The 121896-nt window shown below is 45.6% G+C and overlaps 2 protein-coding genes across 2 annotated transcripts; both read left to right on the top strand.

Annotated features, from left to right (window-relative positions):
• Nucleotides 1–987: 987 nt before the first annotated feature.
• Nucleotides 988–32281, top strand: LOC144481197 (small nuclear ribonucleoprotein-associated protein B'-like). The gene is made up of 8 exons (XM_078200730.1): nt 988–1133; nt 1896–2007; nt 5641–5781; nt 9552–9675; nt 11365–11493; nt 23790–23888; nt 26886–27056; nt 32169–32281. The coding sequence occupies exons 1-8, from the start codon at nt 1003–1005 to the stop codon at nt 32279–32281; spliced, it is 1020 nt and encodes a 339-aa protein (XP_078056856.1). The 5' UTR covers nt 988–1002.
• Nucleotides 32282–40501: 8220 nt separating this feature from the next.
• On the top strand, nt 40502–114277 carry LOC144511940 (NFX1-type zinc finger-containing protein 1-like). The gene is made up of 19 exons (XM_078242428.1): nt 40502–40617; nt 52072–52166; nt 56333–56620; nt 61094–61285; nt 62784–62975; nt 65327–66988; nt 68451–68579; nt 69668–69816; nt 72885–73019; nt 76702–76864; nt 79329–79576; nt 84984–85134; nt 85508–85761; nt 92045–92184; nt 94843–94997; nt 97453–97598; nt 98687–98797; nt 102675–102770; nt 107371–114277. Exons 2-19 carry the CDS (start codon nt 52082–52084, stop codon nt 109546–109548), a joined length of 6474 nt encoding a protein of 2157 aa, XP_078098554.1. The 5' UTR covers nt 40502–40617; nt 52072–52081; the 3' UTR covers nt 109549–114277.
• The last annotated feature ends 7619 nt before the right edge of the window (nt 114278–121896 follow it).

The following is a 121896-nucleotide window of genomic DNA, read 5'->3' as shown; positions in this document are numbered from 1 at the left end:
TTAGTCCGATGACCACCACCACCCCCCCCCCCCCCTCGCCAACGTCAACACTATTGCTCCCCATAGATGCTGCTAAGCCTTACTGAGTATTTCCAGCATGTTACTTTTAGTCCCACTCCCCTACCCTTTTCCCCGTTGTTTTTTATAAATGGGAAGGCAATGGTGTGGTGGTGTTATCACTGGAATAGTAATCCCTACCCTAATGCTGTAGGGACCTGAGTTCAAATCCCATCATGGTGAAATTTAAAAATCTGGAATTAACAAGTCTAATAAATACCATGAAAGCTTTGTCAATTTGTCATAAAACCCATCGAGTTCATGTCCTTTAGGGAGGGAAATCTGCCATCCTTACCTGATGTAACCTACATGATTCCAGATCCACAGCAATGTGGTTGACTGAAATGCCCTAACTAGCCACTTTGTTCAAGGACAATTGGGGATGGGCAATAAATGCTGATCTTGCCAGTGACGCCCGCATTAAACAAATTGAACAAAATCTATGGTTTCACACAATCCAGTGTCCCTTGTTGAATCGGTGCGTGCAGTCGCATGAACCATGCTTGAGGATTGAGAAAGGCCATTCTGCCAGTAGTTCAACTGAGTTTGATCAGTAGCACAGTGGTTAACACTGCTGCCTCACAGTGCCAGGAATCTGGGTTCGATTCTGGCCTTGGGTAACTGTGTGTGGAGTTTGCATGTTCTCTCTGTTCCTGTGTAGGTTTCCACCGGGTGCTCTGGTTTTTCCTCCCACAGTGCAAAGATGTGCAAGTTGGATGGATTGGCCATGTTAAATTGCCCCTTAGTATCCAAAGATATGTAGGTTAGATGGATGAGGCATGGGAAATGTGCAGGGTTACAGGGACAGAACAGCCCACCTAGTTTCACCCTCCACTCTTTCAGAGTGTCAGTGCAGACTCGACGGACCTGATGGCCTCCTCCTGCACTGCCTTGTATCAGTAAACAATTGTCTCTTCTTTTCAGCCTATTGGAAAAAGTGCTAAAATGGTGCAATATCTGGATTACAGAATGCGGTGTGTACTCCAAGATGGCCGTGTCTTCATTGGCACTTTCAAATCTTTTGACCGGCACATGAACCTCATTCTTTGTGACTGTGATGAATTCAGAAGGTTAAAGTATGTATGAACGCTTTGATACCTTTCTGCTGTATGAATAATGACCTGGTTTTGGCTTTGATTCCAATTCCCTACTCGCACCAAGTCCTATTCACCGTTGCCCTGCTACAATGACTCCCAGTCTGAAAGGGCTTGCTTGTTTTTCCTTCAATTTTTTTAAATTCTTGTTTGCAAATCACTTTGTGGCCTTCCCCCTCTACTTCTGTAATCCCCTCCAGTTTTACCACCCTCGGATCTCTGTTCTGCCAACCCTGCTTCCTTCCACGCCCCTGATCATCCATTCTACAATCAATGGGTGAATGTGCCTTCAGATGCTGACGCCCTGACATTTCCTTTCTCTACCTCCTTCAGATGCTCCTTAAGATGTACCTTTGACCAAACTTTAGCCACCTCTCAAAGGATTGCGAATCTATGGAACTCACTGCCCCAGAGTGCAGTGGAGGCAGAATCAATCAATAGATTCAAAAAAGAGATAGATATGTTTCTGATGAGAAGTGGGATAAAGGGCGATGAGAAGCAGGCAGGAAAGTGGAGCTGAGACCAGGATCAGATCAATCATGACCATGTTAACTGGCGGAGCTGGCTCAAAGGGTTGAATTCCCTACTTCCGCTCCTAATTCCTATGTTCCACCTGTTCTAGTATCCTAATATATGATTTTTGTTGCAAACTTTGACTGTGAATGCTCTTGATTGGTATCTTGAGATATTTTATCATATTTGCATGGCATCGTTTAAGTTTCCTTTTGTTCCTGATTGGTGCAGGTCAAAGAACTCCAAGCAAGGCGAGAGAGAAGAAAAGCGGGTTCTTGGTCTTGTTTTGCTTCGAGGGGAAACACTTGTGACAATGACGGTGGAAGGGCCTCCTGTGAGAGAGGTAAAATGTCGTTCTCACTTCCGCTTTCTGCCCTTTCCACATTTAAAGGAGCATTGAATGGACTACCTACATGATGTATTCAAAAACAGTATGGTAAATACACCGGGAGATGGCAGCCCAGTGGTAAGATTGCTGGGCCAATAATCCAGCAGCCCAGGCTAATGTTCTGAGGTTGAAGGTTCATATCCCACCATGGCAGTTGGTGGAATTTTAAATTCCTTTATTCTGGAATTGAAAAGCCAGTCACAGTAATGATATCAATTGTCATTAAAATCCATCCAGTTCACTAATGTCCTTTTGAGGAAAGGAACTCTGCTGTCCTTGCCTAGTCTGGCCTACACGTGGCTCCAAATACTCAGTAAAGTTTCTGAGTCTTAAACTCCTCTCTGATATGGTATGGCGAGCCATTCAGTTCAAGGGCAACTAAGGATATGCAGCAAATGTGGGCCAGTGACGCCCACATCCCATGAAATAATACATTTTTTAAAAGTTCAGATTGTGAATCAAACATTCAATGTTCGCATCGAAACTTTGCCAATATATGACACTGATTGCCATTGAGGGGAATGAACAAGAGTTTAGTGTCAGTGTCCTGCGTGGGTTTTGGGAATCGGTGTGAGAAGAACATGGATGATATTCATAATGCAATTTTTTTTTTCAAACTTTCATAGAATCCCTACAGTGCAGAAAGAGGCCATTCGGTCCATCGAGTCTGTACTGACCACAATCCTACCCAGCCCCTATTCCTATAACCCCACGTATTTACCCTGCTAATCCCCCTGACGCTAGGGTCAATTTAGCATGGCCAATCAACCTAACTCGTACATCTTTGGACTATGGGAGGAAACCGGAGCACCCGGAGGAAACCTGGCGCTGTGAGGCAGCAGTGCTAACCACTGTGCCACTTTGATCTTTGGTTTTCAATATAATATAACATGGCATCATTGTTGCTTTCCCACAGGGATGTCCTGTCTTGGTGGGATATCTTGACTATGTTCCAGAGCAAGCATAATCATTGGATGCTCCCAAGAAACATAATTCCATTTTGTTGAATCTGCTTTGATATGGACAAAACTGGACAACTATTGAGTTGGCACACATGTCTGGCATGGAAGAGCTGGAAATAGTCTTAATGATGGCACACAGCTGCCTCACAGCATCAGGGACCTGGGTTTGAATGCGGCCTTGGGTGGCTGTCTGTGTGGAGTTTGCACATTTTTCCCTGTGTCTGCGTGCGTTTCCTCTAGGTGCTCCGATTTCTTCCCACAGTCCAAAAGATGTGCAGGTTAGGTAGATTGGTCATTCTAATTTGCCCCTTAGTGTCCAAAGATGTGTAGATTAGGATTAGCTTCGGTAAATGCGTGGGGTTACGGGGATAGGATGGAGGAGTGGGTCTGGGTAAGATGTTCCTTTGGAGAGTCAGTGCAGACCCAATGGGCTAAATGGCCTCCTGCACTATAAGGATTATATGGATTTTAAGCACTTGGCAAACTGAGGAAGATGTTTAGAATGTGTCAGGCACAGAATTTCCTCTTTGCAAGCAGGTTACAGTTTCTCTTTCAGTCTGCATGAGCTAGTGACTATCGCTTGTGGGAAATCATGTGGAATGCACTACCCTACCAGCTGTGGGGAGAGTTGTCTCTGGTAAGATGTAAACTCTGGTTTATGGATGGCCAGTACCATGAGGCATTGCAAACATGAAGCCAATGCCTTATGAGTCAACCAACCACTGATTCAGTTACACCTGAACAGCCTAAATGCTGAATGCAAAACAGTATCACTCATTTTTCAATAAGGCATTCCTTCAGACAATTTATTATTTTGTGAAATGTCTACAGCTTTAAACCTGCCCTTTGTGTTCTATCTTGAAATGTTATCTGCTGAGCTGAATGAGCTTGTGCGCTGGTGGGTGTGAGTGAGGGGGCAGGGGAATGGCAATGTTAATGGAAAGAAATAGAATACAATTTCAAATGTTGCATTAAACTTGATTAAATCTGCATTTAATCTATGCTTTTCCTTCTCCTGTGTTTCCAAATTTAGACACACATATATTCAAAAGTGGGCAGGCCAACGTTTAAGACCATAAGACATAGGAGCAGAATTAGGCTACTCAGCCCATTGAGTCTGCTCCACCATTCAATCGTGGCTGATATTTTTCTCATCCCCCATTCTCCTGCCTTTTCCCCATAACTCCTGATCCCCTTATTAATCAAGAACCTATCTATCTCTGTATTAAAGACACTCAATGACCTGGCCTCTACAGCCTTCTGCGGCAAAGAGTTCCACAGATTCACCACTGTCTGGCTGAAGAAATTCCTCCTCATCTGATTTAAAGGATCGTCACTTTAGCCTGAGGTTGTGCCCTCTGGTTCTCGTTTTTCCTACTAGTGGAAACATCCTTTCCACGTCCACTCTATCCAGGCCTCGCAGTATCCTGTAAGTTTCAATAAGATCCCTCCCTCATCCTTCTAAACTCCAATGAATACAGACCCAGAGTCCTCAACCGTTGCTCAATAGACAAGCTGAATGTCGTTTGGATGACTGCAATATAACATTTCTTGCTGAAGTGTGCATTTGGATATTTAAGAATATATTTTGCAGCTGTAAGAGATATTTCCAGTGATGAAGTAAACTTGTAATTGTTTGACTTCAATGAAAAATGGATATTGCACAGAGGTGGTAGCACAGAAACTTTACAATACGGAAGTAGGCCAGTTGGCCCATCAAGTCTGCACCGATAACAATCCCACCCACATGTCTGATTGTAGAAGGTCGTAGGTTCAAACCTGACCCCAGATGATTAGAACATAGAACAGTACAGTACAGCACAGAACAGGCCCTTCGGCCCATGATTGAGCACATTATCTATGCTTCAACGCAAACCTGAAGGAATGTTGGAAGAGCTTTCTCCACGCTCCCCTTCTTGGATGTGGAAGATTCCATGGCACACTATTTGAAGACCAGCAGGGCAACTCTCCTGACCAATATTTGCCCCTCTGCTAACATCTGGGAACATAATTATCCGGTCATGGTCGCCTTTGTCTGTGGGATCTTGCTGTGCAAATTGTGCTGCATTTCTTGAGGCAAAAAAGCGTTAGAAGTTCAGAAGAATACAAAACTCTCATGGGCTGTTTAATGAGTTTGTGGAAGGCAAATTCTTATTTTTGCTGTGGGATCTTGCTGTGTGCAAATTTGCCCATCTAGCAGCTGCTACACCTTGGAGGCGCCCATTAAATAATGAAGTGCGTCTGAAGATTCTGGGGTGTGAAAAGGTGCCAATCAAGCCTGTAAATGTGCTGCAGAGCATCACGTCTACTTTATCCACCAGCCTCCTTACAACAGCTATGACCAGCAGTTTTTTATTGCACCATTGTCACTTGTAATCTGACTACAGATAGGTGTGCTTGCTTTTCCTGTGCAGGCTGCCCCCTAAATGGAATATGGGCACAAGGCATTCAATGCAACAGACAGCACGTTGGTTGAAAGATAAATTTTAGATACAAAAATCCCAAGATGGATTGCCACTAAAATAGTGGGAGTGACCACCTATTGAGAGTTGAATTTCAGGTTTGAATTAAATGCTTCATTTCCACGGAATAACATTTCCCAATTATCTTGCATGTTTATGCGCAGGTTGGCATTTCCAGGGCACGTGTTGGTGGCCCTGGTGTGGGCAGAGCAGCAGGGAGAGGCATGCCACCCGGCATTCCAATGGTTCAGGTACCTGCTGGACTAATGGGACCAGTAAGAGGTATTGGAGGTCCCTCGCAACAGGTAAGAATAAACCATTGTCTATGCATGTTTCTGATTCCCTATCTAAACAAATTCTCAATCTGATACATGACGCTTTTTGAATGGGTATTTTTAGAACAGTGCAGGGTTTGAAACAAGTGGAGCAGTTGGGGAGAAAGGGGGATGAATTTCAACTCCAGAAAAAGGCTGGTATTAATTTGACTGCGTGTTACATACCTCACCCACTTTTCCTTTCCATTAACTAATCAATGCCTGTTTCATAACCCTGATGTGGAGATGCCGGCATTGGACTGGGGTAAACACAGTAAGAAGTCTAACAACACCAGGTTAAAGTCCAACAGGTTTATTTGGTAGCAAATACCATTAGCTTTCGGAACTAGCTGTCCCTTCATCAGGTGGGTGGGAGTTCTGGTTACAAACAAGGCACAAAGACACAAACTCAATTTACATGAATAATGATTGGAATGTGAGCCTTGACAGCTAATCAAGTCTTAAAGGTACAGACAATGTGAGTAGAGGGAGCATTAAGCACAGGTTAAAGAGAGATGTGTATTGTCTCCAGATAGGACAGCTAGTGAGATTTTGCACATCCAGGCAGGTTGTGGGGGTTACAGATAGTGTGACATGAACCCAATATCCCGGTTGAGGCCGTCCTCGTGTGCAGAACCTGGCTATCAGTCTCTACTCAGTGACTCTGCGCTGTCGTGAAGGCCGCCTTGGAGAACGCTTACCCGGAGATCAAAGGCTAAATGCCCGTGACCGCTGAAGTGCTCCCCCACAGGAAGAGAACACTCTTGCCTGGTGATTGTCGAGCGGTGTTCATTCATCCGTTGTCATAGCGTCTGTATGGTTTCCCCAATGTACCATGCCTCAGGACATCCTTTCCTGCAGCGTATCAGGTAGACAATGTTGGCCGAGTTGCAAGAGTATGTACCGTGTACCTGGTGGATGGTGTTCTCACGTGAGATGATGGCATCCGTGTCGATGATCCGGCACATCTTGCAGAGGTTGCTGTGGCAGGGTTGTGTGGTGTCGTGGTCACTGTTCTCCTGAAGGCTGGGTAGTTTGCTGCGGACAATGGGCTGTTTGAGGTTGTGCGGTTGTTTGAAAGGAAGAGTGGGGGTGTGGGGATGGCCTTGGCGAGATGTTCGTCTTCATCAATAACATGTTGAAGGCTCCGGAGGAGATGTCGTAGCTTCTCCACTCTGGGGAAGTACTGGACAACGAAGGGTACTCTGTCCACTGTGTCCCATGTTTGTCTTCTGAGGAGGTCGGTGCGGTTTTTCGCTGTGGTGCGTCGGAACTGTCGATCGATGAGTCGATCGCAACAGACTCCTCCAGACGCTGAAAGATGCCCTCATAAGAACAGGATATGGCGCTTGACTCATTGATTGACAGTTCCGACGCGCCACAGAAAAAAACTGCACCAACCTCCTCAGAAAACAAACACGGGACACGGTGGACAGAGTACCTTTCGTCGTCCAGTACTTCCCCAGAGCGGAGAAGCTACGGCATCTCCTCCGGAGCCTTCAACATGTTATTGATGAAGACGAACATCTCGCCAAGGCTATCCCCACACCCCCACTTCTTGCCTTCAAACAGACCATTGTCTGCAGAAAACTACCCAGTCTTCAGGAGAACAGTGACCACGGCACCACACAACCCTGCCACAGCAACCTCTGCAAGATGTGCTGGATCACCGACACGGATGCCATCATCTCATGCAAAAACAGCATCCACCAGGTACACGGTACATACTCTTGCAACTCGGCCAACGTTGTCTACCTGATACGCTGCAGGAAAGGATGGCCCAAGGCATGGTACATTGGGGAAACCAAGCAGACGCTACGACAACGGATGAATGAACACTGCTCGACAATCACCAGGCAGGCGTGTTCTCTTCCGGTTGGGGAGCACTTCAGCGGTCATGGGCATTCAGCCTCTGATCTCCGGGTAAGCGTTCTCCAAGGCGGTCTTCACGACACAGCGCAGAGTCGCTGAGCAGAGACTGATAGCCAGGTTCCGCACACATGAGGACGGCCTCAACCGGGATATTGGGTTCATGTCACACTATCTGTAACCCCCACAACCTGCCTGGATGTGCAAAATCTCACCAGCTGTCCTGTCTGGAGACAATACACCTCTCTTTAACCTGTGCTTAATGCTCCCTCCACTCACATTGTCTGTACCTTTTTAGGACTTGATTAGCTGTAAAGGCTCACATTCCAATCATTATTCATGTAAATTGAGTTTGTGTCTTTGTGCCTTGTTTGTAATCGGAACTCCCACCCACCTGACGAAGGGACAGTCTGTTCCAAAAGCTCGTCGCTTTTGCTCCCAAATAAACCTGTTGGACTTTAACCTGGTGTTGTTAGACTTCTTACTGTGTTTCATAACCCCACAGATGTTGAATTTAATTCTCATTTATCTTGACTCATTCCATTTAGAAACTTGCTCTGTACTGTTCAGGCATATCCAACATGGCAGTCCTTCAAGATTAAAATTAGTTTTTTTTAATGTTAACAAAGCTTTGTGTAAGTGATCTATGTTTCAAGCAAGGAGCAAGAACGCTCTCGTCTTAAAGTGTGCATCTCTATTTATAAAAGAGATTACTATTATGTCTCAGTCAGAAATATTTCCAGTAAGGAAATAGCCTAGCAATTGGGAAATTGATATACAACTGACTTACTGAACATTATTGAGATGCAAAGCCATTGTACAGACAGCATAAATATTTGTGTACTGCGTGGTAACTATCTCATGCCTCTTACTTCCGAGTTAGAGATCCTGGGTTTGATTCCAGCTCAAGGATTTGAGTACGTATTCTAGGCAAATGTTTAGCCATCTCATGTGATAGACCAGAATGGGTCATGCTATCTGTAAGGTTTTGCATAGTCTTTTGGGTGAGGCATACATGAGGGTCAAATAGCGGGTGTACACAGGGATGCCAATTTCAACTCTGCGGTAACAATTTTAAACATAGGCATCACCTATGACTCTGGAGCAGCACTCGTGCCTTCAAGTTGGAAGGTTGTGGGTTCAAGTCTCGCTCCAGAGGCTTGAGCACTGACCTAGGTTGATAGTGGTTAGCACTACTGCCTCACAGCGCCAGGGATCCGGGTTCAACTCCAGCCTCCGGTGACTGCCTGTGGAGTTTGCACGTTCTCCCTGTGTCTGTCTACATGGGTTTCCTCCCACACTCAAAATGTGCAGGTTGGCCATGCTAAATTGCCCCTTATTGTCAGGGGGATTAGCACAGTAAATGCTTGGGGTTATGGGGATAGGGCCTGGGTTGGATTGTAGTCGGTCCAGGCTCAATAGGCCGAATGGCCTCCTCCTGTACTGTGGTGATTCTCCTGCAGTATTGAGGGAGAGCTGCACTGTTGGTGGTGCTGTTACTTAGATGAGAAATTACAATTGAGATTCCCGTTTGTCCTCTGCATGGATTTTGTTTTTGTTTTGTATTTAATGTCACTATTTTGAACAGCAAATGAATTCTTTCTGGTAACCTGGTCGATCACCTCTACATCATTAAAATTGGACACCTGGTCATTTATCTCCTTGTATTAGAGACATTGCCATACATCGGTTGGCTTTGGTATAACAATGACTACACTTGTGAAAGCTTTGCACATCTTGAGATTGGGAAAGACACTAATACAGATTTCTTCTATTTGCAGTTGTTCACGTTTTGAAAGCTGCTATCTGCAAGTGGTTGAATGTTTGATCATTCTTAGGTGCTTAATCTACGCACTGTAGATCTACAGGGTTGTGTTTTATTTGCTGTTTAGGAAATGGCCCCTCAGACTAGAGGGCCTGGAGTTGCGCCCACTCCGAGCTTTTCTGCTGTTCCTCAACCTTACGTACCAATGAGGGGGACGCCGCCTGGTCTGAACCTTGGTGAGCCAAGGCCAGGTAAGTATTTGTCATGACTCTGGGTGAGGCCAAATATGCCATCCAGCAACTGAACTGTGCAAGATTTGCAGACTCTTCTCGATGTATATTTGTTTGACTCGAGCTGCATGGTGGTATTCAGTGTAGGTGGTAATCTGTTGGAGAGGATTGTCTGCTTGTATGATCTCTCCTGGTCATGTTATTGCCCAGGTGGTGAAGCTGGAAGTTATAATCAAGCAGGTTGTTGCCCTGTCCTAACCCAGAATGGAGCTGTTGCAGCTCTGAGTTTTAAAGCTTTGCACTACCGAGTTGCATGTCTTTCCAGCCATACAAGTTCTGAAATGGCCTTCCAAATCTTTTCCTCAGATGGTTGGAGCATGTCTGAAGTGTAATGTGACAGTTGATTCTGTGCATTGAAGCAAGCAGTCGGAATTATATTTCTTTATAATTGGCTTGTTTGCCAAAGGTGCAATTCAATGTGGCATTCCAGATTTGAATGGATGAAATGATTAACTTGATTTTACAAAATGAAATAGTGAGGGATTTAATAGATCAGATTGCTTGATAATACAAAAGATGAGGTTTGATTTGATTTATTATTGTCACATGTATTGGTATACAGTGGAAAGTATTGTTTCTTGCGTGTTATACTGACAAAGGATACCGTACATAGAGAAGGAAAGGAGAGATTGCAGAATGTAGTGTTAGTCATAGCTAGGGTGTAGAGCAAGATCAACTTAGTGCGAGATAGGTCCATTCAAAAGTCTCGCAGCGGGGAAGAAGCTGTTCTTGAGTCAGTTGGCACGTGACCTCAGACTTTTGTATTTTTTTTTCCTGATGGAAGAATGGGGTCCTTAATTATGTTGGCTGCTTTTCCAAGGCAAAGGGAAGTGTAGACCGAGGCAATGGATGGGAGGCTGGTTTGTGTGATGGATTGGGCTTCATTCATGACTCTTTGTAGTTTCTTGGGCAGAGCAGGAGACATACCAAGCTGTGATACTACTAGAAAGAATGCTTTCTATGGTGCATGTGTAAATGTTAGTGAGAGTCACAGCGGACATGCCAAATATCCTCAGTCTTCTGAGAAAGTGGTGGCATTGGTGGGGTTTCTTAACTATAGTGTCGGCATGGGGGACCAGGACAGGTTGTTGGTGATCTGGACACCTAAAAATGTGAAGTGGCACAGATGCTGCAAATCTGTTTCTTTTCCTCTTCAAAGATGCTGCCAGACCTGCTGAGCATTGTAAGATTTTATTTTGAGCTCAGGATGTGCACTTTGACTACTCCTGGGACAACTCGTCAGTCTCCCATGGCGTTGTATGTGGAATGCCAAAAGACTTTCATAAAGTCACCTCACCTGAAGGCTATAAGAACAGTAGATAATTGTATCAGGGCATGTAGGTACAAAGTGCTATATTTTGTCTTTATTTTCTTCAATGCTCCAGAACATAAGAGTTCCTTCAATTTAATTCTTGTCATTTGCTATTGTAGTTGAACAAAGTTGCACACCTCCATTGAGGGAAGATGTTTCTTCCTGCATGTTGTTTAGCTACAGGTTTTGAGAAAAATTTTGACCATGCTTGACTGGCTAGGTAGCTAGCCCACTAATGGTAAAAACTGTTGAAGTAGGAAGAAGTGTTAGCATAAGTAGACAAAGTGAAAGGTTGATCACTGCAAATTGCAAACATCCCATCTATCTCCATATTCCAGGTTTTATGAGGGCGCATCCTGCAATGAGACTTCCATTTGGACTGCCACCGATGGGAATGCCTTCTGGCAGAGGAGGTCCCATGGGAATTCCTCCAGGAATGAGACCACCAATGATGCCAAGGATGAGAGGCAAGTGTAAAAATAGTGTCACTTTGGGACATGCATGCTTCTCTTCAGTCATCTTAGTTGTTTAATAGTTTAGAGAAGTTTGATTTTCACCTTTCTGTGCTCCTGTAATCATTTCTTATTAGTCACAAGTAGGCTTACATTAACACTGCAATGAAGCTACTGTGAAAATCATCTAGTCGCCACACTACGGCACCTGTTCGGGTACACTTTCACTGTGGGAGGAAACTGGAGCACCCGGAGGAAACCCATGCAGACTCCACACAGACAGTGACCCAAGCTGGGAATTGAACCCGGGTCCCATGTGTGTGAGGCAGCAGTTCTAGCCACCGTGCCGCCCAGTGATGTTTGTGGCTTTTAAGTTAATTGTGTCTGCTATTTTTCTACTATTGTCAGTATCAGCCATGTTCATCATAGAATCATAGAAACCATACAGTGCAGAAGCAGGCCATTCAGCCCATCAGGTCTGCACCAACTCTCCAACAGAGCATCTTACCCAGACCATAAGCCCATGTATTTTTCCCGCTAATCCCCCTAACCTACACACCTAGGGACACTAATGGGCAGTTTAGCATAGTCAATCCACCTAATCTGCACATCTTGGGACTGTGGGAGGAAACCGAAGCATTCGAAGGAAACCCATACAGGTACTGGGAGAATGTGCAAACTCCACACAGTCACCCAAGGCCGGAATTGAACCCGGGTCCCTGGCGCAGTGAGCCAACAGTGCTAACCACTGTGCCACCATGCCATCGTTAAGATTGTGTAATGTTTACACTCACTGACAGTTCTTGACTTTGAGATTTTATGAAGGACAAACGTACACAGACATTTAGGCTCAGACACATTTTTATTGGCAGAATAAAATGCTCCTAATGCTTAATAGAAGAGCTCTAAACTGGTGTAATGACACCACATAACACTTGAAACAATGACTTATTAATAAAAGCCTCCACGAGAAACCACAGGCAAAACCCTACATTTCTGCTCAAACCGCCTAAGGATTTAGTTGCTACCTTTTACATCAGCCTCAATATCCCACAGATTGGCTTGCAACTCACCGCACAATTGGTCGTTCCAGCAGGAGCTGTAGGCTGTGAATCAGGTTGCCTGTTCTTGACCCTCCTTGATGACTGCAGTGCAAAACTCAACTGTCATTGAATCATAGAATCCCCTACAGTGCAGAAGGAGGCCATTTGGCCCATTGAGTCTGCACTGATCACAATCCCACCCAAACCCTATCCCTGTAACCCACATATCTACCCTGCTGGCCCCTTACACTAAGGGGCAATTTTCCATAGCCAATCAACCTAACCTGCACATCTTTGGAGTGTAGGAGGAAACCCACGCAGACTCAGGGAGAACGTGCAAACTCGACAGTTTGCCCTTTTGTGGTGAACCATCGTTGGTTCACCACTGGGGTTTGTTACTATGTTACTGTTGGGCTAGGGTGTTGTTACTGTGGGGGTTGTACTATGTTGTTGGGTTAGGGTGTTTACCTGTTATAAGAGTTATCATGGCACATTCCAGTGGGGTCCCGCCTCCGGTGGCGAGGTATAAGACCCCCTGCTCCGGCAGGACCCCTTCAGTCTGAACTGGTGTATTCGTGTTAGTAGTTCCATTGTTACTCTATTAAAGCCTTCAATACCGAAGCCTTGGTTCCATGTGCTTATTGACGCGCATCAATTTAATAGAGTAAACAGAAAACTCACAGCTGTACAACAAGAAAAAAAAACAGAGTATGGAACAGATTCTAAAACCGGATCGTCTGACACTGGACCCACGTGCGGTCGGTGCAGCTAACCCATTCGACCATTGGTGGAAGTGCTTTGAGGACTACCTGGCAGCCTCGGTAGCTATCACTACAGACAGTGATAGACTCCAGGTCCTCCACGCAAGGGTAAGCGACACGATTTACCTAGCCATTCGTGCAGCTCCCACTTACCAGGGTGCCGTCGAGCTCCTAAAGAAAAGGTACACTATGCCACCCAACGAGATACATGCTCGTTACCTCCTCGCTACACGACGTCGGCAGTCGGGCGAAACCATGGAGGATTATGCCAATGAGCTCCTGCAGCTTGCCAGGGGTTGCGACTGTAAGGACGTCTCCGCCGAACAGTATATGTACGACCTCGCCCGAGACGCGTTCGTAGCAGGGGTAGGGTCCTCGTACATCAGGCTTAAATTGCTGGAAAAGGGGAAACTCAACTTGACCCAGGCAATGGAGATGGCTGTGAGGTTGGAGGTGGCGTCGAAGAGCTTGGCGCTGTACCCCGAGGACTACGTGCAGTCAACGTGGTTGGAGCAAGCTCAGCTCCCTCCTCGCCCCGCTAACCCGCGCTCCCAGATCGATTCGACGACGGCGGCAGCTCCAGGTGGCCAGCGATGCTATTTTTGTGGAGGGGCCAAGCATCCATGGCAACAGTGTCCGGCAAGAACGGCAATCTGCAGCCAGTGCGGTAAAAAAGGCCACTATGGCAAAGTCTGCAGGTCCAAACCTAAAAACGGCAGTGCAGCTTGTAACCCTCCAGAACGGAGACAATCTCTTTCGGCGTCGCAGTACCCACGAGGTCCGACCACGTGCGATCCCAGGACGGCGCCATCGTGGCTGACAGAGGAGGAGGAAGACCACCAGGAGTCGCTGCGCTTGGCGCCCTCGCCCACGTGCGATTCATGGGGGCGGCCATCATGGTCCACGACGACTAGGAGCGACCAGCAGGGGTCCTCAGCATCCACATCGGCAGTATGCAGTGACGCCCAGGGGCCAACGGTGGCGTCGATCTCCCTGGATCAGACCAGGCATTACAGACTGGAACATTCTATGATGGAGGTAAAGGTTAGTGGCAGAACTGTGAATTGTCTGTTTGACAGTGGAAGCACCGAAAGTTTCATACACCCTGAAACTGCTAAAAGGTGTGGACTCCGGATTCTCCCTGCCAAATAGACAATTTCCATGGCATCACGGTCCCGGTCTGTACCGATCCAAGGACGATGTATGGTAACTCTTGAGGTACAGGGCACAATTTACGAGCAATACAGGCTCCTTGTGCTACCTCACCTTTGCGCGCCAATTCTCCTCGGACTAAACTTTATGGTCCACATGAAGAGTGTGATCCTACAGTACGGTGGGCCACTCCCTTCACTGGCAGTAGGGAATCAGCCGCAGCCTCCAAATTGCCCAAAGCGCCCCGCGTGCAATCTATCCACCCTGAAAATCACTACACCATCCCTTTTTAAAAATCTGGTACCTGGCTGCAAGCCCATCGCTACTAAAAGTAGGCGTTACAGCGCTGAGGACCGGATCTTTATTAGATCTGAGGTTCAGCGGCTCCTCAAGGAAGGGATCATACAGGCCAGTGCTAGTCCGTGGAGAGCGCAGGTCGTGGTAGTCAAAAGCGGGAACAAACCTCGGATGGTCATCGACTATAGTCAGACCATTAATCGTTATACGCAGCTGGATGCGTATCCTCTCCCGCGCATTTCTGATATGGTCAATCAGATTGCGCAGTACCGAGTGTTTTCTACCATAGACCTTAAGTCCGCCTACCATCAACTCCCCATCCGCCCAGAGGACCGACAATATACGGCTTTTGAGGCGGATGGTCGTCTATACCAATTCCTCAGGGTTCCATTTGGTGTCACCAATGGGGTCTCGGTCTTCCAGCGTGCTATGGACCGAATGGTGGACCAGAACGGGTTGCGGGCTACCTTCCCGTACCTGGATAACGTCACCATCTGCGGCCATGACCAGCAGGACCACGACACGAATCTCCAACACTTTCTGCGCACTGCATCTCGCCTGAATCTGACCTATAACAGGGAGAAGTGCGTATTCCGTACGCGTAGGTTAGCCATCCTCGGATACGTGGTGGAAAACGGGGTCATTGGCCCTGATCCAGACCGTATGCGCCCACTCACTGAACTTCCCTTGCCTGCTAGCACGAAAGCACTGAGGAGATGCCTCGGGTTTTTTTCGTATTATGCACAGTGGGTCCCCAACTACGCGGACAAAGCTCGTCCGCTCATTAAGTCCACGACCTTTCCACTTACGCTGGAGGCCCAATTGGCCTTCAAGGTTTTGAAGAGCGACATCTTGAAAGCCACGATGCACGCGGTGGATGAATCCATCCCTTTCCAGGTGGAGAGTGATGCATCTGACTTCGCCCTAGCCGCCACACTAAACCAGGCAGGCAGGCCCGTCGCGTTCTTTTCCCGCACCCTTCAAGGCCCAGAAATTCGGCACTCAGCGGTGGAGAAGGAGGCTCAGGCCATTGTGGAGGCAGTCAGACACTGGCGCCATTACCTGGCAGGGAAGCGGTTCACCCTGATCACGGATCAACGATCCGTGGCGTTTATGTTCAGTAACACGCAGAGGGGCAAGATCAAGAACGATAAGATCTTGCGGTGGAGAATTGAGCTCTCCACCTATAATTACGATATTATGTATCGTCCAGGGAAGCTCAATGAGCCCTCGGATGCCCTCTCGCGCGGAACATGCGCCATCATGCAGGAGGACCGCTTGAAGGCTCTCCACAATGATCTGTGTCATCCTGGAGTCACCAGACTCTACCACTTCGTCAAAGCCCGCAACCTGCCTTACTCGGTGGAGGATGTCAGGTCAGTGACTAGAAGCTGTCGGATTTGCGCAGAATGCAAACCACACTTTTATCGACCAGACCGGGCACAATTGGTCAAGGCCACTCACCCTTTTGAGAGGCTGAGTGTGGATTTTAAGGGCCCCCTTCCCTCAACGGACCGGAATGTCTATTTTCTCAACATAATAGACGAGTATTCCCGGTTTCCGTTTGTTTTCCCCTGTGCGGACACGTCAACTGCCACCGTCATTAAGGTTTTCAGTGAACTTTTTACCCTGTTCGGGTACCCCTGCTACATTCATAGCGACAGGGGCTCGTCGTTCATGAGCAACGACTTGAGGCAATTCCTGCTCTCATTCGGGATTGCCTCTAGTAGAACCACGAGCTACAACCCTAGGGGTAACGGACAGGTGGAAAGGGAGAATGCTACAGTCTGGAAGGCTGTCCTACTGGCACTGAAATCCAGGGGCCTTCCAGTCTCCCGTTGGCAGGAGGTCCTTCCAAATGCGCTCCATTCTATCCGCTCCCTCCTGTGTATGGCAACCAATGCTACTCCCCACGAGAGGATGTTCTCATTCCCTCGGAAGTCGTCCTCGGGGACCTCATTGCCAGCCTGGTTGACGTACCCAGGACCCGTCCTTCTGCGGTGACATGTGAGGGCTCGCAAGTCTGACCCCTTGGTCGAACCGGTCCAACTCCTCCACGCCAACCCTCAGTATGCCTATGTGGCATATCCTGACGGGCGAGAGGACACTGTCTCCATTAGAGACCTGGCGCCCGCAGGGGACGTAGCAACTCCTGTCGCTCCTATTCCCCCAGTCACGAATCCACTACTCATTACTTCCCCAGACGTGGCGCGGTCAGCACCGGGACCAGTGCATAACACTTTTACTCCCATGTACAGCTTGCCTGAGACTCGGAGATCGGCGCCACCATCATCATCACCACCACCAATACCACCAAACGTTCCAGGATCCCCTGCACCATCGCCTCACCAGGGCCGGCCGGCCCGGGAGTCCTTGAGGGGACAGCCAGACGTTGCTTTGGAAAGAGCGCCACCACAAGCACCTGCTCCGGTTTCGCAACCGGTGTTGAGGAGATCGCAGCGTCGGTGCGGTCCTCCAGACTGTCTGGACTTGTGAATCCTGTGATTTGTCTGTTATTGTCTGTTTATATGACCTGTTTTTCGTGCACCCCGCCACCTTTTGTTCTTAAAGGAGGGGTGAATGTGGTGAACCATCGTTGGTTCACCACTGGGGTTTGTTACTATGTTACTGTTGGGCTAGGGTGTTGTTACTGTGGGGGTTGTACTATGTTGTTGGGTTAGGGTGTTTACCTGTTATAAGAGTTATCATGGCACATTCCAGTGGGGTCCCGCCTCCGGTGGCGAGGTATAAGACCCCCTGCTCCGGCAGGACCCCTTCAGTCTGAACTGGTGTATTCGTGTTAGTAGTTCCATTGTTACTCTATTAAAGCCTTCAATACCGAAGCCTTGGTTCCATGTGCTTATTGACGCGCATCACCTTTTTATGACAAAAAATGATCAAATATATCAAAGCACATTCTTTGAGACATCCTGATTGGATGGTCTGTGCTTAGCATCTTTTAATCTCTTTTAGTCTGGTTCCTGCTTTAGTCCAGGCAAACCATTCTTCATGATGTTGTTTCCAAGACCAAAACAATGGATCCTATTCAGGTGTGTTAAAGTTTATTTATTAGTGTCACAAGTAGGCTTCCGTTAACACTGCAATGAAGTTACTGTGAAAATCCCCTAGTCGCCACACTCGGGTGCCTGTTTGGGTACACTGAGGGAGAATTCAGCATGACCAATGCACCTAACCAGCATGTCTTTCAGGCTGTGGGAGGAAACCGGAGCATCCGGAGGAAACCCACACAGACACGGGGTGAATGTGTACACTCTGCACAGGCAGTGACCAAGCCATCAATCGAATGTGATACAGTCCATTTCTCCCTAGCTGTTGTTGATCATTGTTTGTATAGTGGCTGCTGTCTTGGGCTATCAGCTCTGATGGCCTCCCAGTTAATTTAGTTGGATTGTCTAATGGCTACAGTTTTGTCTTTGAGATTGTTATGTCCCATGCCTTGGTTTCAGTATCAACATGTTTTGAAGATTAAACCCTCGCAGTACGCTTTGAGGTTTGGCCTGTTCACAGTATTTATGTCCATGAAGCTTTTGGGATTTTATATTTAATAAAAGTCCAGTTGGAGGGGATTCTGACTGTACAATTGCAAGCATCTGTTGGCTGTCTTTGCTGCTAGTTCCCACGTCCCCTTGCTTTAGCCCTGAAGCTGCCTTTCTCTTTGGCCACAGCTTTCTCTTTCCTCCGTGATGGATCTCTCATGCCCTTGTCAAGCTTAACTTGTCCGTGAAATCTATTTCCTGCTCTGGTGATCACATTCCCACCATGCTGCTGGCCACTCTCCTTTCCCTTCCCAGCCCTGTGGCTCATTGTCCTTGAAGCTATCTTGAAACTCCTTCCTCAAAACTCAACCTTGACCCTTCTTGTTCTGGGTTCCAACTTTTCTTTCCTCAAGTCCATGAAAGTGTAGTTGCATCCTAAGTCCTCTCGAATTTAGATTTCCGAAACAACAGACTCAACCATAGTCAATGATGACTTACTCTGACCTGTGAGAATATGGTGTATTCTGACTTCTTTACTGACTTTCACATGATCCTTTTCTGATGCCTCACAATTGTCCCACCCCCAACACCACTATCTCCACAATAGCTTTCCTTCCTGTCCCCAGCACTGAAATCTTTCAACAATCCATACATTAGAACCTATTTTTTTTTTAATTGCCAAACTTTCCAAAGAATTATCATAAGCTATCCTGAATTTATTTTCTGCTAGTGAAGCAGTGGCCATAAGACGTAGGAGCCTTACCCCCATAACCCTTGATTCCCTTACTGATTTAAAACTGTCAGCCTTGAACATACTTAACAACTTTTCCCAAAGGGTTGTGAATCTGTGGAATTCACTACCCCAAAGTATGGCGGATGCTGGGACAGTGAACAAATTTAAGGAAGAGTTAGACAGATTTTTAATTGGTAGTGGGTTGAAGAGTTATGGGGATAAGGCAGGAAAATGGGGATGAGGAGCATATCAGCCATGATCGAATGGTGGAGCAGACTTGATGGACTGAATGGCCCAATTCTGCTCCTATATCTTATGAATGACCCAGAACTCTGGTAAAGATTCACTTCCCGCCGTGGGCCAGTGACGCAATAACAAACGCATCTAACTACAGATCAGAAAATTCCAGGTTCGACTACTGGCGAGCTCACTGTGATACTTTAACAATAGTTCATCAACCCCATGTTAGCTTCTATTTTTAAAAAAAAACCTGCCAGAAGAAAGTCCCCTTCATCTCCGTCTTAAATGGGTAATCCCTTACTCTTGAGATTATGTCCTCTGGTCCTGGGCTCTCCTTCAAGCAAGAACAACCTCTCCGCATCCACCCTGTCAAACTCCCTGCGGGTTTGTTTCAGTGAAGCAGTAGATTATTGCAGCTATATTCATACTGTCTATTTTCTTTTTTAAGGTCCTCCAGGATCGAGAACACATCCTCCAAAGCCGTAAGGATGGATCCAAGAGGAATGTTATCATCTGGTTTTACAGTAATTACAAAATAACAGTGTCTTTGAAGCCTTTTCCTCTAAAACAAATTTAGTTCATGAAATTGTTCTGTTTCTTTTCATTCAACCTGCACGTATGACCATGAACTTTTTGAATGATTGGCAGGGGTGGGTTCAAAACCGTTTGCAGCATTGGTGACAGGTGAGCTCCCCCTGCTGTCCTCCAACATGTACAATGCCTTGGTTTTGGATCACACAGGGGAAGGGCCCAGTTGTCTGCATGATAGTCAAAGGAACCCTTCGGTTGCTGTGTTTGTTTGTTTCACAGACCTTGGGGATTTGGTCAGATTCTTTGACATCCCATACAATAGGCAGACCTCATTTATTTGATCTTCCTTTAGTGAAGGAAGATATGTAGGCCCTGATGATAAAATTAAGGTTTATGGCTTTGGAGGCCTAAAACGATGTCTGTGGCATGTGTACACACTTCTGGTGCAAACAATTATTTTATTCATTTATGGGATGTGAGTGTCACTGGCTAGTCCAGCATTAATTGCCCTTGAGAAGGTAATGGTTAGCTGCTTTCTGGAACTGCTGCAGTCCTTGTGGTGTAGGTACACCCACAGTGCTGTTGGGGAGGACATTCCAGGATTTTAACCCAGCAACGGTAAAGGAACGGCAATATGTTTCCAAGTCAAGATGGTGAGTTGATTGGAGGGGAAATTCCAGGTATTGGTGTTCCCATGTATCTGCTGCCTTTGTCCTTCTAAATGGTAGAGATCATGAATACTGCCCAAGGAGCCTTGATGAGTTCCTGCAGTGCATCTCTTGTAGACGGTACACCCTGCTGCCACTGTTTGTCAGTGGTGGAGGAAGTGAATGTTTGTGAAAGGGTTGCCAATCAAGAGGGTGGTGGTGTTGAGTTTCTTGAGTGTTGTTGGAGCTGCACTCATCCAGGCAAGGGAAGAGTATTCCATCACACTTCTGACTCGAGCCTTGTAGATGGTGGACAGGCTTTGGCAAGTCAGGAGTTGACTCTAGTCACCACAGGATTACTAGCCTCGGATCTGCTTTTGTAACCACAGTATTTATATGGCTGGTCCAGCTTAGTGTCGAGTAAATGGTAGCCCACAGAATATTGAAAGTGGAGGATTCAGTGATGCCATTGTTTGTCAAGGGGTGATGGTTAAATTCTCTCTTGTTGGAGATTCTCATTGCCTGGCATGACTGTTACTTGCCACTTGCCAACCCAAGCCTGGATCTTGTCTCGGTCTTGCTGCATTTCAATATGGCCTATATCAATATCTGAGGAGTCCGAAATCATGGTGTGTACAGTGTTGGTCAGGGCATTGACATGTGCATGTTAAATAAGCCTCTATCAGCAGTATGCAGAATAGTTAGATCAATGGCTCAGTCAGCATATAATGTATATTTGATGCCTGGAATTTTATTATGGAGCTCAGTGCTCCATTTGAAAGTGGATTATAATCCTAGCCCCTTTTTTTTGGGACTACTCTGGATCATGGATATTCCTTGGACGGTCACCCTCACTTTAAAGTTGTGAAAATTGGGCTCACAGACAAGTAAATGGATCTGAAACTGATTTAACTCTTGAAGGAAAGGAACCAACAGAATACCATCCTCTTGCTTCTCGGCCTTTTGGCTGAGATCAAGTGTAGTATGGATCAGATGCTGCACTTGGTTGAGGTCATTAGGTTACATTTAAGCTTTATATTCGTATGAAGCAATTTTTAAAAGCGGCATTTCGGCCTTTTGGCTAAGATGCAAATGAGATCAAGCCTTGGAGGAGGAAACCGCCCCCTCCTCCAATCAGCTTGGCTCATGTAGATCAGGCCCAAGACAGGTGTGAAGGCCCTGTCTTGTCAGCTTGGATCGGAAATGTCTCAACTTGTTGAGACTCTGAATTGGATTTGATTTGATTGAATTGGAAGAAAAAAAACCATCCTCCAGCTAGCCTTTTTAATCATTTTTAGCCAGATTGTAACAATCCAGATATTATAAGGGTCTGGACATCTCTCCTCAACAATGTACTACTTGACTGAAGAGTGGAAGGAAATGGGTTTTTGAGTTTGGATACAGGAGGCTATATGAAACAATACATTTTCAGTAAGCTGTGGTGTATTTCACTAGCCCCTCAGTTTGAGAGATCCAATTTAATAATCACTTTCCACAAACTATGGATAGTAACATTAAAAGAATCCCAGAAATGAATATTGGCTCATCTGGTCGTCAGAGTCAAGAGTCCAGCGAGGAATTCTTTCACGTCAGAGCTCCAGTTCATCTGGTTGAAGACTGGAGTTGTAGCGTTCTCTTTACAATTATGGGCAGCACAGTCGTAAGCATTGCTGCCTGACAGTGCCAGGGACCTGGGTTCGATTCCTGGCTTGGGTCACTGTCTGTGCGGAGTCTGCACGTTCTCCCTGTGTTTGCGTGGGTTTCCTCTGGGTGCTCCGGCTTCCCCCCACAGTCTGAAAGATGTGCTGGTTAGGTGCATTGGCTGTGCTAAATTCTCCCTCTATGTACCTCGAACAGGTGCCGGAGTGTGGTGACCAAGGGATTTTCACAGTAATTTCATTGCAGTGTTAATGTAAGCCTACTTGTGACACTAATAAATAAACTTTAAACAAAATAAAGTTGGTACAAAGACTGGGTCAGTTCTGTAAGGGATGGTAGGAAATCTTCCAGCAGAGAACATCTTTTGTCCAGCTTGGAGTGCTGTTTCTTGGTGTTCACGGATTTGATGTTAAACTCAGACTCCTTATGGCCAGAGATGTAATGTTAACAAAAGCTAGAGGCCTGGATCATGTGAAGTGGTCCATTAATGGGCTATTTGCAGCTTAACGATTAGTTTCTGTGGGTGGAATTCTCTCAGCAGGACTAAACAGGGAGGATGTTCCCAATGGTGGGGGAGTCCAGAACCAGGGGTCACAGTCTGAGGATTCGGGGTAGACCATTTAGGATGGAGATGAGGAGACATTTCTTCACCCAAAGAGTGGTGAGCCTGTGGAATTTATTATCACAGGAAGTAGTTGATGTCAAAATGTTGAATGTATTCCAGAGGCAGCTGGATATAGCACTTGGGGCAAATGGGATCAAAGGTTCTGGGGAAAAAACAGGATTAGGCTATTGAGTTGGATGATCAGCCATGATCGTAATGAATGGTGGAGCAGGCTCGAAGGGCCAAATGGCCGCCTCCTATCTTCTGTTTCTAAGTGCCATGGCGGGGGTGGGAATGTGGAGTGTTTCCCTCTGCGGAGGCTGGCAGAAAACTACACCATATCTTCCCTAATTAATTATGCAACCAGGTATTTTGTACCAGATTCTGTGGCAGGGCAAGCCTGATGGCATGTAGTCTGCCATTGTATCTGGGCACCATATTGAAAAGGTGCCAACATCACTGACCCACAATTGAAGAAAGAAGATGGACCTCCTGAAAATGGATCTCCAGGAACTTTGAGGCTGGAAGGTGGACCTTCTCGATGACTGTGGAAGATCCACGTGTGATGCTCCCCCTACACACCTGATGTGGTGTTCCGGGGTCCAGGGTTGCTCCAGACCTCCGTTCTGACCTTCAGAGGCAGCACCAGGCATTGTTCGGGTGACTCCCTAATATCTGGCTGCCATATTGTTTCAGACTGGAGTATTTTCCTTCTGGTGTCACAGCGAATTGGTGTGAGTGGAAGATTTTGATTGGGTCTTCACCTGCATCCCAATTAGTGGGATGCAACTATCTTTCATGCTGGTCTCCAGGTCTACCATGGCGGGCACCAGAAAAAGATACCACGAGAAATTCATGCTGGTGTAAAACCATTTTTGCATTCACACCCAATTCTCTTCCCCCTCCACTCCCTGTCCTTATTGAACCTGCCGATGGGCCCATGGGAGAATTCTGCCCTGTACGTCTGGCCAGAATCCATTGTTTCCCCCTTAGGAGAGAGACTAGGTGGCTATGTAACTTCCCCTCCCCAGCCCAAAATATTCAGGATGCAACAGATTTAAAATAAAGCACACACTGAGCTTCATGAACCAAGACTCTTGGCTCTCCTACTGTGATACCTTGAAAGATGATTGCATTATCTGTGCAGCACTTGTTAGTCGGAGAGGAGTCAGCATAGCTCAGGTGCAGGAGGAGGCCCAGAAGAAGACTGAAGCTGATGGGATGCTAGCTCTATTATTGCAGCAATGTAAATGATATAATGGAGATCCATTTCACTTCACCTTTTGAATCCTCCTCAACACAGCACACCTGTACTACATCTCACTTATTGTACAAGCATATCCCTACATCTCCTAAATAAATGGGACAAAGGTTCTGAACAAAATCAAAATCAGTCCAAAGATGTGCGGGTTAGGTTGATTGGCCAGGTTAAAAATTGTCCCTGAGATGTGTAGTTAGAGGGATTAGTGGGTATATATGTGGGGGTAGGGCCTGGGTGGGATTGTGGTCGGTGCAGACTCGATGGGCCGAATGGCCTCCTTCTGCACTGTAGGGTTTCTATGTTCATAGAATCCCTACCATGCAGAAGGAGGCCATTCGGCCCATGGAGTCTGCCACAACAACAATCCCATCCAGGCCCTATCCGTGTAGCCCCACGTGATTCCCCCTGACACTAATGGGCAATCCCACCCAGATCTGTTCCTCATGACCCCAAGTATTTACCCTGCTGATCCCCCTAACTGACACATCTTGGGACACCATGGGGCAATTTAGCATGGCCAATCTATCTAACCTGCACATCTTTGGAGTGTGGGAGGAAACCCCTGCAGACATGGGAAGAACGTGCAAACTCCACACAGTCACCCAAGGCCGGAATTGAACCCGGGTCCCTGGTGCTGTGAGGCAGCAGTGCTAATCACTGTGCCACCGTGCCACTCAATTCTGTAAGGAAACAGATTGAAAAGAGAGGGGTGATCACCTATCCTAGTGGGTGAAGATAAATTGGCTGCTGGATGTCTCCGGGGGCGGTTTGGTGTGATTCTGAGATTGCCTGGGTCCACCCCCTTTTTGACTCTACATGGGTCATTTGAATGGGGTGCTTGGTGGAGTATGAGATCCTGGCACACATGGTGTTAATGTGGGACTGAGTACAATACTCTCACGGTGCTTTATGAAGGCGTATGACCCAGGGTCAGTGTTGTTGCTCCCTCACCCAAGGTTCTTCCTGGTAAGCTGCCACTGCTGGAACTCACTCAACATATCCCTACTATTTGCCTGGCAGTAGGCTGTGAGGCTTCAACGAGACCTAAAGCCTCCTATTAAGATAGATTCCAAATGCACTTGTTGGTTAGGTTTCAATAGCATTGGTTTAATACTGCTGAAAGATCCACAGCTGTGTTTAGCATAAAGGCAAAATACTGTGGATGCTGGAATCTGAAACAAGAACACAGAAAAAGTTGGAGAAATTCAGCAGGTCTGACAGCATCTGCAGAGGGAAAATAGAGCTTACGTTTAGAGTCAGGATGACCCTTTTGTCGGAGCAGTGTTTAGCATCTCTGAACTGTGCTCAAAACCCAGGAACCGAGCCACAAGAGTTTCAGTTGATGTGCCAGTGCGGTACTGAGGAATGTTTTACATGAAATTAATGGGAAGGCGCTGGCCTAGTGGTATTATCGCTGGACTATTAATCCAGAAACTCAGCTAATGTTCTGGAGACCTGGTTTCGAATCCCGCCATGGCAGATGGAATTTGAATTCAATAAAAATTATCTAGAATTAAGAATCTACTGATGAAACCATTGTCAATTGTCAGAAGAAAACCATCTGGGTCACTAATGCCCTTTAGGGAAGAAAATCTGCCGTCCTTACCTGGTCTAGCCAACAGAACCACACCAATGTGGTTGACTCTCAACTGCCCTCTGGACAAGGGCAACTAGGGATGGGCAATAAATGCTGGCCAGCCAGCGATGCCCATGTCCCATGAATGAATGAAACCCACAGAATCTACAGAAATAAGACATCAAAACTAGCCATTAGACTCCACTGATCCATGCTGTGTTTCTTCCCTCACATTTCCATCCCTATCTCTATATCTCTCCAATCCCTTCTCCCTCATATACACATTAAACTTCTTAAGTGTGCCAAACCTAACTTCAACCACTGTATGGTAGCAAGTCCCATATTTCCCTAGCGTTCATGTAAAGAAAAAAAAGTTTATTGATTAATATCACAAGTAGGCTTACATTAACACCGCAATGAAGTTACTGTGACAATCCCCTAGTGGCCACACTCCAGCGCCTGTTCAGGAACACCGAGGGAGAATTTAGCACTGCCAATGCACCTACCCAGCAAGTCTTTTGGACTGTGGGGGGAAACCAGAGCACCTGGAGGAAACCCACCCAGACACGGGGAGAATCTGTGCAGAGTCTGCACAGACCGTGATCCAAACCGGGAATGGAACCTGGGTCCCTGGCACTGAGGCAGTAGTGCTATCCACTGTGCCGAATTTGTACTTGATCTGTTTGTATTAATGCCTCTTCCTTCTGGAGTCTTTATGAAGATGAAAATTGGTTCAAAATTGAATTCTATCAAACTTGTTTTTAAATCACGTTTTCCACATCTTCACGATGCCTCAAAGTGCTTCATATCCACTTTTGCTGTAGTGAAACACAAAAGCTAAATTCCACCGAGAAAGATGCCAGAAACATGGGTGACCAGTTAACCTTCTCTTGATTCAGTTGTTTCAGATTAATATTGGCAAGGTGCCAGGAGATCTCCTGCTGTTCTTCAAATCATGCTTTTACATCTACGCGAACACTGTTTAAGGTCTCGCCTGAAAGATGACACCTCTGACAGTGTAGCATTTCCCTCCGTGTGGCACTGGAGCATCAGCCTAGATCGTGTGTTCCAAGTCCTGACGTGGCATATAAACCTCCCAAGCTACTGAATCGGAGACAAACATCACCACTGAGTCAAAGTCTCAGCTATTACTGTGCTTTATTAGAAACAGCTGATCTTGGGTGGCAAACAGTAATCAGTTTTCTTGCCTCATTAGTTATTTCACCTTGTTCAATCTGAAGGATGGCTAACCACATTGTGTTTGAAAGAAAAGTGGCAAGTAACGCAGATGCAGAACATTGAATTTCTTTTGTTTATCGAAGTAGTTGTTTTATTTGGAAATGAAATGGAGTAATCCATGTCCACAGGTTGACAAATTAAGATAGTAGAATGAATTGTCACCGCAGATAAGAAGCACGAGGAACAGTGGTCATACAACAGTTCCCTCTTGAGGCTACCTAAAGACATGTTTGTCATCTGTGGGCCAAACCTTCTGGTCTCTGGATTCTCGGAGAACAGATATATGACTGAACTCGTGCATCGTGATCCTGTGGAAGTCCTGATGTGCATCTTCAGTCGTATGTCTAGTCTCCCCAATGACTTGCAAACTGAACGATTTGGCCCAATGATTATAAAACATGTGGAAATTTTAAACTTCCAATGGGCAACCCCTCCCCCTGTCCTGCCCAAGACCCTTCCACACATTCCTCTAACACTATACTAGAGTTGGAGGCTTCAAACAGTTCTGTGGTACTTAACTGAATAGTTACCTAGGAAATATTAGACAAATGAAACCTCATCTAACACCTGGGTAAGTCCACAATAGAACCCCTACCTCTACAAACCACCCAACTACCCTCCAACCCAACTACCCACTGACCTGATATAACAATCGCCTGACCCGATCCAAATACTCCCAACTGCCCCTGACCTGATCCAACTAAGGTCTGACCCAATCTAACTACCCCATGACTTGACTTAACCTAACTGGAGTACCCCCAAATACCCCAAGACCCCCTGAACATCCAACTACCCCAACCACCTGACTCCTCCCCACCCCCTCCTCCTCCCCACCTCCTCCCCATCCCCAGTCGACTACCTATCTCACCCACCTCACATCTACCCACCTCACATCTACCCACCTCACATCTACCCACCCACCTCATCAACCCTACCCACCTCACCTGTTCACTCTCATTCAAACACAGGATATGGCTTGTGTCGTTAAAAAGGAAGGTGTGTCCTGTCTTCTGTGACTTTACTCCACTCTGATGGAGTTGCCCGAGGGACACTGCACATTTCTCTGATAGCTGGGATCAGAGGGTTCCGGAAGAAATGCACAGCAGCACAGAGATGGGGGAAACTTTCAAGCTCCTCATTGCCGCTTCTCCTTGTCGTACTCGAGCCAATGTTGACTTGGCCTACAACCCAGAACACCTCACACTTTGGAAATAGCCCATCCATAAACAATTTCTCCAGTAATTTAACTCCTAAATTTAATTAGGAGTTAAATTACTGAATAATTAGGAGAGACTTTCTAAATTCGGCTGAATAATTAGGAGAGGTTTTCACAAGTCTACCTTAATGAAGTAGATTCCCCTCTGAAATGATTATTGGATGCAGGAAAGGCCATGTCTATTGACAGAAAATTAGGGGTGGGACCATAGAACTCCAAATGTGGCAGGAGAGGCCTGAGAAGGGCCAGATAGCACATGCACAATGTTATATTCTTTCTCCGAAAGGAAATGCAGGTCTCAACTTTAACAAAATAGATCCTTGTTGGGATTGATGCCCCAATTCTAGTGAACTATTTGTGCCATTTGGAAGATAAGGCCCCTTTAGAACTGAACAGTTCTCAGCCTTTGTAACTTCGACTGGGCCTTTGGCTGGGCCGGATTCCCATGGAAGTCCCGGAATGCCCCCAGACAAGGTCTAAAACTATATTCATGGATTGGGGTAGGGATGGGACGTAAACTCATTAGCTCCACCTCTAATGAATTTTTTGACATGTTCCAGTACTGGGTCCTACCCGGATTGTGGTCCTCCCCTGGGTGAACATTCTTTCCATAACTTCCCTTTCCCAGGGCTTTGACCTTACTTGAGTTCAACCTTTTAAAGTTGCCTTCCATTTTAGGCTTTATTTTCACCGATTGGAGTTTCAAAAGACCATAGGCAATGATATTCCAATAGCTGTATTGAATAATGTTACATAGATTTATGTACAATTTACAGCACCAATACAGGCTATATTCCTCAATCAATCATCCCAGTGTTTCAGCTCCTACCTTAACTCATCTCAAGCTAACATCATATCCTCTAGCTTCCACTTGTGTATTTTGATAATTTGCCCCAACCATTCCATGTTTCACGTTTAGCCAATCTCTGGCTAAATAAATCATTCCCCAATTACTTGTCATCATGGTGGCACAGTGGTTAGCGCTGCTGCCTCACGGCGCCAGGGACCTGAGTTCAATTCCCAGCTTGGGTCACTGTCTGTGTGGAGTCTGCACGTTCTCCCCGTGTCTGTGTGGGTTTCCTCCGGGTGCTCCGGTTTCCTTTCAGTCCAAAAGACGTGCTGGTTAGATGCATTGGCCATGCTAAATTCTCCCTCAGTGTACCCGAACAGGCACCGGAATGTGGCAACTAGGGGATTTTCACAGTAACTTCATTGCAGTGTTAACGTAAGCCTACTTGACATGAATAAATAAACTTTAAACTTAATGCAAAACCATTATGACACACAGTCAGTATCAGTTGCCACCTAGTGGCTCTATGATGCATTACGGGAGAAAAATAAATTAATTGCATCACTATCATTCTTAACTCTTGCGGAGTTATTTTCTGTGATGAAGACCCGCAAACACAGAAGGTTCTTATTTAGACAAGGGAGTTACTTCTTTGTGATGACTACTGAAGTTAACCCTGTTTAGGTAAGAAGAAAAATTTGAGCTTTTTGCTTGATCATGTAAGTAATCTCTTATTTACAATTCTCTCTTGCAATTTATTTTGGAATATTTGTGGATGATTTTTAACCTAATGCACCAGGCAACAAAGTGACAGCGTCAGATTAACCGTCCAACTATACGAACTGAGCGCTGGCAGCCTGTGCAATAGGCTTAATTTGTCACCACTTTGGCCAGTGTTTATTTGCAGATTAAGATGCCAGGAAATGGTTCTCTTCACCTTGTGGTTAGCACTGCTGCCTCACAGCACTTGGACTCGTGTTTAATCCCCAGTTTGAGTCACTGTCTGTGCAGACTCTGCACATTCTCCTTGTGTCTGCGTGGATTTCCTTCCGGTGCTCCGGTTTCCTCTCGGTCTAAAAGACGTACTGCTTGGGTGCATTGGCCATGCTAAATTCTCCCTCAATGTACCCGAACAGGTGTCGGAGGGTGGGCAAGATATGAGATACGGCACTTTCAAAGGCACACCTAATATTAAGACAATTGCAACTTTCCAAGTAGCACTACAATTGAGCCTCTGGTTAGATGTGGCATGAACATCGGTTGCCGTATGCTATACCTGGGGCACGCTCTTACCAGCCATTCATGCCCTGCCCCTGCTCTAGGCAAGTGCAGAGAATTTGGCGCTCAGCCAAATCTCTTTTTTTTAATACTTTTCCAATTCAATCAAATCAAATCCAATTCAGAGTCTCAACAAGTTGAGACATTTCCGATCCAGGCTGACAAGACAGGGCAAGCGACCAAACCACCCTGTCCTGGGCCTGATCTACATGAGCCAAGCTGATTGGAGAAGGGGGAGGTTCCTCCTCCAAGACTTGAGCTCATTTGCATCTTAGCCAAAAGGCCGAGATGCCGCTTTAAAAAATTGCTTCATATGAAACATATGAAGCCTCAGCGTAACCTAATGACCTCGACCAAGTGCGGCCGACCATGGGCTGCCGACCATACTACACTTGATCTTAGCCAAAAGGCCGAGAAGCAGCAGAACCAGATATTCCTGCCTCTGGTGTCCTCTTCAAGGAGCTGTCAACTCAGCTGACATTCCTCGAAGCCTTATTTCATTGTCAGTCTCTGCATGAATAATAGAAACAAGGTTCGACTGTCTGCCTCCTAACGTATCCTCCATCTTCTGATTGAGAAACAAGCTTGAATTCATCCACGGTAGAGTAATTACCCAGATACGATCTGTGCTCAATAGGCCTTTGCCATCTTATTGTTACTGCACAGCATCTCTTTGTCATCTGGTCTGAATAACTACATGTGGTAGCGTGACCCCTTTAAGGGACGATCCCTGAGGGCCACATGAGCGGGATGGATCCTATGGGGAATGTGGGAAGCCAAGCCAATTAGGTGCAAGGGTGTGCCCACCTTAGTTGGAGCCAGGGAGAAGAGAGTAGACTGTGTATTGATGATAAACCTTTCATAGCTTGAAGCTATGAAGAGTCGCCTGTGAAGCTATTACACTGGCGACGAGGAAAAACCTTTGTTAGTTGTCGGGAGATTGCAGTGTGCAGCTAGAGGGGAAGGAGAGTGAGGGTCGACACTATGAAGAAGCAAGGTACAAACGCCACATAAAAATGCCTTTAATTGCAACGAGTGAACCATTTGACCAGAAGTGACGGCCTTTTGGCTAAGATCAAGTGTAGTATCGGATCTGCACTTGGTTGAGGTCATTAGGTTATGCTGAGGCTTCATATGTTTCATATGAAGCAATTTTTAAAAGCGGCATCTCGGCCTTTTGGCTAAGATGCAAATGAGCTCAAGTCTTGGAGGAGGATCCTCCCCCTTCTCCAATCAGCTTGACTCATGTAGATCAGGCCCAGGACAGGGTGGTTTGGTCGCTCGCCCTGTCTTGTCAGCCTGGATCTGAAATGTCTCAACTTGTTGAGACTCTGAATTGGATTTGATTTGATTGAATTGGAAAAGGATATTAAAAAAAAAATTTGACCAGAAGTGAAACACTGGGGGCAAGATATCAGAAGGTTATTTCTTTGTAGCAAAGGAAAAATGAAAGGTGATACCACTCTCAGTCTGTGACCCACAAACTTACAGCCGAGTGAGGAGTTTAATATTGTCTGATGCTCCAGCCACAAAGGGTGGAATTTTCCTGTCCCACCTGGCGCAGAAATCACAGCGGGCAGAATACTGACCATGCGAAGCTCCACTGACTGCAGGTGGGATTTTCTGGTCTTGGGTTGAGCACGGCCGGAAAATCTCACCCCTAGTCTTTGGACCAGATAGTCAACTTGGTCAAAAATTATTTTAACCCCTGACCTTCAATCCTCCCGTTGAGTTATAAATTTCATTCTGCAGTCCAGGAGCCTGGGAGATCATGTCCAGTTCTGTGGCCAGATTGAGGGAGTTCAGCCCAGCTTTTGGGGAGATAGAGGCTCAACTTGTCCATGCTGCCCAGTTTTTAACCATTAAGCGAGTCCCAATTGCCCACGTTTGGCCCATATCCTTCTATACCAATCTTGCTATCTAAATGCTTTTTAAAAGACAAAATTGTACCCGCCTCTACTACTACCTCTGGCAGCTTGTTCCAGACACTCATCTTGGTGTCATCTGCAAATTTACTAACGATGTCTCCTAAATTCTCATCCAAGTCATTAATATAAATGACAACTAACAGTGGACCCAGCACTGATCCCTGAGGCACGCCGCTGGTCACAGGCCTCCAGTTTGAAAAACAACCCTCTACAACCACTTCCTTTCTTCTGTTAAGAGACTGCTTGGCCTGTGGAATAAACAGCCTCACCAGACAGAAGTTACTGGCTGAGACCAAAATCTCTTTAGAAAAAGCTGTGGAGATGGTCCAGGTGACTGAATGCAGAGCGTAAACGAATTGCAAGGTGTGCTGAACAAGGTGAATCATTTGTGGCAGGAAACAGCTGGCGCGAGGAACAGTCTGAGTGAGGGTGCAGCAGAGTCCGAGAAAGGTGGGGGAGAGCACGCCCAAGAACCTTGCCGGTGCAGAAATTCTATATGTTACCGATGTAAGAGGACGGGTCATTTACAAGCATGTGAAGTAGTCCGGACAGAACATGCAGAAATAAATTAACAGTGGTTAGTTCAATTCAGTTTACAAAACTGGATGAGAAACCCAACGAGGGACTCGACTCATATACCTTAAACCAGGTTCAATTCAATAAAGTGGCCCCATTCGAGATAGCCACTCTTTTTATTTAAACAATGCACAAGTACAAAATACATTACACTTTCAAATTACAAAGCAGAATACAATCTCTCATAACTTATAAAAATAGCATCCTATATAACACAATAACATGTCATTTTTAACACAACAGCACAAACCAACATAGCACAATAACAAACAGCTAGTATGCACTGTGAATTATCCACAACCGGCCTTCCAAAGTTGCAAACAATTCACAACGACTGTAAACCAGCAAGTCATAGTATAAACACAGTACTGACACGCCGTCATTTAACCAATAACAAACAACTCCCCTTCAATAAGAATGGGATTCATTGTAAATTACCCTCAACTTTCCAGGGCTTTGCCCTCCAAATTTTCCTCTTCCGAGGATTTCACCTCCTAAGGTTCTGCTCTCGGGACTGCACTTTCCGAGGCTGCACCTTCCGGGGTTAGACCATGAAATAATAAGTCAACAAACTAATATAAACACAATACAACAAGTATTATAGTCTTCTTAATACAATAACAAACATCTCTGTTACAATGAAATGAGTAAGAAGTTTAACAACACCAGGTTAAAGTCCAACAGGTTTATTTGGTAGCAAAAGCCACACAAGCTTTCGGAGCTCTAAGCCCCTTCTTCAGGTGAGTGGGAATTCGGTTCACAAACAGAGCATATAAAGACACAAACTCAATTTACATGAATAATGGTTGGAATGCGAATACTTACAACTAATCAAGTCTTTAAGAAACAAAACAACATGAGTGGAGAGAGCATCAAGACAGGCTAAAAAGATGTGTATTGTCTCCAGACAAGACAGCCAGTGAAACTCTGTGGGGGTTACAGATAGTGTGACATGAACACAAAATGAACCATTGTGAGTTATCGGCAACCTCCCAGGGCTTCACCTTTCGGATTTTCGCCTTCCGGATTTTTCACCTCCCAGGTTAGTCCCCCAACTAACTGGGGGTTACTCTGTCTGGGGGTTACTCTGTCCGGGGATAACCTGTAGAGATAGCCTTGATGGTAAACGGCAGATCTTTTAAAATGGCAGTTGACAGATGAGTCACAGTCACAAACATGAGCAGCAGGCATTTTCTTACCTTCAGAAATCATTGTGATTGATTGAGTCAGAAACCATATTGTCTACTTATACAGGAGACATTGAAGACAGTAGGGTCAATAACAGTTATTGTATCCTACAGAAACCAACCCGCTCGACTACCTGTTCTAGTAATTGAGGGTCACAGATCTTGCCTCATGGGTCAAGATTGGCTTAAGCAGATAGAATTAGATTGGTTGGAAATATTAAACCTATATGACGGAGGTTTTCAAGAATTACTGTGCAAATACTTTGAGGCTTTTCAAAAGGAACTAGGACAAATAAAAAGGGCTGTAGGCAAAATTTATTTGAATTCCAAGTCAATGCCAACATTTCTTTGGGCATGCCCAGTGCCTTATGCATTACATCATAAGGTTGAAGCAAAACTTGGGAGATTGGAAGATTTAGATATCATGAAACATGTACAGTTCTCTGATTGGTCTACACACAGTCTCTATTCTCAAACCGGATTGGACGGTAAGAATCTGTGGGGATTATCAACTGACTGTTAATTGAGGAGCTCAGATAGACAGATACCCTATTCCTAGAGCTAAAGACCTCTATACCAAATCAGCAGGGGGCCTGAAGTACACCAAGTTAGAAGCAGTTTAGGTTGGATGAGGGTTACTATAAAACCCACAAGGGACCATACCAGTTCACATGTTTACGTTTTGGCATCTCGTTGACTTGTGCCATATTCCAACATACGATGATTTTACACTTTGATCCTACCAAACCATTGGTATTAACCTACGAAGCATCACCATGTGGAATTGGAGCAGTCTTGTACAATAGGATATCAGATGGAGTAGAAAGACCAATTGCATTTGCCTCAAGAACATTATTACAGGGCATTCCTAATGCAGTGGTGTATCCTGATTACAGGATTCTTACCTGAGGAACTCTGGTCAAACTTTGTGGAAGTTTTGAGATGATTTAAAGTAAAATGTGAGAAATGCATTTTCCAGGGTGGATGAAGTTACAGAGTAGACGCCAAAGGCTTACATTCTTTGGAGGATAAAGTTTCTTGTGGTACCAATGGTGAAGGCATTGTCTGTGGCAGAGGTAAGCGGCTGAGTGCATACGCATTCCATATTTGCATCACTAAACAATGGGGGAATGAGTAGCTGTGTGCAATTGCATTTGTGAGGGTACAGAGATGGACTCTGCTGCTAGCTGCGCTCAGGTACTCATTCCCCCATTGTCCAGGGATGCAAATATCGAATGTAGATGCACTTGACCGCTTACCTCTGCCACAGACAGTACCTTCACCACTGGCACCACAAGAAACAATGTTGGCACTGCACTGGATAGAGACTTTGCCAGTCTCAGCACACCACATAAAAACTTGACTCGGAAGAGATCCAGTATTATCAAAACTTAAGAGAATGATGATGCAAGGGTGGCAATATGATAAGTCAGCAACTTAAACCAGACTAGCTGTGTAGCATGGAGATAACTTGCGAGCACGGTGTGTTCTTGTGCAGGGCTCATGTTATAGCGCCACCCCAGGGCGACCCAACCTTCTGGGCTGGCTGTCTATTCTTTGCAACGAAAGGTAGACACCAAAGCAATAGTTTAAAATGTATATTGGGGGTGGCACGGTGGTGCAGTGGTTAGCACTGCTGCCTCTCAGCACCAGTGACCCGGGTTCAATTCCAGCCTTGGGTCACTGTCTGTGTGGAGTTTGCATGTTCTGTCTGTGTCTGCGTGGGTTTACTCCGGGTGCTCCGGTTTCCTCCCGCTGTCCAAAGATGTGCAGGTTAGGTGGATTGGCCGTGCTAAGTTTCTACTTAGTGTTGCAAATGTGTAGGTTAGGGGGATTAGTCTTGGTAAATGTGTGGTAGGATGGGGGAAGAGGGCTTGAGTAAGATATTCTGTCAGCGAGTGGCCTCCTTCTGCACTGTAGTGATTCTATGATAACTTCTGATAATATAAAAGCAAATTACTGTGGATGCTGGAATCTGGAACAAAAACAGAAAATGCTGGAAAATCTCAGCAGGTTTGACAGCATCTGTGGAGAGAAAATAGAGCCAACGTTTCGCATCTGGATGACCCTTCATCAGAACCCTGTTTCTGACCTTCTGATAGAGGGAAGATCATTGGTGAAACAGCTGAAGATGATTGGATGTCACACTATCCTGAGGAACTCCTGCAGTGATGTCTTGGGGCTGAGATGATTGGCTTCTAGCAGTGCTGGGTAGGACTCTGATCAGTGGGGTACTTTCTCCCTGATTCCCATTGCCTCCAGTTCCGCTAGAGCTTCCTAATGCTACACTTGGTCAAATGTTGCCTTGATGTCAATGGTAGTCTATCTTACCTCTCTTCTGGAGTTCAGCTCTTTTGTCCATGTTTAAATCAAAGCTGAGTGACCCTGATGGAATCCAAACTGAGCATCGATGAGCAGGTTGTTACTATCAGTTGCTGTTAATAGCACTGTTGACAATACCTTCCATCGCTTTACTGATGATTGGGAGTAGGTGGCAATTAACTGGATTGATTTTGTCCTGATTTTTGTGGACAGGACATACCCGGGGAATTTTACACATTTCCACAGTGGGCCCCATTCGCAACTCCTCCAATGATGGTGCAGTCATGGGCTTGGAATGACATGTAGCTACCATGTAAATGTAGGCAATAATTATTTATCATAGGAAAAGGACCAGCTGTTTATGACTAACTATTAATGGCGGCACCAGGTTCTAGAGCAGTGGTTCCCAAAGGGTACGGCGCGCCACACTGGTGCGGCGAGAGAGGATGGCAAGTGTGGCGGGAAGATTCAAGGACAATCAAAGAAACATTTAAACATGGTTTAAGCAAGCATTGTTTTATACTTTCTGGATGTCCCATGTTCATATTATAAAGTAGTTGTGTTCTATATTATGAATCAAGCACTGCTAGGAGTTGTTTTTTTTGGTTTTTGAATGTATTTCTTATCAATAAAAAATTTGGTGTGGCGCGTGCAAATTTTTATTCCGAAAGTGCGGCCCAGTGAAAAAAGTTTGGGAACCACTGCTCTAGAGAATCAATATCCTGGATGGGGGAGAGAGGCATCATTGACTTGAGGCTTATAAGGATAAGCCAATGGAGGTGGTAAGTAGCTCATGTCTTTCCTAAAGACACACTCCAGCACCTATAAAAAACTTAAATCAGGAGTGTGATGGGACGTACATTACTTTATTAGATGAATAGAATAGCCACACTACTCAAGAAACTCAACACCATCCAGCAGGGATGGCACAGTGGTTAGCACTGCTGCCGCGCAGTGCCAGGGACACAGGTTCAATTCCAGCCTCGGGTCACTGTCTGCGTGGAGTTTGTACATTCTCCCCATGTCTGCATAGGTTTCCTCCAGGTGCTCTGGTTTCCTCCCACAGTTTAAAGATGTGAGGGTTAGGGTGGATTGGCCAAGCTAAATTGCCCCTTAGTGTCAGGGGGTTAGTAGGGTAAATAAGTAGGGCTATGGGGATCGGGTTATGGGGATAGGGCCTGGGTGGGATTGTGGTTGGTGCAGACTCAATGGGCCGAATGGACTCTTTCTGCACTGTAGGAAATTCTATGATTGCTGCCCTTTAGTCACATCACGTTCTGCCATCAATTTACAGAAAAGGATTCACCCTGACGGAGATCAGTAGTTGATCAGTGATCTGCCACAATCCATCCACATCGATCATTTGATGGTGGGCTTAGCATTCTGGAAGCTTGCTCAACTGACTCCGGTGTTTGGGAGGAATTTCATTCTTCCTCTTTTTGGAAGCACAGCTTTTGACTTTGCACCTTGAAGGGATTAAAATTGAAAGAAGTGTTAGTCCTCTCCTTTCCGATGGCAAGGGGCCAGCCAATGGGGCCAAGAACCTTTCCCCCTTCCCTATTTTTGAGTTTCTGTAGTTTGACAATTTGATAAGTTGCCCATTGTGGGTGCTTTTAACTGTGGAGTGAGGTGTTAAATGGATAATACTGAATGGGCTGCCTATTAAACACTTTGCTCCATTTTATCTGCTGTTTTGGGAGTGTTCTCACAGATGTTTGATCCAATGTCACCTCTTAAAATGATACCACTCACTGACTGGTGTGGCCTTGAACTCCCTCCAGGATCATGCGTTTGTCCTCAAGTCCCTGTATGGTTGTGGACAAAATCTATTTAACCTTGTCACATGATAGCATTCGATTCAGCCATGGATTAAAGGCTGGGATTGTTGGTTCAGGGTATCAAGAGATGTGAAGCCAAGGCAGGCAAATGCGGTTTGAAGTACAGATCGGCTATGATTTAAAGTAAATGTTGGGGCAGACTCAAGGGGCTGAATGGCCTATGCGTGACCCTATAATTATTCCGTTTAGAAATAATCAATGCCCAAGATTCTGTGACCTCGCTCGGACGAGGCTCGTAAAATCCCGCCTGAGGCCAATGGAGAATTCCGTTCTGCAAGCCTCGCCCACTCTGATTGCGGGGCAGAGGTGGCAGTTAAATTCCGGCCCATGTCCCCATCTGTGCAAAAACAAAATACTGCAGATGGTGAGAAACCTGAAATAAAAGATCCTTGACCTGAAATGTTAACTTGAGAATCCCTACAGTACAGAAAGAGACCATTTGGTCCATTGAGTCTGCATTGACTCTCCCAGGCCCAACTCCCCCGCCCTATCCCCTAACCCGCTCATTTAGCATAGCTAATCCCCCTAACCCTTTGACACCAAGGGACAATTTAGTATGGTGTTGTACCTGTTAATTCTCAGATACTTTCGACCAGTTTGCTTACTCTAAGGTTTTACCCCGGTGTCCTTATTTGCAAGATGGACAAAAGACAAACACAAGTAAAGGTTCAACAAGTTTATTAATAATAACACTATTAACCCTTAAATTACCCACATAAAACAAGAGTATACCCCAGATTCAAGTATACTACCTGCAAAGATGGCTTGGTTAAACTGCAGGCTTGATTCTCTGAGGGCCTCTGGTCCATCGTCACGAAGATGAGTCTCGATGGCAGCTTCTTCCTTCTCTGGTCAGTCTTCCGAATGATTGAGGCCACTTCCCTCGTCGAGTCTTCACTGCTGGTCTGTCTGAAAATGTGTTCCTTTATCCCCCTTCCTGCTTGCCTTTCCAGAAACTTCTCTGGCTTCCGGCCAATGAGGTCCCAGAAGGGCGTTCCAATACCCAGTGGGTTTTGCCGTGGTTCCCCAGGACGGCAATAAGTTTCAGCCAATCAAAACAGAGAGTCTGAGTCTTGATCTTCCAGGCAGTAAGGCTTTATTCTCCAGTACAAGACAACAAAGTCGGGACCTCCGGATGAATCCAACAAACTGCTCGCTTACAACCTTTTTATACATCCTGATATTCCTTATCTCAGTTTCGAGGTCAACTTCCTTTAGCCACCATTATTGCTAGACCCATGCTATCTGCCTTGTTTTGGATTGGCCACTAATTGATGCATTACCTACTTTATGAAACCATTGTAGTTATAACCTATATCCTTATCTAAAAGCTTTTAGTCATGCAACCATTGTGGCGTAACTAGCTGAGCTAAGTCATTTTAAGAATTTAGGCTTTCCTCTTCCGTTATATTTTGCAGTGAGCTGAGTGCTTGAGCAATGACTATTGTTTCTTTTGTGTTTACATTTATGAGTATAAGTGCTTAACCTACTTACTATGGTCATACCTACTTACTATGGTCATTATATGGTCATCAGTCAATCACACACTGATTATATTGTGCATAATGTATATAACGTCGTTTACATTCATGTGGGACCCTTCCACTCATTATTCTCTCACAGTTTCTTGATGTCTGCCTGACAGGACACATGGTCCACCCCCAGGTGTCCCATCTCAATGCTGTTGCTTACATGTAACTGCAGGAACTTTCGGTGACAGAAAGTCTGGCCCGATCTAACAATAGGCCGGTGCATTTCAATGGGGTGCAATGATCTCCTGCTAAGTATCAGTAGAGTGCAACAACCTTTGATGGGTGGTTGATGGGTCAGGCCCAGACATGTTTGTGTATTTGTACAATTGGGCTGCCTGAGGTTTGACTGTGTTTGATTTTAATATGCCCAATTCTTTAATTTAGGATATCCAATTTTATCAGCCTTAAAACTAGGCCCTGTTTATATTACCACAATGGCCAATCCATCTAACCTGCACATCTTTGAACAGTGGGAGAAAACCCACATAGATACGGGGAGAATATGCAAACTCCACACAGTCACCCAAGACTGCAATCGGACCCTGGTCCCTGACGCTGTGAGGCAGCAGTTCTAACCACTGTGCCACCCACTCTGCTTCTCTCTCCACAGATGCTGCCAGATCTGCCAAGTATACCCAACAGTTTCTGTTTTTATTTACCATGGAAATTCAATTCGTACCTGTGCGGTGCTAATGCTAAGTTTTTTTTAAATGCAGAAATTCTCTTTTTTAAGAATCATAAGAGTTTTACAGCACAGAAAGTGGCCCTTCAGCCCATCGTGCCTGTGCCAGTCCCTCAAACACCTTTTAGCACCTTTCTCAGGGAGTTATAAAGAGCTCTGATGAGGGATCATCCAGACTCGAAACGTTGGCTCCCCACAGTTCTCCCCACAGTTGCTGTCAGACCCGCTGAGATTTTCCAGCATTTTCTGGTTTTTGTATAAGAGCGTCAGCCTGTTAGTTTCCCTCTGTACACCTATAACCGCACCTCACGGAAAACAGCGCTCGGTTCAGTTTCGATTTCTTTCAAGTTCCTGTCATTAACCTATAGCCTTTAAAAGGGGGCGTGAGCGCTGATGTGCAAACAGTGAGGAATCGAAACTGAACAGCAGCCAGGCGATGAGGTTCTGATCAGGGGGTTGGGTCTGAGTGTTAGCTCTTTCATTAGGTGCTGCTGCTGGTGCTGGCGATTCGAGGTGCAGGGGCTATCGGTGGCACTGAATGCGTTCCCAGGTGATAATCCATCTCGTTGCAAAGATTTACTGACCGTGTTGTGCTTTCTCTTAACAATGTTCCTCCGCTCTCGTCCTTCAATCTGTTTGTCTTAATTGCACGGGATATCCATTTTGCTCTAAAGTTGACTGCGTTTGTTTGAAAGGGGATTGCTTGTGCAATGTCGTGTATTAGTGCCCAAAAACAGCACAAATAGGGGCAGCAACCGAGAAACAAAAATGGAAAATATTATTTCCAATGTCAGGTCCCTAAAGGCATTGATGCCACTGTTTATTTATATATAAGATAATCCGAAGTGCTTATATGTGGTGTTATGTTATATAAAGTGTAAATCTATATATGTAATGTGATATACTTTTGAGATATTATAGAGTGTTGGGTGCCTCATGTAAGAAGACTTTAACAACAACTTATATTGACGTGGTAGTGCCTTTGGGGTAATAAAACATCTCAAGGCATTGGCAAGGGAATCATTAAATCTAAATAGGAGCCTCAGCTGCATAAGGAGATCAGGATGACCAAAAGATTGATCGAAGAAAAAGGCTTTAAGGTGCGTAGGGTTGCTAACCCTCCAGGAAACAGATGAACAATCTCCAAGGCACCCGCTGGGTGTAACCCTGGTGAAAAAAAATTAAATAAGGCTTTGTTTTTTTTTTCATTTCCTTTTCAACCTCTCCCTTTACCAGATAAACAGAGTGAGGGTGGGGGCTGTTTGTATGACAGTCCAATATCACGGGCGGCACGGTAGCACAGTGGTTAGCACTGCTGCTTCACAGCTCCCTGGGTTCGATTCCTGGCTTGGGTCACTGTCTGTGTGGAGTTTGCACATTCTCCTCGTGTCTGCATGGGTTTCCTCCGGGTGCTCCGGTTTCCTCCCACAGTCCACAGATGTGCGGTTAGGTTGATTGGCTATGCTAAAATTGCCCCTTAGTGTCCTGAGATGTGGAGGTTAGAGGGATTAGTGGGTAAATATGTAGGGATGTGGGGGTAGGGCCTGGGTGGGATTGTGGTCGGTGCGGACTCGATGGGCCGAATGGCCTCTTTCTGTACTGTAGGGTTTCTATGATGATTTCATCCAATTGGGTAATAAGCTCTTGCTTTCTGATTGGAATGGGAAGGCAGCACGTCACAAAAGATAGATGTGTTTGCTTACTAATGGCAAAAACATACAGGCATGTCACCTGATTTAGTCACAGCAGGTAACCCTAAAGGAATGAGGTAACGAAAGCAGTGAGGTACATTATAAATTCCGTACATTGCAGAAGGAGGCCATTTGGCCCATTGAGTCTGCGCCGACTCTCCACCAGGGCAGCCTACCCAGGCTGGGGGGTGGGGGCACGGTAGCACAGTGGTTGGAACTGCTGCCTCACAGCGCCAGGGACCCGGGTTCAATTCTGGCCTCGGGTCACTGCCTGTATGGAGTTTGCACGTTCTCCCTGTGTCTGCGTGGGTTTCCTCCGGGTGCTCCGGCTTCCTCCCACAGTCCAAAGATATGCGGGTTAGGTTGATTGGCCATGCTAAATTGCCCTGTAGTGTCAGGGGGATTAGTAGGGTAAATGTGTGGGGTTACGGGAATAGGGCCTGTGGGATTGTGGTTGGTGCAGACTTGATGGGCTGAATGGCCTCCTTCTGTACTATAGGGCTTCTATGATTCTTACCCCATGTATTTACCCTGCTAATATCCCTAACCTACACATGTTGAGACACTAAGGAAATCAGAGCACCCAGAGGAAACCCGCACAGACACGGGGAGAATGTGGAGTCTGCACAGACAGTGAGTGACCTGAGGCCGGAATTGAACCCGGGTCCCTGGTACTGTAAGGCAGCAGTACTAACCACTGTGCCACCATGCTGTGGGGAAGGAATCCCAGAGCTTGGGACCTGGACTGCTGCAGTCCAATGGTTTAAAATTGGGGATGCTGAAGATCTTTGCACTTTTTACACTTCTGATTTTGTGTCATGTGGGAAAAAGTTTTTTTAGAAGATCCCAATAGTTAAACCACGAGCATCAGGAAGGAAAGGAATAGGACATGTAATATATTTTGATAAATCTGTGATGTGTAAAACATTTTGGGCTGGATTTTACGGCCTCACTTGTCCTAAAACCGGAAAAACCCACTCGAGGTCAATGGACTGTTCCATGGTCCGTCCCCCTTGCCTGCTCCAACCCCACAGCGAGCGGGACAGTAAAATTCTGGCCTTAAAATCTACAATGCTTTGTGGTGAAAATGTGACAAACTGGTGTGATATAAATACTAGCAAGTTATTTCCTCAAATGCATAATATGCAAATACACCAAATAATCTGTACCATATTGCAGATGAATAAGCTTTAGGTTTGATTTGCATTCCAGAACAGGGGAACAAGCATAGCTCATTCAGCCCCACAAGACTGTTCTGTGTTCAATTGGATCATGGCTGACCAGTTATCTCAACTCTGTTTGCACCACGTCTTTTTCATAACCTTACTCAACAAAAATATTTATCAATTTCAGCCTTGAAATTTTCAAGTCCAAAGATGTGTGGGGGTTCGATTGATTGGCCGTGCTGAATCGACCCTTAGTGTCAGGGGGATTAGCAGGGTAAATGTATGGGGTTATAGGGTCTGGGTGGGAATGTGGTCAGTGCAGACCCGAAGGGCCAAATGGCCTCCTTTTGCACAGTAGGGATTCTATGATTCCCTGAACTGATTAAGCATCCACAGTGCATTGGGTGTGGGAGTGCCCGATTCCCACGAGCAGTTCAGTGAAAGGGGCTTCCTGATTTGATTCCTGAACAGTCTAGTTTTAATTTTAACGTTCTGCTTCTATTTTCGGGGTTCCACCAACAGATGGAAGTCTTTAGCCTGCGTCAAACCTATGTTATTTTAAACACCTCAACTCGATCAGCCTTCAAGCTTCTTTATTCAAAGGAATTACAAGCCATGTTTATGCAACCTCCATCCCTGGTATCATTTGGCTGAACCTATGCTGCATCCCATCTAAAGCCTGAGACGTGTTGCTCAAAACTGAATGTAGTATTTCAAAGAACAAAGAAATTTGCAGCACAGGAACAGGCCCTTCGGCCCTCCAAGCCTGCACTGACCATGCTGCCCGACTTAACTAAAACCCCCTACCCTTTCGGGGACCATATCCCTCTATCCCCATCCTATTCATGTACTTGTCAAGACGCCCCTTTAAAAGTCACTACCGTATCCGCTTCCACTACCTCCCCCAGCAACAAGTTCCAGGCACCCACTACTCTCTGTGTAAAAAAAAAAAATCTGCCTCGTACATCTCCTTTTAAACCTTGCCCCTCGCACCTTAAACCTGTGCCCCCTAGTAATTGACTCTTCCACCCTGGTGAAGTCCAGGAAGTGTTGCTTCAGTTGGTCTTTAACGGTTAAAGACCAACTGAAGCATCACTTCCTCTTTTTTGTATTCTAAACATCTTGAAAGAAAGGCCAGTATTGCATTCTAATTTTTAAAATGCACTAACATTTAGTGATGTGTGTACCCATGTTTCTCCATAGCTTCTAATCGCTTCCCCCCCCCCCCCGGGGAACAATATGTTTCGAGTCCATGTGACTCTTCTAGAGAACCTGTCTGTAGAAGAGGCATTAATTCAAAACGTTAACTCTATTTCTCGCTCCACAAATGCTGCCAAGCCTGCTGAGTTTATCTGGCATTTTTTATTTTTATTACCAAGATCTACATGTACTGTTCGCTGAAGGTGTTACCACTAGGGGTGGCACAGTGGTTAGCACTGCTGACTCACAGTGCCAGCGACCCAGGTTTGATTCTAGGCTTGGGTCACTGTCTGTGTGGAATCTGCATGTTCTTCCCGTGTCTGTGTGGGTTTCCTCCGGGTGCTCCAGTTTCCTCCCACAGTCCTAAAGACATGCTAGTTAGGTGCATGGGTTATGCTAAAGTCTCCCTCAGTGTACCCGAACAGGCGCCGGAGTGTGGCAACTAAGGGCTTTTCACAGTAACTTCATTGCACTAATAAATAAACTTCACCTTAGTTTTTTTGGATAAAGCTTTGATTAAAATAAATGTTGCAGATGTATTGTGCACTGTAATTTTCTAAGAAGTTTCGATGGTCAAGTGACTAAGACAAATTATATCCTAAATTCCTTGGCCTGGATTTCACGGTGAGTCACAGGGACATGTCTTTGGAGGAGCAAGGAATTACTGACAGAAACTGTATGTACAGATACCAGAAGTTGCTGTCAGTTTCACAGTGGCAGTGACATTGGCACGCGTTGAAGTTCAATGAGTCACTACATCATTTAAAAACTCACTCAGCCACTTAAAGCATTACACATACAGTTATATCTCATTCAACAAGAGATAATGTTTTCAAATAGAAACGAAGGACTGGAAAAAAGGATTTCCTGAAGCATGTCTTCAGTTGTACAGTTGATCTCTGACAATTGGAGATGAAACATAGAAACTCAGAGTAGGCCATTCGGCCCTTTGAGCTTGCTCAGCCATTCATTTTGATCATGGCTGATCATCGAATTCAATATTCTGATTTTCCCCCCCCCATATCCCTTGATTCCTAATTTCTTCTTGAACTTAGACAACGTTTTGGCCTCAACTACTTTCTGTGGTAGTGAATTCCACACATTCACCACCCTCTGGGTGAAGAAGTTTCTCCTCACCTCCGTTCTCCGTTTATCCCTTTATCCTCAAACTATGACCTCTGAACTGCCCCATCACTGGGACCATTCTTCCTGAATCTATCCTGTCTAACCTTATAAAATTCTAAAAGTTTCTGAGATCCACTCTCATTCTTCTAAACTCCAGTGAATATATCCTCACTGACTTAGTCTCCCTTCATATGACAGACCTGCCATCCCAGGAATCAGCCTGGTAAACCTTCACTGTACTCCTTCTATAGCAAGGACATCCTTCCTCAGATATGGACACCAAAACTGCACAAAATACTCCAGGTGTGGCCTCACCAACACCCTATACAATTGCAGCAAAACATCCCTATCCCTATACTCAAATCCCCTTGCTCTGAAAGCCAACATATCATTTACTTTCTTCACTGCCTGCTGTACCTGCGCACTTACTTTCAGTGACTGATGCACGAGGACACCAAGGTCTCGCTGAGTATTCACTACTCTCAATTTACACCTATTCAAATAATAATCCTGTATGGAAAGATTTGGGTCAATAATTCAGAGCTTGCTGCTGATACTTCTCCAGAGATGCGTACACTATTATATCCCTCAAAATGCAATTAATTAGAAATTACTGAACTGACAAAAATTTCCACTGTTAGACTTTGTCTTTCTGTGAAACACTTGAAAAGTTATACCCTGTTAATTGAGGTGTAACTTTTAAAAGAGCACTAAAATTCATAATGTTAAACAGAGTCACTAACCTTGAGAGTGTGGAGACTGGAGGGAGCGAGGGTGGCCTGAGAGAGTAATTAGATTTGAATATCAAATAGGTTGATTGGTCACTTTAGGACAGCCATAGTGTCAGGGGGATTAGCAGGGTAAATGTGTGGGTTACGGGAATAGGGCCTGGGTGGGATTGTGGTCAGTACAGGCTCGATGGGCCAAATGGCCTCCTTTGGTACTGTAGAGATTCTCAATTATGATAAATGCTACAAATTTTAAATATAGTTGTTTCAAGTTTGTTTGTCTTTATTTTGTGTCCTACTTCAATCCCATATGTATTCCTCAATAATTTATTTTGCTGAAGTAAAAGTGAAGGGATTTAGTCGTTTTTAGTTCCTGGTTTGCTGTGTGTGGGAATACTTCAGTGTGATTAACTGCTTACCCTGCTTGATGCAAACCCTGCTGAGGTTTCACTGCTGTCTGCAAAATCTTGGCCCAAGGTTTCCATCTGTGAGGACACCCTTTTGGAGGAGCGGGGAATCTCTGACGGTAACTTCTGTTTTTAACTTTACACGTGTACGTACGAGTGTTGCTGTCAAATTCACAAAGTAATGATGGCAAACACTGACAATTTTTTTATCCATTCATGGGACATGGGCATCGCCGGCTGGCCAGCATTTATTGCCCATCCCTAGTTGCCTAAGGGCAGTTGAAAGTCAACCACATTGCTGTGGCTCTGGAGTCATGTGTCGGCCAGACCGTGTAAGGATGACAGATTTCCTTCCCTAAAAGGCATTCGTGAACCAGATGGGTTTTTCTGACAATCGAAAATGGTTCCATGGTCATCAGTAGATTCTTAATTCCAGATTTTTCTTCATTGAATTCAAATTCCACCATCTGCCATGCCGGGATTCAAACCCGGGCCCCTAGAACATTAGCTGAGTTTCTGGAGTAATAGTCTAGCGATAATACCGCTAGACCATCGTCTCCCCTTGATGTCATTACAACTGATTAGTCTGGGTCAACATTAAGAATATTTCTGACTGTGTGGTGCATGTGTGCCTTTCACGTCCTGCCACTGCTGCCAGTGAGAATGGAGAATTTGGCGCTCAGCTAACTCTCTGCTCACTGCAGCGGGACCAGAGAATCCCGCCGGCATGAATGGCCGGAGAATCCCGCCCAAGTCAACTATCCACTTTCTCTCAAAGATTCAATGGTTTGTGCCATTTGTTGCCCCTGAATGGTGAGCCTTCTTCTGCACTTCCATACCACAGAGGGACCTGCCTGTCTACTTCCGAGAGTTTCAAAACCAGGTTACCTAATAACTTTTAATTTCCTTTTATTAAAACTGAATTCAAATCATTAAACTACCAGGTTGAGATTTGATTTAATGTGCTCGGGATTACGAGACATTATTCTCTCTCAAGTTATGTATACTGATGGTTGGAGCATAACCAATATTACACTAACTCAGTTTAACCTTGATGTGGAGATGCCGGTGTTGGACTAGGGTGGGCACAATAAGAGGTCGCGCAACATTAGGTTAAAGTCCAACAGGTTTATTTGGAATCACAAGCTTTCAGAGTCACCTGATGAAGCTTGTGATTCCAAATAAACCTGTTGGACTTTAACCTAGTGTTGTGAGGCTTCTTACAGTTTAACCTATTCTCCTTTCTTGAGTAGCAGTGAGGGCAGGATGAGGCCATAAGTGGCCTTAAGTAGTCTCAACAGATCTGAGGCTACGTAAGTCACCCGATGCACCCTGTAAAATTTCATACAGGTTGGGGTGGGTGGGTAGTGGCTCAGAGGGTGATGATTCTGTGGAATTCTTTGTCACAGGTGGCTGTAGAGGCTGGGTCGTTAAGTATGTTCAAGGCTGAGATCGACAGATTTTTTTAATCATTAAAAGAATTGAGGGTTTGGGGGATAAGATGGGAAAGTTCACGCATGAGCTTTAGGGAAGGAAATCTGCCGTCCTTGCCTGGTCTGGCCTACATGTGACTCCAGAGCCACAGCAATGTGGTTGACTCTCAACTGCCCTCAGAAATGGCATGGCAAGCCACTCCATTATTTCAATTGCTAACTGCAGTGGTTCAAGAAGGCATCTCACAATTACCTTCTCAAGGGCAACTAGGGATGGGCAATAAATGCTGGCCAACCAATGACGCCCATGTCCCATGAATTAATTTTTTTTTAAAAGTGGAGTTGAGGATTATCATATCCGATTAATCATGATCTCGTTGAATGGCGGAGCAGACTTGATGGGCTGAATGGCCTACTTCTGCTCATATGTCTTATGGTGGTAGACTTGGTTGATTGTCCTGTGTATGTATTTGGTACTGGGAAATCCTCTTAAAAAGTAAAAAGAAGGGATTTATTTTAGCAAGGTGGCACAGTGGTTAGCACTGCTGCCTCATAGCGCCAGGGACCTGGGTTCAATTCCCGGTCACTGTGCAGAGACTGCACGTTCTCTGTGTCGGCGTGGGTTTCCTCTAGGTGCCATCTAGGTTTCCATCTAGGTTTCCCCCCCACCGACCAGGTTAGGTGCGCTGGCCATGCTGAATTCTCCCTCGGTGTACCCGAACAGGAGTGTGATGACTCAGGGATTTTCACAATAACTTCATTGCAGTGTTAATGTAAGCCTACTTGTGACTAATCAATTAACTTTAACTTAACTGGTTTCCCTACCTGAAAACGTTGACATCATCTTTGTTTTCAAGTGTACTCAATGCTCTCGATTAGAGTTTGACATCAATAGTTTTAATGAATTTGATAAGTGTGCTCAAAGCTATCCCACTGCTCTTGAAACTATCAAACATACTCAGCAACGTGCATTGAAAAATACAAGGTAATTACTTACTTAACTTGTATCTGATTTTATTTGGCTTTCAGTTAGCCTGAAAAATTGTTCCGCTTTATAGTACATGCTTGACAGCACCACCTGATCCCCATCAGTTCTCAGTTCATTTCAGTCTCCGGCCCTATAATTTCCCTCCACCCATTCCCCAAGCTACATCCTACATCCCACTCCCTCCACTCTTCCCACACTACCCCTCACTCTCTCCAACTTACATACTGTTCCCCTCATACACTCCACCCTCGCTCTCTCCCTCCACTCTCCTCACACTCCCTCCAGGCCATGGGGCCTCACTGAACTCGCCTCTCATTGTCTGGCTGGACCCTGACCTTGCCTCGCCAGGTTCCAGTCTGGACCCCAGTGGGGGGGCGGGGGGGGGGGCGTTGGGAGTGGTGGTGAGGTGGGAAGGGAGGGGGGGCGCGGTTTGGGAGTGGTGGGAAGGAGGGAGGGGAGAAGGGGTCGGGGGGGGGGGAAGTGTACAAGCACGGGAAAGGGTAAGAGGTAGGAAATGAAGGGGAAGTGGGGATTGGGGGAAAGAAGGGGTGGAAGGGAACAACAATTTACATGAAAAATGACTGCAATTGAGAGCAGTTGCCGTCAAATGATGGTTGTTGGAAGCAAATGAAACAAAATGATGAGACATTTTGAGTAGGGACTTGCAAGGCCACATTGTATAAACTAGTCATCTGAGTTTAGAAAACTGAGGAGTGATATAATTGTGGTAGGTGAGATAATCAAAGGTGTTCATAGGGTAGATCAGTCATTCCCAATAGTGTACTGTGAAGCTCCCCAAGTGTGCCATTCAAAAAGATTCAAAATTTATGTAATGAAACTAAAACTAACTTCAGTTACAGCTCTGTGGTCGGCATCTCCAAGACCCGACAAATCCCAGGCCTCCTGTTCCTGTCTGTGAAAGAGTCGCACACGCGTGGTTTAGATAGTTTAACATTGGTCAGGGCCGTGTGCATGACCAACGGGACTGGAAGCTGAAGACAAAGGTCCCATACGCCTGCGCAAAAACCGAAGACTCAAAAAGCACACAAAAATCCTGGGAGGAACGAGAGAGATGAGACTTGTGTTATGCTCAGACTTCTGTCCTGCACTTCAGCTTTCTCCTGTCTCTTTTGTAATTATATTACCACTTTTTCTCATACTTAATTTTTCTATCTAAGGTAGAACTCAATATTAATACAAAAGTGAAATACTGCAGATGCTGAAAATCTGACATAAGAAGCAAGAATGCTGGAAAACCTGGATGATCAGGCAGTGTCTGTGAAGAGAACCAGTCAACATTCATGTTGATGGTTTAAAAATATTAAACCTCGTATGAACTGGATAAATTATTTCTGAGCTGTGGTTTTAAGGAAATCAAGGTTCCCTTTATAAAGTTTGCATTTATATTGTATTGTTTGCATGTTGCTAAGTCAATGGCTCAGGTTTGGTGACGGCTGGAACTGAATCTATCGGTGCTCTGCTTTATTATGGTGGAAATCCGATTTTTGGCATCCGCACATGCACAGTAAAACATGGAAAGCTGCATTTCCTGATTCTCTCCAGATTTTCCGCCTGCATCGCCGTTCTCTCTGACGGTGGCGAATGCAAGCTGAAAATTGCCCCCAAAATGTCTTTTGTTAGAGGGCAAGTTCAGAGAAAATAGGAAGAGTGCCTCCGAATGTTTAGATAGTATAGAGGCGCACCGTGATGTGTGAAAGATTGGAAACCACTGGGATGGATAGAAAGTGTTCCCCTTAAATGGCAAGTCTTGAACAAGAGGGCAGAGTGTTAAAAGTTGAACAAGGCCACCTTCGGGGTTTGGATCTGTCTTTCTAAAATGTTGTTAAGGCTTTTTAAAGTCTATTTATTTGTGTCACAAGTGGGCACTGCAATGAGGTTACTGTGAAAATCCCCCAGTTGCCACACTCTGGCTCCTGTTCAGGTTCACTGAAGGGGAATTTAGCATGGCCAATGCACCTAACCAGCACATCTTTCAGACTGCAGGAGGAACTGGGGCACCCGTCGGAAACCCGCACAGACACTGGGAGAACGTGCAGACTCTGCACAGAGAGTGACCCAAGCAAGGAATTGAACCCAGTGCCCTGGCGCTGAGGCAGCGTGCCACCAGGGGTGGTGGGGAGGAGCGGGAATTTCAAAACTGGGATTGATAGATATTTGTGAGGGTATCAAGAGTTCAGAAACCAAAATGGGGAGAAGAAGTTAAGATACAGATCAGTCCGGATCTAATCAAATGGCAAAACAGACCTGGGGTGGGAATTGAATGGGCTACTCTTATTCATAGAGTCAATGGCCAGGATTCTTCCTTCCCCACAATCACGGTACATTTATGGCAGGAGGCTGCTCGCCATCGGCCACCAGTGGGATCTTCAAAGTCAATCATCATTTTCATTCCTTGCCAACCACACAGCCGGCAAGGTGGGGGCATCACCACTGGAAGATACTCCACCAGGAAGGGCTGGAAAATCCCAGCCAGTGAATGTGAAAATTGGAATAAATATTGAACGGGGGCTCACCTGTTTTATATCTTCACCCAGAGTGAAAACAAACCCCATTAGGCTGGCACAGTGGTTAGCACTGCTGCCTCACTGCGCCAGGGACCCGGGTTCCATTCCCGGCTTGGGTCACTGTCTGTGCACAGTCTGCACGTTCTCCACATGTCTGCATGGGTTTCTTCTGGGTGCTTCGGTTTCCACCCACAGTCCAAAGACGTGCGGGTTAGGTGGATTAGCTGTGCTAAATTTTCCCTCCGTGTACCTGAACAGGCGCCGGAGTGTGGCGACTAGGGCATTTTCACAGTAACTTCATTGCAGTGTTAATATAAGCCTTACTTGTGACTAATAAATGAACTTTACACCACTCCCTTCTCACTCGCTGCTCTGCTGAATGTGACTTGGGCCAACATCTTTCCTCATGCTGACCTGTGCAGAACAAGAACCAGTCAAAGTGGCAAAGCAGCACCAACAAAGTTATATCAAAGAGCTTGAACAATTCCATAATATGAATACTGCTGATTCTGGAAATCTGAAATAAAGAGAGAAAATGCTGGAAGCACTTGGCACGCCAGGCCGCATCTGGAGGAACAGTTGTTTTAGATTTATGACCTTTTTGTCTGAACTGGAAGAATTTAGAGACTTATTTATAAGCATGTAAAGCATTTGTGTGAAGCACGTTGGGATGTTTGACTATGTTAAAGGCACTAGTTGAATGTAAATTGCTGTTGAATAAATTGTGTTTATCCCTTACAGAGACAGCACAATGGGATCTCAAGAAGAGCAACTGCGGTTAATGATGGCCAAACAGTTCAAGGAGATGGAGAAGACACATCTTCTAAACATGAAAGGTCAGATGTACTGAGAGTTTATTTGTGTTAAATTGAGACTATCTTGGCGTGTACTAGATATTGTAGCATGAATTTAAACCACAAAACATTTTAAGGAAAGCTGAAAATGCATCGTATTCAGTTTTGAAGTGCAGTTTAGCATTCATCTTCCAACGAAATTGCAAGAGACGATTGAAAAAGATTTACTATGTTGCCAGGGCTGGAGAATTGTAGCCACAAGGAGAGATTGGATGGCACGGTGGTTGGCATTGCTGCCTCACAGCGCCAGGGACTGGGTTCAATTCCGGCCTCAGGTCGCTGTCTGTTGGAGTTTGCACGTTCTCCCCGTATCTGCATGGGTTTCCTCCAGGTGATCCGGTTCCCTCCCACAGTCCAAAGATGTGCAGGTTAGGTGCATTGGCCATGCTAAATTGCCCCTTAGTGTCAGGGGATTCACAAGGTAAATGAGGGTTTGCGGGAGTGGAGCCTGGGTCAGATTGTGGTTGGTGCAGATTCGATGGGCCGACTGGCCTCCTTCTGCACTGTGGGGATTCTATGGGTTGTTTGCCTTGGAACAGAGAAGGCTGAGGGGTGGCATGATTGAGGTCACAAAATTGTGCAGGGTAAAGATAGACAGGAGGAACCTGTTTCCCTTGGCAAAGAATTCAAAAACCAGGGGTCATAGATTCAAGCTAAATGGAGTAGGGATTAGAGGGGACACGAGGAAAAACCTTTTTATGCAGAGGGTGGTGGGTGGTCTGGAATTCACTGCTTGAGTTGGTGGTGGAGGCAGACACCCTAAACTCTTTTTAAGAAATATTTGGATCTGCACCTTACCTGCTGTAAGCTGCAGAGCTATGGGCCAGGGGCAGGAAGATGGGATTAGAAGGGGCACCTTGGGTGTCTTTCCAATCAAGATAGGCCAAATGGCTCCCCTCTGTGCCGTATAATTTCTATGATCCTAAACCTCTTGTGGCATTTTTTTTTGGGAACTCACTTTGCACCAGTGCCCCCAGAGATCAGCTGTGGGTAATCAGTGCCCCCCGGAGATCAGCTGTGGGTAATCAGTGCCCCCCAGAGATCAGCTGTGGGTAATCAGTGCCCCCCGGAGATCAGCTGTGGGTAATCAGTGCCCCCGGAGATCAGCTGTGGGTAATCAGTGCCCCCAGAGATCAGCTGTAGGTAATCAGTGCACCCAGAGATCAGCTGTAGGTACAGATCATGAAGAGAACCTTTTGTTTTCACCAAATTTAAAAATATGTTATGGGTCGGTCTGTGCTATTTGCATGTGTGAGTTTAACTTTGCTCTGTTATGAAGGGATAGTTATATTATGCTTAATATATCATTCTGCTGCAGTGGTGAGGTTGTGTCCATTCTAAAGGTGCAAAGTCTAATTGTAATTGAGTTAATGCTTGATGACTCAGAGTTCAGTTGCTTTCAGGCAGCAGATAAGAACTCCTGCCATTTTCATGGTGACAATAGACTGTTTTTGTATAGTCAACAAACAACATGTGGCCCTATTCGCCAAATGTATCACTATGTTTGATACTTAGTTCCCTTGTCCGTTCCAGACTTTATTTTGCTTTCCAAATTGGATACCATAATTCCCATTCACCCATCTAAATTAGCCCCCACTCAGCCTGCTAATATTCTCTATTAGTAGCTATTTACTTAGCAATCCCAATCTTGTGTTTGCATGTTTTAACCTGCAAATACGTTCAGGTTTTATTGTTGCTGTGCTACGTCTCAGGCGGGATTTTGTAGTCGCGCTCGCCCCACCTAAGGTCAAAAAGAATGTTTAAATGATCCGCCAAATTTTCCATCCCGCTCGCGATGATTCCCATGAGGGACGAGGCCAAAAAATTTACCAAGAACAATACAGCACAGGAACAGACCCTTCGGCCCACCAAGCCTCCGCTGATACGTGGTTTCTATCCTGGCACGGGATGTTTCTGTGGCAGCACGGTGGTTAGCACTGCTGCCTCACAGTGCCAGAGACCTGGGTTCAATTCCCGGCTTGGGTCACTGTCTGTGCGGAGTCTGCACTTTCTCCCTGTGCCTGCATAGGTTTCTTCCGTATGCCCCAGTTTCCTCCCATAGTTCAAAGATCATAGAAATCATAGAAACCCTACAGTGCAGAAGGAGGCCATTCGGCCCATCGAGTCTGCACCGACCACAATCCCACCCAGGCCCTACCCCCACATATTTTACCCGCTAATCCCGCTAACCTACGCATCTCGGGACTCTAAGGGTCAATTTGTAACCTGGCCAATCAACCTAACCCGCACATCTTTGGACTGTGGGAGGAAACCGGAGCACCCAGAGGAAACCCACGCAGACACGAGGAGAATGTGCAAACTCCACACAGACAGTGACCCGAGCCGGGAATTGAACCCGGGACCCTGGAGCTGTGAAGCAGCAGTGCTAACCGCTGTGCTACCGCAGTTTAGGTTCATTGGCCATGCTAAATTCTCCCTCAGTGTACCCGAACAGGTGCCGGAGTGTGGCGACTAGGGGATTTTCACAGTAATTTCATTACAGTATGAATGTAAGCCTATTTGTGACTAATAAATAAATTTTAAACTTCGCTTTTCCCTCTGTTCGCCTCCCGGTCATGTGTCTATCAAGATGCACTTTGAACGTTGCTAACGTGCCTGCTTCCACCACCTCCACTGGCAGTGCGTTCCAGACACCCACCACCCCCTGTGTGAAAAACTTTCCCTGCACGTCTCCCCTAAACTTACCCCCTCTCACCTTTAAACCTGTGCCCTCTTATAGTCGACCCTTTCCGCCTTGGGAAAAAGCCTGTGACTAATCACCCTATCTAAGCCTCTCATAATTTTGTGGACATCTATCAGGTCGCTCCTCGGCCTCTGTCTTTCCAGTGAAACCAATCCGAGTTTATCCAACCCCTCCTTGTACCTAAAACCCTCCAGACCAGGCAATATCCTGCTAAACCTTCTTTGCATCCTCTCCAAAGCCTCCTCGACCTTCTGGTAGTGTGGCGATCGGAACCGCACGCAATATTCCAAATGCAGTTGAACTAAAGTTTTTTATACATCTGACATAACTTGCCAGCTTTTATACTCGATGCCCAGCCGATGAAGGCAAGCATGCTGTATGCCTTCTTGACAGCCTTATCCACCTGTGTTGCCACTTTCAGGGGTCTGTGGACTTGTATGCCCGGATCCCACTAATCTTTTGTTTACTTCATCTGAACAAAAAAAGGAACTCTGGGGGGAATTCTCCATTTTTGAGACAATGTGGAATGGTGGGTGGTATGTTTCCCTCTGACCAGGATGGTGGGATCCTGAGTCTGATACAGCATTTGGAACCTCTCCAATTATGCACAGACGAGTTTCCTGCCCGCTATCGTGGTGAGCTGATAGCTGATTTGTCTGCCCGCCCTCAGCTCTAGGATTGAAAATTCCTGGCGCCATATTTGAGCACCAGTCCAGCACACTCGTATCACTCTCTCCAGCCCACTTTTCTTCACCAGACAGTGCAGAATGTCAGCAACCCAGAGAGGAATAGCTTGCAGCCTCACGGAGAAGTCTGAACAAAAGGGAAGGTCTGGGTTAGGATAGAGGGTAGGAGAGATTGACTGATAAAGATGTCATGGAATTGAAGGCAAAGGGAGTGGTAATGGTTGTGTAAAGAATAAAAGCATTTGTCCAGAGCGAATGTGAAAGGCCTTTGCTCTCAACATTTCTGGCCTCAGGCCTGCTGCAGTGTTGCCCAACAGGTGCCTTACAACTTTCTGGTCTCAACACTGGGTTCAACAGTTTCAGACCATGAACTCTGTCCCTCATTCCAATTATTTGTTTTTGCCATGTTGTGGTCTGAATTTTTTTTTCGTGTTTTTTGCTTTTGAACAGAGCTGCTCATCATTATTCTTCCATTCACACTTGCTTTCTGGATAAATGCTTTGGGGGTGTGATCCTTCTTTACAACCCCCCCCCCCCCCCCAGCTGATTTTTATAAACATCGACCTGAAACAGGATAAGTGTAAAATGAACTACGGACTTTGCTATCGCTCTATCATCCAAAGTCAGGAACAACGCCAGGGTTGCCTTTTGCTGCCCCTTCCACCCCTCCCCGACCTCGGGGAAGGGGAATGGTTAACATTTATCAAGTGACTGTTGAAACTTATCTATTAAAACTCCTGTTGCATTCTGTCCCAAAGTCAAAGCAAAACCGCAACCCACCAAACAACCGGCACAAGCTAGAAGTTCAAGCAGCACGCGGCCAAACCGACAGCATTCAAAAGAACGAAGACGTGGAAATGACCAGGGTTTTTCGGTATTTAAACAAGTTGAAAGCCAATTCAGCTCCACGCACGCGTCCTCTGGACACCCTCCAGCCTATGGTGGGAGGCAACCTTTTCGAGGGCCCAGGATCTCTGGAGGTCACTTCCACCCAGCAAGTGGTGATAAAGAAACACCTGAAGCAAGTGTTCAAGGAAACCCAAGAGGTGAGTAAGGAACAGCCTTTATCGAACCATAGAATCCCTACAGTGCAGAAGGAGGCCATTTGGCCCATCAAGTCTGCACTGACTCTACGACAGAGCATCTTGCCTAGACCCTATCCCTGTCACCCCATGTACTTACTCCACTAAGCCTCCTAACCTATATAACATTTTAAATTTATTTCTAAAGAACCACTTTGGTTTCATTGACAATGCCAAAAATATTTATAAAATTGAAACTCAGAAAAGCAGTTAGCCTACTTCCAAAAACTAGAATGGAGAAATATTATTTGAGAAGAGGCTTTCACTTTATTACGGTGACAGTGGTTAGTACTGCTGCCTCACAATGCCAGGGACCTGGGTTCGATTCCCGGCTTGGATGACTGTCTGTGTGAAGTTTGCACATTCTCTGTGTCTGCATGGGTTTCACCCAGCTGCTCCAGTTTCCTCCCACAGTCCAAAGATGTGCGGGTTAGGTGGATTGGCCATGCTAAATTGCCCCTTAGTGTCGGGAGATTAGCAGGGTAGACATATGTGGTTACAGGGAAAGGGCCTGGGTGGGAGTGTTGTCAATGCAGGTTCCATGGGCTGAATGGCCTCCTTCTGCACTGTAGGGATTCTATGGCTCTAGGTACTGTTAAAGCATAGTCACTGAAGCTGAGACACCGTGGTCTATAGTTCTGGCTAGGGCATCATTGATGATCCATATGTTACCGGGGTGTAGGGGCACAGTCATGAAGAGTGTTTTGAAAGTTCAGGATTAAAAGGTGATCTGATCGATGTATTTTCAAGGGCCATCACTAAGCACCAAGGCTTCAATGAGAGGCCAAAGTTAAGTTAATCATAAAAAGAGACGTGGATGAGATTGGAAAAACAATTATTTACAAAGATGGTGTTAAAGTATATATTTACAAAAATGTAACATATTGGCAAAACAAGAGACTATAAATTTTCTGACACTAATTTGGGTGATCTGTAGAGGCCAATTTTCATGTGTGAGCCTAGGGCGGCATGGTGACACAATGGTTAACACTGCTGCCTCTCAGCGCCAAGGACCCAGGCTCAATTCCTGGCTTGGGTCACTGTCCGTGTGGAATCCCCCCCCCACCCGCCCCCCCCTTTTCCCGTGTATGCGTGGGTTTCCTCTGGGTGCTCTGGTTTCCCCCAACGGTTCAAAGATATGCAGGTTATGTGCATTGGCTATGCTAAATTGTCCCTTAGTGTCCTGGGATGTGTAGATAAGAGGGATTAGAGGGGTAAATATGTGAGGTTCTGGGAATAGGGCCTAGATAGGATTATTGTTGATGCGGATTCGATGGGCTGAATGGCCTCCTTCAGCACTGTAGGGTTTTTATGATTTCAGTGAATATCAGTAAGGAAAGGGGGGTGGAGGAGGAGGAAGAACATCACCCTGCCCTCACCGGGCACTGTCCTTATTTATACACTGGAATTCTACCGCCTTGCCTGTCACAGAATCGGAGCGGTGAGGAGCAGATGACAGAAATGTCCGTTGACCTCAGGCGAGAATTTCTGGTTTCGCTCAAGCGAGGTCGTTAAAAACCCGCCCATAAAGTTTGTTTGCTATTTCATCTTCTACCTTTTAAGTGTCACATACCTGTCAATCTTTATTTTGCTTTCTGTCAAACTTACAAAATGTGAATGATAAAACTTACTTGTTCTATGGTTTGCTGTCTGTGACCACATAGTGTCTTCAATATGATTGCTTGCTTGGCCTACTTGATGTCATCACTGGTCGCTGGTCGCAGAGACCCCTATAGCTGGCCCCAGAATGAAATCAATGCTGGGGAAAGGTGAAATCTGCGTCACAGACATTGCTAAATCATTGAGGACAACATTTTTAAGATCTGGACGAGTGCTGTCACCTTACAACTGACTGCAAAATCCAGGCGAATGTTTTCAACTTGACTGGAGTCATGGATGAGCCTCATTGGAACCTATGATCCCCTTGGGTCTTTGAAAAAATATGAAAGTTTGTTTTGGAAATTTTTACCTGGTATTTGATTCCCTTAAGAGATGTACATGGACTGGGCAAACAACCGGACGGCATGGTACAATGGTTAGCACTGCTACCTCGCAGTGCCAGGGAGCCAGGTTCGATTCCAGCCTTGGGTGACTGTGCAAACTCCACACATTCTCCCTGTGTTTGCGTGGGTTTCCTCTGGGTGCTCCTGTTTCCTCCCACACTCCAAAGATGTGCAGGTTAACTGTATTGGCCATGCTAAATTGCCCCTTGGTGTCCAAAGATGTGTGGGTTAGGGGGATCAGTGGGATAAATGTGTGCGGTTACGGGTATAGGATAGGGTGTGGGCTTTGATAAGATGCTCTGTCAGAGAGTCAGTGCAGATTCAAAGGCCCAAATGGTCGCCTGAAATGCTCTGGCTACAAGAACCTTCCCTCCATCATAAGGTCAGAAGTGGGGATGTTCACCGATGATTGCGCAATGTTCAGCACCATTCATGACTCCTCAGATACTGAAGCAGTCCATGTTGCATTTGAACAAGATCTGGACAATATCCAGGCTTGGGGTGGCAAGTAACATTCGCGCCACACAAATGCCAGGCAATGACTATCACCAATAAGAGACACTCTACCCACCACCCATGACATTCAATGGTGTTACCATCACTGAATCCCCCATTGTCAACGTTCTTGGGGTTACCATTGACCAGAAACTCAACTGGACTCACCACATAAACACAGTGCCTACAAGAGCAGGTCAGAGGCTAGGAATACTGTGGCGAGTAACTCATCTCCTGACTCCCCAAAGCTTATCCACCATCTACATGGCACAAGTTAGGAGTGTGGTGGAATCCTCCCCACTTGCCTGGATGGGTGCAGCTCCAACAACACTCAAGAAGCTTGACACCATCCAGGACAAAGCAGCCCGCTTGATTGGCACCACATCTATAAACATTCAATCCCTCCACCACCGACACTCAGTATATACTGCTGCTACTATCGACAAGATGTACTGTAGCAAATCACCAAAGATCCTTGGACAGCAACTTACAAACCCACGACCACTTCCATCTGGAAAGATGAGGGCAGCAGATAAATGGGAACAGCACCAGCTGCAAGTTCCCCCCCCAAGCCACTCACCATCCTGACTTGGAAATATATCGCAGTTGCTGGGTTAAAGTCCTGGAATTCCCTCCCTAATGTGGGTCAACCCACAGAACATAGACTGCAGCAATTCAAGAAGGCAGCTCACCACCACCTTCTGAAGGGCAACTAGGGGTGGGCAATAAATGCTGGCTTAGCCAGCATCACCCATGTCCCACGAATGAATAAAAAAAACAGGTCAGAGACTGGGGAATTCTGAGCTGAGTATCTCCCCTTTTGACTACTCCATGTCCGTCCACCCTCTAAAAGGCACTAGTTAGGAGCGTGATGGAACTCTCTCCACTTTTCTGGATTGTGCAGCTCCAACATCGCTCGGGAAGCTCAATACCAACAAGGGCAAAGCAATCCACTCAATTGGCATCCCTTCCAGCATCTTCCAAACCACCTCGAAGGGCAAGAGCACCAGAGGCATGAGAACATTACCACCTGGACGTTCCCCTCCAACCCTCGTGCCTTCCTGACTTGGAATTATGTCACCATTCCTTCGCTGGGGTCAATATCCTGGAACTCCCTCCCTCAGAGCACTGTGGGGTAGGGAGGATGGGGTGCATCTACACCACATGGACTACAGCGGTTCAAGAGGTGGCTCACCATTGTCCTCTGAAGGTTAATTAGGGATGGGCAATAAATGCTGGCCTAGCCATCAACATCCACATCCTGTGAAAGAATAAAATAAGTGTGATTTGTGTTTTTTAACAGACTCCTGGCCCATTGACATTATTATATTATATATACATAATACCAAAATGTATGTTTTGCAGGCATCTACATACCATTTTTGTTGCAGCATTCAGAGCTTGCTTTGCAGCCAATGTGTTTCCCGGCTAACATAGGATTGAGCCATTCAGCCCCTTGAGCCTGTTTACTGTTCAGTCATATCAAGATCAATTTGTATATCAATACCATTTGCCTGCCTTTCCTCCATCTCCCTTGATGTCCTCACACTATAAAAATATCACTTGAAAACTTGGATTGACCGTGAGATCCCGATTTCCACTACCCTTTGATATCTTTGTGTCTTATTTTACTAGTTATGCTTCTACATAGAGGCGGGAAATGGAGAAATCCCTCTACCACTCCTTCCTCCCAGTTGGCCCCTTGACTAATTTTCTATTCTTGAGGCTAAAGGGACCAAGGGATATGGGGGGAAGGTGGGATCAGGATATTGAATTTGATGATCAGCCCTGATCAAAATGAATGGCGGAGTAGGCTCGGAGGGCTGAATGGCCTACTCCTGCTTCTAGGTTCTATGTATTTGAGTCTCTTTTCTTTCTATCCTTTTGTCATACATGTGTCAAATGAGCTAAGCTATCTTTTTTCTGTATTGAATACCAGGACGCCGAGGTGGATTTCAAAGAAGGCAAGTGCCAAATAGGTTGGTGGGTGCCAATGAAAGGGATACATCTGAGAGGCGTGATCAATCTGAGCATTGCTGGAGAAAACCCAAGACCTATGGAAGTCAGCCTAACCTGCTTGATTGCTTCACAAGTGACGGTGTGAAGACTGAGGCACAAAGACAACAGCAAGGTAGGCAAGGGTCGTCTACATAACTTAAGAGGGTGAGAAGGTATAGTATCTAATGTTAAAACATGAATATTAAAGGGTTAACCATGTTGATTTGGGCATCAATAGAATAACTAACAACTTCAGAAAAGAGAGAACCTGCGTTTCTGTTTGTGCCTTTCATGAACTAAAGTGCAAAACACTTTAAACGCCAGTTAAGTACTTTGTGCAACAGTGATTACACTTCTACGTAGAAAACGTTGAAGTCCATATGTGCACTGTAATAATGACCAGATTATCTCTTGAGTACAGGGTTGAATATTGGCCAGGATGTCATGGAGGACTCCCCTGCCTCTCTTCCAAAAGCATCATGGGATTTTTTTTTTAAGCGTGCACTCAGTAGGAGCAGACAGAGCTTTCTGTTAGTGTCTCATTCTAAGGACTGTGTCTGTGACTGTGCACTGCGCGATTATGTGCTCACGTATCTGGAGCAGTGCTGGACAACCAGCAGCCTGGGGTCCACATGCAGCCCATTTGGTTTCTGAGTGCGGCCCACGAGACCTTTTTTGTTGACAATTGCCCTTGTGCAGAGTTGGCACATTCCACTGATTTCCGTCCATGTAGTGTTTTTCATATGACTGAAGTGGGGCATGTAAAGTAAGGGCAAGGGAGATAGGTGCATGCTGATTGCTCACAAAGTTGACTGTGTGAGCATTGCATGCCCTCTGCTTCCAAAATGTAAATATTTCTTTTGTTTTTACCATTTGAACTTCTATTAATATGTAAATGATTAAGCATTTTCTATGACCCATTTTTGGCATGTATTTAACCTTATTCAAGGATCATAGTTGGTGAACAAGCTTGATTTCAATCTGGAGTTGAAGGAACCTCACTAGCCTAGATTGCCCATCATTGATCTGGAGTGTGACTTGGACCTAAAACCTTCTGACTCATGGGCTAGAGTTACCACTGAGCCGTGGCTGACACTTTTTGAGAAGCCAGTATAAAAGATGAGGGAGGGATTGCTGATCAGTCAACAGGCTTCCACGTACCAACTCGCAAAGTATGGGACAAAAGGGCTTGCACTTCATTCAAATAATGCACTGTTTTCTTTAGCATTTAATTTGCACATTTTTTTGCATTGCTTGATTCATATTGCAGCATTTTTTAAAAAGTGAAGAAGACACTTGGTTATCAAACAAAGATTATGTTAGAACTTTGAGCAAATCCCAACTTTACAGGTTTGCGATCCACTAATTCACTGATTTGAGTGACCTCTTGTACCCAGTGTAACATTTATAGGTATAAACTATGTACCATTCTCCATCTCTGTTTCAGTGAAATATTCTAATGTTTGACACTTGCATTAATGACACACAAACTCCCACTGATGGCAGTTTTGCCTCAATGAAACCAAAGCTAAGATGGAAGATACATATAGTGTTACTTAACAAAAGATAAATTCTTGACACATAGGCGTGTTACAGGCAATAAGACAAAAGCTATTTTTTTTAAATTACAGGACTAAGAGATGAGCACCGAGGGAGGAACCCGCACCGCACGCAAAATTGGTCCAAGGACTCCACGGAAGAGAACCGGTCTGAACGGCGCAACCACTCACAGCATCACAAGAGAAATCCCAATCTTTATGGAAGTCAGTCTGACCTACTTGACATTGTTGAGAGCGAGAATCGACGACAGCAAATACCACGAGGTCAGCCAAGTGCGAGCTATAAATTTCAAACTTGGGGGTGAGGTGTAGAATGTTTAAAATGTCACTATTAAAAGAGATGCACACTCGGGCCGGGATTTTACAGTCCCATCAGTGGCTGGCATCATCACGGGTGGGACAGGAGCATTTGGAGAGCGGCCAACGGTCAGTTTACTTTTGACTACTGTCCAAATTTTTTGTCCCGGCTACCATAGGAAAATTTTACCTTTAGTTTCATTTGTGATGAACTGCAGAATAATTTAAAATGAGGAAAAGTAAGCTTACATTTCCACAGCACCTGTCATGAACATCACAAAACATTCCACAGGCAATTAATTGCTTCTCGAAATATATTCCCTGTTTTTCTGTAGAAACATGGCAGTCCCAGCATGTTCCCACAAACATGACAATGACTTGGTCCTTTGTTCCAGTTATGGTTGAGAGATAAATGTTGGCCAGGGCACCGGGGAGAACTCCCCATACTTTTTCCAACAACTTTGTGAGATTCTTCTTAATATCCACCTCAGACAGAACTGCACTTCAGTGTCCCATTGAAGGACTGTGCGCTGCACTAAAAATATGAAATTGGATCATGTGCTCAAGCATCATATTGTGAGTTGAACCCACAGATTCCGAGTCCAGAGAACCAGCACAGAACCTGGCTGACACTTGGGGATAACATTATCAGAGATGAGGGAGGGTTTGCTGATCTTACTTGCAAAGAATGTGACATAGAATCCCTACAATGCAGAAGGAGGCCATCGAGCCTGCACCGACCGCAATCCTTGCCTGGCCCTATCCCCTTAACCCTATGTATTTATCCTGCTAATCCCCCTGACATTAAGGGGCAATTTATCATGACCAATCAACCTAACCCGCACATCTTTGGAGTGTGGGAGCAAAGCGGAGCACCCGGAGGAAACCCACGCAGATGTGGGGAGAGCTAGCAAACTCCACACAAGACAGTCACCCGAGGCCGGAATTGAACCTGGGTCCCTGGCGCTGTGAGGCAGCAGTGCTAACCACTGTGCCACCCACAAAAGACAGAAGGGTTAGACGAGAAGTTCATGTTATCAAATGATCTAATGATTTCTTAAGCATCACAGTATAATTTAAATGAAGTGTTAATATTACTCAACTCAATTTATTGGGTAATTTTTAGGCTATTGAGTTGGATGATCAGCCATGATCGTAATGAATGGCAGAGCACGCTCAAAGGACTAAACAGCCTCCTCCTGCTCCTATCTTCTGTTTTTTTTTAGCACAAAAGAAATCTTCAGTTACCAAGAGTAAACTATACCATAACTGTGAGCATAATAGTGTCATGTTCATGAATGTTATGATCCACTGATGAACTGATCTCACACACCCAGCGTAACGTTTGCAGATGTAAATTTTGCACCATTCTTCATTCTGGTGTTTCAATGAAATATTCTGGTATTTGCTACTTACCAGACAGAAACTGCCACTGATGATGGCTTTGCTTCAATAAGGCCAAAGCTAAGATGCATGATACTTAAAAAAGAAAAGGAAATTCCTGAGATATGGACTTCACTGTCAAGGCTGTCATTTATTGCCCATCTAATTCCTGTGGAGAATGTTGTATTAGGCTTCCTCCTCGGAATACTGGGCTCCGTTTGGGAAAGGTACTTCCACAATTCTGTTGGATAGGATAAAAGTTTGATCCAGCAGCAATGAGGGAGTAGTGATTTAGATATCTAAATGAAAATGGTATGCGATAATACCACTAAGCGATGGCCAAGTGATATTATCACTAAGCTATTAATCTAGAAACTCTGGGGACCTGGGTTTGAAACCCACCGTGGCAGATGGTCAAATCTGAATTCAATAAAAAGTATCTGGAATTAAGAATCTACTGATGATCACGAAACCATTGTTGATTGTCGGGGAAAACCCATCTGGTTCACTAATGTTCTTTAAGGAAGGAAATCTGCCGTCCTTACCTGGTCTAGCCTACATGTGACTCCAGAGCCACAGCAATGTGGTTGACTCTCAACTGCCCTCGGGCAACTAGGCATGGACAATAAATGTTGGCCAGCCAGCGATGCTCATGTCCCATGAATGCATTAAAAAAAACTTGGGGGTGATGGTGTTCCCATTGCTCCTGCGGCACTCTTCTTTTAGGCAATGGAGGCTGTGGGTTTGAGAGGTGCTGTTGAAGGAGTCCTGTTAAGTTATCCACACTGTAGCATTGGTTCACTAATGCGATGTGTAACTGGATGGAGGGGTTACCAGTCAAGCTGGTTCTTTTGGTCTTGGTTTGATTGAGCATCATAACTTCATAATCTCTACACTTCTTGTACCAATATATTCTGTTTCTCCTCCAATTTTAGGTAGACAGTCGTCCTCTCGAGGGAGAGGCAGAGAGTACCATCGCGTTAACCGTGAAAGCCATTCGCAGCAAAGTTCCAAACGACCTGGGAGTCAAACCTGTGGCAGTCAGGGACAACACAAACACACAAGCGCTTCTCGAACCAGCCAATACTCCCAACCTGCTCGAACTTCTGCAGCCACATCTAGTAAACCTTATCAACACAAGCAGTGGAAGATTGACAGTCGAGAGCTCGAACGACTGTCTGTGATGGAGCCAGCGGACATCATAATGAGATTGGTCTCTCCAAGAAGTGGGCTGAAAGACTTCCTAAATCAGGCCAACCCTGACAAACACTTGATTGTGTCCTTTCTGAAAGTCCTCTGTTTGGCATCCAAATGCCAATCCAGTCGTCAGAATTTACACTATCTCTTAGAATTGATTAAGGATTCCATGTTTCTGAAAAGTATCCTCCCCGAGTTTGTCGTCAGTGCTCAGACAGAAGTGTTGCCGGAGGCGCACTTGGAAAACTCTGCCCACCTCGCTTCTACCGTGAAGTTGCTCTGTCAGATGATTACTGTCTACCCTGCCAGTGCTTTCCTGGAAGTGTCGCTGCTAGCTGCATTGGTGCAGTCAACTTCAACTTACCTGCAGTCTATCGGCATCCCAGCCTCGGCAGAAGCTAAGACGGACTTGCGAAATCTGCAGCAGATGATCGCAACTCTGCAGGACAAGAAGCGAGATGGGAGTTTGAAATCTGATGTCTACAACTACTTCACGAGGCCTGAGGTGGAAGACTTTCGGAGCATTTCGATATATCCAACCTACGATGACATTCATCTAATCAATAAGCCTTATGTGAGACCCAATATTGTCACTGGAAAGTATCCAGACACTGCCACGTACCTTGACATACACTTTCGTCTACTGCGTGAAGACTTTGTTCGCCCACTAAGGGACGGCATTTCCAAATTGTTGACCTGTGACCAGAAGGAGTTGAAGAAGAACAAAATAGACGATATCAGAATTTATTTTGATGCGCGTATCCTGGGCACCCTGTGCACACGTAGTGGTGTCTTCTTTCAGGTTCAGTTTGATATAAAACTGCTGGAGTTTGTGCGATGGGAGAGCTCCAAGCGACTGCTCTTTGGGTCTTTTCTTTGCCTATCCAAAGACAAATTTGAAACCATGCTGTTTGCGACGGTGGCGAACCGAGGCCTCGACGAACTGAAAAAAGGTATCATCACACTCAGCTTCACTGAAGAAAGCAAGCATCAGCTGGTGGACATTAAGTCGACGGACTCTTTTCTAATGGTCGAAACGACTGCTTACTTTGAAGCGTATCGCCATATTCTGGAAGGTCTGAAAGAAATTAAAAACGATGAGTTACCCTTTCAGAAATACATTATCGAGTGCCAGGCTCACGTTGCAGAACCGAAATATCTAAAATATGGTTCTCAAAACTATACACTCGAGCCCCTGATGAAGGAAGAACCTCTCAAAAGCCCAAAGCAGTCCGTCTTTTCCATGTTCAACCTACTGAACTTTAACAGTGATTTCAATGTGCGTGATTTTCGGACGTGGCCTTCTAAAGAAAAGTTAAGCTTTGACGAATCCCAGATGAGCGCCATGCAGACGGCTGTAACCAAGGAGCTCGCTATTATCCAGGGTCCGCCAGGAACAGGTAACGTAATAGAAAGAACTTGCATTTATATCCAACCTGTCAGGGGTGGCATGGTGGCACAGTGATTAGCACTGCTGCCTCACAGCGCCGGGGACCTGGGTTCGATTCCTGGCTTGGGGCACTGTCTGTGCGGAGTCTGCACGTTCCCCCGTGTCTGCGTGGGTTTCCTCCGGATGCTCCGGTTTCCTCCCACAGTCCGAAAGACCTACTGGTTAGGTGCATTGGCCATGCTAAATTCTCCCTCGGTGTACCTGAACAGGCACTGGAGTGTGGCGACTAGGGGATTTTCACAGTAACTACATTGCAGTGTTAATGTAAACCTCCTTGTGACAAGAAATAGAATTTACTTTAGTTTTGCTGGAAACCCCAAAATACCTCACTGAAGTATAGATCCCCTTTGTGTAGGCAAACACATCAGCCAATTAGCAGACAAGCCATTGTGCCACCGGGCCACCCATTAATGCAAGTTTTTTTTATTCATTCGTGGGACATGGGCATCGCTGGCTAAGCCAGCATTTATTGCTCATCCCTAGTTGCCCTTTAAAAGGTGCTGGTGAGCTGCCTTCTTGAATCGCTGTAGTCCATGTTCTGTGGGTTGACCCACAAAGCTGTTCGGGAGGGAATTCCAGGATTTTGACCCAGCGACTGCAAATGGCATTCCAAGTCAGGATGGTGAGTGGCTTGGAGGGGAACTTGCAGGTGGTGGTGTTCCCATTTATTTGCTGCCCTTGTCCTTCTAGATGGAAGTGGTCATGGGTTTGGAAGGTGCTGCCTCAGGATATTTGGTGAATAGTACACACTGCTACTACTGAGCGTTGGTGGTGGAGGGATTGAATGTTTGTAGATGTGGTGCCAATCAAGCGGGCTGCTTTGTCCTGGAGGGTGCCAAGCTTCTTGAGTGTTATTGGAGCTGCACCTATCCAGGCAAGTGGGGAGTATTCCACCACACTCCTGACTTGTGTCTTGTAGATGGTGGATAGGCTTTGGGGAGTCGGGAGGTGAGTTACTAGCCGCAGTATTCCTAGCCTCTGACCTGCTCTTGTAGCCACTGTGTTTATGTGGTGAGTCCAGTTGCGTTTCTGGTCAATGGTAACCCCAAGGATGTTGACAGTGGGGGGATTCAGTGATGGTAACACCATTGAATGTCACGGGGCGGTGGTTAGAGTGTCTCTTATTGGTGATGGTCATTGCCTGGCATTTGTGTGGCGTGAATGTTACTTGCCACTTGTCAGCCCAAGCCTGGATATTGTCCAGATCTTGTTGCATTTGAACATGGACTGCTTCAGTATCTGAGGAGTCGCGAATGGTGCTGAACAGCAAGATTAATGCTTGCAACCCTTCACCCAAGTCCAGTCACCTTCTGACATGGTTGGGTACAATCCGCTTTGTATGTGTTCTAATCATTCAGTTTTCAAAAATGTATTTGCGTCCTTTATTAATGACTCTCTTTTATGGTTTGCAGGGAAAACCTTTCTGGGACTCAAGGCTGTCAAGGTTCTTCTGGCTAACTCGGACATTTGGCAGTCTGCTGGTGCTTCTCCCATTTTGGTGGTGTGCTACACCAACCACGCACTGGATCAGTTCTTGGAAGGTCAGAGACTCCAGTATGCAGCAGATAATTAAAGCTGTTTGATAGTGTTGGAATGATGCTCGCATTGATTAGTCGTGTGTCTGCTGTTCCAGACTCTGGCAGTAACACAGTCTGTTACGGATGCTGATTCCACACCATCCATTTGGGCTCGGGGAGGGGAAGCATCAACCAGCTTAACTTCATGATTACGGCCTCTTTATTTAAATTCTGAACTCTCTCCTCGCAGAAAATAGTTTATCTCCACCCTATCAGCTCCTTTTAATCATCTTAAACATTTTGATTAGAGCAACACTTGATGCTCTGTATACATGTTAACACAGGCCTCCTTTATACGACCTATTTTTACTATTTAACCCTTTCAGCCTTTGGTATCATACTTGATGCACCCCTTCTGAGATATATGCTGGAATTTTACTGCCTCGCCCGCCTGAGGCTCGTAAGATCCCACCCGAGGCCAACGGAGAATCCCGTTCTGCGAGCCTCGCCCGCCCCGATTCTGGGGTGGGCAAGGCAGTAAAATTCCAAATGTAGGGAATTTTATGAGAGAAATTCTGCGTGTCCAGCGAGTGTGAAAATGGGAATGCAGATTTCTTTTATGGACGAGATTTTTCTCCCAATCTTATGCACCTAGTGCTTGAAAAAATGGGCTCGACTGTTTCTAGCTACTAGAGGCAGTGGACGGGGCTTAATTTGCCAGAGAGCCTGATCAAGCAACAGAGAGAGCTATTGCGCATGTGCAGATCTCTGGCTGCACATGCGCATTCTAACAGCAGAGGCAGGACAGAGAGAAAGAGATCTGTCAGGCCTCTGCTGCTGCAGACAGCTTCAACTCAGCACCCCTCCCCCACCACAGCTGATTGCAAGCCCCACACCACCTGAAAATGTAGCCCCCACACCTCCCTCCCCACCGATTTGCATGCAGAGCAGTAGCAACCCCCCCACCCCACAATCTCTGATAGTGTGCGCAGTGCTGCCCACCCCCCTCCCCTCTTTGGTTGGGCAGCCCTAGCCTGGCACCGCCCCTCCACGATGCTGTTTGTCTTTTGTGTCAAAAGAAACCTTAAATCAAATGATTTCTGTTCTTTCAGGGATCCACACGTTTCTGGACACTGGGTTGGTCAGAGTTGGAGGAAGAAGCAGCAGTAAAACACTGTCCAAATTTTCCCTGCACACGCTCAGGAAGGACCCGAACTTCCGGAAAAATCTGCCAGGCTCCCTGAAAGGCACACATACTGCGGTGAGTTGGACAAGTGAATGTTTACAGTTGAGGTGCACTCATTTTGCAACCATTGGGTACATGAAATAATTTATAAAATAATAAAGAGGCATTATCATCCTACTTTCATTGAGCAGAACTTGCATTAATATGAGGCGGGAAGGGGACCAGGGGTAAGGAGTAGGGACCTTTGCTCCATTTCCCATTAGTCTTCATCTTCAGGGATGGGGAGGCACATTATTCTCTATTCCTAGTTGCTGTTGTGGATTGCTGAAACTGAGTAACTTGTAAGGTTACTGCAGAGAGCAGCTAAAAGTTAATGGATCAAATCGGACATGGTTTCCTTCCTTTTGAAGAATTGATGATGACCTCATTATTTTTCTTCGAATTTTCAACCATATGCGTTTGGAAGTGCCGTTTGCTGTTGTCTGACAGACTTTGAGTCGAGTCAGAAATTGCATTTATACAATACCTCTGAAAACCTCTGGATCTCCCAGAACATGTTACAGCCAAAGCAGTATTTCTGAATGGTTGTCAGTTTGAAATGTAGGTGCACCCGACAGGTGCATGAGGACCTACAAACAACAATGAGATAGAAGAATCGTAGAATCCCTGGAGTACAGAAGGAGGCCATTCAGCCCATTGAGTCTGCACTGGCAACAATCCCACCCAGGCCTTGTCTCCGTAACCCCACATATTTACCCTGCTAGTCCCCCTGACACTAAGGGACAATTTAGCATGGCCAATCAACCTAACCTGCACATCTTTGGACTGTGGGAGGAAACCGGAGCACCCGGAGGATACCCATGGGGAGAATGTGCAAACTCCACACAGACTGTTACCCAAGCTGGGAATCGATCCTGTGTCTTTGGTGCAGTGAGGCAGCAGTGCTAACCACTGCGCCAGATATGTTACCGGATAACCTATTTTTGTGATATTTGCTATGGGGTAAGTATTGGTCAGGATACTGGGGAGCACTCACCAGTTCTTTGACATGGGGCGCCCCACGCACATCAATGGGCAGAGTGAGAGCCGAGGAATCAGGATCACACCCGATTTCTCGGCTCTCCCGATTTTATGAGAACCAGATTTCCGCCAAAATCAGCCTTTCACCGGAAATGGGGGAGAGGCTGAATAATTTATTTAGATATGAATTTGCATGTTTAGTGAACCCGTCGCTCAATCATCTGGGTTCACAGTCCATTGACCCCCCCCCCCCCCCCCCCCCCCCGGGAGGCCAAGTGCCCATGCGTTGTGGGACTCGCTGTGGGCTCCCCTGATTGCGGCGGGGGGCGGGCGGGCAAGGGGTGGTGATGTTACTGGTTAAGGTTGCCTGACAGATCTCTGTCTGTCAGACCCCGGCATTTGCTATTGAGCATGTGCAGAATCAGAAGTCTGCACGTGCAGTAGTTCCCTCTATAGGCTGGTTGGCGAATTAAGTCCAGCCCATTGCCTGCAGCGGCTAGAAATGGTCTAAATTATTTTTTCAGTGACTAAGTGCATATGTTTGGGCATGAAAATCCACCCAGAGTACGGATCAGAAACTCCCCCGTTGTCACGCTAGCTGGACACTTAGAATCGATCTGTCCGTAGTGTCATAGGTACCTTTATGTTAACCATATCGTACACTGCGGCACTGAACTTCAATATGCAGTGTAAGAAAACATGAGTAATTCACTTACTTTTGAAAGGCATCCGCTCCATTTTGAATGAAAGGAAGTTCTCTCTCTACATCTTTCTCTTCCTCTTCTTCCCACCCCTCATTCTCCTCCTCCATGTCTTTTTGTCTCTCCACTGACCTCACCTGTCCTCCAAATATTTCTCACTCTTCCCTCTGCTCACTTTTGCATTCCTCTGTCTTGTTCGCCACTCCTCCTTACTGCTGTCATTCACTCTCCCCTCCCACTCTCTCGCTCTGCCTCCACTATTCATCTCTCCTTCTGCTCTCCAAACCCTCGCTCTCCTTCCACTGTTTATCTCCCTCGTCCTCCATGTCCTGCACTTCCCTTTCTCTTGCTCTCTCATCCCTCTCTCACTCTCACCTACAGGACATCCCCACCCTTTCCTCCCACCTACTACTCAATTCCCTCTTGAAGGTTGCTATTGAACCTGCTTCCAGCCTTTTTAGGCACTAGATCAAAACTACTCACTGAATTTTTTAAAAAATTCATTCCTCCCACTTGGTTCTTATGCCAATTGTCCTAAATCTCTGTCCTCTGTGACTCCTTAGTTTTGATGTGGAGATGCCGGCGTTGGACTGGGGTAAGCACAGTAAGAAGTCTCACAACACCAGGTTAAAGTCCAACAGGTTTATTTGGTAGCAAATACCATAAGCTTTCGGAGCACAGCTCCTTCGTCAGATGGAGTGGATATCTGTTCTCCAACAGTGCACAGACACCGAAATCAAGTTACAGAATACTAATTAAACAGGGCATTCAGCCTTGGATCTTCAGGTAAACGTTCTCCAAGGCGGCCTTCACGACACACGACAGCGCAGAGTCGCTGAGCAGAAACTGATAGCCAAGTTCCGCACACATGAGGACAGCCTAAACCGGGATGTTGGATTTATGTCACATTATCAGTAACCCCCACAGCTTTCCCCCTGATCTTGCAGAATCTCACTAGCTGTTCTGTCTGGAGACAATACACATCTCTTTAACCTGTGTTGAATGCTCCCTCCACCCACATTGTCTGTACCTTTAAGACCTGGCTGGCTGTAGAGATTTGCATTCTAATTAGTATTCTGTAACTTGATTTCTGTGTCTGTGCACTGTTGGAGAACAGATATCCACTCCATCTGACGAAGGAGCTGTGCTCCGAAAGCTTATGGTATTTGCTACCAAATAAACCTGTTGGACTTTAACCTGGTGTTGTGAGACTTCTTACTGTGCTCACTCCTTAGTTTTCCATACTGAACCTATAAAGAGTCACCATAATTTTGAATACTTCTATGAAATCCCCTGTTAACCTTTTACGCTGTGATCATTTTGGCTTGCAGAACAGTATTAACATCGTTGGGGGGGATTTTGCAAGGGAGTGAGCTTTCCTCACTTACCTCAGAGTTGTGATGTTTTATTATATTCCCACAGCTGATTGAAGAAAGGGAAGGGATCCAGAGAACAATTGAAATGTTAGCCGCGTCATTGGAAGCAAGTGAGAATGGTGTACTTCAGATGTATATTTTATCAAAACACATTGCTCCCAAACACTTGAGGAGTCTGCAGGTAGGAATGTTAACTTTCTAGACTCGCATCTGTATGTACAGACAGAAAGCTCATGTTAATGAATCTTGTCTGGTTATCATGTGGAGAAATATGACTGGTTGTGTGTCTGTTACTGGTCCCTTCTTTTCTTCTCGAAGCCAGGGATTGCTCCATCCCTCCTGCCCACTCCTTCTCAGCAGTCCGTGTCAGATTCCCCCCTCTTGTTCATCCAAGTATCCAGCCAAGAGTGGAGGAGGAGCTCTATAAGAGTATATCATAATGCATCTGAAAGCTAATTCTCTCTCGCATTATCCAGTATTCATTGGCAAAGTTTTTGGATTCCTATCAAGACGCAGCCTTTTGAAGCTGGTCATAGTCGTAGAAGTATGCAGCACAGAAAAGGCCCTTCGGCCCATCATGTCTGCACCGGTCAAAAACAAGCACCTAACTATTCTAATCCCATTTTCCAGTACTTGGCCAATCGCCTTGTGTGTCTTGGCATCGCACATCTCAATACATCTTGGATATTATATGAACGTCTCTGCCTCCACCACCACCCTTCTGGGCAGGTGTGATCCAGACTCCCAGCACCCTTTGGGTGAAAAAGTTTTTCCTCACATCCTCCTGCCCCTTACCTTGAATCTATGCCCCTGATCATTGATCCTTCCTCCAAGAGGAAAACGTTATTCCTGTCTAAGTTATCAATGATGTGGAGATGCCGGTGTTGGACTGGGGTAAACACAGTAAGAAGTCTAACAACACCAGGTTAAAGCCCAACAGGTTTATTAGACTTCTTACTAAGTTATCAATGCCCTTTATTATTTATTTTGTTTGTATCATAATTTTGAGGTAACATTTTATATTTCCTGGGGTTCAGCATTCCTGGCCATTCCCATAAGTGCACCTTGTGTTAATATTAAATGTTAGTATATAATGGAGGAATAATAGAGCAACTTGTCTTTTACTTCAGCAAGTTTATTCAGTGTCCAACTTGGCAGAGGTCCAAACTCCTTGTCATTCCCTCACTGCAACTATTCCAGTTGTGTCTATTTATACTCTTTTGCGGGTTAAGGCAATAATCGACCACTCTCTGTCTTTAATAAGGCAATTAGCATAGCAATGTAATTGCCAAAGCATGCATTTGCTGATAAATCGACACTCAGTATCTCCTACAAAGCAGCTGGATGTGGTGAGATCCTGGAGTTGTATACGGAAGCGTGTACCTGTCCTGTGACTTGCTAGAACATATCACAAGCTGCCACATAATCACATCTCCAGTAGATGGAAGAGTATACTCTTATCCAGAGTATAAACCAACAGTCAGCTTTGTTTAAACTTGAATAAATAAACGCAGACACCATTTGTACAACTTGAATTCAACATTGAACTTTAGCATAGTAAAACAATGCAAAGGTCTTTACAGAAGCATAATCCGACTAAGTTTGACACTGAAACAGTAAAAGGAAATATTAGGCTTGGTGACAACAAACTTGGTAGAAGAGGTGAGCCTTGGAGAACGTCTTAAAGCAGAGGAGAAAGAGATGGATCGGTTTAAGAAGGGAATTCCAGACCTTGGGAGCGGGTCAGCTGACAGCACGGCCAGTGATGATGAGACAAAAGGAATAGGGTTGCATAAGAGGCCAGAGGTGACTTAAAGGATTGTCAGGTTTGAGGAGGTTACAGATAAAGGGAGTGGTAATGCCATTTTAACACCAGCATAAGAATTCCAAGATTCAGTTAGTGGGCCAGAAGCAGATGTAGGTCAGAGGTGATGGGAACTTGGTGCGAGTTAGGATAAGTTAGAAGCAGTTATTTTCATTATTAATAAACTTCACTAACCTCCTTTAATGTCAGAAACAATGTGTTGTGTTACCTCTCAATTTTAAGCTGATGCTTGAAACAAGGTTGCTAACATAGAATCCCTACAGTGCAGGAGGAGGCCACTTGGCCCATCGAGCCTGCACCGACAACAATCCTATCCCTATAACCCCACGTATTTACCCTGCAAATCCCCCTGGCACTAAGGGGCAATACATGTTTGGAGTGTGGGAGGAAACTAGAGCACCCAGAGGAAACTCACACAGGAAGAGTGTGCAAACTCCACACGGTCACCCGAGGCTGGAATTGAACCTGGGTCCCTGGCACTGTGAGTCAGTAGTGCTATCCACTGTCCCACATGCTGGTTAGGTGCATTGGCCATGCTAAATTCTCCCTCACTGTACCCGAACAGGCAGCAGAGTGTGTCGACTGAGAGGCTTTTACAGCAACTTGTGATACTAATAAATAAACTAAACTTCAAGTTATGTGGCTTTTAGCAACCAGAGTCCTCTGGTTAGTCCTATGGCCAGATGAACATGCTCCCTGGTTATAGTACTACCGAATGATGTATCAGACTTCTTTGAAGACATTCTAGAGTGCAAGGAACTAAAGTTTGCATTTCTCTTATTAACATTAGATAGTCCATCCACTCACTAGATTTGTGAATACAAATAGCCAGATGACGTGCTTACATTTGAATTGAAAAACCTGACTGGTCTTCATCTAAGGGCAAATGTCATAAATGAACCCCATGCATGTCCAGACTGACTTGAACTTTGCCCTGTCCTGAGGGGGAATGTATAAACAATCCACACATAAAAGATGTGTGTTCCAATGCTTCCATCAGAAACAGCCGGCAATAACAATTGTTTATCTAACGTGTATAACCAGCAAGAAAGAATCGCTTCTCGGCCTTTTGGCTAAGATCAAATGTAGTCTGCAGATGCTGCACTTGGTAGTGGTCATTGGGTTGCATTTAAGCTTCATATGAAGCAATTTTTAAAAGCGGTATCTCGGCCTTTTGGCTAAGATGCAAATGAGATCAAGCCTGGGGGGGCGGAGACGTCTGCCTACTCCAATCAGCTTGGCTCAAGTAGATCAGGCCCAAGACAGGGTAGAGGATTGCATGCCCTGTCTTGTCAGCCTGGATCGGAAATGTCTCAACTTGTTGAGACTCTGAATTGGACTTGATTTGATTGAATTGGAAAAGTATTTTTAAAAAATCTGACAAATAATCCATCATGGACAAATATCACTTCAATTTTTTGGCTACAGTTAAATAGACTTTGTCAGTTGAAACAATAGCTGGTGCCAATACCTGGAACCCCAGGGAGAATGCATTTGTGTTGGTGATCAAGTTTGCACTTCCACAATCCAGGGTCCAAAGTGACATTCCAAAATTTACTTTGGGCTGGTATCTGATGCAATATAAGTGAGAGCAGTAATGGAGCAAAGGATTCGAATCATAGAATCCTGCAATGCAGAAGGAGGCCATTTGGCCCATCGAGTCTGCACCAACAACAATCCCACCCACGCTCTATCCCCATAACCCCATGCATTTACCTTACCTAGTCCCACTGATAGTAAGGGGCAATTTAGCATGGCCAATCCACCTAACCCGCCCATCGTTGGACTGTGGGAGGAAACCAGAGCACCCGAAGGAAACCCATGCAGATACTGGGAGAATGTGCAAACTCCACACAGACAGTGACCCAAGCCGGGTCCTTGGTGCTGTGAGGCAGCAATGCTGACCACTGTGCCACCGTGCCGCCCTTAATTCAAGCACGAGTCGGTCAACACATTTGCCAATCAATAATATGATCTGGATTATTTCTAGGTGTGGTCAAAATAATTGTTAACACGTTGGGATTCTTTACACTTTAAGGTGTCCTTTGAAGGTCGGCGATCTCGCCAATCCATCATACTGGAATGGTTAGGAACAACATCTGCATTCCGATGTTATTTTCCATCTGAATCGATGACAGCAGACAATGGCGCAGAAGATGACCTGGAGGAAACAGGCTCAAATGACATGGAGGGAGACACAGGTAATAGAAAATTCCAATTCTTTCCTCCATTTAAAAAAAAAATGAAGTAAATATAAGTTTCTGGGTTATTTTATCAAAGAATGTTCATTGTGGGCAGCTCAATGAATCTCTGCATTTCTTTTAAACTGTATAAACAGCTACATATCAAACCATCAACTCCACTCTGATGAAAGGTCATGAGCTGAAATGTTGGGCTGAGCTTGGTGTGCCCCCGTGGGTGCGTTTCAACTGCGGGTGGATCTCATAAAATTGGGCAGGTGCCGATCCCACCACCTCCCTGTCTATCCCCAAGTTCTCGCCTGTATACGGGAGGGTGGGGGGAGGGACCAAAATCAGCAGCCCACCCACCCTATTTAAATGAATAATCTAGAGTCAAACATGCTTGTTATCAAGTCAGTTGACCCTGATGATACGCTGTCCATGTCATTAAACTTTTGGCTTGGGCGGGAGTGAGAAACCTGTTTTTGTTTTTTCTTTTTTTATTCAAATGCTTCAAGGCCAGGAAGAAGGAAGGGTGTCACTCCTGACGAACTGTCCTTTGTCAATCCTGGGGCAGTCCCTCTTAGATTGCATTGCTCCTTCCTTCCTACCCACTCCCTCTCTTAAACGCTCCACAATAACCCTCCCAGCTCAAGATCCTGGACTTATCAGCTCCGGGGTCCATAGGCCTTGCTTCTCCTGATGTCCCACTCGGCTCTCATTAAGTGTTGTCCATGTCAACATGGTTTCTGGGGGTTGGGATGGGCATGCCTTCCACACTCTTCACTAGCAACCCCCCACTTACCCCCGTCATCCCTGTATTATTCAGCTCCCTAACTCTATTTCTCTCTCTGCCATTGCTGCCAGACCTGTGGATTATTTCCATCATTGCTGCTTTTATTTCAGGCCGCCAGCATTTGTGGTATTTTGGCTTTTGGATTAGTGTTTAATTCCCTGCCACCTAATTTCCAGGAATGCCAACCTTGAAGATGTTCTGTTCTTCTCTCGGGTTTCCATTTGTCTATTTTGCCTTTTTCACATTCATTGCTTCCTGCTTCCCTTGTGTTTGATCGGGAATCTATCAAAACCCGCTTTCACATTTCCTTCCTCATGGACTGTCTCCGACTTTCCCACAAGGATCCAACTGAAATTTCACCCTTCGTTTTCCGTATCCAACGGTTACAGATATCTTTTGAGATATTCCGCACTCCTTGAACCAGTGCCCTTGCTGCATCCAGAGATCTGCACTCAACACCACCTGAAAACTGCTGACCTCTCATCAACAGCACCAACTGAGATAAAAACAGTTCCGTTTAAAGGTCACCACCAGGAACAATGAGGGGAATTCTCTCGTCTGGGAATAACCCCCATGGTGGTGACGGGGAGTGTTCCCTGCTGTGGAGGCTGATGGGTATCTCTCGGTATCTTCCATCCCCGGCATCATTAATTATGCAGCTGGGGGTTTCACAGCTGTTACGTATTGTGAAGCGATGCATCTCTGTGTGATTAGTCACATGACGTGCTGTGACGTCAACAGAGGCATTCACGGGTTTTTAATCTCTTCCATGTTAGACTTCAGTCAACACCTTGTAAATAAAGCTGCATTGGTCAGTTTAAGTAACCCATGGTGTGGCACCTCAGAAATCCGTTTTCCTTGTTGTCAAATCAGTCACAAACAATTGCATGTGCGCAACAGCAATGTCTTCCATGGGGGGGGGGCTGCTGGATGGCACACTCCCCACTATCCGATCCAGGCACCATAATTAAAAGGCGGCCAACTTCACTGACCCAGTGTCCCTGGAAGATGAATTTCCAGGAACATTCTGAAACTGGAAGATGGGCTCCCCCGAAGATACTGAAGCTGGAAGATCCTGAGAGATGCTGCCTCCCCATCCACTCCTGTGGTGTTCCAGGGTAACTGGAAGCCTCCATCCCAAACTCCAGGGGCAGCCCCAGGCCGCCTTCACGTATATCCCGACCCCAGTCAGAGCATGCCGCGTTTGTACAGGCGTGCTCTGACTGGTGTCTTTTCCCGCTGACGTCACGGAGAATCGGGCGTGGGCGGGGAGGGGGGGGTAACGATTCCAGATAGGCCTTCAGCTGCATTAGCGGGATCTAAATCCATTTCCTGCCAACCTCCATTGGGATTCCCACTCCGTCATGGCGGACAGTATCAGAAGATCCCGCTGCCATTTCGTGCTGAAGTGAACCCCACTTTTATACCTCCTGGTGAATTCTCCAGCCCCACCTACCAGCGAACCCACCGACAGGGGCATGTGAGCATTTCGCCGCCATTAACTCTGTTTCAATCTCCGCAGATGCTGCCAGACCTGCTGAGTATTTCCAGCGTTTTCTATCTTTTGTTTGTTGACTGTTACTAATTTTCTAAAAATCTTTTAATTTTCTTCCCACATTGTCTTCTGAGTTTTGCTTCTTAATGACGAGAGAAATTATCTGCTCGGTGCTGATCTTCTTCTTCTTTTAGGAAATGCCACTGAGCTGACAGACGAAGAGGAGCCAGAGGTGGAAGATGGTGATCTAATTGAACTGGCTGATGAGGCGGAGTTGCTGCAAGCACAGGGGCTGATTGGAGGTCATGACTATCAGAAGCAAGTTCAGAACGTGACTGTCCACATGTCTGCAAGCCAGGGACAGCTTCGTGACTTCGATCTCAAAGGGACTTTATACCGTCCCAGATGTCAAGCTGACAGTGAGGATGAAGATGATTGGAAGGTACTTTTTAAAATTTAATTCTTGCGTTATTAGCATTCCTAACATTCATTGCCCAGCCATAGTTGCCCTTGGAAGAACTTTTAAAAAATTCATTTATGGGACGTGGGTGTCGCTGGCTGGCCAGCATTTATTGCCCATCCCTAGTTGCCTGAGGGCAGTTGAGAGTCAACCATATTGCTGTGGCTCTGGAGTCACATGTAGGCCAGACCAGGTAAGGACAGCAGATTTCCTTCCCTAAAGGACATTAGTGAACCAGATGGTTTTTTTCGACAATGGTTTCCTGGTCATCAGTAGATTCTTAATTTCAGATATTATTGGATTCAAATTCCACCATCTGCCGTGGCGGGATTTAAACCGGGTCCCCAGAACATTAGCTGACTTTCTGGATTAATAAACTGGCGATAATACCATATGGCCAAGGCCTCCCCTACTTGCATCTAGATAGTGACTTTCATGATCTCAGGATGTCTTATAGCACTTCTTATCAAATGTAGTCACTGTTGTAATGTAGGATATATACACAACCAATTTTTGCACAGCAAGTCCCCATAACAGCAATGTGATTAGGACCCGATCATTTGCTTAAGTGATGTTGGCTAAGCCACTACTATAAGCCGGGAGACCGGGGAGAATTTCCCTGCTTTTCTTCAAAATAAGGCCATGGGATCTTTCTTTATACCTATTTGGAAGGGAAAATAGGACCATGGTTTACTGTCTCAACTGAAAGGCAGCACTTTGTCAGTGCAGCACTCTCTCAGGACTGCAATGGAGTGTCAGCTTGGGTTTTGTGCTCAAGTCTGTGGAGTTACAACCTTTGTGCTCTGAGGTGAGAGCACTGAGCCGTAGTGAGTAACCTTCAGACAAGCGTGGTGAACTGCCTTCTTGAACTGTTGCAGTCCATGAGGTGAAGGTACTTCTACAATTATGCCAGGGAGGGAGATCCAGGATTCGGACTCCATTATGAGAAAGAAATAGTGTTACATAGCCATGCCCAAATGGAAGGGAATTTGTAGATCATGATATGGCTTCAAGGCAGTTGCCCTTTCCTCCAAGGTGGTGAAGTTCATTGGTTTGGGAAATATTGTTAAAGATATAGTTTAGATTTCAAGTTACTGTAGTGGGGGAGAGGGGGAAGAGGAGTGGAAGAAAATTCCAAATTACCACTTGGCTATGCAAGAGGCATTTGGAGAATCAGAAGTTCTGGTTTAATGAGGATGTTGTAGGCTCTACTTTAGGTATTTTATAGTTCCTAAGAGTTCAAGAGGCCCATGTCTGAAATAAGGCCAATGGATACTGAATTGGTCCACAAAATATAGAAAAGCTATAATGCAGTCAGTTACTCACTAAGGCAGTTGTAATGGTCCCAGCTGGTGTTAATACTGGGTGGTCAAGTCCCAGAGTGGAACATTGGCTCTCTGGATCATACCTTTTATTTAAAGACATGGATGAACAGAGTCACAGGACTGCCAATTAACTTTAACACAATAATAAAACATTTATTAAACAAAAGATTCAATATAATACACAACTCCTTCACCTCACCTATATCTTTCCAGATGCACACAAATTTGTAGAGATAATGCAAGTTACAAGATCTACCTTATACTCTAATGTTCTCAGTAAGTACACAATCCATGTAAACCACTAGGCCTGCAGGGGTCAGACACACCACTCTCTGAAACCAAGTGACAGAGGCCACTCCGAACAACCTCTGTGGATTTCTCATCAACACCCCCGCCCCCACCAGATGCTTCTCACACTGTGAGCCAACTGGTCTCACTGGAACTCCTGAGTTCCACACGATTGTTTCCAAACTCCACTCTTGAAGAACATGCTTGGAATTTTCCCCCAAACGAAGCTTTCTCTCTGACGCTTTCACCAAGGATCCACCTCCAGGATTTCAACCGCTCTTTTTAGTGTTTCACTGCCTTGGATTGTCACTTGCCAAATCTCTCGGGTACCCAGCCACTCCAACAGAATACCATTGCTTCACAGGCTGTGGTAAGGTGCCACCTAACCTTTGATTTACCTCGGACATCAGGCTTCTCGCCTGGCTGACTTTAAAGCTCTCTTTAACTCCAAGCACATCCTCTGCTTTTTACTTCACCGACCTTGTTTGACTTTTTGTTCTTTGTTCCTTTAACTGTCTTCCCAGACACTTTTTTTTTTTGCCCCCACTTGCTAGTTTTTGGGACTTTCCTTTAGGAAGTCTGCTCTCTTCAGTTCCCTTATCCTCTCCAGCTTCTCCTAGCTCCTTTTTAAAAGGTGCCCAGATTTCCAATTTTTGATTTCAATTATTATTGTATTGTTTCTGACACGCTTCACAGACAAAGCATACCGTACATAGGGAAGGAAAGGAGAGATTGCAGAATGTAGTGTTACTGTCATAGCTAGGGTGTGGAGAAAGATCAACTTAATGTGAGGTAGATCCATTCAAAAGTCTGAAGGCAGCAGGGAAGAAGCTGCTTTTGAGTCGGTTGGTACATGACCTCAGACTTTTGTATCCTATTCCTGACGGAAGAAGGTGGAAGAAAGTATGTTAGGGGTGTGTGGGGTCATTGATTATGCTGGCTGCTTTTTTGAGGCAGCGGGAAGTGTAGACAGTGTTGATGGACGAGAGGCTAGTTTGAGTGATGGACAGGGCTTCATTCACGATCCTTTGTAGTTTCTTGCGGTCTTGGACAGAGCAGGAACCATACCAAGCTGTGATACAACCAGAAAGAATGCTTTCTATGTTGCATCTGTAGAAGTTGGTGAGAGTTGTAGCAGATGTGCCAAATTTCCTTCATCTTCTGAGAAAGTAGAGATGTTGGTGGGCTTTCTTAACTAAAGGACCCCTTCCACCCACCACCATGGACATCAAACCCCCCCCATGGAGGAGGGGAACTCTCTTCATTCCTGTTCCCCCATAATTAGAAGAGCAATCTCACCCCTCCCCCAGGGATAAGGAAAAACGCCTGCAATGGAGCTCCCCCTGGCACTGCCCTCTGTCACTGGCAGGGGGTACTACCAGAGTGCCAGAGGGCAATGTCCGGCAAAGCTCGGAGACCATACTTAACCGTGCGCCTCCGGTATGGTCACCTTGACTGGTTTTTGTTTTTGAAAACCAGTCTCGATTTACGATGGCATCACATCATGCAGCTGGCTGGGACCTTATGCTGAGGGTGGGAGTAGTGGCGGCAAGCTTGCTATTCTAATGTTAATTCATGCAAATCAGGCTTGCGTCCTTCCTGGGATTTGCGCTCGTGGTGAACGGTGGATTTCAAGTGTTGGATTTTGGAGGTGATGATAGATTTAAAGGAAAGAGTTCAGCACCTGAAGTGAGAGACCTGTTGACAATATCAGCTACCATGCAGTTCAATAGGGGCAGTTGAATGGTCAGGATTTTGTGTGGGTATAGAATAAAGGTAGCAGGAGATGGGACAATGGACAAGATGAGCTAACAGTGGGCATGAAGGGAGATGAGATAAACTAGAGCAAGATGAGAGCTCAGGGTAGGGGGAAACTTTAGAGGACGTTTGGCTCAGCAGGAGTCATACAGGACTCTTAACACTGCGGGGGGGTTTTACGGCCTCACTCGGGTGAGACCAGAAATTCCCACCTGAGGTCAATGGAGATTTCCATTGTTGGACCCTCACCCGCTCCGATTCCGTGGCAGGCGAGATGGGAGAGTTCCGGCCGCCAATGCTGCCAGACTTTTCCAGAATTTTCTAATTTTATTACTGCTGCCCCCAATGACAAATAACAAAACCTCTTCTGCATTCACCATCATTGTTAAAGGGATTGTCTCCTTGTTATGTAGCTTATTACCAACCATTGGGCTCTTGGGCTAGCCTGAGTACAGTCTAGAAGCAATACAGCCTGAATAACACTTCAGATTTACTTGAAAACATCCTAGAACGAAAGGAATCCAAAACTGCATTTCTTTTATTTACATTAGACAGTGCAAACATTGACGGCGTGCAACAAAAACAGAAAATGCTGGAAAATCTCAGCGGGTCTGATAGCATCTGTGGAGAGAGAATAGAGCCAATGTTTCGAGTCTGGATGACCCTTCGTCAGAGCTGCTGAGATTTTCCAGCATTTAGATCCCAGCATCCACAGTATTTTGCTTTTATGTTATTGACAGAGTGCATCTGTTTTCCTGCGTAATTGCAAATAACCCCATGGGATGCTTGTATTTGAGTTGAATAACCTGTTCCAAAGTTCAAAGTTGTTTATTTATTAGTGGCACAAGTAGGCTTACATTAACACTGCAATGAAGTTACTGTGAAAATCCTCCAGTCGCCACACTTCGGTGCCTGTTTGGGTACACTGAGGGTGAATTTAGCACGGCCAATGCACCCAACCAGCATGTCTTTCGGACTGTGGGAGGAAACAAGAGCACCCGGAGGAAACCCATGCAGACATGGGGAGAACATGCAGACTCTGCACACAGTCCCCAAGCCATGGTCATTTTTGGAGACTTTGATCAGTGAGACTCTCTATTCAGAAAACAAGGTGCATATCCCGACCTTTTTGACTTTGATCTTCTTTGTCTTGCCCTGAGGGGCAATGAATTATCCTGTCTGGGCATGTATGTCGCTGTGTTGCTGGGAGAAGCGGACAGCAGTAACTATTCTAACTGTAGATATACTGCATAACGAGCAAGATATAATCCAATAGTAATTCACCATTGACCAAAAGGCTTCAATTTTGCTACAGTTAAATAGACCCGTCAGATGAAACATTTCCCTTGTGCCTAACTGGCACAATCCCACACTATCTCAACAAATCAACGGCTGCTTTCAGGGACAAAAGAGTAACTGATGTGGAGAATGGAAATCTACCTTTGGGGTTAAGATTGCTATGGAGTGAAATTGCTCTTCATCCTGTATCCTTTCTGACCCGGTGTTAGGAATGGCAACACAGCAAAATCCACAAATAGCAGTCTGATCATGCTAAAAAAAATTTAGGTGCTGGTTCAGAGGTCAATATTGGCCTTCACACTGGGGAGAACTACCCTGTGTCAGTGATTAAGTTTGTATCAGCTTATTCTGGAGCGCAGTGCCTCCAACTACTATCTTGGGCTGATAGCTGGTGCTATATATGCAGACCAAGTAGTCACCTGATGATGTGATGACGTGGCTACAAAAAGGGTCACGTGAAAGGAGCACAGGAGTTCTCTCCTGAGTGCAGGAGAGTATAAACATGACGTAGCTGCTCTGCCTGTGAATAAACTACTCTGTGATAAGTCCTTGTTATCAGTGTTTCGGGAACACAACACATTTCCAATACAAATTGGAGCAGTAGTGGCAAAAATAATTACTTCAGCCTTGATTACAACATTTGCCAATCCATAATCTGAATTATTCCCAGATATGATCCAAATGGTTGTTCACAAATTGGGTTTTCTTTTCATTTTAAGATGGCCCCTGAAGATAGTGCTGCTGGCCAGTCGGCCACACTGGGAGAATCAAAATTAACATCTGCACCCAGATCTTACTTGACATCTAAAGAGCAAACCGCAGAGGAGGATATGGAGGAGACGGAGTCAGTCATCACCGAGGACAACACAGGTAATGTAGAAAATTCCAATTCTACCGAAATCTTAATTCACGTCAAGATCTAAGTAAATACGATGCATAGTTTCTGGGTGACTGTATCAAGGAATGTTTATCACATTCCGATTAATGTCAACTCATTGTTGGTCCCCATCAATAACAAACAGCAAAAGATTTTTCATTTTAGTTTCTGCATTGTTTTGCTTCTTAATCAAGAGATACACTCCAAAGATGTGTGGGTTCGGTTGATTTGGACATGGTAAAATTGCATCTTAACGGGGATTAGCAGGGGGAGTTACGGGGCAAGGGCCTGGGTGGGATTGTTGACTCGATGGGCCAAATGGCCTCCTTTTGCACTGTAGGGATTCTATTTCCTGATTTCTTTCAGCAAGCACCAGCGATCTGTCTGATGAGGAAGAGCAAACGGCCGATGAAGATGAACTGATTTATGTGACTGAGGAGGCTGAGCAGTTGCAGGCGGAGAGAATGATCGGGGATGATAACCTTCAGAAACAAGTGAAGCATGCAACTGCCCGTCTGGCTGCAATCCGGCAAAATCTTCTGGCCTTTCAACCTGACGACAATGTACGCCTTGCCAAATCACAAGCTGGCAGTGAGGAGGATGATGGTGCTGATTGGGAGGTAATTTCTTTTTAAAGTTTATTCCTGGGCTGTGGGTATCATTGACAAGGCTGCCATTTATTGCTCACCCATAGTTCTCCCCCTCCAGAACAAAAGGAATAACTTGTATTTATACAATATAGAATCCCTATAATGCAGAAGGAGGCCACTCAGCCCATCAAGTCTGCACTGATTCTCCAAAAGAGCATCCCACCCAGGCTCAGCCCTATTACCGAAACCCCACACATTTACCATGGGTAATCCATCTAACCTACACACCCCTGGACACTAAGGGGCAATTTAACACGGTTAATCCACTTAACCTGCAACATCTTCGGACTGTGGAAGGAAACCGGAGCACCCGGAGGAAACCCACGCAGACACTGGGAGAACGTGCAAATTCCACACTGACAGTGACCCAAGCCGGGAATTGAACCAGGCACCCGGCACTGTGAGGCAGCAGTGCTAACCCATGTCCCATCATGATCTCCAGATGTTCTATAGCACTTTACAGCCAATGAAGAACCGTGTTGAAGTCTCTGTTACGATGTGGGAAACATAGCGGCCAAATTCAGCAAAGTAAGGGCCACAAAAACCGATCATTTGTTTGTCATGTTGATTGAAGGATACTCATTGGCTAGCACAGTGCCAAGCTCCCCTGCTTTTCTTAAACAGTGTCATGTGATCTTTTACATCCACCTGGAAGGGCAGACAGGGGCCTCTAAGCTGAGTGACTGTACTCGGACAATGTAGCACTGCCGCAGTTCATGTTGGAGCTTTGCTTCTTGAACTGCTGTGGTCCATATGGGGCAGGAACAGCCACAACACAGTCCGGCAAGGACCGCCAACGTTTTGACCATATCATGCAAAGAACTTATCCAAGCCAGGATGGTGTACAATTTAGAGGGGAACTTGGGGATTATTGGGTTACTATGAACCTGCTGCCCTTGCTTCCTAATTGGTGGAGTTTGTGGATTGTGCATGCTGTTAAAGATATAATCCAGGCTTCAATTAGGGTTGGGAAGTTGGGACAATGTCAACATGTTGTTTGGTTGCCTCCTAGGGCTAACCCAAGAGGCATTGGGAGTATTGTGCGGCACGGTGGCACAGTGGTTAGCACTGCTGCCTCTCAGCGCCAGGGACTCGGGCTCAATTTCGGTTTGGGTGACTGTGTGTGGAGTTTGCATGTTCTCCTTGTGTCTGCTTGGGTTTCCTCCGGGTGCTCTGGTTTCCTCCCACAGTCCAAAAATGTGTGGGTTAGGTTGATTGACCAGGCTAAATTGCCCCTCAGTGTCACAAGCTGTGTAGGTTGGGTGAATTAGCAGGGTAATTGCGTAGAATTACAGGTATAGGGCCTGGGTGTGATGCTCAGCTGGAGTCTGTGCAGACTTGATGGGCTGAATGGCCTCCTTCTGCACTGTAGGTAGTCTTTGATTCTATCAAAAATGCTGCTTCAGTGAGAATGCCATGAATTTGACTCAACACTCCCAAAGCTTCAAGAACAAATGTAAAACCTATGGATGTCGAATTGGCCTGTAAAACAGGGAAAAAAAACTTATTCAGTTCCTTGGTTAACCCAGCCTAGTCCCACTTAATCTATATTGATGCTTTGTCTCCCTGATCCTGTCAGTTTAGTTGCAGCCTATTTCTGGAGCTGTACGAACGTCATTTACCTTGAAAAAGGACCAGTTATTAGCAAAGGCCAAAAGGGAAGAGAGCAACTCAACTGACTGGCTTCTTAATCGGTTCCATATCATTAACTAATAGAAACCGGGAGAGAATTGCCCAGTATCTGTTGTGGCAAAGCTTGAGGTTGCCCTGGAAAATCTTTCCACACAATGCAAGTGGTATTTAGTTCTGTTAGCTGAGGTACATCTCCAGCCCTGCCTTGACTCTCGATTTAAGAGGGTATTTTACCTCTGTAAGGTGAAAGGAACATTTCTTGATTTGATTTATTTATTATTGTAACATGTAATAGCATACAGTGAAAAGTATTGTTTCTTGCGCGCTATACAGAAGAGCATACCGTACATAGAGAAGGAAATGAGCGAGTGTAGAATGTAGTGTTACAGTCATAGCTAGGGTGTAGAGAAAGATCAACTTAATGTGAGGTAGGTCCATTCAAAAGACTGATGGCAGCAGGGAAGAAGCTCTTCTTGAGTCGGTTGGTACATGTCCTCAGACTTTTGTATCTTTTTCCCGACGGAAGAAGGTCTGGGGTGCATGGGGTCCTTAATTATGCTGGCTGCTTTTCTGAGGCAGTGGGAAGTGTAGACAGAGTCAATGGATGTGAGGCTGGCTTGCTTGATGGATTGGGTTACATTCATGACCTTTTGTAGTTTTTTGTGGTCTTGGATAGAGCAGGAGTCATACCTAGCTGTGATACAACCAGAAAGAATGCTTTCTATGTTCATTTGTGAATGCTTGATGAGTAAACGTCCATTTAGTACTGAACAGTTTGATTTCAAAGATCCTTGAATTTCTCTAGTTGATTGTCCATCGAGACATGGGGCTGTATTTTACTCAAAATCAGGTAGTGACAGAGAACGAGATGGAATATAGGCCACAATGTGCTGGCTGACCTGTACATTCCTCACTGTATCAGCTGCCTCTATTTCCTTCATGTATATAAAGTCCATACTGCTTGTAGCAGATGCATTTGCCTGACCACAACTTGGCTAGTATGATGGGGTATCAGTATTACAGTGATTTACTGTATAACAGAGATGCTATAGATTACCTTTCAATAATCAAACCAGATTGCATGCATTGCAACTAGCTGCATTTAAACTGCAGTTGGTACAAACTGTAAATGCACACCATTTAATGGGGATTAGAAAGGTTTATGTATTTTAAAGCTACATGTATTTTCATAAGATGCTACTGAACTATGCACTTGAATTCAATGTTGCCTTTAAAGAGGTATGAGTGAGTCAGTCCAGCTGTTCCTCCCCAAGATAAATAGACCAATAAGATACTTCGATTATAAATAAATTATTTGTTTTTTTAAATTCTGTCATGGGTTTTGGGCATCACCGGCTGGGCCAGCATTTATTGCCCATCCCTAATTTCCTGTGAGCTGAATGGCCTACTAGGCCATTTCGGAGGGCATTTAAGAGTCAACCACATTGCTATGGGTCTGGAGTCACCTGTAGGCCAGACCGGGTAAGGATGGCAGATTTCTTTCCCAGTGAACTAGATGGATTTTTACAACAATCGACAATGGTTTCACGGTCATCATTAGACTTTTAATTCCAGATAACTTTTATTGAATTCGAATTACACTGTCTGCTATGGTGGGATTCGCACCCAGAACATTAACCTGTGTCTCAGGATTACCAGTCCAGCAACAATACCACTACACCACCACTTTCCAATAAAAGATAAGGGTACTCAAATCAACAATTGTTATTTTGTGGCCAATATAAGCGACTGCCCATTTTAAATATGGGCACGTTAAGGGGTGAGGCTGTGGTGTTAGGGAGCAGATCAGAAACTGCACGGTATATTGTGAAGTTAGCCTGGACCCCAACCATTTTTTAATTTGGCATTAGGGCGAGTTTTCTTTGCGCTTAGCCCTGCCCAGTCACATGACTTATCATTGAACTTAATCCAGCCCCACTCTGCAAAACCCCAGGAGAAAACACTAAAATAACAGATATGCATTAGCCCAGATTAAAACAAACATTTCAGCACTTAAGACCAATTATGCTTCTACATCATCAACATGTAGGCTGCTGATTATAGACAAAGTGGCACTGGCTGCTTTAAAAAAAAAAAATCCTGCGCAAGAAACGTGACACAAATATATTTCTTAAAGGCACAGTATCGTCACAGTATTAATGGGAAGGGTAGGGCCCTGACAGATAGCTCTCTCCTTCCTTATTGCCATTATATCCCAAGGCCTCCAAAGTGAATCTGCAGGCCTAGTTTCTCTTTCACCCTCCATGCCTATTCTTGCCTGAAGCTGCAGCACAGAACTCAGCTGTGTTGTATTTTTAGGGTGCTTTATGATGCTCCCAGCTCTTCCTGTACTGCCGTGGGTTAATGTGATGGCTCTCCCTATATGAGCCCTTGCTGTGCCTCCACCTCCCACTCCATTATGTGATGACCATTATGTGATGACCCCCCGGCCCAAAAAGCAAGTCAGCGTTCAAATGATGTTTGAATGTCAGAGGTTTGTTGGGAAGCGAATCTTAGCCAATTATTACAGAGGGATAGCCAGCTGGCAGAATTTTCCTCGGAAACTATTTCATTGAAAATGCAACATGGCTGCATTACGAATGGAACACTTGCTGCAACAGGCTCAGCTGCACAGAATGGGACCAACTTTCGACACAGTTGGGCACCATACATAAAATGTACGTGACACACAAGCAGGCCACTGAGCTCAACTGATCTACGCCAGTATTTATGTTGCTCATCCGCCTCCTTCCATCCCTCTTCACCTCACTCTTTCAAGATATTCCTTTCTTCGTCATGTACTTACCTCGCTTCCCCTTAAACACATCCAGGATGCTAATCACCCTAATTTCCCCTCTGTGGTAGTGAGTTCCACGTTCTAACCATGGTCTGGGTAAACAAATTTCTCCCGAGTACCCTATTGAATTTAGGAGCGAGTATCTTATGTTTGGCAGGTCTTGTGGCACAATGGGTAGCATCCCAGCTGCTTCTGAGCTAGAACACAACTTCCTTGGCCATCAAGCCCTGGTTCAAGTCCCACCCCAGGACTTGATGGCCAAGGAAGTTGCATTCATACATCGGGTTGAGTATCAGTCCTTCCAAGACACTCGAATAGCACGTTAAGAGTGAGAGAAATTCCTGGTTAGCCATGTGATGGGAATCATTTTTGGGAACCTCTTCCATCACTATCCATAGCTCCAGATCACAGCACGCATGTTTTTAAAAAAAATGCATGTTGCCACAACAGCTCCCCGAGTGCACTGTAACATATATTTATGGCCCCTAGTTTTGGATTCTCCCAGAAATGGAACATCTCCTTCAGAAGGAAAGGTAAGAAATGGTTGAATAAAACTGATGCAGCGCTTGCACATAAAAAGGGAATTAACTCGCTATACGAGGCATTGAAGTCTGGTTTGGAGTTCAAAGATATTTTGAGGAGTCACTCTCCAAACCTGGGATTTACACCAGCTAGCATTCAGCAGCAATGATTGTGAAACTATTGTTTTAACCTTCAAAGGTTTATAAAGTTTTAAATATCCCAGGCACTCCAGTGAACATTTGCCCCTTTTTAATGCTGTTTGAACTATAACAGGGCAGACAAAATCACACTGTTCCCAGCCGTTCAGGGCTCATGATTTAGGGACCATGGATAGAAGATTAAATGTTAAGAGATTTCAAACCAACAGAATAGAAAAGTTCTTTACCAGCGACACAGTGGGTTTGGCGACCAGGGGGTGTTCACAGTAACTTCATTGCAGTGTTAGTGTCACAAGTAGGCTTACATTAACAAAAATTAACTTTAAATAAACTGCTGCCTTACAACGTCAGGGACCCGGGTTCAATTCCAGCCACAGATGACTGTCTGTGTGGAGTTTGCACGTTCTCCCCGTGTCTGCATGGATTTCCTCCGGGTGCTCCAGTTTCCTCCCACAGTCCAAAGATGTGCAGGTTAGGTTGATTGGCCTTGATACATTGCCCCTTAGTATCAGGGGGATGAGCAGGGTAAATATGTGGGGCTACGGGGACAGGGCCTGGGTGGGATTGTTACCAGTGTATGCTCGATGGGCCGAATGGCCACCTTCTGCATTATAGGGATTCTATGATCCTATATAAATTGAGAGGTTGTGGAATTTGCTTCCAGAATTGGGGCTTGGGGCAGAAACACTTCAACATTCAGTGGTAGGTTGGACAAGTGGGTCAAGGTAAGAGAGGTGGAGGATAATGGGATCAGGGTGTATAAATGTGATTTGTATTATTTGCTCACAAATAAAGGCCAACATCAACTGATTGGGTCGAATAGCCTATTTCATGTAATAGGTTGTGTGCATTTCCATGTGGGACAATGGCTTATCACTAACTTCTCGAGCTTAACGGGGATCTTGGTTCAAACTGGAGTGGAAAATCTGTTCCAGATGTGCGCAGAGTCAGAATTATAATTGTGTTTAAGTTAAAACTGCTCTAAAGCGGGTGCTGGCATCATACTGCACGATTAAATGCAATGAATTTTCGAGGATCAATTTGGTGAGACTATATGGACAGCAAGTACTAAGGAACTTCCTGGTCCCCCACATCGCTAGCTCTCGCTGTAATGAGTGTCTCTCTCTGCTGTTTTTATCAATAGAAGGTAACGAAAAGTAAGAAAAAGATTCGAGCAATGGTAAAGAAACAGCTGAAGTTCACTGACCACATGCCAGAAGATGAAGCCAACGGCATAGAAAACGTTTGGGAACTCTCTCTGCACGATCGCTGGAGACTGTACAGGTTTAATCACTCATTTACTCTGAATTCATTGCGCTTGAGGTGATCTGTAAATTGTATCCTTTTAGACCAAATATTTATTTTCAAAAGAGATAATTTTGATATCCTCCACCCTGCCACTACCCACTCACTCCTCCAACCGCTGCTGTCAAAATAAAACCTCCTAAGAAAATTTAATGCATCCTGATAATCTCAATAATGTTGCTGGTATACTGCGGGTGGAATGAAATACATAGAACAGTACAGCACAGAACAGGCCCATCGGCCCACGATGTTGTGCCGAGCTTTGTCGAAATGTTTGTGTAAACTGTCACTCTTTGTCCTTTTTCCCCCTCTCCACATGCCTTTTATACTGTCTCGGTAGCTTGTGCTTTTCATAGAATCATAGAGACCCTCCAGTGTAGAAAGAAGCCATTCGACCCATCGAGCTTGCACCAGCAACAATCCCACCCAGGTCATGTCCGTGAAACCCCATGTATTTATGCTGCTAATCTCCCTGACACGATGGCACATTTGAGCATGGCCGATCAACCTAACCCGCACATATTTGGACTGTGGGTGAAACCCGGAGGAAACCCTCACAGACACGGGGAGAATGTGCAAACTCCACACAGACAGTTGCCCAAGGCCAGAATTGAACCTAGGTCCCTGGCGCTGTGAGACAGCAGAGCCAGCCACTGTGTCACCCTTTTGAACGTAACTAATGGTAATCATGGTCTTGGCTTACTTCCAAACATTCCTGCATAAACGTTGGAACATGGTTGTACATAGTGGCACCAGAAACAATCTAGCAATACACAAAGACAGGCTTATAGATAAATCTGTGCTGCACCTACTAAATATATATATGAGTTCCTTGTGATAAGAAAGATGTCTAACAACACCAGGTTAAAGTCCAACAGGTTTATTGAGATTACACAAATAAACCTGTTGGACTTTAACCTGGTGTTGTTAAACATCTTACTGTGTTTACCCCAGTCCAACGCCGGCATCTCCACATCATAAGGAAGATGCACAGGAGATTCATTGCAAATGGAAGTTTGGAAAATCTTTGAAAGATGAAACTTGTCTTCCTATAACCCCCAAGTTGAATTTACATTCGTTCCTATCCCGCCAGCTAAAAAGTCAAGGGGAACCCACACATGATCTCATTGGCTGTCCTGCAGCAATTTAGTGCTGGGAGTAGGATTAATTGCAATAAGGGGAGACCTCTGTCCCTAATCTCAGGAGGATATCCTACCTTTTGCATTGCGCCCACTGTTGGTACCTCAGGCAGTCCAACCAGTTTGAGGAACACAGCTAAGTCTGGGTTCGGCATTTCTGTGAGAGGAGGGGGTGGGGGGGGAGTGAATGAGCTGAGGGGTGGGCGGGGGGGGGGGGGGGGGGTGGCGGTGAGAATGACCTTGGGGAGCGGTGCCTCTGGTGGGTCCAGAAGACCCCCAAAGAGGTCCCCGCCACTTGCCTGAAACCAGCCCACATAGATAAAGCTGCTAGTTTCCTTTGTGGAGTGGGACACCCTGTGCAGTGGATAAAATGTTGGTGGCAGTAAGATGAGGCCCTCAATAGATTCAAGGGCAGGTGACAGGCCTGACACACCGAGGTCAGGGACAGGCAGGTAGGCAGAGGGAAGGCTGCCCATTGGATTTCAAGTGGCCTGTGCTTCAACTCTGTCAGCCAGGGAGCATCATATCCAGCCCCTTGTTACAAAGATACATGCCAAAATGTCTCTAGTAATTCATTCCTTCTGGTTCTTAAATCGATCAGTATTGGATCCACTTCTGGGACATGAACTGGGGAAGAAATCCAAGTTGTGAGGTGGGACTTTACAGCCTCGCTCGGGCGAGACCAGAAATTCCCGCCCAAGGTCAATGGAGATTTCAATTGTCAGACCCTTGCCCGCTCTGATTCCATGGCGGGCGAGGTGGTAGAGTTCCGGCGGTGGTGGCACAAATTGAATCAGCTGTCCATTTGACACAATGTTTGATATTTGGTTCCATTGACTGCATTGGAACCGACATCAGGGGCTGCATATAACAGGCAGCCAATCCATTATTGCCCTTTCATAACTCCATTGGTGCGCAGTTGTTGTGTATGTTCTAGACAAAAATCAATAGGCTTGTGGATGCTAAGGGAATGAAGGATATGGGGATAGTGTAGGAAAGTGAAGTTGATGTAAACCATTGACCCTGATTGTGTTGGATGGTAGAGAGGCACAAGGGCTGAATGGCCTATTTCTGATATTCAAATGATAGCTAGTAAGTGCTTTTATGATTCCAAAGGTTTATGGGCTGATCTTTCCATGTGTTTAAAATAATGAAGGGATGCATAATCAACCCAAATAAATATCAAGAGAAATTCAGTGGCTAATTAAGCGTCTCAATTGGTGTCTGGGCCAAAAGCCTGCCTGCATCCCTGCCTACCTCCAAATTGATTGGAGCAAGTTGGGCAGACAGTGGGATCTCCACCCTGCACCCTTCTCAATCACATGGCTCTGCCATTCTTTACCCCCCCCCCCCCCCCCCCCCCCCCCGCCCCCCCACCAGCCTCGGATTTCAGCTCTGGGCTGGGGTGGAATGGGGCAGGCAGGAGCATTAAATCCCACTTTGCCGTCTGTCAATGAGTTGTCCAGACGCCCGTGTAACATGGTGATTTTTATTGCAGGCTGTGGTTGTCAAAGTACCAAGTCGAAAACAGGCGTCAAATGTTAACACATGAGGAGCAATATCAGAGAATTGTCAACCGTCTTGTTGAGCTGAGAAATCAAGAGGAAATGATAGTCCTTCGACAGTCTAAAGTAATGGGGATGACCACAACAGGTATACACAGCTACTTCTAACACTTCTCTCCATGATGTGGAGATTCCGGCGTTGGACTGGGGTGGGCACAGTAAGAAGTCTCACAACACCAGGTTAAAGTCCAACAGGTTTATTTGGTATCACGAGCTTTCAGAGCGCTGTTCCAAGTGTGACTCACCTAAAGTAAAAGTTTATTTATCAGTCACGAGTAAGGCTTACATTAACACAGCAATGAAGTTACTGTGAAATTCCCCTAGTCGCCACAGTCCGGTGCCTGTTCGGATCAATGCACCTAACCAGCACGTCTTTCAGAACGTGAGAGGAAACCCACGCAGACACGAGGAGAACGTGCAAACTCCACACAGACAGTGACCCAAGCCGGGAATCGAACCCAGGTCTCTGGCGCTGTGAAGCAGCAGTGCTAACCACTGTGCTACCGTGCCACCGCTGATGAAGGAGCAGCACTCTGAAAGCTTGTGATACCAAATAAACCTGTTGGACTTTAACCTGGTGTTGTGAGACTTCTTACTCTAACAGTGATGGCATATTATTTTTCACATTTCCAATCTTTCATATGCTACAATTAGAAAATGTAAATTCCATTTATGATATTTGCTTTGCACAGTAAGAAAAACAAATCTTATTATTTTTGTATATTTTAATATCTGATAGCTAGTTTAACAGCATTTCATTTTCTTTCTCCACGATGTGAACTTGCTTCACATCCCTATATAAAATTCCAAGTATTCCATTGAATTGTATTTACAAAAAATCCCTATTTTAGTTCCCCTGCAATACCTTTACTGAAGTAGAAGTGGTTTAGACAGCCAGGAAATAATCTACATATGATGTGGAGATGCCGATTGTTGGACTGGGGTAAGCACAGTAAGAAGTCTCACAACACCAGGTTAAAGTCCAACAGGCCCACCTGTTGGACTTTAACCTGGTGTTGTGAGACTTCTTACTATAATCTACAGTGAGGAATTGGAGAGAATGGCAGAAATTTGCTTTCCAAAGTGTTAATAGACTTTTTCTGAAGTATATAAACAAATTATTTACTGATCCTATATTTTTGAGGATGGTATCTTATGCACCATTACTTCACAATGTTACACAGGGGTATAAATATACTTACTTTGACTCCCATATGAGAGATGACCCTGAGTGTACCCTGAATGCTACCTCATCACCACTTCTCTCGACTCTTCTACTGTTGCTAAACCATCAGACTGCTTATCCAACATCCAATACTGGATGAGCAGAGATTTCCTCCAATTAAGTATTGGGAAAACTGATAGCATTGTTTCGATCCCCAGTCTGAGATCACGCACCAACTGACTCAAGAACAGCTTCTTCCCTGCTGCCATCAGACTTTTGAATGGACCTACTTCACATTAAGTTGATCTTTCTCTACACCCTAGCTATGACTGTAACATTACATTGTGCACCCTCTCCTTTCCTTCTCCATGTATGGTATACTTTGTATAGCACGCAAGAAACAATATTTTTCACTGTATCCCAATACAAGTGACAATAATAAATCAAATTAAAAGTCTGTGACTAAAGCAGTCTACTCGCAACTTTGGTGCCGCATTTGACCCTGAGATGAATTTCTGACATTTTGTGCCATCACGAAGACCATCCATTTCCATCTCCATAATCCTGCCTCAGCTCATCTGAGATTGAATCTCTCATTCTTCCCTTTTGTTACCTCTAGACTAGACTATTCCAATGCACTCCCACATTCTACCCTCTAAGTTTATAGTCATGCAAAACATCTGCTGCCCATGTGGGTCTTAACTCACACCAAGTGCCTTTCAGCTGTGCTTGCCGACCTCCGTTGGCTCCCCATCAAACAACATCTTGATTTTTAAAGCTCCCATCCTTGTTTTCAAATCCCTCCATGACCTTACCCGCCCCATCTCTGTATCTCCTCCAATCCCACCACTTTTCCAAGATATGTGTGCTTTCCTAATTCCAGCCTCTTGAGCATTCTTAATTTTAACAGCCTTCAGTTGCTTGGACCCCAAGCTCTGAATATCTTCCCGGCACCTCACCGCCTGTCTACCTCTTCCTTTAAGACACGCCTTAAACCCTACTCTTTGACCAAGCTTCATTTGGCCTGATTAGGGGGATTCTCCGGAGAGTGACGCCGATGGCAACCTCCCCACCCTCTGCCCTGGGTTCCCATGTGGAGGAAGAGAGCAAGCGATGGGAAACTCTGAGAGCAGTGGGATCAGAAGATCCCACCGTGGACCAATGGAGGACTGCCTCGACCCTGACAAAACACACTGCGGGGAGGGGGTGGGGTCGGAACACCCGCTCAATATCTCTTTATGTGGCTCTGTCATGTTGCGCTTTATAATGCTCCTGTGAAGCATGTTCTATTATGTTAAAGGTGCTGTGTACATATAAGTTGCTGTTGCAGGTTTATTCATTACACATATTGAAGTGTGTGCACAATTATCTTCCTTAGGTGCGGCAAAGTATAGAAGTGTCCTGCAGGACATTCGGCCAAAGATTGTGATTGTAGAAGAGGCAGCTGAAGTGCTAGAGGCTCACATAATCACCACCCTTAGCTCAGCCTGCGAGCACCTCATTTTAATAGGTGATCATCAACAGGTAAGAATTATTGCAGAAAAATCAGAATGGGGCTCATTTTGGTAAATAGTTAGTTGGTAACCCATTTACATCTCTGCTGTTTTCCAACTTCAATCCATGCTAATACATTAGTCCCAACCCCACGACGTCTCATCTTGTTTAATAACCTCGTGTGGCACCTTATGGAATAGGTTTTGAAAATGCAAATACAGTACATCCGCAGGTTCCCTATTATCTACCCTCCTAGTTACATGCTCAAAAAACTCTTAAGAAATTTATTAAACAGCATTTCTCTTTCATAAATCTGTGTTGTTTCTGCCTAAGCATATGATGAGTTTTCTTATAAATTTAAGGGCAGCAATTCAGAAGTGTGCTCCCATTCCTCCCAATTTTCCCTTCATCAGGTGATTCAAGTATTCCAACAGGTATAGTTACTGCAAGAAGACTTATGACAATATTGACGTGGTATCATCCTTGGTTCATTGGGAGCATGCTTCCCAAGGAGTTCTAAACTTATAGGTTCAAATCCCACGCCAGAGATTTGAGCCTATGTCGAGGCCAGTTCTCCAGTGTGGTACAAAAGGAGTGCGCCACTGTGGGAGGTGCTGGCTTTTGGATGCGATGGTAAATGATGGCCCAATCTGCCTTCTCAACTGGATGTAAAAGATGTTAATACTTCAAAGAAGAGCAGACGAATCTACTCCAGTGTCCTTCACAATATTTATCCCACAACCAACATCACTAAAAACATTATCTGGTCATTTGGGAGTTTGCCGTGATCTAATTAGCTACCAAATTTCTCCACACTATGACAGTGACTACAATTTAGAAGTACTTCATTAGCCGTAGAATACTTTGGGGTGCCCTGAATTCATGAAACATGTTATGTTAATGCAGATATTTTTTGTTTTGTTCTAATTTGTATCTGTTCGCCTGCAGTGAGGCAAACCCGAATGGCGCTCTGTGTCCTGATGTAATTAATTTCCTGTTCAGTTTTGAAGGTTGGCAAAGGAGAATCGCTCATGTGCCAATTCGCCTGAGCGGTGATAATCAGTCCCAACTTACTAAGATTTTGGCAACCTCACTGTGTTATCACTTCCTAATTTCAGCTCCGCCCAAGTGCGACTGTGTACGAACTTGCGAAAGATTTCAATCTGGAAGTTTCCTTGTTCGAGCGGCTGATAAACATGAACGTGGAGTTTGTCCGGCTTGATTATCAAGTGAGTTTCCCTATCTGGTAATTCAACTTTTTTTTTCTATTCATTCATGGGATGCGGGCCTTGCTGGCTGGGCCAGCATTTATTGCCCATCCCTGAGGGCAATTAAGAGCCTGTAGGCCAGATCAGGTAAGATGGCTGATTTCCTTCCCTAAAGGGCATTAGTGAACCAGACGGGTTTTTGTGACAATCGACAATGGTTTCATGGTCAACTTTCAGATTTTTTAAATTGAATTTAAATTTCACCATCAGCTGTGGTGGGATTTGACCCCGGGTCCCCAGAGCATTACCTTGGGTCTCTGGATTACTAGTCCAGTGACAATACCACTATGCTACTGCCTCCCCACCGACTCCTGAGAGTCTTAGTCATCAGTTCATGTCTGCTTCCCTTGGCATGAAATTATTCTGTCGTTATACCTTTTCTCCTCCCTGTTTTTAAGAATTATTTCTGTCCTTTCTTGCGGAACTTAAGTTCTCTACCTGGATGGGAGGAAGGAGGGAGAATAAATGTCACGAAATGAATGGCTGTTTTTGGGCCCCTTCCACTTATTTGGGATATAAGCCAGAAGATCTGAAATGGAGGTGCCATGTGCCAGTGTCTAAATGTTGAAGTCTCTGATATATGTCCTCATGGTCTGGGATTTTTCCTGAATCTTTAAAACCCATTTAGCCTTTTGCCTAAACCTTTGGTCATATGACCTAACACTGCCATCTGTTGCTTCGCACCCTTCCTGAGAAGCTGGATCTTTGAAAAGTTGAGCTGGGGGGGGGGGGGGGGGGGGTAGGGGAAAAATTGCTCTGGGGCTCCGGGGGGGCTGGGTGGTAAAGGAGTGGTTATGAGGGGGGTTGATGGGGAGAGAATTCCAATCTGTGGATAGGAGGGGTGGGGTGGGAGCAGTGGGTGTGGAAGGGTTGTTGTGCAAGAGTTGTAAGTTATAAAGAAAACCATGAAAGAACCTCTTCAAAACGGGGTCTGGTTTTACATAAGAGCTAGGAGCAGGAGTAGGCAATTCAGCCCCACGAACCTACTCCGCCATTCAATATGACCATGGCCAATCTTGCCTTTGCCTGAACTTCATTTTCCTGCCCATTCTCTTTAACCCTTCAACCCCTAACTAATTAAAAATCTGTCTACCTCCTCAAATTTACTCAATGTCCCGGCACCCAGTGAATTCCATAGATTCACGACCTTTTGAGAAAAGTAGTTTCTCCTCATCTTTATTTCAAATCTGCTACCCCTTATCCTAAAACTATGACCTCTTGTTTTAGATTGCCCCACAAGAGGAAGCATCGCCTCTATGTCTACTTTGTCAATACCTGTTATCATCTTATGTACTTCAATTAGATCTCTCATTGTTCTAATGTCTAGAGAGTGTGGGCCTAAACTGCTCAATCACTTTTCATCTCTGGAATCAATCCAGTGAATCTTCTCTGAACTGTCTCTAATACCACTACATCCTTCCTCAAATAAGGGGACTAAAACTGTGCTTTTTCTAAAGTTAACCCAGTTTTATGATGTTTGAAATTCAGAAATAGAGGGGGCGATTCTTCCCATCCCACCCCGCCAATGTTCTAGCGCAGCAGGGTCGGGGCTGGCTAGGGAATGCGAAGGGAGGGTGGGGTCGGAGGGGCAGCTGTTTGGGGCTCCTGGGCTGGCTAGCCCCATGATTGAGCTGGCCAGCAATCGGGAGGCTGACAGTTTGGGGCCACTGCGTGCACACAGAGGCCCACTGGTTTCGGCCTGTCTAGCGTGAATAGGCCCTGCCCCCTGAAATCTAATGATATTCACGCTGATGGCCTCTGCAGTGCAGAGAGTGTGAGAGATTCTTCCTGAGCTCCCACTGGGGAAAAAAAACAGGGTGAATTACTCCAGTTTTACCGTGAATTCGACACTTAGAATTTTTTGGGTGAATTCTGACCATAGAAAATAAGCTGTGATTGTTTTTGGTGTCCGAATGCTTAAGTGACATTGCTTATCACAACTGTTTGAGCACTGTGGTCTAGGGCAATTGATGACATTGACGTCAGTTCTGACATTTAAAATCCACCACTTAGTTATTTAAAATTATGAGTGCAATTGATGTCAAATAATGGCTAAATGATTGCCTTTGAGTGCTACTGATATAAATGAGTGCTGTTGAATGCAAATATCAAATGCTTGAGTTTTGTCCTCTTCCTCCACCCCCTTCTCATGATTTTTAGTGGATGAATGCAGTGTGTGTTTGTATCATTGAATTTCTTGCCTCAACTAGGAGCTGGCTAACCACCATATTTTTTCAAGGGGCGTGGGTGTCACCCACCTTGTTGCCATTCCCTAAGTGCCCTTGAACTGAATGGTTTGCCAGGCCACTTCAGTGGGAAGTTGAGAGTCGCCTATTTGGCTGCATGTAGGCCAGACTAGGTAAGGGTGGCAGATTTCCTTCTCTACGTTAGTGAACCAGATGGGGTGGCTACCACAATCGGTGATCTCATGGCACCATTACTGAGACTATCTTTTGGTTCCAGATTTTTTTTAATTGATTAATTTAATTCCAATTCCACCAGCATTTTTTTTGATTGTGGGACATGGGCGTCACTGGCTGGGCCAGCATTTATTGCCCATCCCTAGTTGCCCTTGAAACTGAGTAGCTTGCTAGGCCATTTCAGATGGCAGTAGCGAGTCAACCACATTGCTGTGGCTCTGGAGTCACATGTCAGCCAGTCCAGGGAAGAAAGGCAGATTTCCTTCCTGAAAGGATATTAGTGAACCAGATGGGTTTTTCCAACAATCATGGTCATCAGTAGATTCTTAATTCCAGATATTTTTTATTGAATTCAAGTTCCACCATCTGCCGTGGTGGGATTCGAACCCGGGTCCCCAGAACATTAGCTAAGTTTCTGGATTAATTGTCTACCGATAATCCCACTAAGCCATCACCTCCCCTACCCTGCTGTGGTGGGATTTGAACCTGTGTCCCCAGAGGATTAACAAGGGCCTCCAGCTTGCCAGTCTAGTAACATCACCAAAACACCACCATCTCCCTTGTATTAATGGGGAACTACATTTAAATTCAAGTACTCTCAGGGAGAGAGAGAGATTCACCCAGCGATCCCAATTCCTGATTGCTGTCCTGTCAAAGCTGACAGATGTATATGTGATGAGTTGCAGAGATCAGGCAGAGGAGTAATGCCTAATGTGAAAAACTGGATACCTGGGCATGGTGTCATGATCAGGCGAGGGAAGGTATGGAGTCAAAAGAAGGGGGGAGGCAGAGATTGTCAGCCACAAAGTGTCCTTGTTGCACAGAGTTACATTTTTGACTTATTCATCAGAAAATATATTTGAAAGTCCATCAGGGCGAAACATTATCTCGGTTTCTCCTTCCACATAGGTTGTCTGACATGTTGATTTTCCAGCAATTTCTGTTTGTATTGCAGATTTCCAGAGCTTCAGCTATTTGCTTTTGAGTAGATTTTTTCCCCTCGTTTTTGCAGCAAGATTTGTGAACTGACCCCAGCTAAATTGTGAATTGATATTTTTTGTATCGAAGATTTAATTGATCTATTCAATAGAAAGCAAACCTAATGATCAATCGACTTCTATCTAGCGAGGAAGAGAATCGTGTCTAAGTTCCTCAGATACCCTTGTCAAATATTGCCCGACCAAAAGATATGGTGAAAATTTCCTCTGAAAATATTGTGCACTGAAGTTTTCTTTACTGTTCACAACAGTATATTTTGTTCTGGCAATATTTCTTAGATTGTCAAGACTTTTGTGTGCCAGTTGTTTTTAGGTTCTTTTTAGGTGTGTAACTGTTAATCATGTCAGTGCGTGTGTGTGATTTTTATTTGAAGCAATATGCAGAAGTCTCACTGTTATACCTTTCTCTTCCTTGTTCAGCATCGAATGCGCCCTGAAATCGCAAAATTGATAACTCCACACATCTATGACAAGTTGGAAAATGTGGAGTCTGTGAAACAGTACGAAAACATCAAGGTAACTTTTACTCTAAACTTTTAAAGTATTTGGTGTTGTACTGAGACCCCCTCCCCAAAGGATAGATGAATGTAGAATCATAGAATCCCAACAGTGTAGAAGGCGACCATTCAGCCCATCAATTCCAAACTCGGGTGACTGTGCAAACTCCACACATTCTCCCCATGTCTGGGTGGGTTTCCTCCTGGGTGCTCTGGTTTCCTCCCACAGTTCAAAGATGTGCAGGTTAGGTGGATTGGCCATGCTAAATTGCCCCTTAGTGTCAGGGTGAGTAGCTAGGGTAAATGCATGGGGTTATGGGGCTAGGGCCTGGGTGGGATTGTGGTTGGTGCAGAATTAAAATTAACCAATGTGTCAGGCCGGGGATGACTGTGCAGGTCTGCAACTCACTCAGCCAGCTCCGCAGTGGTTGTGTCCCTGAGGGAGCACATTGGAACCGCCAGCCTGCACATTCCCCTCTCTCATTTCTCAGTCTTTCAAGAACGCATGGCCGTCCAGTGTCATATCACAATAACAGGCAAACTTGCACCAACTTCAGGTGTGCCCCAAATGTAAAATTCACTCCTAGGTTTTCTACAGTTACTGTTGGCAGTCTAAACCTTGGAGCCCACATTAAAGAGGTGATGGGTGTTAGACACTGGTTTAATCATAATCGCACTATAAACACAATTGAGCTGTGGCTCAATTAGAAACACTCTCATCCCTGAGTCACTAGGTTCAAGGCTCACTCTAGGGACCTTGAGCACAAAATCTCAGCAGATGCAGTACTGAGGGAGTGTCACACTGCCAGGTGTCATCTTTAAGTTGAAATGAATCCAGACTCTGGATTCGATCTAAATTTTCTTTTGTCCCAATGTAAACCCTCCCCCGCCCACCCCCACAGCGCCATCTGTCATTTATTCTTAAATTTTACTTTCATAGAGCACTGATCTTTGTTCTGCTATGAACACAGTCTGCTATCTTACCTTTATGCCGCCATCAGCACCTCCTTCACTCCTTAACCCTGCCATTAACAGTTCCTTTGTTAAAAGCAAAATGCTGCGGATGCTGGAATCTGAAACAAAAACACAAAATGCTGGAAAATCTCAGCAGGTCTGACAGCATCTGTGGAGAGAGAATAGAGCCAAACATTTCGAGTCTGGATGACCCTTCGGCAGAGCAGCTCTGATGAAGGGTCATCCAGACTCGAAATGTTTGGCTCTATTCTCTCTCCACAGATGCTGTCAGACCTGCTGAGATTTTCCAACAGTTCCTTTGTCTTGTGTCCAAAACATCTTTGTCCAATCTCTTTGAGCTCCCTGACCTTCTACTTTGTTCCACCTGCTTCACCCCTTCTTAACCAGTATAAATACATCACATTCCTCCCTTTAGCTCTGAAAAGAGCTATATAGACTCAAAACATTAACTCTGTTTCGCCCTCCACAGATGCTGCCAGACCAGCTGAGTTTTTCCTGCATTTCCTGTGTTTATTTCAGCTTTCCAGCATCCGCAGTACTTTACCTTTTTATCAATAATTAATGATTGGCAAATATTGTGGATTTTGTAATCTGCTTTCATGGGGTTTCATTGCTCATCCCCAGTTACCTTTGAACTGACTGGTTGCTAGGCCATTTCAGCGGGAAGTGAAGGGTTACTACATTTCAAGTGCTCATCTAAATGCTGTGAGGGTTCCTGCCTCTACCACCCTTTCAGGCAGTGAATTCCAGATTATCACCATCCTCTGGGTAAAAAAGGTTTTCCTCAAAGCTCCTCTAAATCTCCTGCCCCTTATGTTAAATATATACCCCCTGGTTATTGACCTCTCCTCTTCTAAGGGGAAAATTCGTTTCAATCTACCTTATCCATGTCCCTCATAATTTTGTGCACCTCAATTAGCCTTCTCTCTGCTTCAAGGAGAACAACCCCAGCCTAACCAGCCTCTCCTCATAGCTGAAAGACTCCTGGTGAATCTCCTCTGCACCCTTTCTTGTGCAATCACATCCTTCATATAGTGTGGCACACAGTACTGCAGCCGTGGCCTCACGAGTGTTTTATACAGCCCCATCATAACCTCCCTTCTGTGCTTCAACTCATAAAGGCAAGTGTACCCCATATGTCTTTTTAACCCCTACCCAGCCTGCTTCCTTCAGGGGCATTGGACATGAACACCAAGATCCCTTTGGTCCTCTGTGCTTCCTACTGTTCATTGTGTATTCTCTTGCTTGTTACTCCTCCAAAGAGCTAATCAACTTGTCTCACTCCACTATTTCCCCATATCCCTGCAAATCTTTCTTTTTCAAGTATATTCGGCGAGGTGAGGGGAGACCGTGGCGTAGTGTTGATGTCACGGAACTAGTAATCCAGAGGTTCAGGCTAATACTCTGGGGACAAGAGTTCACATCCCACCAAGGCAGCTGGTGGAATTTAAATTCAATCAATAATCATGGAATACCTTCAGTGTTGAAGGAAGCCATTTGGCCCATCAAGTCTGCACCTACTCCCCAACAGACTATCTTACCAGGTCCTATCTCTAACCCCAGGAATTTACCCCACTAATCCATTTAACCTGCACATCTTTGGACTGTGTGAGGAAACCGGAGCACCCGGAGGAAACCCATGCAGACACTCGGAGAATCTGCAAATTCCACACAACCAGTCACCCTAGGCTGGAATTGAACCTAGATGTCTGGCGCTGTGAGGCAGCAGTGCTAACCACTGTGCCACCCTGGATTTGAAAAGTATTATTAATGGTGACCATGAAACCATTGGCGATTGTTATAAACACCCAGCTGGTTCATTCATGTCCTTTAGGGAAGGAAATCTGCCATCCTTTCCTGGTCTGGCCTACACGTGACTCAAGACCCACAAAAAATTGTGGTTGGCTCTCTGAAATGATGTGGCAAGCCACTCGAGTTCAAGGGCAATTGGGAATGTGAAATGAATGCTGATCTTGCCCAGATCCTACAAGAGAAAAAGATAATTTTTAAAAATTTAATTCCTTTTGAATCTGCTTCCACCATGCCTTCAGGTAGCTCATTCCAGATCATTACAACTTGCGATGTAAAAATAATTGTTCTCATCTCTCCTCGAGTTCTTCTGTTGCTGTGCATTCTGGCTAGCGACCTCCCTGCCAGACCAAACACTTTCTCTATACCTATTCTATTGAAACCATTTGCACTTTGAACAACAATTAAATTTTTCCTTAACCTTCTCCGTTCTCTTGGGCAGAATCTTGTGCTCTCACTATTGGCGAGCATGGTGGCATGAAGAGCATATAATTAAGTGGGATAGTGGCTCATCAGAACCCCACTGCCACCTTGCCTCCGCCAGAATTGTGTTCTGGGTGAGAAGGCCCAGGGTCGACCTACCCTTCTGTCGCCTATTGAGGCCCTTATGTGGCTAATTAATGACCCTTTAAGGTATTCATCCTTCCACCGCTGGTATTAACCCGGTTGCCAGTGGGCCTGTCACAATGGGCGCACGACAGGTGAAACCGTGTGGCCAGTTTGTCGGTGGGGGCCAGGGCAATCAGAGGCACTCCGTGCCTGAGAAAGGGACTCAACATCATGGGTGGGGTGCTGCTGAGAGCCTCACACCGTGTGCCATTGCTGCCGAGCCCCCAAAAACTCCTCGCCCTGCAAAAGCACTCCTTTCCCCCTCATGTTACTTACCTGCGGCCTGGCAAGCTCCACGATCCTGGGGCTCTGGTAGATGTCTTTTCCCGCAGTGGCGCTGCTAAGCACAAGAACTGCCCTTGATTGGCCAGCATCTCTCAGTACACAAGATTTCTGCCCTCAGGGTCTTGATTCCAGGGGTAGGCCTGCTGCTGGCCTTGTTGCTGCCTGATTGGCTTGTGGCTCGGTGGATCCTTCCAAAGGGAGGCAGTGCAGATGTCCAGCAGGCATGTGGGACATCTGACAGCAAGATTCCACCCCCTCATCTCCTCTTTTCCCCCCCCTCAAGTTACACACCATTGTGATTTGTACATTCATCATCACTCTTTCATAGTCAGTTGGTCAAAATGCTGGACTTCCCTACTTATAACTGTAACAAGAGTGGCTCAAGAAAGCGGCTCACCAATTTGAGATGGGCAATAAATGCTGGCCTTGATAGTGACATCCACATCCTATGAATGAGTAAAAGAAATAACGTGAACTCCCTCATCCATAGTATCATTCTAACAAATCTCCTTTCAGAGGCCTTGATATTTGTCTAACGTAGGCTGTGGACTGATGAAGCTAGCCTTATCATAGAATCCCTACAGTGCAGAAGGAGGCCATTCAAGTCTGCACTGACCACAAACCCACCCAGGCCCTATCCCCGTAAACTCACATATTTACCCTGCTAGTCCCCTGACACTAAGTGGCAATTTAGCATAGCCAATTAGCCTAAACTGCACACCTTTGGAGTGTGGGAGGAAACTGGAGCACCTGGAGGAAACCCATGTAGACACGGGGAGAATGTGCATACTCCGCACAGATGGTGACCCAAGCCGGGCATCGAACCCAGGTCCCTGGCGCTGTGAGGCAGCAGTGCTAACCACTGTGCCATTATCTCCCAATCCTAAATGTTCAATTCCCATTTTAAGTATTAACAAACCTTTCTCTCCCTTTTTAATTAGGGAATCTCAACGAATCTCTACTTTATTGAGCATGAGCAGCAGGAGGATATGATCAAGGAAGGAAAAAGCTTTCACAACGCACATGAAGCACTTTTCGTGAAAGCCCTTTGCAATTATCTGATCCAGCAGGGATACAAGCCATCGCAGATTACCATTCTGACCACCTACTCGGGACAGTTACTTCACTTGAGGAAGATAATGCCAAAAAATCAATTTAATGGCGTTCAGGTCTGTGTAGTGGACAAGTACCAAGGGGAAGAGAATGACATAGTGATCCTGTCGCTCGTTCGAAGCAATGCGCAGGGCGTGGTGGGGTTTTTGCGGATACCAAACCGCGTCTGCGTGGCTCTGTCTCGGGCGAAGAAAGGCTTCTACTGCATTGGCAACATGAGAATGCTATCGAGAAAAGTCCCGCTGTGGAGGGCGATAGTTGACTGGCTATGCAGCAGTGGCAAGATGGGTCCTGCATTGAGTTTGTGCTGCCAGAACCATCCAAAGATTGATACCTTGGTGTCAATGGCTGAGGATTTTGGACACGTTCCTGCGGGAGGGTGCTCCTTGCCTTGCAACATTCGACTGGAATGTGGCCACGCATGTGGCTCTCCTTGCCATCCCACCGACCTGGAGCATAAGCAGTATAAATGCCTGAAACCCTGCCAGGTACTCTGTGAGCAGGGACACAAATGTCCTGGATGTTGCTGTGACCCGTGCGGCAAGTGTGACGTCAAGTTGACCAAGGTCATCCCCCGGTGCGGTCATGAACAACAGGTGCCCTGCTCCTCTTCATTGGAAAGGTTCATCTGCCAGGAACCCTGCCAGAAAACCTTGGATTGCGGCCACCAGTGCGTGCGCCACTGCGGGGAGACCTGCACGAAGAAATGCCCGGCAAAGGTCAGGGTCACATTGAGGTGTGGTCATGAGAGGCAGGTGCTGTGCCACCTGCAGAAGGAGAGCGAGATTGCTAATGGCGGGGATTTGCTGTGCAACCTGCCATGCAGGGCACAGCTGGCGTGCGGCCATTCGTGCACGGCTGCCTGTTATGATTGTGCCGGCGGGCGGCTTCACCTGCCCTGCAGCTCTCCGTGCGGGCGGACGTTGATCTGCACTCACGCGTGCGGTGCGCCCTGCTCCACGGAGTGCCCTCCTTGCGGCCGGGCCTGCGAGAACCGCTGCCCGCATGGCAAGTGCCCAAAGCTGTGTGGCGAGGCCTGTGAGCCCTGCATGAAGCCCTGCGAGTGGGCCTGCCCACACTACTGCTGCACCAGGCTGTGCCACCAGCCTTGCAACCGGAAGCGATGCAACAAGCCGTGCCTCCAAACGCTCAAGTGCGGGCACCCGTGCATCGGCCTGTGCGGGGAGCTGTGCCCCAACAAGTGCCGTGTGTGCCACGAGGATGAAGTCACTGAGATATTCTTCGGAAAGGAGGATGAAGCTAAAACCAGGTTTGTGCAGCTGGAAGACTGCGGTCACATCTTTGCGGTGCACGGATTCGATAACTGGATGCAGCAGTCGGAGGACGATGGGTCTGAGCCGAAGCTCGGCCTTTGCCCCAAGTGCTCAACACCCGTTCGAAGGAACACGCGGTACGGGAACACCATCAAGGGCACCCTAGCTAAAATAGAGAAAGCTAAAGCAAAGATCGTGGGAGATGAGGAGGAGTTGATAGGCTGGAAGAAAAGTCTGGAGCAATTTCTTGAAGCGCGGGTGGAATTGTCCGACCATTATCTCACCGAGGTCCTGGACTTGCAGCTCCAGCTACAAGAGTCCCTCACAAATTCGCACACGCTGGCCGTCCTGGGACACAAGATCAGCTTACTTTCTAAGATCGCCGAGTTGAAGTCCAAGGGAAGTGAGCTGCTGGAAGAACAGAAAGCCAAGATCCTCAGTAAGACTGAGTGGCAGGTGAAGTGGATCTTGAGAAGCAGAGTTCAGTTCACTGAACAGGAGATTTCTAGCATTGAGCGAGAAATATCAATGCTAACCCATCTGACCGACGTATACTTAATACAGAACGCGATGCTAAAGCAAAGGAAACTGTTTGACTTAGCGTCACAGTTAACATTCAATGAGATTCTGCATGCACTAGAAGATGGCAAAGCAGATTACGAAGAGAAATGGTTGCAAGAAAGTGTTGATGGATTGAAAAGAAAATGTTCTTTAACAAGAGGACTGTGTTAAGCTTCTGAGTCTTCTTGCTGTAAAACTGACTGATGCATTTGGCGACCGATTGGCGAGTGCATAAAATACAATGTTGGAATTGGTAAAACAAAAATGATCACCTTTGCAAAGGAGTAGCTTCAGAAATGACGAATATGCTGTAAAATTACTCAGGATTTGTACTTCAACTTAACTTTCTGTCATAACCCCCATGAGATCCATTGGGAATCACAAATTGATTTTGCTCTGGGGCTCACTGAGTACGAGTTCCCCTGGTAACAGGTAATGAATGACCTGCCCAGCTTGAACTCATTACCTAAGCCTTTTATAAGGCAGGCCAGGACTGGGCCTGTTGTACTGCAGTCCCAACCAAGGACCAGTGTATGTACACCACGGCTGTGGCTTGTGTTCAGTAAATAAATGATGTTCCTTTCCAGTCAGGTTTCCTGAGTTTATTGCATTGGCAATGAGGAACAAGAAACAGCCTTGTCTTTCAACGAACCTGATAAGATAGTGACGAGGAAACTTTTTAAAGTGCCGCTATTTGGAAAACTGGAAAATTATGATGCGAGTGTGAAGGATTGGCCGTAGTATGCCGAAAGAATGAAATATTTCTTCCGAGCAAACAAGATAGAATGGGACGACTGGCAAAAAGTCATCCTCCTGACTGCTTGTGAGGCCTCAACTTTCAGCATCAAAAATAGTTTAATCTATCCGGCAGCCCCGGATTCATCTTTTGACAAATTGGTAGAGATGGTATTGGACCATTACAACCCTAAACCGTCTGTTTTCTTGCAACAGTAGAGGTTTAACATGGAAAATAGGCTTCCTGAGGAACCAATCACTCTTGACGAGATTGCGGAAATTGGCGGAACACTGCGAGTATGGGTCAGTACCTCCGGACATGTTTAGGGATCGTTTAGTTTGTGGAATTAATAATACTGCGACCCAAAGCAAGCTACTGACTGAACCAACTCTGGATCTGAAGAAAGCTACAGAATTGGTCTTACCCGCAAAAAAAGTGGAAAAAGGGGCCCAGGAGTTTCAGGGATCCATAGACAGTACTGTCCTCGGCCTTCGATGACCCCCATACCACAGAACCAAGTCCCCAGCGTCTCCTATTTACTGCCAAGAAAGAGCGATTGGTGTCGGAGGTCGTGAGATTCCAAAATTAGACGGGAAGCCTCTCCACAATACAGTGAGGAGCGAGCGCATCAATGCTGCACGTGTAGTCATGGGGTCTGCCCCAGGCAAGTTCACTGAAATAGGCAAAATGTGTACAGCACAGGCTGAAGGGTAAAGCCACCTCAGGACAGGGCTTTCCAAATGAACCAGCCCAAGAATGAGGAATTGATGCAGCTGAATTGCATCATTGTACCCAAAGTGGCTCCAATCCCGATTAAACACCGGGCAAAAGGTCAACCCTCAGACTTGGCGGTAGACACAGGAGCCGCTAAATCTGTTATTTGGGAGCAAACCTTTAGGCCACTCTGGGCATCTTGCCTTTAAGCCTATGGGACACCAAGGCTAGATTAACCACGAGATTGGGGAGCCCTTACGTTTCATTGGGACCACTGTAACCCAGTCATGCATGGGCAACAGTTGGATTTCTTCCCCGAATAGTGGTGCAGTGACCAGGGCCCAGCGTTTTGAAAAGGGACTGGCTACAGAAAATCCGCCTGGATTGGCAACACATTTTTAAAAAATGGGTACTGGCAATTCATACAAAATCATTGGGAATTATCCCGAAGTGTTCCAAGAAGGCTTTGGGAAGATTAGAGGCACTAGGGCCAAGATCTGCGTGGACTCAAAGGCCTGACCTAAATACTTCAATGCATGACTGGTACCCTATTCTCTATGTGCCAAATAGAGGGCTAATTGGAAAGGTCTATGGGAAATTGGCATTATACGCCCAGTACATCTTGCTGAATGGGCCGTGCCAATAGTCCTAGCTTTAAAACCTGACAATTCGGTTTGTCTCTGTGGGGATTATAAGTTGACGGTCAACAGAACCTTCCACTTAGGCAGATACCCTGTGCCACACGTAGAAGACTTGTATGCAAAGCTGGCTGGGGGTCACATATTTTCCAAATTGAATATGAGCCATGCCTACTTCCAATTGGAGCTTGAGATGTCATCCAGGAAGTATGTCACAGTAAATACCCAAATAACTGGATGTGTACGCCTGCTTGCCCTTTTGAGGTGTCTTCGGCTTGTGCCATTTGTGCCAAGGAACACTATGGAGCTGAAGTCTTTCCTAAGGCTTGCACGGTAAATTCACACCAAACGTGGTGACCCTGCTGGCCCCCCTCCATGTACGAAGTGGTCCTGGTAAATGCCACAAGAGGAAGTCTTTGCAAATGCCAAACAACAATTACTGTCAACGAATATACTAGCCCATTATAACAGTCTGAGACCACTCACTATAACCTGCGATGCCTCCCCCTATGGGAGGGCGAGGGAGATAGTATCGCACCGTTGGGATGATGGGACAGAACGTCCAATCGTGTACCCATCACGAACCCTGGCGGATGCATAAGGGAAGCATGCCCAGATTGAAAAGGAAAGTTTGGCCATGGTGTTTGTAGTGAGAAAGTGCTATCAGTACGTCTACAGTTGGCACTTCAACATGGTAACCAATCACCAACCTTTGGGCCTCTTCAAAGAAGTCGAGGTGGTTCCTCTCAGCTCATCAAACCGGATCCAACATTGGGCACTGCTACTGGGTGCCTATGAATATACTTTAAAATACCGTCCAGGGAGACACAGAGCCAACGTGGATGCCTTGAGCTGCCTCCCACTACCCACCAGCTTACCTTCTCCTTCAAAGATGGACAAAGTCTTAATGACTCTGAACTTTATGGACAATCTGCCAGTATCCAACAAACACAGTACATGGACCCAAAAGGACCCCATGTTGGTGAAACTACGTCACGTCATCCTAAGTGGCGGACCACAAGGGCATCCTACTGAGGATTTGAAATCTTACATCGCAATATCAGGAGTTGAGTATAAAAGCTCCCTATTCTGGGTGGAAAAATTGTGCTAAAACAAGAAGCCCAAAAGTTACCACAATGGTCAGAGGCCGGATAGAGCCTTCAAGCCGGTCTACGTGAGGAACCTCGGTGATGCTTTCTTCAGATTCCGGGCATTATCCTTGAGTAAATTGGACCAATGTCATATAAGGTGCAAACCAGGGAGAAGACCTTCAAAGAACACATTGATCACCTCAATCACAGGAACCGTCCACAGAGGCAATGGGTTCTACGGGCACACCACCGTCTGCATCCTTCACACCGGCCTACGGACGGGACATTCCGCCCACTGTAAGCGCAAGAGCCATTCCTCAGGACACTGATTCTGGCTCAGATATGAAGGAAGAGGTGGTGGTAACCCAGTCCGAGGTCATCACCAAGGACGAGCTCGCTGCATTGGATTCTTGGCGCTCTATACAAAAGAGGCATTCACTGACCCGTTACAAACCTCCCCCATGACCAGACCCTACCAAATATGGAAATGAGACCACGGGCGAAGAGACATTCCCACAATGATTTGGATTGTAAAGTAGAACGACGAGACCATGGTCATGTAGTACCTGTGTCAATGTGTATATTTTAATGACAAAATACTGGTTTAAGCAATGGTGCAGTCTCTCTTCACTGTGGACCCTCTTCACTGCGGACCCTCCCCACAACTCGGATAAACACTTATCCTGTGACAAAGTCTTACAGATTGGGAGGCTGGAGGTAGCAGATTCAGCTAATGACCGTAAGGAAGGCAGAATGCCCCATTGATGAGTGAAGGAGAGGAATTGGCCTGGGTGAGATTAGGAGGAAGAGCTGTGGCAATAAGTGCTGCCAGGATGGACATCACGGCGACCTCGGATGTTGGTCCTCCAGAAGGAACTCTTCAGTTGTGGGCAATAAAAGAAAACAAAACTTACTCCAACTTATAAATCAAAGAAAAAGGTTTAATAAAGAAACTTCATTACTCCGGCACTTGAGGCCTTGCCCTGGGCTATTCCAAGCTTCCCCCCTCCCCCAATTCCCAACAGATTTTTATTTATACTGAGTCAGCTGACCACCACATCATTTTGTCATTGTTTACATAGTTTACTGGGTCAGCTGACCCTTACAGCTTGTTACCATTGGTCACACTACAGTGTTATCATTGGTTACATCCTAACATCAAAGCACATGACCTTCTGATCTAAGGTTTTGGAAAATCTCAGTAAACATGTGACTCCTGACCAATGAGGTGGCAGCGCACGCGATTTGGAGCTGGAGAGCAGGCTTTAAGTTAGGGACCAGACATAGTTACGATAATGCTGTTACTTTGCTGTAAATGATTCTCATAGTCTTTTCCTGTACATAAATAGTTGTTACTTCGCCGGCTGTTTGGCCACCAGGTTTTCCGTTACTACAACGGACAACCGTGAAGCAATTCCCGGCCTGATCCTCCGGGCAAGAGGTAGAAAGGGAGGAAGCAGAGAGCGATTTGAGTCTGCACCATCTGCTTCTGTGGGCTGAGTAATATTTCATCACTCTGGGATTCTACAAATTAAACATTGGCCAAATAGTCTCCAATAGCAAATTTAAGCTCTTGATTTGAGAAAATAATCCCAAGTGTAGTCTATTTTAATTGTAATATAGACCTCAATATTTGGTATGAACTGGTCATTATAAGAGCTGTTTGCAATCAAAGTGTTGTACTAGAGTAAAAACTTGATAAAAGCAAATTACCCTGAATGCTAGAACCTGAAACCAAAAGAGAAAATGCTGGAAAATCTCAGCAGGCCTGGCAGCATCTGTAAGGAGAGAAAAGAACTGACGTTTTGAGTCCAGATGACCCTTTGTCAAAGCTGACAGTTGCACTGGAGTACTCTTTCCTATGTAGATACCTGAAATGCGAAACTGTTATCACATTGTGTCTGTTGATTTAAGGACAAGTCGTTAAAAAAAATCCTCATTTCACAGCAAGAACATTTGAGATTTATAAATGAAGTTTAACAAGCCTGCATGCCATGCTTCTTGGTGATGTTATAACCTTTATATTACTGCAGCTTTATTGCTTAAAATAATCCTTTTGTGAAGTAAACTCAGAAATGCTACCTTGTGTGATTTAATGCGAGCCTATATTGTAAGTGTGGGTTAAAATAAAAATCTTGAACCAAACTTTGTACCCTGCATTTTGTTTTTCAAAGTAGCTTTTACAGTATTAAGATATAGCCATTGGCTTAGACAGAATAAAGTGTTTATCTACTCCAAAATGGCCATAATGCACTTCTGGGAAGTTAGAGAAGTCATGAAATGATGGATGAATAGTGATTCAAAAGAAATCAAAGAATCCCTACAGTGCAGAAGGAGGCCATTTGGCCCATCAAGCCTGCACCGACAACAATCCCATCCAAACCCTATCCCTGTCACCCCACGTATTTACCCTGCTAATCGCCCTGACACTAAGGGGCAATTTAACATGGCCAATCAACCTAACCCGCACATCTTTGGAGTGTGGAAGGAAACCGGAGCACCCGGAGGAAACCCACGCAGACGGGCAGGGCGTGCAAATTCCCCACAGACAGTGACCTAAGGCCGGAAATGAACCCAGATTCGTGGATTATATACAGCATATAACCCAAAAAAGCAACATGCTTTACATTTTGGATCCTTGAGTTGCTCCAGAGATGATGGCTTGAGTGCTGGGTCCAGAAATCATACCTGGGAATGCTCTGGTTACATTTAGATAGATTGGTGTCAACACGTGACTTGTGGCTCAAGTCGAATTTTCAGCTTCTGAATTCTGGAATTCCTGAAAAGTTCCTCCGATCTTCTATTATGAGACTGGCAGGAGAATGACTGACTGGATTGGGGGAAGCCCAGTTACCTCTGGTTTCCTCTGATACTGGACACTTCAAAAGGGAAATTCCATCAGCGCTTTACAAGGCAAGTAACAGTCCAGGCGCAGGGATTTCCTGCTTCAGGTCATCGAAGGAGATCGGGTAATTCTCTGAATGAGATCTGAGGTTTTGGCCACCACAGCCTGAAGGCAGCCACAGCTGGGCCCAGACTTGGTGAGATTTATTCCTTGCAAAAATTCCTTAATTGGTCCTGTTATGGTTCAGGTTAGAAACTCAAGTGTTTTATGAAACCCGCCTGAATCATAAGTTTTGCATTTTGAATTTGGCTAGGATAAGCATGAGGTGTTCCACTTCAGGTGTGATTCAAAACACCCACTAGGGAGCTTTTATCAAACAAAATTTATTTAAGAATAGAGTTAACATATACAGAAAAAAATTAGCAATAACCTTTATCAATTATAAGCAAAACAACCACTAATATATATCAGATGTTCCAATTAAAACCAATATCCAATAAACAAAACCCTACAGTTCTGGTCGCCACACTACCAGAAGGACGTGGAGGCTTTGGAGAGAGTACAGAGGAGGTTTACCAGGATGTTGCCTGGTATGGAGGGGCTTAGTTATGAGGAGAGATTGGGTAAACTGGGGTTGTTCTCCCTGGAAAGACAGAGGATGAGGGGAGACTTACTAGAGGTGTATAAAATTATGAAAGGCATAGTTAGGGTGAACGGTGGGAAGCTTTTCCCCAGGTCAGTGGTGACGTTCACGAGGGGTCATAGGTTCAAGGTGAAGGGGGGGAGGTTTAACACAGATAGCAGAAGGACATATTTTACACAGAGGTTGTTGGGGGCCTGGAATGTGCTGTCAGGCAAGGTGGTGGAGGCGGACACACTGGGAACGTTTAAGACTTATCTAGATAGCCATATGAACGGAGTGGGAATGGAGGGATACAAAAGAATGGTCTAGTTTGGACCAGGGAGTGGCACGGGCTTGGAGGGCCGAAGGGTCTGTTCCTGTGCTGTATTGTTCTTTGTTCTTTAAACAGATTTATCACTGCACAGACTAAAGCTCACATGATACTGGAATCCAGTTCCCTGCGTTGAATGCTGATTTCAAATGATCTTGAAAACTCCGAGCAGTTTGTAGTCAGATCAACTCCCCAAAACACAAATTATTTACTATAGCATGACAACAAGCCTTTCTTTCAGCTAACTGGTAAGAGGCTTCTTTTCCAGCTTGCTTCTAACGTTGTAGACAAAACGAAACTGAAAGCTGAAAAACTTCAGTCACCTGACCTGCCCACAGTTTTTCTTTCCTCCTTCCAGCAATGACATCATCCAAGGCTGTGCCCACGGTTTAAAAAACCTCTTAAAGTTTCACTAACCTCACAAATTCATTCATGGAATGTGAGCATCGCTGGAAAGTCTAGCATTTGTTGCCATTCCAAATTGTCATTGAGAAACTAGTGATGTGCCACCTCTCCTTACCACTGGAGACCATGTGTTATAAGCATATCCAGGTTATAGACAAATCCAGAGTTCTGTTATGAAGAGTTCTGGTCTTTGACCCAACAACAGTGAAGGAAAGGTGGTCAATATCGTTCCAAGTCAGGATGATACGTGATTTGGAGGAGTGCTTGCAAGTGGTGGTGATCCCTGCACTTGCTGCCCTTGTTCTCATTGGTGCAGAAATAACAAGTTTGAAACAAAAGCAGAAAGTGCTGGAAAACTTCAGCAGGAGAGAGGAACAGCATTAATATTTTGGGTGCAATATGTCTCCTGTTCGAGACTGAAAAGGGGTACGTTTGAAAGATGCCATTTTGAAGGAGCCTTAGTGAGTTGCTGCAGTGCATCCTGTATGTAGTGCACACTGCTGTCACTGTGTGCCAATGGTGAAGCGAGTGAATGTTTAAGATGGTGAATGGAGTGCCGATCAAGCTGGCTGCTTTATCCTGGTTGGTGGTGAGTATCTTGAGTGTTGTGTGGACTTTTATCTGGGAAAGTAGAAGATATTCTACCTCAAGGCTCAAGAGTCGGGGGATGAGTTAGTCGCTGCAGAATTCCAAAACATTGACCTGCCTTTGGGTTGGAGCAAGGAAGGGGAAATGATACTGAGGAACCTCCAACCTTATTCAGGAGGAAGAGAGCCTGCCTCCTGATGTGACAGTCTCCTGGGATTTGACAAGAAACCAGCTCCAACCCTATAACCCTCCATGAGCTCTGCATTCCCTCCAACTTTCATCTCTTAGGCATTGCTCATTTTCATCATGCCACCATTGGAAGTCGTGCATTCAGTTGCCCAGAGCCTAATCTCTGGAATTCCCTCAATGTCTCGTGTCAAGATCTTGGAAAAGAAAGAAGATTTAAGAATTGAACAAAATAAAGACTAAAAATAAGGTTTGGATCAAATAAAGTGAAGTATGGAATTGATAAAGGCGCAACCATTTGAAAGGTTCTTGATGTGCAAATTAGCTTAGCAGCAGGAAGACAAGTTTTCCTAAGTAACTAGGGCGTTGAACAACAGTCTCAGAGAGACGTGCTACGCTAAAATCGAGGAAAGGTGTTTCTAAGCTTGAAGATACCTCGTGGGTAGTAACTTATTTTTGCTGGATTCAACCCATAGCGTTATATGGTATCGTATGTTGTTTGGAAAAGAGACATTTTTCAGAGTTCAGGAATGTAGATAGCTGGGAATGAGAATTAACTTCATACGATTGTGTCTGTAGTCATTATTATAGTTAATTATACTGTCATCTTGTAGTCTTTCTGGTTGTGTGTTTCTTTTAAATTTATGTTAATATTCTTCTATGATTTATTACAACAAGACCTGGACCTTTCCTCACTGGTTTGCATATCTTTCCTCACGTTGTATCTAATTGAAAATATACATCATCCCAGAACCGGTGTTTCAAATTACCCTTCTGGGTTTTGGGATTCTCTCACATTTAACATCAATGGGGTTCTTAAGATTCTCTATTGCTAATCCTTAAAATAGTGCTTAAATCTGACCTCTAATCAAGTTTTTGGTCACCAGTGCAAAATATCTCCTTATTTGTCTCTGCCAAGTTCTGTTCAATAATGCTCTTATAATTTAGGAGTTTCTTTCACTATTTTAAAGGTGCTATATCAATGCAAACTGAAGTTCCACCAAAGGGAATGATTTCTCTGTCAACTGTTTCAAAAAATTCTCCCTACCAACTCCTGTCATGTTGAACAGCTCGGTTAGATTACCCTTTCAACATCCTGAACTCTGGGAAAATCTGAACCATGTTTTTGCAACATGTCCTCACAATTTAACTCTTGAAGGCCTGGTATCATTCCAGTGAATCTGCCCCACACTATCTGCCACACCACCACACCCCCCCTCTACCTTCCCCACTCCAAAGCCCAGAACTGAATCATAGAATCATCGAATTCCTACAGTGCAGAAGGAGGCCATTCGGACCATCGGGTCTGCACTGACAACAATCCTACTCAAGGCCCTATCCCCACAACCCCACACATTTACCCCGCTGGGGCGGCACAGTGGTTAGCACTGCTGCCTCACAGTGCCAGGGATCTGGGTTCAATTCCAGCCTCGGATCACTGTCTGTGTGGAGTTTGCACATTCTCCCCGTGTCTGCAAGTGTTTCCTCCAGGTGCTCCAGTTTCCCCTCTCAGTTCAAAGATGTGCGGGTTAGGTTGATTGGCCAGGCTAAATTGACCCTAGTGTCAGGGGGATTGGCAGCATTAATGTGTAGTGCTACGGGGATAGGGCCTGTGTGGGATTGTGGTTGATGCGGACTCGATGAGCCGAATGGCCTCCTTCTGCGCTGTAGGGTTTCTATGATTTAACCCCTCGAACCTACACATCCCTGGACATTATGGGCAATTTAGCATAGCCAATCAACCTAGCCCGCACATATTTGGACTGTGGGAGGAAACCCATGCAGACAACGGGAGAATGTGCAACCTCCATTTGACAAAGTCCCACATGGCAGGTTCATTTGACAAAGTCCCACATGGCAGGTTGGTTAAGAAGGTTAAGGCTCATGGGATACAAGGAGAAGTGGCTAGATGGGTGGAGAACTGGCTTGGCCATAGGAGACAGAGGGTAGTGGTCGAAGGGTCTTTTTCCGGCTGGAGGTCTGTGACCAGTGGTGTTCCGCAGGGCTCTGTACTGGGACCTCTGCTATTTGTGATATATATAAATGATTTGGAAGAAGGTGTAACTGGTGTAATCAGCAAGTTTGCGGATGACACGAAGATGGCTGGAATTGCGGATAGCGAAGAGCATTGTCGGGCAATACAGCAGGATATAGATAGGCTGGAAAATTGGGCGGAGAGGTGGCAGATGGAGTTTAATCCGGATAAATGCGAAGTGATGCATTTTGGAAGAAATAATGTAGGGAGGAGTTATACAATAAATGGCAGAGTCATCAGGAGTATAGAAACACAGAGGGACCTAGGTGTGCAAGTCCACAAATCCTTGAAGGTGGCAACACAGGTGGAGAAGGTGGTGAAGAAGGCATATGGTATGCTTGCCTTTATAGGACGGGGTATAGAGTATAAAAGCTGGAGTCTGATGATGCAGCTGTATAGAACGCTGGTTAGGCCACATTTGGAGTACTGCGTCCAGTTCTGGTCGCCGCACTACCAGAAGGACGTGGAGGCATTGGAGAGAGTGCAGAGAAGGTTTACCAGGATGTTGCCTGGTATGGAGGGTCTTAGCTATGAGGAGAGATTGGGTAGACTGGGGTTGTTCTCCTTGAAAAGACGGAGAATGAGGGGAGATCTAATAGAGGTATACAAGATTATGAAGGGTATAGATAGGGTGAACAGTGGGAAGCTTTTTCCCAGGTCGGAGGTGACGATTACGAGGGGTCACGGGCTCAAGGTGAGAGGGGCGAAGTATAACTCAGACATCAGAGGGACGTTTTTTACACAGAGGGTGGTGGGGGCCTGGAATGCGCTGCCAAGTAGGGTGGTGGAGGCAGGCACGCTGACATCGTTTAAGACTTACCTGGATAGTCACATGAGCAGCCTGGGAATAGAGGGATACAAACGATTGGTCTAGTTGGACCAAGGAGCGGCACAGGCTTGGAGGGCCGAAGGGCCTGTTTCCTGTGCTGTACTGTTCTTTGTTCTTTGTTCTTTGTTCCACACAGACAGTGACCCAGGTCGAACTCAGGTCCCTGGAGCTATGAGGCAGCAGTGCTAACCACTGTGCCACCGTGCCACCCACATTCAAGATGGGGCTTGACCAACTCTTTGTACAACTGAAGCATTGTCTCCCCCTTCCCCCGCTTTTGAATTCAATTCCCATTTAGAGGAAGGCCAACATTCCATTAACCATTTTAATTACCTTTCATATCTGTGCATTAACTTTTAATGACTCGTGATACCCAAATGTTTTTGTTCCTCCTCAGTTCCTTGTTTCCCATTATATGCTGGGATTTTCCTTCCTTGTGTCCAAAAATGTAGAACAACAGGCTGTAAACAAAAAAGCAAACCAAGCACTAATCTTTATTTCTAGAGGATTGATCTGATAAGTAGGGAAGTCATGATAAACCAGTATTGAACCTTTCTTCACTTCAGAGTATTGCATGCAGTTGTGGTCACTATAATAGAAAAAGAATACAAAAGGTAAAGTCCCCATAGAACCATAGAAAGGTTACAGCACAAGAAGGAGGCCACTCAGTCCATCTTGTCCATGCCAGCTCGAGGACACCCAGGTGCCCTTTCTGCACCCTGTTCATAGCCCTGTAGCTTACAGCACTTAAGGTTCAGATCCTGGTGCTTCCTTTTCACCTGCTGCCACTTATCTTGAATCTATATCCCCTGGTTCTAGAATTCTCCACCAAGGGAAACAATTTTATCCTGTCCACTCTCTCTCTTCCCTCATCATTTTGTACACCTCTATCAAGTCCCCTCTCAGCCTTCTTTGTTCCAAGGAAAATAACCCCAACCTTTCCAATCTCTCCTCATAGCTACACTTTTCTAGCCCGGGCAACATTCTTGTAAACCTCCTCTGTCCTGAGGAATTATGTCCTTCCTGTAATGTGGTGGCCAGAACTGCCACTCCAGTTGTGGCCTCACCAGTGTTTTATACAATTTCAACATTATATCTTTACTTTTATATTCTATACCTCTGCCAATGAAGGAGAGCGTTCCATATGCTTTCTTTATGACCTTGTCAACTCAGTCCTAAATCTGCTTCCCCTTATTTTGAGGCTATGCCGCCTAGTTCTGGTTTCACCCACTAGTGGAAACAACTTCCCTGCTTCTATGTTTCAATATGATCTCCCCTCATTCTTCTGAGTTCCAATGAGTATAGCCCCAGTCTACTCAGTCCCTCCTCATAAGCCAACCCCCTCAACTCTGGAATCAACCTAGTGAATCTCCTCTGCACCCCCTCTAGTGCCAGTATATCCTTTCTCAAGTAAGGAGACCAAAACTGTACACAGTACTCCAGGTGTGGCCTCACCAGCACTTTAAACAGCTGCAACATAATCTAGCTGTTTTTAAACT

This window comes from Mustelus asterias, chromosome 2 (genome assembly GCF_964213995.1).
Source record: "Mustelus asterias chromosome 2, sMusAst1.hap1.1, whole genome shotgun sequence".
NCBI lineage: Eukaryota > Metazoa > Chordata > Chondrichthyes > Carcharhiniformes > Triakidae > Mustelus > Mustelus asterias.
The sequence above is the reverse complement of the archived record's forward strand: the minus strand, read 5'-3'. Positions and strand labels throughout refer to the sequence as shown.

Excerpts from the sequence above, each read along its gene's own strand:
- LOC144481197 (XM_078200730.1), top strand. The coding sequence starts at position 1,003 with ATGGTGCAATATCTGGATTACAGAATGCGGTGTGTACTCCAAGATGGC. Across the intron at positions 1,134-1,895 it reads GATGAATTCAGAAGGTTAAA|GTCAAAGAACTCCAAGCAAG; the intron begins GTATGTATGAAC and ends TGATTGGTGCAG. Across the intron at positions 27,057-32,168 it reads CCTGATGTGCATCTTCAGTC|ACTGCTTGGCCTGTGGAATA; the intron begins GTATGTCTAGTC and ends TTCTGTTAAGAG.
- LOC144511940 (XM_078242428.1), top strand. The coding sequence starts at position 52,082 with ATGGGATCTCAAGAAGAGCAACTGCGGTTAATGATGGCCAAACAGTTC. Across the intron at positions 85,135-85,507 it reads CATCACCGAGGACAACACAG|CAAGCACCAGCGATCTGTCT; the intron begins GTAATGTAGAAA and ends GATTTCTTTCAG. Across the intron at positions 92,185-94,842 it reads GATCGCTGGAGACTGTACAG|GCTGTGGTTGTCAAAGTACC; the intron begins GTTTAATCACTC and ends TTTTTATTGCAG.